This window comes from Lampetra planeri, chromosome 42 (genome assembly GCF_965212315.1).
Source record: "Lampetra planeri chromosome 42, kcLamPlan1.2.h2, whole genome shotgun sequence".
In the NCBI taxonomy this organism is placed as follows: domain Eukaryota; kingdom Metazoa; phylum Chordata; class Hyperoartia; order Petromyzontiformes; family Petromyzontidae; genus Lampetra; species Lampetra planeri.
The window spans coordinates 8,248,316-8,392,494 of NC_136148.1; the positions used below are offsets into that span (position 1 = coordinate 8,248,316).

The following is a 144,179-nucleotide window of genomic DNA, read 5'->3' on the forward strand; positions in this document are numbered from 1 at the left end:
AACGACAACAAAAAATTGAGCCTTTGAAACGGGTATCTGGATCTGTGCATTGTGCGCGTATCCGTCCTCAACCACATCGCAGCAGCGCGCTCGGAGCAGCTGTCAACTCGTGAACGTTGCGAGGTTGCCTTGGGGTGTAGGGGTTGTCGTGGATAGCACTTGGCTCCAACGGTGCGCATAGCTACATGGGGGACCTTTGTCATTGGGAGATTGAACGCAGCTGCAAGCTCGTTCCACCTGAGCTACGGTGCCGAGTGTGGCCGGTGACTCAGTGGGACGTGGTTGCAGATACATTTATTATTTATTATTATGTTATCCCAGCAAGTGTAGTGAGACGACTTCAGACACACGACCTGTAGAGGGGTTTGTTATTTATCTATTAATACTTTAACGACAGGCTCACAGAGCAACACAAGCGCTGACTGACGGACAGCTTCGCCATCCGCACTGCGACATCGCCGACGAACAACTCTGGAGCTGGCTGGCTCTGCAGCGGCGACGATGGAGAGACGGCAGCGATGACAGCCAGAGCCCGGACGCCCTCGACAGCCCCGAACCCCCCGTTTGTCTCTCCCTTTTATTCACCCAGCGTGGCCAAGCCCCGCCCTTGGCCACGTCCCCCTTCTGGAACTCTGCCGCGGGTTCGAGGAGCTTCCAGTTCGATCCCCTTGGCCCAGTTATGCCCCCCTTGTGGTGGCTTGAATGTGTGTCGTCCCATACTGCACCCATACCCGTAGTCAGCCCCCATGGCCACCATATCGCAGACTGTGATGACACAAGTTAGGCGCCACTGAGACAAACAGCTCTTTTTCAGAAGTGACATGGCGAGCAGAAACGATATCATGTTTAGAAATATGGAGGGAAAAACATGAGGACCCGGAGAAAACTCCACACGACCACGGTGAGAGAGAGACACGCAACTCCAAATAAACAGCAGGCGTCAGGGTCGGGATCACACATGCAACCTCCTGTATACCAGGCGAGGTAGTCAACATCTCGCCACCATTGGTGCGCATCCTGCAGACTTACATCAATAATAATAGACAGTTTTATTTAGAGCAATTCGCACAATACCTCAAAGCGCTTAACAAGAAGCTTAAGTTACGGAGAAAGCCTGGTGTGAAAAATAGAAAGGGTGGGTTTTAAGCGACGATATTTTAAAAGTGTCTCTAATTCCCGAATGGACCGAGGAAGGGAATTCCGCAATCGCGCAAACAGCTCCGTCTCCCAGAGAACCTCCAAGGGGGTGACCCTGGACGGGGCGAGGCGAATCACTTCGCTTCGCCAGCGCCCCGGGACGCGGCCGGACGCGGCCACCGCGCGGTGTTGAAGTGCCCCGACAATTGCCCACGAGACAACACAAACAATAACAATAATAACATCAACATAAACAACAACTATAACAACAACAACAACAACAGTAACACCAACAATAACATAACAAGTAACGCCAAAAATAACAACAATAACACGAACAATAACATCAACAATAACACCAACAATAACATCAACAATAACAACAATAACATCAACAATAACAACAATAACAACAATAACATCAACAATAACAACAATAACATCAACAATAACACCAACAATAACATCAACAATAACAACAATAACATCAACAATAACAACAATAACAACAATAACAACAATAACAACAATAACAACAATAACAACAACAACACTCGGAACGAGGAACTCCTACCCCCATCACCTGCTCCATCGCGGCCCGTGCGATGCCCGCCACACAACCCCCAAGGAGACATCACAGCGACAGGTTCACTCCTGGCGCGGTTATCTGCTGGCTTGACCACCTGAATGTCAAATTGTCCTCTGTTGCTCTGCATCTACATCAGCAGCCGTACGCAAGTAAAAGAAGGTGACGACGACGACCACGTGCCATGCGCCGCGTGGTCTGTCATTGCCTGTCACCACCACCCAGGATACAGACTCCACCATCCTCATGGGATGATCCAGCGCCGGTGTTTTGTCTTCTTCCACTACACAATGCCAAGGCTATAGACTCCACGCTCCACGTGGGTTGATCCATCTCCGGGTTTCCCCCCCCAGACGTAATGTCAATGCCACGCACTCGAGGCTCTTCACGGGATGATCCAGCAAAGGGTTTTTCCGCACAGCATGGACAGTCCAGGTAAAGGCGCGTGCCTGCAATTTCAGGCTCACGCCGCTGCTGGCAGAAGCGCCGCCAATCGAGGGAGCCCTGGGGAGTACACGTTGGCCTACTATTACACGCTGGCCAAACGTCTTGGAAGATGATTACGCACCCACAACGTTACCCCGCCACACGCGATATGCAGATCCGCTCACAGTAGTTTGCCTATTCATCGCCCACCGCTGGTTGGCCAGAGGAGAGGGGGAGGGGCATTTAACAAACGTGGCCATTGATTGACCTGATGCGCCGGGAGGTTGAACGGACGGTGACCTCTGGATTGCGAGGTCAGTGTGATGACCACTCCACCACGGAAGCATCCCTCGTGTGGGGGAGGCGCGGGTGAAGGGCCTGGTCCAGCCTGAATCCCACTCGCAGCTCACGCGTGCAGGACCAGGATCTAGGCCGGGTGTCACCGGAAATAACTGTTCACATTACTCACGTATGTTACGCATGTTATGTATGTGACGCATGTTATGTATGTTACGTATGTTATGTATGCTGAACTTATTTCGCATCGTGCGTTGTCAACCGTGCTAATCGGAGGTGCAGGAGGACAGGACAACAAACTAAACACAACAAAACTTCTCTAACAAAATGAGTTTTCAATCTAGATGGTTTAAAAGTGCATAGCTCCAGTGGCTTCCTAATATCGGTAGGAAGAGCGTTCCAGACGGCCCTGGGAAGCGCATCGAACTAACTAGCATCGCATCCACAGAGGCGGCCCAGTTGCAGCGGAGAACGAGCCCATGTTGGGGCTTGAGGGCCGCATTGGACACGAGCAGCGTGCACTGGGAAGACGAATTGCCATTGGCAGTGATCGTTGCGTGGTTAGTCACGGGTAATTTTAACACAATGTCACCAGAATTGATTCTTTATTAAAACAACAACCATTATTGAGATCCTGACGTCGTTGTTGTTGTTGTCGTCGTTTGACGAAGAAGTTGTGACTCGTTGCATGAGTCTGCACTGGGCCACTTACAACATCGCACATGAGCGAACTGACGTGACACTATGGCGAGCTCTCACAACTCTTAAACGTCCACATTGCTGTACAGAGCGCGCCTGGTGAACTACCTGAGTAGTTTGCCACGTGGTGGCTTTGGGGGGAGGGGGGGGTGACCACTCCTGTGATCCGGCTACGCGGCGAGCGCGGAGACCCAGGGCCATGCCGACTCCGCCGCCAAAGCCTCGCCCCCCTCTCAAGCTGCTGCCTGGGAGCCCACGATGCCGGTCAATCACCACGGATCACGCGGCCGCCGTCACAGGTAGCTGGAAGTCGAACTATGGACCCGGAGCCAACAGGGAGGCTCCTCGCCTGTAACGTCTGACATTGCACTAACGTTGGTTTTCAAGCCAAGCCTGACCCGGCTGACGAGAAGACGTCCAATAGCGAAAACCGGTCCAGTGATGGCTCGTTGTTAAGCCGATGCCGCTGCAGTGATGCGTTTCCCGGAAGGCCGTGAGGCTGATGAGTTGCGTGGCTACTACCAAATCACTTTGTGTGTGCGCGCAGAGAAGGATAGAGGAAAGAGACATTGCCTGCTTAATGTATTATGTTACTTGTATTCTCCACGACGACTCTAGCGATCGTGTTGTCTGTGTTGCCTGTCTACGCGGCAGCGCTTAAAACCATTGCGTAACCCTTCATCACTCGCCATTGATGTTAGCCGCGACCGGGAATCAATCTCAGACCACCATGTCCACGGTGCCTATGCTCGTGACCACTTGCATTCTGCGCTGCTATTGTACCGTGTCAATGAACGCATTGAACAACGAGTGCATGGAGCGTGTCCATATTAAATGCGCACCGATGTGCAGTCTAGTGACGCTCTATAAAGGGGCTAGAGACATCTAAAAAGCTGGCACAAGTAGAATCCGATCCGCATTGAAAAATACAAAACAATTACCGCAATACCCCGGTTTACATCGGGGATGCGTTCCTGAAATGTGCGACCACGAATATCGAAACGACGTTAAATCGAAGCGATTTGCCGGGTAGGTGGTGGTGGTGAAGGCTGAGGCCGACGGATACGGGGAAGGATGGACGAAGCTGTCAGCGACGTAAGTGTGGGTTGAGGCGACGCAAATCGGGTGGCGGCTTTCATAAAGTGACGACGCATTTGCGAAACGACGTAAAGATGGGAGTCGTAAAACGGGGTATGACTGTATCTGGAAAACAACAGAAAAATTTGTACCCCTCTACCCGATGTCAGGCAGAGGGCAGAAGCCTGTGGGCACGTGATCAGCACATCACGATCACCATCAAAAACAAAGACGCCCCGTGTAGCCTTAACAGACTGTTGGGGCAAGTGCTGTTAGCGAGCACCTCATGAAGGCCTGCACGGCACACGAGGCGATGGGTGGCGAGCATTACGCCCGGCCGCCTTTGCCTCCCTAGTGGCGATGTTCGCACACCGCACCAGGTATTAATTTACGGCTGAGTCGACCTAGGAGAGCCCCCAGTACCGGTTAAAATAATGGTCACCGGTATTGGCCGTGAGCGGGAAAATGGAACTCGGGTCGCCGGGTATCGTAGCGCAGCGTAGCGCTAACCGCTGCACCACCGCTCCCCACGCGATCACCGCCACGATCGGCGACTTGAGCGCACCGCGCGCGAGATGCCGAGTGAGACGATGGAGACCGGAGAAAGCCCCGCGCAGCCACCGCCACCACCGTCACCACCGCTCGCACGGCGAGCCACGGGGGGGGGGTCTCGAGAAGTGGTGCAGGAGAAGACCGAGAGCACGGGGGGTGGGGGGGGGTGGGGCTTTGTCAACGATCTCATTGTTTTACGCTCGTCCCGTTTTAATTTAACTGGAAAAAGCGAAGTCGTGGACAGGTAGCTCATTAAACACGCGCGTGCCACGCGCGCCGTGAATAACGACGCGGGGAGGAGGTTTGGCTGCCGTGGAGCGAGTGCGTCGCACGCGGCAGGACAAACTGCACAGACAGACGGCACAGCCTGCACAGACAGACTGCACAGACTGCACAGACAGACTGCACAGACAGACTGCACAGACTGTGCAGACAGACTGCACAGACTGCACAGACAGACTGCACAGACTGTGCAGACAGACTGCACAGACTGCACAGACAGACTGCACAGACATACTGCACAGACTGCACACTCTGCACAGACAGACTGCACAGACAGACTGTGCAGACAGACTGCACAGACTGCACAGACAGACTGCACAGACAGACTGCACAGACTGTGCAGACAGACTGCACAGACTGCACAGACAGACTGCACAGACTGTGCAGACAGACTGCACAGACTGCACAGACAGACTGCACAGACATACTGCACAGACTGCACACTCTGCACAGACAGACTGCACAGACATACTGTGCAGACAGACTGCACAGACTGCACAGACAGACTGCACAGACAGACTGTGCAGACAGACTGCACAGACTGCACAGACAGACTGCACAGACTGCACAGACAGACTGCACAGACAGACTGCACAGACTGCACAGACAGACTGCACAGACAGACTGCACAGACAGACTGCACATACTGCACAGACAGACTGCACAGACTGCACTACTGCACAGACTGCACAGACTGCACAGACTGCACAGACTGCACAGACAGACTGCACAGACTGCACAGACAGACTGCACAGACTGCACAGACAGACTGCACAGACTGCACAGACAGACTGCACAGACAGACTGCACAGACTGCACAGACAGACTGCACAGACTGCACGGACTGCATGTGGTGGAGCGGTGGCGCAGCGGTTAGCGCGCCGCCGCGACAAACCCGGCAACCCGTGGGCGATTCCGTCTCGCGGCAAACACCGGTGGCCATTATTTGAATCGGTCCTGGGCCTCTCCTAGGTCGACTCAACCTCAAATTAGTACTGTACCCTGGTGCGGTGTGTAGACATTGTCAGTAGGGAGACAAAGTCGGCCGGGCGGGGTCCCGGCCACCGCACCCCCTCTTGTGCCGTGTCGGCCTTCATAGGTGCTGCTCGCTACCAGTACGTGCCCCAATAGTCTGTTAAGGCTATACGGGGAATCTTTGCCTTTGTGTATACAAAACTATATCATGCAATACATTTTCCCGTGGTTAATGTTTATATATGTATAGATTTTATACCACCAAGTAATTGTGGGTTCGCTTGTTTACCCACGAAGAATGTTACTGAATCTGAAGAACATCTTCCGGGAGTGTCCTGCCCAGCGCTCGCAGCAAAGAGACGCGCTGCTCCTGCTACTGCTGCAGCTCCTGCTGCTGCTGCTGTTGCTGCTACTGCTGCTGTTGCTGCTGCTGCTACTGCTGCAGCTCCTGCTGCTGTTGCTGCTGCTACTGCTGCAGCTCCTGCTGCTGCTGCTGCCGTGCGCGCTCCGCATTGAGTGATGTACAGGTGATGATGTGTCTGCCTTGTTGGGGAGTTGGCCAATGACAGTTACACATTGTGTCTTGTGCATTCTCTACGTGTTGTGTATTCTCTACGTGTTGTGTATGTTGGACGCTGTGTGCAGTTAGGAGGATGGAACGGTGGCGCAGTGGTTAGCGCACTCCGTTCCCTGACTTAACATCACGAGCGAGCAATGTAGGAACCGGCCCCTGTGGCCCCTTCTAAAACCCTTCACCGACCAGCGTGGTGAAGAATGGTCAAACAACCCCCAATCACTAACCACGGCGTGGGAAGGCCTTCGTGCAGCAGTGGATTGGCCAAGCGGCTGTGAGCTCTGATGGCTGCTACTGTCTGTGCACGATAGGCCCGCGTTTGCGCTTCCCATTCGATACCTTGCAACTGAGATGGCCATTGTTGCTTGTGTCGTGGGGCTGGGGGTGGCTGCACAGCCGCCGGTTACCCCGTGTCCTGTGGGAGACGCCGCTTGTCCGCCTCCCCCCTCTCTCCCCCCCTGCTCCCCCCGCCCCCCACCCCCGTCCCTGTAGGTCGCCAGCCACGTGCGGCTCCTCCTCACCTCGTACTCGTCGTAACGAGCTCCTCGGATGCGCGTGTCGTTGGGGCGACACGCGCGCTGCGACACAGAGTCTAAGACGCCCCTCCCCCTGATGTAGCACGATCCCGGCAGTCTACACGACACCAGCAGGCACGACAGCGCGCTGGGTCTTAGACACACACACACAGCGTGCACGATGCGTGTGTGTGTGTGTGCCCAGTGGTGGGACATCACCGCGGCTGGGTCTGTTGGTGGCGAGGATCGGCCTGAGCTCCCCCGCGGCGTCAGGGAATTCCGCTCTCAGCCCTGAGAGCGGCCGCCAGTCGCCCGTCTAACATTTGTGTCTTGGTCCGACGTGGAAGAGTAGGCCCAGTACCCCATGTGGAGTTGCGCGCGAGTGGAATAACCTTGTTGGCAGCGAGTGGCGTGAGTGAGCTCTTGCATGGCTGCACCTTTGCCCGCCTGGTTCGGTATTGACTTCGCTCGTTGTGTTGGAGACGCCGATCGAGTGGGAGCCACGTGGTGGGAAAGCCAACAACAGTGGTCGTCAGGGAGAGACTTGGCCTCGACACGGGAATGTGGAGTTTCCAGTATCGCCTTGCGCTCGTGTGTGTGTGTATGTCGAACTTCTTGCGCACCGTACATCGCCATCCGCGCTAATTGGAGGGAAGGACAACAAACTAAACGAAAAAAAGGAGTTCTAAAGAAATTAGTTTTCAATCTAGAGGATTTAAAAGTGCAGTTCTAGTGGCATTCTAATATCGGAAGCAAGAGCGTTCCAGACGGCCGCAGAGGCGCATCTTAAAGCGCTTCATTCCGTCGCTGTGTACACTTACTCACTCTCGCTACCACTCAACCACTCACTCTCTCATTCACCATCTCACTCATTCACTCTCTCATTCACCATCTCACTCAAGCGGTCACTTTCTCATTCACTATCTCACTCAATCACTCTCTCATTCACTATCTCACTCATTCACTCACTCATTCACTATCTCACTCATTCACACTCTCATTCATCATCTCACTCATTCACTCTCTCATTCACGATCTCACTCAAGTGCTCACTCTCTCATTCACTATCTCACTCAATCACTCTCTCATTCACTATCTCACTCAGTCACTCTCTCATTCACTATCTCACTCATTCACACTCTCATTCATCATCTCACTCAACCACTCACTCTCTCATTCACTATCTCACTCATTCACTCTCTCATTCACTATCTCACTCATTCACCCTCTCATTCATCATCTCACTCATTCACTCTCTCATTCACCATCTCACTCAAGCGCTCACTCTCTCATTCACTATCTCACTCAATCACTCTCTCACTCAACCACTCACTCTCTCATTCACCATCTCACTCATTCACTCTCTCATTCACCACCTCACTCAACCACTCACTCTCTCATTCACTATCTCACTCATTCACTCTTTCATTCACTATCTCGCTTATTCACTCTATCATTCACTATCTCACTCATTCACTATCTCACTCATTCACTCTCTCATTCACCATCTCACTCAACCACTCACTCTCTCATTCACTATCTCACTCATTTACCATCTCACTCAACCGCTCACTCTCTCATTCACTATCTCACTCATTCACTCTCTCATTCACCATCTCACTCAACAGCTCACTCTCTCATTCACTCTGCCATTCACTCGCTTTCTCGCTCATTCACTTACTATTTTACTCACTCTCATCCATTCACTCTTTAACCCTCTCTCATTCACCCTCTCATTAATGAGGTATCCACTTGATTTGAAGCTTTCGTGACTGCAGGAATCCATACTCTGTCTTTGTTTCGGTAAAGTCACGTGGGTAGAAAAAATAACAGCTCACTATTATTACATTTATTTATTCTACCTACGTTACTTTACCGAAAGAACAAAAGAATATGAGTAAGTATTCACTCACTCATTCACTCACCCACCACCCACTGAGGCTCACACTTGCCCAGTGATGTCTGCGTCTCTGCTGCTGTCAACCCATCACCGTGACGCGACACCACTCTGCCCCGTGATTCTACTTCGCTGTTTTAACTCCACGGTAATCGCTCGCTCATTGTCCCCCCCCCCCGCACCGATTTCCCAGGCGAGTGAGGCCCTCATCGCGTCACGGACGTGCGGTCCAGGTGATCACGTGATAAGTAGCGCATGTATACTTTATCATCACAAACGCAGCTTCTTTATCATTATAAAATAATAAATATAAACCTTACACGTGCCGCACAATCCCCGTCTCTCGCGCGCGAACGCGACACCGCGGCCAAAGACGCAGCCGCCACGGGGCCCGAATCCCGTGGCCCCACGTGGGCCGCGTGTCTCGGGCAGCGGAGGCAGGCGACGGGGGGGGGGTGGGGGGGAGAGAAGCCGGCGGCGTCTCTCGGCGATGAACCGCGCGGAGCTCGAGTCGAGGGGGCCCCTGTTGGCGAACGCATCTGGCCGGGAAGACTCCGGAGAAGGTGCGAGGGGGGACAGCCGATTTCGCGCCACCTGAAGACAGTGGCTTGTGTTGCCTCCGAAACGTCGTGATTTTTATTTTATTTTTTATTTTACTTTTATTAATTTAAATTTTTTACCTACGTGACTTTACCTAAAAAACCCAAGAATATGTCCACTCGTGTGGGCGCGAGATCCACTCGTGTGGGCGCGATCGTTCATGGCCAGGACTTGCCAGGTGTTGTAGGCCAGCGGCTGCGAGGTGCGGCCAGGAGATGGCAGCTGCTGCTGCTGGACGCGCCACCGCCTCCTCTCCAGCGTCCTCCGCTCTGCTCCCCCCAACACGAACGTCGCTCGGCTCATGGGACTTGTGAGACGTCCCCAACGTGGCCAAGACGCTCCTGACACGAGACGCGCAGCTCGAGTGAGGGTCTCGCGTTTTCCACTCGAAATGCGGGACAGGCTTCTTGAGACGCGGCACCGTACGGGCTCCATGGCTGGCGGGGGGGGGGCCGTGACGTTCCCGTGACCTCCCGGGGGGTCACGAGATCCTCAACTCGCTGCCAGCCGCGTGCACCGCAGCCTCGTCACAGTCGACTCTTCTCTTTGGTGCGACGGGAGAGCCCCCTGGGCCATTGTGAGGGTCTAGGGGCGGGGGGGATAAAACAACGTTTCGGTCAACTGCCCTTTCACCACCCGCGATTGATTGACATGGCGTGGCTTCATGCGCCGTCACTCGCTTCGTCTCAGCGATACTCACAAACACGCGTGGGCCACGTACCTGGCCGTCGGATGTGCCCGCGTGTGTGACGAGGTGTGTGTGTGTGTGTGTGACGAGGTGAGTGTGTGTGTGTGACGAGGTGAGTGTGTGTGTGTGATGAGGTGTGTGTGTGTGACGAGGTGTGTGTGTGTGTGTGACGAGGTGAGTGTGTGTGTGTGACGAGGTGAGTGTGTGTGTGTGATGAGGTGTGTGTGTGTGTGTGTGTGACGAGGTGTGTGTGTGTGACGAGGTGTGTGTGTGTGTGTGTGTGACGAGGTGAGTGTGTGTGTGTGACGAGGTGTGTGTGTGTGTGTGACGAGGTGTGTGTGTGTGACGAGGTGAGTGTGTGTGTGTGACGAGGTGTGTGTGTGTGATGAGGTGAGTGTGTGTGTGTGACGAGGTGAGTGTGTGTGTGTGATGAGGTGTGTGTGTGTGTGTGACGAGGTGAGTGTGTGTGTGTGATGAGGTGTGTGTGTGTGTGTGTGTGACGAGGTGAGTGTGTGTGTGTGATGAGGTGAGTGTGTGTGTGTGACGAGGTGTGTGTGTGTGACGAGGTGAGTGTGTGTGTGTGATGAGGTGTGTGTGTGACGAGGTGAGTGTGTGTGTGTGACGAGGTGAGTGTGTGTGTGTGACGAGGTGAGTGTGTGTGTGACGAGGTGAGTGTGTGTGTGTGACGAGGTGAGTGTGTGTGTGTGCAACGCTACAAACCCGGCGTTCCAAGTTCGATTCGCGCTCACGAGGGATCTGTGTGTTCGCCCGCGTGACATTTTGCCCAGCGCATAACACACAGCGCATCACACCCAGCGCATCACCCAGCGCATCACACAGCGCATCACACCCAGCGCATCACACACAGCGCATCACACACAGCGCATTACACACAGCGCATCACACACAGCGCATCACACCCAGCGCATTACACACAGCGCATCACACACAGCGCATCACACACAGCGCATCACACACAGCGCATCACACACAGCGCATCACACCCAGCGCATCACACACAGCGCATCACCCAGCGCATCACACACAGCGCATCACACACAGCGCATTACACACAGCGCATCACACACAGCGCATCACACAGCGCATCACACACAGCGCATCACACACAGCGCATCACACCCAGCGCATCACACAGCGCATCACACAGCGCATTACACCCAGCGCATCACACCCAGCGCATCACACCCAGCGCATCACACAGCGCATCACACACAACGCGTTACACACAGTGCATCACACCCAGCGCATCACACACAGCGCATCACACACAGCGCATCACACACAGCGCATCACACCCAGCGCATCACACCCAGCGCATCACACACAACGCGTTACACACAGTGCATCACACCCAGCGCATCACACCCAGCGCATTACACACAGTGCATCACACACAGCGCTCCACACACAGCGCATTACACACAGTGCATCACACACAGCGCATCACACACAGCACATCACACACAGCGCATCACACACAGCGCATCACACACAGCGCATTACACACAGCGCATCACACACAGCGCATCACACACAGCGCATCACACACAGCGCATCACACACAGCACATCACACACAGCGCATCACACACAGCGCATCACACCCAGCGCATTACACCCAGCGCATTACACCCAGCGCATCACACACAGCGCATCACACAGCGCATCACACAGCGCATTACACCCAGCGCATCACACCCAGCGCATCACACCCAGCGCATCACACAGCGCATCACACACAGCGCATTACACCCAGCGCATCACACCCAGCGCATCACACACAACGCGTTACACACAGTGCATCACACCCAGCGCATCACACACAGCGCATCACACACAGCGCATCACACACAGCGCATCACACCCAGCGCATCACACACAGCGCATTACACACAGTGCATCACACCCAGCGCATCACACACAGCGCATCACACACAGCGCATCACACACAGCGCATCACACCCAGCGCATCACACACAACGCGTTACACACAGTGCATCACACCCAGCGCATCACACACAGCGCATCACACCCAGCGCATTACACCCAGCGCATCACACCCAGCGCATCACACACAGCGCATCACACCCAGCGCATTACACCCAGCGCATCACACCCAGCGCATCACACACAACGCGTTACACACAGTGCATCACACCCAGCGCATCACACACAGCGCATCACACACAGCGCATCACACACAGCGCATCACACCCAGCGCATCACACACAACGCGTTACACACAGTGCATCACACCCAGCGCATCACACACAGCGCATCACACACAGCGCATCACACACAGCGCATCACACCCAGCGCATCACACACAACGCGTTACACACAGTGCATCACACCCAGCGCATCACACCCAGCGCATTACACACAGTGCATCACACACAGCGCTCCACACACAGCGCATTACACACAGTGCATCACACACAGCGCATCACACACAGCACATCACACACAGCGCATCACACACAGCGCATCACACACAGCGCATTACACACAGCGCATCACACACAGCGCATCACACACAGCGCATCACACACAGCGCATCACACACAGCACATCACACACAGCGCATCACACACAGCGCATCACACCCAGCGCATTACACACAGCGCATCACACCCAGCGCATCACACCCAGCACATCACACACAGCGCATCACACCCAGCGCATCACACAGCGCGTTACACACAGCGCATCACACCCAGCGCATCACACCCAGCGCATCACACCCAGCGCATTACACACAGCGCATCACACCCAGTGCATCACACACAGTGCATCACACACAGCGCATCACACACAGCGCATCACACACAGCGCATTACACACAGCGCATCACACACAGCGCATCACACACAGCGCATTACACACAGCGCATTACACACAACGCATTACACACAGCGCATCACACACAGTGCATCACACACAGTGCATCACACACAGCGCATCACACACAGCGCATCACACACAGCGCATTACACACAGTGCATCACACCCAGCGCATCACACACAGCGCATTACACACAGCGCATCACACACAGCGCATCACACACAGTGCATCACACACAGCGCATCACACCCAGCGCATCACACCCAGCGCATCACACACAGCGCATTACACACAACGCGTTACACACAGTGCATCACACCCAGCGCATCACACACAGCGCATTACACACAGCGCATCACACCCAGCGCATCACACCCAGCGCATCACACCCAGCGCATCACACCCAGCGCATCACACCCAGCGCATCACACACAGTGCATCACACACAGCGCATCACACACAGCGCATCACACACAGCGCATCACACACAGCGCATCACACACAGTGCATCACACACAGCGCATCACACACAGCGCATCACACACAGCGCATCACACACAGCGCATCACACACAGTGCATCACACACAGCGCATCACACACAGCGCATCACACACAGCGCATCACACACAGCGCATCACACACAGTGCATCACACACAGCGCATCACACACAGCGCATTACACACAGCGCATCACACACAGCGCATCACACACAGTGCATCACACACAGCGCATCACACCCAGCGCATCACACCCAGCGCATCACACACAGCGCATTACACACAACGCGTTACACACAGTGCATCACACCCAGCGCATCACACACAGCGCATCACACACAGCGCATCACACCCAGCGCATCACACCCAGCGCATCACACCCAGCGCATCACACCCAGCGCATCACACCCAGCGCATCACACACAGTGCATCACACACAGCGCATCACACACAGCGCATCACACACAGCGCATCACACACAGCGCATCACACACAGTGCATCACACACAGCGCATCACACACAGCGCATCACACACAGCGCATCACACACAGCGTGTCACACACAGTGCATCACACACAGCGCATCACACACAGCGCATTACACACAGCGCATCACACACAACGCGTTACACACAGTGCATCACACCCAGCGCATCACACACAGCGCATTACACACAGTGCATCACACCCAGCGCATCACACACAGCGCATTACACACAGCGCATTACACACAGCGCATCACACACAGCGCATCACACACAGCGCATCACACACAGCGCATTACACACAGCGCATCACACACAGTGCATCACACCCAGCGCATCACACACAGCGCATTACACACAGCGCATCACACACAGCGCATCACACACAGCGCATCACACACAGCGCATCACACCCAGCGCATCACACACAGCGCATCACACACAGCGCATCACACACAGCGCATCACACCCAGCGCATCACACACAGTGCATCACACCCAGCGCATCACACACAGCGCATTACACACAGCGCATCACACACAGCGCATCACACACAGCGCATCACACACAGCGCATTACACACAGCGCATTACACACAGCGCATCACACACAGCGCATCACACACAGCGCATTACACACAGCGCATCACACACAGCGCATCACACACAGCGCATCACACACAGCGCATCACACACAGCGCATTACACACAGCGCATCACACACAGTGCATCACACACAGCGCATCACACACAGCGCATTACACACAGCGCATCACACACAGTGCATCACACACAGCGCATCACACACAGCGCATCACACACAGCGCATCACACACAGCGCATTACACACAGCGCATCACACACAGTGCATCACACCCAGCGCATCACACACAGCGCATCACACACAGCGCATCACACACAGCGCATCACACACAGCGCATCACACACAGCGCATCACACACAGCGCATCACACACAGCGCATCACACACAGCGCATCACACACAGCGCATCACACACAGCGCATCACACACAGCGCATCACACACAACGCATCACACACAGCGCATCACACACAGCGCATCACACACAGCGCATCACACACAGCGCATTACACACAGCGCATTACACACAGCGCATCACACACAGCGCATCACACACAGTGCATCACACACAGCGCATCACACACAGCGCATTACACACAGCGCATCACACACAGTGCATCACACACAGCGCATCACACACAGCGCATCACACACAGCGCATTACACACAGCGCATCACACACAGCGCATTACACACAGCGCATCACACACAGCGCATCACACACAGCGCATCACACACAGCGCATTACACACAGCGCATCACACACAGCGCATCACACACAGCGCATCACACACAGCGCATTACACACAGCGCATCACACACAGCGCATCACACACAGCGCATCACACACAGCGCATCACACACAGCGCATCACACACAGCGCATTACACACAGCGCATCACACACAGCGCATCACACACAGCGCATCACACCCAGCGCATTACACACAGCGCATCACACACAGCGCATCACACACAGCGCATTACACACAGCGCATCACACACAGCGCATCACACACAGCGCATCACACACAGCGCATTACACACAGCGCATCACACACAGCGCATCACACACAGCGCATCACACCCAGCGCATTACACACAGCGCATTACACACAGCGCATTACACACAGCGCATCACACACAGCGCATCACACCCAGCGCATTACACACAGCGCATCACACACAGCGCATTACACACAGCGCATCACACACAGCGCATCACACACAGCGCATCACACCCAGCGCATCACACACAGCGCATTACACACAGCGCATCACACACAGCGCATCACACACAGCGCATCACACACAGCGCATCACACACAGCGCATCACACACAGCGCATCACACACAGCGCATCACACACAGCGCATCACACACAGCGCACCACACACAGAGCGTTACACACAGCGCATCACACACAGCGCATCACACACAGCGCATCACACCCAGTGCATCACACACAGCGCATTACACACAGCGCATCACACCCAGTGCATCACACACAGCGCATTACACACAGCGCATCACACACAGAGCGTTACACACAGCGCATTACACACAGCGCATCACACACAGCGCATCACACACAGCGCATCACACACAGCGCATCACACACAGCGCATCACACACAGAGCGTTACACACAGCGCATCACACACAGCGCATCACACACAGCGCATTACACACAGCGCATCACACACAGCGCATCACACACAGAGCGTTACACACAGCGCATCACACACAGCGCATCACACACAGCGCATCACACACAGCGCATCACACCCAGCGCATCACACACAGCGCATTACACACAGAGCGTTACACACAGCGCATCACACACAGCGCATCACACACAGCGCATCACACACAGCGCATCACACACAGCGCATCACACACAGCGCATCACACACAGCGCATTACACACAGAGCGTTACACACAGCGCATTACACACAGTGCATCACACACAGCGCATTACACACAGCGCATCACACACAGCGCATCACACACAGCGCATCACACACAGCGCATCACACACAGCGCATTACACACAGAGCGTTACACACAGCGCATCACACACAGCGCATCACACCCAGCGCATCACACACAGCGCATCACACCCAGCGCATCACACACAGCGCATCACACCCAGCGCATCACACAGCGCATCACACCCAGCGCATCACACACAGAGCGTTACACACAGCGCATTACACACAGCGCATCACACCCAGCGCATTACACACAGCGCATTACACACAGAGCGTTACACACAGCGCATCACACCCAGCGCATCACACACAGAGCGTTACACACAGCGCATCACACACAGCGCATCACACCCAGCGCATCACACACAGAGCATTACACCCAGCGCATCACACACAGCGCATCACACCCAGCGCATCACACAGCGCATCACACCCAGCGCATCACACACAGAGCGTTACACACAGCGCATCACACACAGCGCATCACACACAGCGCATCACACACAGCGCATTACACACAGAGCGTTACACACAGCGCATCACACACAGCGCATCACAGACAGCGCATCACACACAGCGCATCACACCCAGCGCATCACACCCAGCGCATCACACACAGTGCATCACACACAGCGCATCACACACAGCGCATTACACACAGCGCATCACACCCAGCGCATCACACACAGCGCATCACACACAGCGCATCACACACAGTGCATCACACACAGCGCATCACACACAGCGCATTACACACAGCGCATCACACCCAGCGCATCACACACAGCGCATCACACACAGCGCATCACACCCAGCGCATCACACACAGCGCATCACACACAGCGCATCACACCCAGCGCATCACACACAGCGCATCACACACAGCGCATCACACACAGCGCATTACACACAGCGCATCACACCCAGCGCATCACACCCAGCGCATCACACACTGCGCATCACACACAGCGCATCACACACAGCGCATCACACCCAGCGCATCACACCCAGCGCATCACACACAGCGCATCACACACAGCGCATCACACACAGCGCATCACACCCAGCGCATCACACACAGCGCATCACACCCAGCGCATCACACACAGCGCATCACACACAGCGCATCACACACAGCGCATCACACCCAGCGCATCACACCCAGCGCATCACACACAGCGCATCACACACAGCGCATCACACACAGCGCATCACACCCAGCGCATTACACACAGCGCATCACACACAGCGCATTACACACAGCGCATCACACACAGCGCATCACACACAGCGCATCACACACAGCGCATCACACACAGCGCATCACACACAGCGCATCACACACAGCGCATCACACACAGTGCATTACACACAGCGCATCACACACAGCGCATGCGATCCACAGCGATACACGCGGAATGTCCACGCGCTCTTCTCTCAATCCCATTGACACTACCCATTAAGGAAGCTCCCATCACATGCATCGAAACGTCGGACATCATGCTGAGCAACACGCGGTACAACCATACAACGCAGCATGAAAGCTCCGCACAGCAGCAGCAGCCCCGCCGTGAACCCCCACGCAGAGGAATGTGTCGGTAAACTTGGGTGTGACTGCAAGACATTTTACTCTCGTTCGCTGTGGAACAGAACAGCTGATTCTACCCCCCCCCCCCCTGCTGCTGCTGTCACCATCCTAGAGTCTCACCACCCAGATCGAGAAGAACGCTGCTGCTGTCACCATCCTAGAATCTCATCACTCAGATCGAGAAGGACGCTGCTGCTGTTGCTGCTGCTGTGCCAACAAAGTGGAACAACACGGACGTTCAGAATCGACGCCTCTCATTCGAGACCCAAACACCATCACGGCACACATGGCAAACACCACCACGTCACACCGCCTCCTGCCTTTGACATTCCACCTCCTCGTAGACGCAGCTGGGGGAGCCACCAACAGCATCAACATGTCATCACCAGGCCGATGTGCGCACATCCCCTTCATGAATGTGAATTTAAGACACAAGCCACCGTAGGGCAATTGCGGTCAAGCAACCAAAAACCATGGCGACACATGGAGAGACAGAGAGGTAAATGGAGACACATCGAGACACACAGACGAAGTACGCAGAAATACGCACACGGGACGTAGAGACCCACGGGGATACGTAGAGACTCATCGACATGCCAGAAGTAGCGGTATTTCTCTCCTCTCTCTCTCGCACGACGCCTGTGGACCGCGCGGAACCGCGGCACGGGAGACGCGAGTCGTACCGCGTCGCGACATCAATGGACAAACACATCAATCGCAGAATCGCCAAACTGCGACCGTGGTGAAAGCCCGAAATCACCAAACTCATCACCGACTCGTGCCGCCATCCACGGCACACACCCTGGCGGCATCGCCGCGGTCCCTACGGCGTCTACCGCCGCCTCGGTTGGAGGACCTTGACATTCAACGATGACATCTACACAATGCGTTGCTGCGACCCCCCACCCCTCCATGCCATACGGTAGAAGAATAGAAATGCAGAGAGACCAACAGAGAGACCCATGACATTAAAGACACGCGCACAAGTAGTGCGCCTGTGGCCATGCCACCCACACTATGGACCACACAGTAAACTAATAGATACTCATAGAGACCCATAGAGACCCATAGAGATGCATTAAAGACACGCGCACAAACAGTGCGTCTGTGGCCATGCCACCCACTGTGGGCCACGCGGTAAATAAACGACTTTAGTCTCCGCTGCTTCATCGGAGGAAGAAGAGCAAAAGGACACGGACTCTCTCTCTCTCTGCAAGCCCTCGCGTCGTGACCAGCAGATTTAAAAATGATCACTAATAAAGCCCGACGCGTTGAACAGATCTCGACATTATCCATAATAAAGCCCAACGTGTTCGACCGATCTCACACATTGACATATCGATCTCATGGCCAACTGTCGGGCGGCGTGGCCAGCGGGTGGGGAACTCTTTAACGTTCCTCTTGCAGCAGGAGGCGCGCTTCGGTAGTGACGGCGGGGTTCGTGGTGGCGGGTTCGTGGTGGCGGGGTTCGTGGTGGGGGGTTCGTGGTGGCGGGGTTCGTGGTGGCGGCGAGCGCGGCGCGTGGACAGTGAACGTCGCGCCGGGCGCGGAGCGAGAGTCGCCCACGAGAGAGAGAGGGGCCAGGCGCTCAGCTCTCTCTCGCTCGCGCGCTCTCTTAATTAAAAATGTGAAATTACAACACGCGGAGCCCACTCCCATTACTACAACAACAACAGCGACAGTGGCAGCGGCGGCAGCCCCACGCGACACGCGGAGGCGCCTTGTTGACTTTACCTGGGGGCACCGAGAAGTCGCGAGAGCCGGAGCTGCTGCTGCTGCTACTACTTCTGCTGCTCCTGCTGCTGCTGCTCCTGCTGCTCCTGCTGCTACTGCTGCTGCTGCTACTTCTGCTGCTGTTGCTGCTGCTCCTGCTGCTGCTACTTCTGCTGCGGCTCAGCCAGGGGAAGCGCGGGATGGCCACATCACGTAGCGTGTGTGATGGGAGTGTGTGTGCGTGTGTGTGTGTGATGGGAGTGTGTGTGCGTGCATGTGTGTGATGGGAGGGTGTGTGTGATGGGAGTGTGTGTGCGTGTGTGTGTGTGATTGGAGACAAAGGCGGTCGGGCGTGGTGCTGGCCACCCACCCCCTCGTGTACCGTTCCGGCCTTCATAGGTGCTCGCTAACAGCACTTGCTCCTACAGTCTGTTAAGGCTATACGGGGGATCTTTGTCTTTGTGATGGGAGTGTGTGTGTGATGGGAGTGTGTGTGCGTGTGTGTGTGTGATGGGAGGGTGTGTGCGTGTGTGTGTGTGTGATGGGAGTGTGCGTGTATGTGTGTGATGGGAGTGTGTGTGATAGGAAAGTGTATATAATGATGGGAGTGTGTTGGTGTGTGATGGGTGTGAGTCTGTGCGTTGTGATAGTGGGACCATGGCCCAGTGGTTAACACACCGCGCTACGAACTCGGCGACCCGAGTTCGATTCCCGCTCACGACAGACATTCGTGAGCGAGCGATATCTGAACCGGTCCTGAGCCTCCTTTAGGTCGACTGAGCCTTAAACGATGTAAACACCGGCACTGAGACCAGGGCGGCCACGTGGTTCGCCTCGACAGCTCGGAGGAAACCGACGATGAGCTACGAATCTCGTGTTTCCACAGCAGGCGTCCAGTGTGGACGGGTGAGCGAGTTACAACAACGGGCGATGCAAAAAGGCGACAGAGCAACGGGCAGCAGCTCTGCCTTTGTGCGCGATGGGAGTGTCTGCGTGATGGGAATTCCTGGAAAGATCTGGACAGTCCCATCGGTGAGCTCCTGCGGTAGACTGCGCTGGCTGGGTCATGTAGCCCGCATGACAGGCGGGCTGGGGTGGTACAGAAGGATGTGGAGCTGAGTGAGCGGTTCCAGCGGTGTCAAGATCGGCCTCTGTGGGAGCAAAGCTTGTCGAAGACGCTACTGGGCAGCTGATTGCATCCGCCCTTCCAGCAACATCGGAGGGCGGCCGAGTGACGCTCACAACAACGAGCGCTCAGAGCGCCGGGCAGATAAAACGCAGAATGTTGTTGGCACAGTCAGTCAGTCAGTCAGCCCATGGCACCAGCAGGGTCTGACCTCCTACGAACAAGCATTCGATGTGATATCAAAGTGCACCTAGCTTGGCACTACTAAGCGCTGTGGTGATGTCACCGCCACTTAGTGACGAATGGCGGATGTCATTGTTGAATGGCGGATGTTTTACAGGAGGGGGTGGGGAGCGGCAGTGTAGTGGTTAGCGTTGCGCTGCGCTACGATCCCGAGTTCGATTCCTGGGGGGCTATGGCCAACACCGGTGACGATTATCTGAAACGATCTTGGGCCTCCGCTAGGTCGACTCAGCCTCAAACGAGTACCTGGTGCGGTGTGTAAACATCGCCACTGGGGAGACAAAGGCGGCCGGGCGTGGTGCTGGCCACCCACCCCCTCGTGTGCCACAGTGCCGGTAGCCTTCACAGGTGCTGCGACTCGCTACTAACAGCACTTGCCCCACAGCCTGTTCGAGGCGGCGAGGGACGATGCTGAGTTGGTGGTGGGTGGTGGGTCTAGGCTTGTTTGCCCCACGACTCGCTGACGGGGTGAGGCAGCGGGAGAGAGGGGGGGGGCAGAGGGGGGGGGGGCAGGGGGGGGGGCTGCGTCTCTGAGAAGTGTGTGATGTGTGATGTATGATAGGTGATGGGATTGTGTGATGGGAGTTTGTGATGGGAGTGTGTGATGGGTGATGTATGATAGGTGGTGGGTGATGGGAGTTTGTGATGGGTGATGGGAGTTTGTGATGTGTGATGGGAGTTTGTGATGGGTGATGGGAGTTTGTGATGTGTGATGGGAGTTTGAGATGCGTGTGTGTGTTTTGGGGGTGGGGTGTTGATGGAGGTGGGGGTTGGTGCCACGGGATGGACATCAACGGAGTCGCGTGGGGGAGGGGGGAGGGAGGGAGGGGAGGAGGGGGGGAGGAGGGAGGGGTGGGGGTCAACTCCCCGCCCGCACCCCCATCCCGCTCACCTCCCTGCCCCCGCCCTGTGCTCACCCATTGGTCAGCTCATTTGCATAATCTACCCCCCCCCCTCACCCCTGTGTCGCTCTCTGGCCACTGGCCAATCACGCAGCATGTGCTGGGGGGGGTGAGGGGTGGGGGGTGGGGGGGGAGTTACGGAGCATTTGGGGTGGGGGAGGGGGCCTTTGGCCATATCACTGAGACCCCCCCCCCACCACCACCACCGAGTTCACCCGCTCGCTAGTCACCCGGCAGCAGCAGCGTCACAAGGCAACTCCACACCCGCCTTTGTCTTCTCCCCTTCCCCCCCTCCCCTCCTCCTCCTCTCCCGCCCTCACCGCCCGCACCCACCCACCGCCCGGGCCCCGCCCTGCTGCGCGGCCCGCTATGATTAATCACCGAGCGCGTTATTGATCTTCATAATCAGCCTGACATGCAAGCGGCGGCGGCGGTGGTGGTGGAGGTGGTGGCAGCAGCGGCAGCGGCCGCGCCGCGCGTCTCGACGTGACATTGTTTTCATTTTGGGCGAAAGTCGGAGACGGAGCGGCGCTCTTCCTCATGCTCGCCGACGCACGGCGCCCAACAGCAGCTACAGCTACAGCAGCAACTACAGCTACAGCAGCAACTGCAGCAGTTACAGCAGATACAGCAGCAGCTACAGCAGCAACTACAGCAGCAACTACAGCAGAAGCTACAGCTACAGCAGCAACTGCAGCAGCTACAGCAGATACAGCAGCAGCTACAGCAGCAACTACAGCAGCAGCTACAGCAGCAACTGCAGCAGCTACAGCAGCAGAAGCTACAGCAGAAGCTACAACAGCAGAAGCTGCAGCAGCTACAGCAGCTACAGCTACATCAACTACAGAAGCAGCTACATCAGCTACAGCAACTACAGCAGCTACAGCAGCTAATACAGCTGCAGCTACAGCTACATCAACTACAGAAGCAGCTACAGCTAAAACAGCAGCAGCTACAGCAGCTACAGCTAGAACAGCAGCAGCTACAACAGCAGCTACAACAGCAGCTACAGCAGAAGCTACAGCTAATACAGCAGCTACAGCTACAGCAGCAGCTAGAACAGCAGCAGCTCCAGCAGCAGCATGTCCCGGCGCAAGCAGCACAAGCCGCTGCAGCTGGTGCCGCACGTGGCGAGGCAGCGGGGCGGACGCGCCGCGCGTGGTAGGGCAACACCAGCAGCACCCACCACTCACTCACCACTCACTCACTCACCACTCACTCACCACTCTACACTCACCACTCACCCACCACTCACTCACCACTCACTCACTCACTCACCACTCACTCACCACTCTACACTCACCACTCACTCACCACTCACCCACCACTCACTCACTCACTCAACACTCACTCACCACTCACCCACCACTCACTCACTCACCACTCACTCACCACTCACTCACCACTCACTCACCACTCTACACTCACCACTCACTCACCACTCACCCACCACTCACCCACCACTCACTCACTCACCACTCACTCACCACTCTACACTCACCACTCACCCACCACTCACTCACCACTCACTCACCACTCACTCACTCACCACTCACTCACCACTCACCCACCACTCACTCACTCACTCACCACTCACTCACCACTCACTCACTCACCCACCACTCACTCACCACTCACCCACCACTCACTCACTCACCCACCACTCACTCACCACTCACTCACCACTCACTCACCACTCACCCACCACTCACTCACCACTCACCCACCACTCACTCACCACTCACTCACCACTCACTCACTCACCACTCACTCACCACTCACCCACCACTCACTCACTCACTCACCACTCACTCACCACTCACTCACTCACCCACCACTCACTCACCACTCACCCACCACTCACTCACTCACCCACCACTCACTCACCACTCACTCACCACTCACCCACCACTCACTCACCACTCACCCACCACTCACTCACCACTCACTCACCACTCACTCACTCACCACTCACTCACCACTCACCCACCACTCACTCACCACTCACCCACCACTCACTCACTCACCCACCACTCACTCACTCACCACTCACTCACCACTCACTCACCACTCACCCACCACTCACCCACCACTCACTCACCACTCACCCACCACTCACTCACCACTCACTCACCACTCACTCACTCACCACTCACTCACCACTCACTCACCACTCACCCACCACTCACTCACTCACCCACCACTCACTCACTCACTCACCACTCACTCACCACTCACCCACCACTCACCCACCACTCACTCACCACTCACCCACCACTCACTCACCACTCACTCACTCACCACTCACTCACCACTCACTCACCACTCTACACTCACCACTCACTCACCACTCACTCACCACTCACTCACCACTCTACACTCACCACTCTACACTCACCACTCTACACTCACCACTCACTCACCACTCACTCACCACTCTACACTCACCACTCACTCACCAACTCACCACTCACTCACCACTCACTCACCACTCACCACTCACTCACCACTCACCAACTCACCACTCACCAACTCACTCACCACTCACTCACTCACTCACCACTCACCAACTCACCAACTCACTCACCACTCACCAACTCACCACTCACCAACTCACCAACTCACTCACCACTCACCAACTCACCACTCACTCACCAACTCACCACTCACTCACCACTCACTCACCACTCACCAACTCACCACTCACTCACCAATCACTCACTCACCACTCACTCACCACTCACTACTCACCCACTCACTCACCACTCACCACTCACTCACCACTCACTCACCACTCACCAACTCACCACTCACTCACCACTCACTCACCAATCACTCACTCACCACTCAATCACCACTCACTCACCACTCACTACTCACTCACCACTCACTCACCACTCACCAACTCACCACTCACTCACCACTCACTCACCAATCACTCACTCACCACTCACTCACCACTCACCACTCTACACTCACCACTCACTCACTCACCAACTCACTCACCACTCACTCACCAACTCACTCACCACTCACCACTCTACATTCACCACTCACTCACTCACCACTCTACACTCACCACTCACCAACTCTACACTCACCACTCTACACTCACCAACTCTACACTCACCACTCTACACTCACCACTCTACACTCACCACTCTACACTCACCACTCACCGCTCTACACCCACCGCTCTACACTCACCACTCTACACTCACCACTCTACACTCACCGCTCTACACCCACCGATCTACACTCACCACTCACCACTCTACACTCACCACTCTACACTCACCAACTCTACACTCACCACTCTACACTCACCACCTCTACACTCACCAATTCTACACTCACCACTCTACACTCACCACTCTACACTCACCACTCTACACTCACCAACTCTACACTCACCACTCACTCACCACTCTACACTCACCACTCTAAACTCGCCAACTCTACACTCACCATTCTACACTCACCACTCTATACACACCACTCTACACTCACCACTCTACACTCACCACTCTACACTCACCACTCACCACTCTACACTCACCACTCTACACTCACCACTCTACACTCACCACTCTACACTCACCAACTCTACACTCACCAACTCTACACTCACCACTCTACACTCACCACTCTACACTCACCACTCTACACTCGCCAACTCTACACTCGCCAACTTTACACTCACCACTCTACACTCACCAACTCTACACTCACCAACTCTACACTCACCACTCTACACTCACCACTCTACACTCACCACTCTACACTCGCCAACTCTACACTCGCCAACTTTACACTCACCACTCTACACTCGCCAACTCTACACTCACCACTCTACACTCACCAACTCTACACTCACCACTCTACACTCACCACTCTACACTCACCACTCTACACTCACCACTCTACACTCACCACTCTACACTCACCACTCTACACTCACCACTCTACACTCGCCAACTCTACACTCACCAACTCTACACTCACCAACTCTACACTCACCACTCTACACTCACCACTCTACACTCACCAACTCTACACTCACCACTCTACACTCACCACTCTACACTCTACACTCACCACTCTACACTCACCACTCTACACTCACCACTCTACACTCACCACTCTACACTCACCACTCTACACTCCACACTCACCACTCTACACTCACCACTCTACACTCACCACTCTACACTCACCACTCACCATTCTACACTCACCACTCTATACACACCACTCTACACTCACCACTCTACACTCACCACTCACCACTCTACACTCACCACTCTACACTCACCACTCTACACTCACCACTCTACACTCACCAACTCTACACTCACCAACTCTACACTCACCACTCTACACTCACCACTCTACACTCACCACTCTACACTCACCACTCTACACTCGCCAACTCTACACTCGCCAACTTTACACTCACCACTCTACACTCACCAACTCTACACTCACCAACTCTACACTCACCACTCTACACTCACCACTCTACACTCACCACTCTACACTCGCCAACTCTACACTCGCCAACTTTACACTCACCACTCTACACTCGCCAACTCTACACTCACCACTCTACACTCACCAACTCTACACTCACCACTCTACACTCACCACTCTACACTCACCACTCTACACTCGCCAACTCTACACTCACCACTCTACACTCACCACTCTACACTCACCACTCTACACTCGCCAACTCTACACTCACCAACTCTACACTCACCAACTCTACACTCACCACTCTACACTCACCACTCTACACTCACCACTCTACACTCACCAACTCTACACTCACCACTCTACACTCACCACTCTACACTCACCACTCTACACTCTACACTCACCACTCTACACTCACCACTCTACACTCACCACTCTACACTCACCACTCTACACTCACCACTCTACACTCCACACTCACCACTCTACACTCACCACTCTACACTCACCACTCACCACTCTACACTCACCACTCTACACTCACCACTCACCACTCTACACTCACCACTCTACACTCACCACTCTACACTCACCAACTCTACACTCACCACTCTACACTCACCACTCACCACTCACCACTCTACACTCACCACTCTACACTCACCACTCTACACTCACCACTCACCACTCTACACTCACCACTCTACACTCACCACTCTACACTCACCAACTCTACACTCACCAACTCTACACTCACCACTCACCACTCACCACTCTACACTCACCACTCTACACTCACCACTCTACACTCTACACTCACCACTCTACACTCACCACTCACCACTCACCACTCTACACTCACCACTCTACACTCACCACTCTACACTCACCACTCACCACTCTACACTCACCACTCTACACTCACCACTCTACACTCACCACTCTACACTCTACACTCACCACTCTACACTCACCACTCTACACTCACCACTCAACACTCACCACTCTACACTCACCACTCACCACTCTACACTCACCAACTCTACACTCACCAACTCAACACTCACCACTCTACACTCACCACTCTACACTCACCACTCACCATTCTACACTCGCCAACTCTACACTCACCACTCACCACTCTACACTCGCCAACTCTACACTCACCACTCACCACTCTACACTCACCAACTCTACAATCACCAACTCAACACTCACCACTCTACACTCACCACTCTACACTCACCACTCACCACTCAACACTCACCACTCTACACTCACCACTCACCATTCTACACTCGCCAACTCAACACTCACCACTCAACACTCACCACTCTACACTCACCACTCACCATTCTACACTCGCCAACTCTACACTCACCAACTCAACACTCACCACTCTACACTCACCACTCACCACTCAACACTCACCACTCTACACTCACCACTCACCATTCTACACTCGCCAACTCAACACTCACCACTCAACACTCACCACTCTACACTCACCACTCACCATTCTACACTCGCCAACTCTACACTCACCACTCAACACTCACCACTCTACACTCACCACTCACCATTCTACACTCGCCAACTCTACACTCGCCAACTCTACACTCACCACTCTACACTCACCACTCTACACTCACCACTCACCATTCTACACTCGCCAACTCTACACTCACCACTCTACACTCACCACTCACCACTCAACACTCACCATTCTACACTCGCCAACTCTACACTCACCACTCACCACTCTACACTCACCACTCTACACTCGCCAACTCTACACTCGCCAACTTTACACTCACCACTCACCACTCTACACTCACCACTCTACACTCACCACTCTACACTCACCACTCTACACTCACCAACTCTACACTCACCAACTCTACACTCACCACTCTACACTCACCACTCTACACTCACCACTCTACACTCACCAGTCGCCACTCTACACTCACCACTCACCACTCTACACTCACCACTCTACACTCACCACTCACCACTCTACACTCACCACTCACCACTCTACACTCACCACTCTACACTCACCACTCTACACTCACCAGTCGCCACTCTACACTCACCACTCACCACTCTACACTCACCACTCTACACTCACCACTCTACACTCACCACTCACCACTCTACACTCACCACTCTACACTCACCACTCTACACTCACCACTCTACACTCACCACTCACCACTCTACACTCACCACTCTACACTCACCACTCTACACTCACCACTCTACACTCACCACTCACCACTCTACACTCACCACTCTACACTCACCACTCTACACTCACCACTCTACACTAACCAACTCTACACTCACCACTCACTCACCACTCTACACTCACCACTCTACACTTACCACTCACCACTCTACACTCACCACTCACTCACCACTCTACACTCACCACTCTACACTCACCACTCACCACTCTACACTCACCACTCAACACTCACCACTCTACACTCACCAACTCTACACTCACCACTCACTCACCACTCTACACTCACCACTCTACACTCACCACTCAACACTCACCACTCTACACTCACCAACTCTACACTCACCACTCACTCACCACTCTACACTCACCACTCTACACTCACCAACTCTACACTCACCACTCTACACTCGCCACTCTACACTCACCACTCACCACTCTACACTCACCACTCTACACTCACCACTCTACACTCACCACTCTACACTCACCACTCAACACTCACCACTCTACACTCACCAACTCTACACTCACCACTCTACACTCACCACTCTACACTCACCACTCAACACTCACCACTCTACACTCACCAACTCTACACTCATCACTCAACACTCACCACTCTACACTCACCAACTCTACACTCACCACTCTACACTCACCACTCTACACTCACTACTCTACACTCACCAACTCTACACTCACCACTCTACACTCACCACTCTACACTCACCACTCAACACTCACCACTCTACACTCACCACTCTACACTCACCAACTCTACACTCACCACTCTACACTCACCACTCTACACTCACCACTCACCACTCTACACTCGCCAACTCTACACTCGCCACTCTACACTCACCACTCACCACTCTACACTCACCACTCTACACTCACCACTCTACACTCTACACTCACCAACTCTACACTCACCAACTCTACACTCACCACTCTACACTCTACACTCACCAACTCTACACTCACCAACTCTACACTCACCAGTCGCCACTCTACACTCACCACTCACCACTCTACACTCACCACTCTACACTCACCACTCTACACTCACCACTCTACACTCACCACTCACCAACTCTACACTCGCCACTCTACACTTACCATACCACAAACTCACCTGCAGACTCACACCCTACTACAAACACACCACAAACTCAGCTTTACGAACTCACAAGCAACAGATATGCTCACTTTACAGACGCGCAAATGATACTGTCGTGAAAACACACGCACAGACGTGTTAGGCACCACGCTCACCTACCAACTCACCTCAGTACACCACCAACTATACTCCCCGACAGACACGTACCCCACGCTCACGTACACTCACACCACGCTCACCAACTGGGTACGACACCTATACTCACCTACAAACTCTAACTACTCACCACCGACGTATGCAACACTCGCGAAGCTCACCTCCAGACTCGCAGCACACTCGTACACACGCACAACTCACCCACAGACTCACACACTCACACACTCACCAAGAGACTCACACACTCACCAAGAGACTCACACACTCACCCACAGACTCACACACTCACCCACAGACTCACACACTCACCCACAGACTCACACACTCACCCAGAGACTCACACACTCACCCACAGACTCACACACTCACCCAGAGACTCGCACACTCACCCAGAGACTCACACACTCACCCAGAGACTCACACACTCACCCACAGACTCACACACTCACCCACAGACTCACACACTCACCCACAGACTCACACACTCACCCAGAGACTCACACACTCATCCACAGACTCACACACTCACCCACAGACTCACACACTCACCCACAGACTCACACACTCACCCACAGACTCACACACTCACCTAGAGACTCACACACTCACCCACAGACTCACACACTCACCCAGAGACTCGCACACTCACCTAGAGTCTCACACACTCACCCACAGACTGACACACTCACCCAGAGACTCACACACTCACCAAGAGACTCACACACTCACCCACAGACTGACACACTCACCCAGAGACTCACACACTCACCCACAGACTCACACACTCACCCAGAGACTCACACACTCACCCACAGACTCACACACTCACCCACAGACTCACACACTCACCCAGAGACTCACACACTCACCCACAGACTCACACACTCACCCAGAGACTCACACACTCACCCAGAGACTCACACACTCACCCACAGACTCACACACTCACCCACAGACTCACACACTCACCCAGAGACGCACACACTCACCCAGAGACTCACACACTCACCCACAGACTCACACACTCACCCACAGACTCACACACTCACCCAGAGACTCGCACACTCACCCAGAGACTCACACACTCACCCAGAGACTCACACACTCACCCACAGACTCACACACTCACCCACAGACTCACACACTCACCCACAGACTCACACACTCACCCAGAGACTCACACACTCACCCACAGACTCACACACTCACCCACAGACTCACACACTCACCCACAGACTCACACACTCACCCACAGACTCACACACTCACCCACAGACTCACACACTCACCCACAGACTCACACACTCACCTAGAGTCTCACACACTCACCCACAGACTCACACACTCACCCAGAGACTCGCACACTCACCCACAGACTCACACACTCACCCACAGACTCACACACTCACCCAGAGACGCACACACTCACCCAGAGACTCACACACTCACCCACAGACTGACACACTCACCCACAGACTCACACACTCACCCAGAGACTCGCACACTCACCCAGAGACTCACACACTCACCCAGAGACTCACACACTCACCCACAGACTCACACACTCACCCACAGACTCACACACTCACCCACAGACTCACACACTCACCCAGAGACTCACACACTCACCCACAGACTCACACACTCACCCACAGACTCACACACTCACCCACAGACTCACACACTCACCCACAGACTCACACACTCACCCACAGACTCACACACTCACCCACAGACTCACACACTCACCTAGAGACTCACACACTCACCCACAGACTCACACACTCACCCAGAGACTCGCACACTCACCTAGAGTCTCACACACTCACCCACAGACTGACACACTCACCCAGAGACTCACACACTCACCAAGAGACTCACACACTCACCCACAGACTGACACACTCACCCAGAGACTCACACACTCACCCACAGACTCACACACTCACCCAGAGACTCACACACTCACCCACAGACTCACACACTCACCCACAGACTCGCACACTCACCCAGAGACTCACACACTCACCCACAGACTCACACACTCACCCACAGACTCACACACTCACCCACAGACTCACACACTCACCCACAGACTCACACACTCACCCACAGACTCACACACTCACCCACAGACTCACACACTCACCCACAGACTCACACACTCACCCAGAGACTCACACACTCACCCAGAGACTCACACACTCACCCACAGACTCACACACTCACCCACAGACTCACACACTCACCCACAGACTCACACACTCACCCACAGACTCACACACTCACCCACAGACTCACACACTCACCCACAGACTCACACACTCACCCACAGACTCACACACTCACCCACAGACTCACACACTCACCCACAGACTCACACACTCACCCAGAGACTCACACACTCACCCAGAGACTCACACACTCACCCAGAGACTCACACACTCACCCACAGACTCACACACTCACCCACAGACTCACACACTCACCCACAGACTCACACACTCACCCACAGACTCACACACTCACCCACAGACTCACACACTCACCCACAGACTCACACACTCACCCACAGACTCACACACTCACCCACAGACTCACACACTCACCCACAGACTCACACACTCACCCAGAGACTCACACACTCACCCAGAGACTCACACACTCACCCAGAGACTCACACACTCACCCACAGACTCACACACTCACCTAGAGACTCACACACTCACCCAGAGACTCACACACTCACCCACAGACTCACACACTCACCCACAGACTCACACACTCACCCAGAGACTCACACACTCACCCACAGACTCACACACTCACCCAGAGACTCACACACTCACCCACAGACTCACACACTCACCCAGAGACTCGCACACTCACCCACAGACTCACACACTCACCTACAGACTCACACACTCACCCAGAGACTCACACACTCACCCAGAGACTCACACACTCACCCACAGACTCACACACTCACCCACAGACTCGCACACTCACCCACAGACTCACACACTCACCCCGAGACTCACACACTCACCCAGAGACTCACACACTCACCCACAGACTCACACACTCACCCAGAGACTCACACACTCACCCAGAGACTCACACACTCACCCACAGACTCACACACTCACCCACAGACTCACACACTCACCCACAGACTCACACACTCACCCACAGACTCACACACTCACCCACAGACTCACACACTCACCCACAGACTCACACACTCACCCACAGACTCACACACTCACCCACAGACTCACACACTCACCCACAGACTCACACACTCACCCACAGACTCACACACTCACCCACAGACTCACACACTCACCCACAGACTCACACACTCACCCACAGACTCACACACTCACCCAGAGACTCACACACTCACCCAGAGACTCACACACTCACCCAGAGACTCACACACTCACCCACAGACTCACACACTCATCCAGAGACTCACACACTCACCCACAGACTCACACACTCACCTAGAGACTCACACACTCACCCAGAGACTCACACACTCACCCACAGACTCACACACTCACCCACAGACTCACACACTCACCCAGAGACTCACACACTCACCCACAGACTCACACACTCACCCAGAGACTCACACACTCACCCACAGACTCACACACTCACCCAGAGACTCGCACACTCACCCACAGACTCACACACTCACCTACAGACTCACACACTCACCCAGAGACTCACACACTCACCCAGAGACTCACACACTCACCCACAGACTCACACAATCACCCACAGACTCACACACTCACCAAGAGACTCACACACTCACCCACAGACTCACACACTCACCCAGAGACTCACACACTCACCCACAGACTCACACACTCACCCACAGACTCACACACTCACCCAGAGACTCACACACTCACCCACAGACTCACACACTCACCTAGAGACTCGCACACTCACCTACAGACTCACACACTCAGCTAGAGACTCACACACTCACCCAGAGACTCACACACTCACCCAGAGACTCACACACTCACCTAGAGACTCACACACTCAGCTAGAGACTCACACACTCACCCACAGACTCACACACTCACCTACAGACTCACACACTCACCCAGAGACTCACACACTCACCCACAGACTCACACACTCACCCACAGACTCACACACTCACCCAGAGACTCACACACTCACCCAGAGACTGACACACTCACCCACAGACTCACACACTCACCCAGAGACTCACACACTCACCCAGAGACTCACACACTCACCCACAGACTCACACACTCACCTAGAGACTGACACACTCACCCAGCGACTCACACACTCACCCAGAGACTCACACACTCACCCAGAGACTGACACACTCACCCACAGACTCACACACTCACCCACAGACTCACACACTCACCCAGAGACTCACACACTCACCCAGAGACTCACACACTCACCCACAGACTCACACACTCACCCAGAGACTCGCACACTCACCCAGAGACTCACACACTCACCAAGAGACTCACACACTCACCCACAGACTCACACACTCACCCAGAGACTCACACACTCACCAAGAGACTCACACACTCACCCACAGACTCACACACTCACCCAGAGACTCACACACTCACCCAGAGACTCACACACTCACCCAGAGACTCACACACTCACCCAGAGACTCACACACTCACCTAGAGACTCACACACTCACCTAGAGACTCACACACTCACCCACAGACTCACACACTCACCCACAGACTCACACACTCACCCACAGACTCACACACTCACCTAGAGTCTCACACACTCACCCAGAGACTCGCACACTCACCCAGAGACTCACACACTCACCCACATACTCACACACTCACCCAGAGACTCACACACTCACCAAGAGACTCACACACTCACCAAGAGACTCACACACTCACCAAGAGACTCACACACTCACCCAGAGACTCACACACTCACCCACAGACTCACACACTCACCCAGAGACTCGCACACTCACCCACAGACTCACACACTCACCCAGAGACTCACACACTCACCAAGAGACTCACACACTCACCCACAGACTCACACACTCACCCAGAGACTCACACACTCACCAAGAGACTCACACACTCACCAAGAGACTCACACACTCACCCACAGACTCACACACTCACCAAGAGACTCACACACTCACCTAGAGTCTCACACACTCACCTAGAGACTGACACACTCACCCACAGACTCACACACTCACCCACAGACTCACACACTCACCCACAGACTCACACACTCACCCACAGACTCACACACTCACCCACAGACTCACACACTCACCGACAGACTCACACACTCACCCAGAGACTCGCACACTCACCTAGAGACTCACACACTCACCCACAGACTCACACACTCACCCAGAGACTCACACACTCACCCACAGACTCACACACTCACCCACAGACTCACACACTCACCCACAGACTCACACACTCACCCAGAGACTCACACACTCACCCACAGACTCACACACTCACCTACAGACTCACACACTCACCCACAGACTCACACACTCACCTAGAGACTCACACACTCACCTAGAGACTCACACACTCACCCACAGACTCACACACTCACCCACAGACTCACACACTCACCCAGAGACTCACACACTCACCCACAGACTCACACACTCACCCACAGACTCACACACTCACCCAGAGACTCACACACTCACCCACAGACTCACACACTCACCCAGAGACTCACACACTCACCCACAGACTCGCACACTCACCCACAGACTCACACACTCACCCAGAGACTCACACACTCACCCAGAGACTCACACACTCACCCACAGACTCACACACTCACCCACAGACTCACACACTCACCCACAGACTCACACACTCACCCACAGACTCACACACTCACCCACAGACTCACACACTCACCCACAGACTCACACACTCACCCACAGACTCACACACTCACCCACAGACTCACACACTCACCCACAGACTCACACACTCACCCACAGACTCACACACTCACCCACAGACTCACACACTCACCCACAGACTCACACACTCACCCACAGACTCACACACTCACCCAGAGACTCACACACTCACCCAGAGACTCACACACTCACCCAGAGACTCACACACTCACCCACAGACTCACACACTCACCCAGAGACTCACACACTCACCCACAGACTCACACACTCACCTAGAGACTCACACACTCACCCAGAGACTCACACACTCACCCACAGACTCACACACTCACCCACAGACTCACACACTCACCCAGAGACTCACACACTCACCCACAGACTCACACACTCACCCAGAGACTCACACACTCACCCACAGACTCACACACTCACCCAGAGACTCGCACACTCACCCACAGACTCACACACTCACCTACAGACTCACACACTCACCCAGAGACTCACACACTCACCCAGAGACTCACACACTCACCCACAGACTCACACAATCACCCACAGACTCACACACTCACCAAGAGACTCACACACTCACCCACAGACTCACACACTCACCCAGAGACTCACACACTCACCCACAGACTCACACACTCACCCACAGACTCACACACTCACCCAGAGACTCACACACTCACCCACAGACTCACACACTCACCTAGAGACTCACACACTCACCCAGAGACTCACACACTCACCCAGAGACTCACACACTCACCTAGAGACTCACACACTCACCTAGAGACTCACACACTCACCCACAGACTCACACACTCACCCACAGACTCACACACTCACCCACAGACTCACACACTCACCTAGAGTCTCACACACTCACCCAGAGACTCGCACACTCACCCAGAGACTCACACACTCACCCACATACTCACACACTCACCCAGAGACTCACACACTCACCAAGAGACTCACACACTCACCAAGAGACTCACACACTCACCAAGAGACTCACACACTCACCCAGAGACTCACACACTCACCCACAGACTCACACACTCACCCAGAGACTCGCACACTCACCCACAGACTCACACACTCACCCAGAGACTCACACACTCACCAAGAGACTCACACACTCACCCACAGACTCACACACTCACCCAGAGACTCACACACTCACCAAGAGACTCACACACTCACCAAGAGACTCACACACTCACCCACAGACTCACACACTCACCAAGAGACTCACACACTCACCTAGAGTCTCACACACTCACCTAGAGACTGACACACTCACCCACAGACTCACACACTCACCCACAGACTCACACACTCACCCACAGACTCACACACTCACCCACAGACTCACACACTCACCCACAGACTCACACACTCACCGACAGACTCACACACTCACCCAGAGACTCGCACACTCACCTAGAGACTCACACACTCACCCACAGACTCACACACTCACCCAGAGACTCACACACTCACCCACAGACTCACACACTCACCCACAGACTCACACACTCACCCACAGACTCACACACTCACCCAGAGACTCACACACTCACCCACAGACTCACACACTCACCTACAGACTCACACACTCACCCACAGACTCACACACTCACCTAGAGACTCACACACTCACCTAGAGACTCACACACTCACCCACAGACTCACACACTCACCCACAGACTCACACACTCACCCAGAGACTCACACACTCACCCACAGACTCACACACTCACCCACAGACTCACACACTCACCCAGAGACTCACACACTCACCCACAGACTCACACACTCACCCAGAGACTCACACACTCACCCACAGACTCACACACTCACCCACAGACTCACACACTCACCCACAGACTCACACACTCACCCACAGACTCACACACTCACCCAGAGACTCACACACTCACCCACAGACTCACACACTCACCCAGAGACTCACACACTCACCCACAGACTCACACACTCACCCACAGACTCACACACTCACCCAGAGACTCACACACTCACCAAGAGACTCACACACTCACCAAGAGACTCACACACTCACCAAGAGACTCACACACTCACCCAGAGACTCACACACTCACCCACAGACTCACACACTCACCCAGAGACTCGCACACTCACCCACAGACTCACACACTCACCCAGAGACTCACACACTCACCAAGAGACTCACACACTCACCCACAGACTCACACACTCACCCAGAGACTCACACACTCACCAAGAGACTCACACACTCACCAAGAGACTCACACACTCACCCACAGACTCACACACTCACCAAGAGACTCACACACTCACCTAGAGTCTCACACACTCACCTAGAGACTGACACACTCACCCACAGACTCACACACTCACCCACAGACTCACACACTCACCCACAGACTCACACACTCACCCACAGACTCACACACTCACCTAGAGACTCACACACTCACCCACAGACTCACACACTCACCCACAGACTCACACACTCACCTAGAGACTCACACACTCACCTAGAGACTGACACACTCACCCACAGACTCACACACTCACCCACAGACTCACACACTCACCCACAGACTCACACACTCACCCACAGACTCACACACTCACCGACAGACTCACACACTCACCCAGAGACTCGCACACTCACCTAGAGACTCACACACTCACCCACAGACTCACACACTCACCCAGAGACTCACACACTCACCCACAGACTCACACACTCACCCACAGACTCACACACTCACCCACAGACTCACACACTCACCCAGAGACTCACACACTCACCCACAGACTCACACACTCACCTACAGACTCACACACTCACCCACAGACTCACACACTCACCTAGAGACTCACACACTCACCTAGAGACTCACACACTCACCCACAGACTCACACACTCACCCACAGACTCACACACTCACCCAGAGACTCACACACTCACCCACAGACTCACACACTCACCCACAGACTCACACACTCACCCACAGACTCACACACTCACCCAGAGACTCACACACTCACCCACAGACTCACACACTCACCCACAGACTCACACACTCACCCACAGACTCACACACTCACCCAGAGACTCACACACTCTCCCACAGACTCACACACTCACCCAGAGACTCACACACTCACCCACAGACTCACACACTCACCCACAGACTCACACACTCACCCAGAGACTCACACACTCACCCACAGACTCACACACTCACCCAGAGACTCACACACTCACCTACAGACTCACACACTCAGCTAGAGACTCACACACTCACCCAGAGACTCACACACTCACCCAGAGACTCACACACTCACCCAGAGACTCGCACACTCACCTAGAGACTCACACACTCAGCTAGAGACTCACACACTCACCCACAGACTCACACACTCACCTACAGACTCACACACTCACCCAGAGACTCACACACTCACCCACAGACTCACAAACTCACCCACAGACTCACACACTCACCCAGAGACTCACACACTCACCCAGAGACTGACACACTCACCCACAGACTCACACACTCACCCAGAGACTCACACACTCACCCAGAGACTCACACACTCACCCACAGACTCACACACTCACCTAGAGACTGACACACTCACCCAGAGACTCACACACTCACCCAGAGACTCACACACTCACCCAGAGACTCACACACTCACCCACAGACTCACACACTCACCCAGAGACTCGCACACTCACCCAGAGACTCACACACTCACCCAGAGACTCACACACTCACCCACAGACTCACACACTCACCCATAGACTCACACACTCACCCAGAGACTCACACACTCACCCAGAGACTCACACACTCACCCACAGACTCACACACTCACCCAGAGACTCGCACACTCACCCAGAGACTCACACACTCACCAAGAGACTCACACACTCACCCACAGACTCACACACTCACCCAGAGACTCACACACTCACCAAGAGACTCACACACTCACCCACAGACTCACACACTCACCCAGAGACTCACACACTCACCCAGAGACTCACACACTCACCTACAGACTCACACACTCACCCACAGATTCACACACTCACCTACAGACTCACACACTCACCCACAGATTCACACACTCACCTACAGACTCACACACTCACCCACAGACTCACACACTCACATAGAGACTCACACACTCACCCACAGACTCACACACTCTCATAGAGACTCACACACTCACCCACAGATTCACACATAGCCACTCATACACCCCACAGTCACACGCGTTCAAAGTTCCAACGTCCCCGACTCTCACATAACACACGCGCGAAAACACTCGTACACACTCATACACAGTCATACACACCACACTCTTACATACATACAGATTAATACACACTCACACAGTCATACACACACACCCACGAGCACACACACCCCACACTGCACTCACACATACACATACACACACTCATATTCGCTCATTCACACTCATGCACACTCGTACACACTCATACACCCCGCACTCATACACACTCATGCACGGTCATACACACCGAACTCTTACATACATACAGATTAATACACACTCACACCCACGAGCACACACACACACCACACTGCGCTCATACACACACACACTTATATTCGCTCATACACACTCATACACACTCATACACACTCATACACACTCGTACATTCTCACCTACAGACTCACATACACAATAATGCATACTCATACACAGTTATACACACTCATACACAGTTATACACACTCGTGCATACACCTCCATACACACCGCACGCATACGTACACACTCATTTATGTACACACTTATACACACTCATATGTACACACTTATACACACTCATATGTACACACGAACTTATGCACACTCGTACACGATCGTACACACACACACTAGCTGCCTGTCAAGCACACACTCACCGCACTTACACGCACAGACGAACACTCGTAAATGTACACTCATAGACATACACACAACGCATGGAGTTGTATTTTATACTTACATTCATGTAGAGACACCTATGATTTGCGTGCACTCGCAAACACAAGCGAACTCACGGTGCATGCACACAACCGCCTGTGACGCACACACGCACGTGTACTTGTTAACATACATGTCACAGGGAATACACACACGTACCTGTGCACACATGTGTACACACGTGTGTGTGTGCACACGTGTGTGTGTGTGCACGTGTGTGTGTGTGCACACGTGTGTGTACACGTGTGTGTGTGTGTGTGCACACGTGTGTGTGTGCACACGTGTGTGTACACGTGTGTGTGTGTGCACACGTGTGTGTACACGTGTGTGTGTGCACACGTGTGTGTGTGCACACGTGTGTGGGTGTACACGTGTGTGTACACGTGTGTGTGTGTGCACACGTGTGTGTGTGCACACGTGTGTGTGTGCACACGTGTGTGGGTGCACACGTGTGTGGGTGCACACGTGTGTGTACACGTGTGTGCACACGTGTGTGTGTGTGCACACGTGTGTGTGTGCACACGTGTGTGTACACGTGTGTGTACACGTGTGTGTACACGTGTGTGTACACGTGTGTGTGTGCACACGTGTGTGTGTACACGTCGGAGACACGTGCATGCGGGCCTGCACTGGCACGACATGCACACGTAGACATGTACAGGGCTGCACTCACACGTAGACTTAGCACGTGTAAACACACACGCGTGTCCTCACACTCACTCACACGTAAACTTAGCACGTGTAAACACACACGCGTGTCCTCACACTCACACGTAGACTTAGCACGTGTAAACACACACGCGTGTCCTCACACTCACACGTAGACTTAGCACGCAGAGTTCTGCATCCGGCGCACGACGGCATGGATGGTTGTGTAACCAGCATCACGCCTGGCCGCCTTTGTCTTCCCCAGTACTGATGTTTGATACATCGCACTCGGGCACTCATTTAAGGCGGAGTCGACCTAGGGGGTGAGGGGGGGGTCACTCACAGGACCGGTTGAGATATTCACGAACACACAAAGACACAGACGTGCACACACACACAACACACTTGCCATACACGCTCACACCTTCACACAGACTTAAACATGAACACTTACACTCACATGCACGCGCGCGTACACCTGGACACAAATACGAAGATTCCCCCGTAGAGGCTGAATATAACTTTGAAGCAAGTGCTGTTAGCAATCGGCTATGAAGGGCTGCACGACACACGAGGGGGTGGGTGACCAGCACTGCGCCCGGACACACACACACACATCCACACGGGTGGCGGGTCACGTGGTGGGGCACGTGGTGGACACCGTGAGGTCACGTGGTGGGGAACGTGGTGGACACCGTGAGGTCACGTGGTGGACACCGTGGGGTCACGTGGTGGGGCACGTGGTGGACACCGTGGGGTCACGTGGCGGGGCACGTGGTGGGGCACGTGGTGGACACCGTGGGGTCACGTGGTGGGGCACGTGGTGGACACCTTGGGGTCACGTGGTGGACACCGTGGGGTCACGTGGTGGGGCACGTGGTGGACACCGTGGGGTCACGCGCGCCACATGCCACCGGTGCGCGCCGTGGAGGTTGCCCGAGCGGCGGCGCTCCTCCTCCTCCGACGCCGCGATGCGCGATGCGACCCCAACCGCCTCGTGCCGCGCTCGGCGCAGCGCGCGCCGCGTCCCACGAAGACGCGCGGTGGTGGTTGGTGGTGGTGGTGGGGGGGTTGGTGGTGGTGGTGGGGGGGTTGGTGGTGGTGGTGGGGGGGTTGGTGGTGGTGGTGGGGGGGTTGGTGGTGGTGGTGGGGGGGTTGGTGGTGGTGGTGGGGGGGTTGGTGGTGGTGGTGGGGGGGTTGGTGGTGGTGGGGGGGTTGGTGGTGGTGGGGGGGTTGGTGGTGGTGGTTGTTGGTGGGTGTGAGGTGGTGGGGGGGGGGTTCTCCTTGCAACTCTGCAGCCGTTCTGGAGCTGGGTTCGACCCGTGCCGGTGGTGCGCGTTCGCCCCAGAGTGAGGGAATCGGTCGAGAAGGGAGACAGAGAGAAAGCGAGCGAGTGAGCGAGCGAGTGAATGAGCGAGGGGAGCCTCGCTTCTCCCGAGATGTGCGCGAGGTGACGTAGCGGCCGTCTCCGCCTGTGCGCGCCGCGTGCGAAGCGCGGCTCCGACCGCTCCGGCGGTGCCGCTCGCGACGGCCACCCCCACGGGGCCCCGGCCACCCCCACGGGGCCCCGGCCACCCCCACGGGGCCCCGGCCACCCCCACGGGGTCCGGGCCACCCCCACGGGGTCCGGGCGCGCCAGGGACGCAGCGGCAGCGATGTCCCTGCCAACCCCCCCCCCCCCCGCGAGAAAACGCGAGACGTCGTCGCGGACTTTGATATCCCCGCTCCCCCCCTCTCTCCTCTGTCTCTCTTCGTGAGCCGCGTCCTTTCCCGAGACGTGCGCGAACGTGGCCTTGCCGGCGTTCAGCCTGTGCCCGTCATCTCGAGTCAAGAACGCCGCGTTAGACGCCCGCTGCTCCGCACCTTGCAAGCTGCCCGACAGGGGAAGTTGTCTCGTGGCGGCGCGTGCGAGCGAGTCCCAGGCTGTCGCCCCGTCTCCACCCGTGTGAGCGCGGCGAGTCACGGCTTGTGGGGGGGGGGAGACGTCGCGTGGCGGGCAGCGCACCGCGCTACGAATCAATAACAGTGGCGGATTTGTAAAGCGTCCCTGGGCCCTCCCCTAGGTCGACTCAGACCTAAATGGGTACCCGGTGTGTAAACATCAACATTGGGGGAGACAAAAGCGGCCGGGCGTGGTGCTGCCCACCCACCACCACCTCGTGTGCCGTGCAGCGGTGCCCCAACAGTCTGCCCAGGCGATACGGGGGGGGGGGTGTGGTGGTGGTGGGGTGGGAGAATCTTTGTCTTCGTCGTGATCTCCCTGGCGGTGTCTCGCACAGTCGCAGCGCGGAGCGAGCGGCCGACGCGGGGAGGTCGCGAGCCGCGTAGACGGCGACTCCGCGAGCTGCGTGCGTGGAGACTGGGGACTGGGGAGGGAGCCGCGAGCCGCGTGGGGACTGGGGAGGGAGGGAGCCGCGTGCGAGCTCCGAGGGAGGGAGCCCAGAGGGGACGCCGCCGTGCCAGGTTCGTCTCGGCGACTGCTTCGCACCGGACACGAGGGGGACGGGGAGGAGGCGTCGGGGCGCGCGCGAGTGGTGATGGTGATGATGGTGATGATGATGGTGGTGGTGATGGTGGTGATGGTGGTGATGATGATGGTGGTGGTGGTGCTTATGATGGTGGTGATGGTGATGATGGTGGTGATGGTGGTGGTAGTGATGATGATGGTGGTGATGGTACTGATGGTGGTGGTGATGATGGTGGTAGTGGTGGTGATGGTGATGATGGTGGTGGTAGTGATGATGATGATGATGATGGTGGTAGTGGTGGTGGTAGTGATGATGATGGTGGTGATGGTGGTAGTGGTGGTGATGATGATGGTGGTAGTCGTGGTGATGATGGTGGTGATGGTGGTGATGATGGTAGTGATGGTGGTGATGATGGTGGTGATGGTGGTGATGGTGGTAGTGGTGGTGATGATGGTGGTAGTGGTGGTGATGATGGTGGTAGTGGTGGTGATGATGGTGGTAGTGGTGGTGATGATGGTGGTGATGATGATGATGATGGTGATGATGGTGGTAGTGGTGGTGATGATGGTGGTAGTGGTGGTGATGATGGTGGTGATGATGATGGTGATGATGGTGGTAGTGGTGGTGATGATGGTGATGATGATGGTGGTGGTGGTGATGATGGTGATGATGGTGGTGATGGTGGTAGTGGTGGTGATGGTGATGATGGTGGTAGTGGTGGTGATGATGATGATGGTGATGATGGTGGTAGTGGTGGTGATGATGGTGATGATGATGGTGGTGGTGGTGGTGATGATGATGGTGGTGATGGTGGTAGTGGTGGTGGTGATGATGGTGATGATGGTGATGATGGTGGTAGTGGTGGTGATGATGGTGATGATGGTGATGATGGTGGTAGTGGTGGTGATGATGGTGATGATGGTGGTGGTGGTGATGATGGTGATGATGGTGATGATGGTGGTGATGGTGGTAGTGGTGGTGATGGTGATGATGGTGGTAGTGGTGGTGATGATGGTGATGATGGTGGTAGTGGTGGTGATGATGGTGATGATGATGGTGGTGGTGGTGGTAGTGGTGGTGATGATGGTGATGATGGTGATGATGGTGGTAGTGGTGGTGATGATGGTGATGATGGTGATGATGGTGGTAGTGGTGGTGATGATGGTGATGATGATGGTGGTGGTGATGATGGTGATGATGGTGATGATGGTGGTGATGGTGGTAGTGGTGGTGATGGTGGTAGTGGTGGTGATGATGATGATGGTGATGATGGTGGTAGTGGTGGTGATGATGGTGATGATGATGGTGGTGGTGGTGGTGATGATGATGGTGGTGATGGTGGTAGTGGTGGTGATGATGGTGATGATGGTGATGATGGTGGTAGTGGTGGTGGTGATGATGGTGATGATGGTGATGATGGTGGTAGTGATGGTGGTGATGGTGATGATGGTGGTGGTGGTGATGATGATGGTGGTGATGGTGGTAGTGGTGGTGATGATGGTGATGATGGTGATGATGGTGGTAGTGGTGGTGATGATGGTGATGATGGTGATGCTGCTGGGCAGCTCTCGACGCTACTCGCACCGCGCCGTGAGGACCGCGGCCGCCCTTTCGCCCCCCCCCCACGCCGCTCGCCCTGTAAACTCGCTCCCTGCCTCTCTCCCCGTCTCTCTCTCTCCATGTAAACTCGCTCCCTGCCTCTCTCCCTGCCTCTCTCTCTCCATGTAAACTCGCTCCCTGCCTCTCTCCCCGTCTCTCTCTCTCCCTGTAAACTCGCTCCCTGCCTCTCTCTCTCCCTGTAAACTCGCTCCCTGCCTCTCTCCCTGCCTCTCTCTCTCTCCATGTAAACTCGCTCCCTGCCTCTCTCCCTGCCTCTCTCTCTCTCCATGTAAACTCGCTCCCTGCCTCTCTCCCTGCCTCTCTCTCTCTCCATGTAAACTCGCTCCCTGCCTCTCTCCCTGCCTCTCTCTCTCTCCATGTAAACTCGCTCCCTGCCTCTCTCCCCGTCTCTCTCTCTCTCCCTGTAAACTCGCTCCCTGCCTCTCTCTCTCTCCCTGTAAACTCGCTCCCTGCCTCTCTCTCCCCGTCTCTCTCTCCCCGTCTCTCTCTCTCCCTGTAAACGCGCTCCCTGCCTCTCTCTCTCTCGCTCTCTCCCCGCCGCGCACAGCAGTGCCGCGCGTGCTATGGTGAGACGCGGTGCTGTGAGCTCGCACGCGTGAACTACTGCTGCTGCTGCTGCTGTCGCTGCTGCTGCTGCTGTCTCTGCTGCTCCGCAGCTTCGGCGGTTACCGGCAGCGGCGATGCCGGAGCAAGGTGGGTGACGAGCTGCTCGCGCGAGTGGGTGGGTGGGTGAGCGACTGGGTGGGTGAGCGACTGGGTGAGCCATTGGACGGATGAGTCCGTGGGTGAGCGAGTGAGCGGTGTTTTAAACGAGTGGTCGGTTCGCTTGGGCGAGTTTGTAGTTGGTTAAGCGAGTGGTTTGGTGAGTGAGTGATTGAGTGAGTGAGTGAGTGATTGAGTGAGTGATTGAGTGAGTGAGTGATTGAGTGAGTGATTGAGTGAGTGATTGAGTGAGTTAGTGTCGTGGGTAAATGAGTGGGTGAGCGGTGGTTGAATGCGGTGAGTGGTTGATTGATTGGGCGGGTGTGTGTGTGTGATTGATGCAGCGAGTGGTTTTGGTGAGTGAGTGATTGAGCGAGTGGGGGATTGAGCGAGTAGGTGAGTGAGTGGATGAGTTGTGCGGCGTGTGTGTGGTTGGTCCAATGAGTGGTTTTAGTGAGTGAGTGAGTGGTTAAGTGGGTGGGTGATTGAGTGATAGAGTGAGTGAGTGATTGAGTGAGTGGTTGATTGAGCGAGTAGGTGAGTGAGTGGGCTGCGTTGCATTCCTTGCCAATGTGTGGCACGCGCGTTCCGCAGCGCGTGAGGGCGAGTGATGTCGTGGTGAGCGTCGTGGCGGTGAGCGCTGTGGTGGTGAGTGGTGTAGTGGTGAGTGTTGTGGTGAGTGTTGTGGTGGTGAGCGGTGCTGCGAGGTGGTGAGCGTCGTGGCGGTGAGCGCTGCTCGTTCGCGAGAGAACCGCGCCGCGTCCATCGCTCCTCTGGCGCAGCGCCGTGTCTGCGGAGCGCAGCGCCGTGTCTGCGGAGCGCAGCGCCGTGTCTGCGGTGGGCAGCGCCGTGTCTGCGTAGTGCAGTGCGGTGTCTGCATTTTGTTTGCCGGTCGCTCCGCCAATTCGCGCAGCACGTGAGCGCGCATCGCGACGCTGATGATCGTGGTGACGACGACGATGATGACGACGACGATGATGTTGATGGCGGTGACGATGGCATTGTAGCGCCTTGGGTGTTGCTCCCCCGATTCGCGAGCGAGGCGGCTAACAGGGGGCACGAACGACAGTACAAAGTGTGTCGCGTGAACACAGACCACGTGTTCACTCACAGTACACAGACCACGTGTTCACTCACAGTACACAGACCACGTGTTCACTCACAGTACACGACCTGTCACGTGAACACAGACCACGTGTTCACTCACAGTACACAGACCACGTGTTCACTCACAGTACACAGATCACGTGTCCACTCACAGTACACAGACCACGTGTTCACTCACAGTACACATCGTGTCACGTGAACACAGATCACGTGCTCACTCGCAGTACACATCGTGTCACGTGAACACAGACCACGTGTTCACTCACAGTACACAGACTCACGTGAACACAGATCACGTGTTCACTCACAGTACACAGACTGTCACGTGAACACAGACCACGTGTTCACTCACAGTACACAGACTCACGTGAACACAGACCACGTGTTCACTCGCAGTACACAGACTCAGTACACAGCGTGAACACAGATCACGTGATGACACACACACTCAGTACACAGGCTGTCGTGTGAACACACACCAGTTGTGTTGACACACACACTCAGTACACAGGCTGTCGTGTTAACACACACACTCAGTACACAGACTGTACGGTTAACACACCACGTGTTAACACACACACACAGTGTTAACACACACACACTCAGTACACAGACTGTACGGTTAACACACCACGTGTTAACACACACACACTCAGTACACAGGCTGTCGTGTTAACACTCACCACGTGTTAACACACACCAGTTGTGTTGACACACACACTCAGTACTCAGGCTGTCGTGTTAACAATGTGTGCTGAGTGCGTAACTTGTTCACTATGTATGTGCTGCGTGTGGTTCTGCGTGTACTGACTTTGTGAGTGGTTGTCACTGTGTGTGTGTCACTGTGTGTGTGTCACTGTGTGTGTCACTGTGTGTGTGTGTCACTGTGTGTGTGTGTCACTGTGTGTGAGTGTCACTGTGTGTGTGTGTGATTGTCACTGTGTGTGTGTGTGTGATTGTCACTGTGTGTGTGATTGTCACTGTGTGTGTGTGTCACTGTGTGTGAGTGTCACTGTGTGTGTGTGTGATTGTCACTGTGTGTGTGTGTGTGTGATTGTCACTGTGTATGTGATTGTCACTGTGTGTGTGTCTGTGTATGTGTGTGAGATTGTGTCACTGTGTGTGTGTGTGTGATTGTGTCACTGTGTGTGTGTCACTGTGTGTGTGTGATTGTCACTGTGTGTGTGTGTGAGTGTGTCACTGTGTGTGTGTGTGTCACTGTGTGTGTGTGTGTGATTGTCACTGTGTGTGTGTGCACGTGTTTTTGTCTTTAGCGTGATTTGTGTGGAGCAGTAGTTATAGTTCGATTCCCGCTCACGGCCAACACCAGTGACGATTATCTGAACCGGCCCTGGGCCTCCCCTAGGTCGACTCAGCCTCCAATGAGTACCTGGTGCGGTGTGTAAACATCGCCACTGGGGAGACAAACGCGGCCGGAAGTGGTGCCGGCACTCAATACATCTGTGCAAGATAACAGCACTTGCCCCAACAGTCTGTGGAAGCTATGAGTGATATTTGTGTCTTTGTGTGTGTGACTTTCCTTGTGGTTGTGTATACGACTACGTGTGTGGTGTGTGATTGTCCATTATTCGAATAAAAGTTGTTTGGAAAGTCGACAGGACACGTATGGGTGCTTCCAAACACTCAAATTAACTCTATACTTACGAACATGATCACCTCGTATTCTTCATTCATATATGTACATATGCTTAGTGAACGCAGCTGCATGCAACCGTGGCCTCCACTCCAGACACGCGCCGCCTTTCATCTCGATCGTGTGTCCTACTTGCTGTGTCACGTGTCTGTGACGTCACGTGTCTGTGACGTCACGTGTCTGTGACGTCACGTGTCTGTGTCGTCACGTGTCTGTGACGTCACGTGTCTGTGGCGTCACGTGTCTGTGACGTCACGTGTCTGTGGCGTCACGTGTCTGTGGCGTCACGTGTTTGTGGCGTCACCTGTCTGTGTCACGTGTCTGTGTCACGTGTCTGTGCACTCTTCGCTAAGCGTGGCACAGCGTCGATGAGTGCTGTTTGCTGCTGGCCGCTTGACGTCACCCCCCCCCCCCCATCTTTCTGTCACTCGGGAGCGTTTCCAATCGGTGATATCAGCAACAACAACAGCAGCAACAACAACAGCATCAACAACAACAATCTACACACATCGCCCAACTCGTAACGCACGTTCTGTTGACGTGACGAACCTTACTAATTAGATGTGTCGGCTGGTGGCGGGTTTAACTGCACCACATTTATATATTGTCGCGATCTAACCCAACAACAACAGCAGCCCTGCCACCAATCATCGCACGCCTCCCCCTGGCTTTGAGGTTCCTCCTCGGCCGACGCCGGTGTCGCCTGATGAAGCTAGTTGTAATTACTGGCGAAACGTCGTACTCAGTTTATAAATGTTGTGGCTTGGCTCTCCAACACACCGGTGTGCTACACTATACACTACACTATACACTACACTACTATCCACTACTATACACTAAACTAATATACACTACACTACTATACACCACACTATACACTACACTACTATCCACTACTATACACTAAACTAATATACACTACACTACTATACACCACACTATACACTACACTACTGTACACTACTATACACTACACTAATATACACTACACTACTATACACTACACTACTATACACTACTATACACTACACTACTATACACTACACTACTATACACTACACTACTATACACTACACTACTATACACTACACTACTATACACTACACTACTATACACTACACTACTATGCACTACTATACACTACACTACTATACACTACACTACTATACACTACACTACTATACACTACACTATACACTACACTACTATACACTACACTACTATACACTACACTTTACACTACACCAGGGGTCCTCAAACTTTTTAAACAGGGGGCCAGTTCACTGTCCCTCAGACCGTTGGAGGGCCGGACTATAGTTAAAAAAAAACTATGAACAAATTCCTATGCACACTGAAAATATCTTATTTTGAAGTGAAGAAACAAAACGGAAACAAATACAATATTTAAAATGAAGAACAAGTAAAGTTAAATCAACAAACTTGCCAGTATTTCAATGGGAACTATGGGCCTGCTTTTGGCTAATGAGATGGTCAATGTCCGGTTCCATATTTGTCACTGCTAGTCGTAACAAGTGATGCAAGTGTGCATCCGTTAGTCTAGATCTGGTTGGAGATTTCAAATGTTTCATTCTGGAAAAAGTCTGTTCACAGACATAAGTGCTGCCAAAGATGGTTGCCATTTTGAGTGCATGGTTCCTGAGATGAGGATATGTCTCAGAGGGGAGAGATGCATTGAAATTATGAAGGCTGCTTGACTTGAGTGCGTCTTTCAGAGAGTCACAATTCTGCAGTTCAGCCAGTTCCATTTGGTAAATTGTATCCACATTTTCAATGTCAATAGAAAATGGGTTACGGAAAAGCTGTATGTCCTGTTCATGGAGATGAAGCTCTGTAAATCTAAATTGGAACTCCTTTTGCAATTTTTCCAGTGAATCCACACATGTTTTGTTTGGGAATGCAACCAATGGTGTTTCCGCTAACAGATTTTGAGCTGTGGGGAGATGGCAGAAGTTTTTCTCCTTCACTTGTTTGATGAGGAGGCCTAATTTTACTTCAAATGCTTTAACATGTGATTGCATATCACAGATGAGCTTCCCCTTTCCTTGAAGTTGCACATTGAAACTGTTGAGTAGCTCTGTTACATCTGTCAGAAAGGCAAGGTGCCATTTCCATTCTGCATCATTGAGCTCTGGTACTTCTTTGTTTTTTGAAAGCAGAAAAGCTGTAATCTGTGGAAGTAAGTCATAGAAACGTTTCAAAACTCTCCCTCGACTCAGCCAACGGACTTCTGTGTGGTACAGAACATCTTCATAGTCAACATTTAGCTCAGACAGAAATTCCTGAAATTGTCTGTGGTTTAGTGCATGAGCTCTAATGAAGTTCACACAAGATACCACAATTTTCATAACAGAGTCCCACTTCAGTGATGAGGCAGTGTATGGCTATTGGATGAGAATGGTTATGTTTGTCCATCTCTTGGTTAATGCGAGCAATTACTCCTTTCTTAGACCCCACCATGCTAGGAGCACCATCAGTTGTCACACTGGCTAGTTTAGCCCAGTTCAGCTCCAAACCATTCACAGTTTGGCAAACCTTTTCATAGATATCCTCTCCTGTAGTTGTTCCTTTGATGCTTTGCAGTGCAGCAAGCTCTTCTGTGACTTCAAAATAGTCATTCGTCCCACGAATAAAAATTAGAAGTTGTGCAGAATCACGAACGTCATTGCTTTCGTCGAGTGCCAAGGAAAAATAGGAAAGTTTTTTTGTGGAGTTTTGCAAATGCTGATGCAAATTGCCTCCCATTTCTTCAATCCTCCGTGTAATTGTAGGTCCTGAAAGACTCACTGTACTAAATAAATCGGCCTTCTCTGGACACATCTCTTTGGCAACAGAAAGAAGGCATTCTTTAACAAATTCTCCCTCCACGAATGGTCTGCCAGTGCACACTATTAGCTTGGCAACTTGCAAACTTGCTCGCAGTGATGAAATATTTAGCTGTTTCTGCTTCACAAAAGTATTTTGCCGAGTTGTTAATGTATTTTTCAGTTTTAATATTTTATCTTTGCTCACTTCTCCGACCAAACAATCATATTTATCTTTATGTTGAGTTTCATAGTGTCGATGTAAATTGTATTCTTTGAACACAGACACTATATTCTGGCATATCAGACACACAGTTCTTTCCTTGTACTGCATGAAAAAGTAATCATAAGTCCACTGTTCTTTGAATATCCTACACTCCGAGTCAATTTTTCTCTTTCTTGACATCAGTTTCCTCGGGAGTCAAAATTGCTATTAGTAAAATACCAATATATATACAGCGCTACAAAAACAATATACCAGCAATAACTTTGCCCACACAGAGACATACAGACTGCACTGCCCATCAATGCAGTCTGATTGGGGGAACTCCGCTTTTACCCCAGGCTCACACTGGTGCGGGTGCCATTAAAAAGTTAATTACACCTGCAGTTTTGTTCACAGATCGCAGTGCGATCTGCGAACTCGCAATCGGCGGCGGCCGCCCCCTCTCCCTCTTCCACCAATGACCGTCCTTCTCATGAAGAAAAAAAGTAACAGACAGGCAGCGGCGGCAAAAACACCCGGCGGGCCGGATAAATGTCCTCGGCGGGCCGCATGTGCCCCACGGGGCGTAGTTTGAGGACCCCTGCACTACACTATACATTACGCTATACACTCCACTACACTATACACTCCACTACACACTATACTACTATACACTACACTACTATACACTACACTATACACTACACTACTATACTATGCACTACACTATACACTACACTACTATACTATACACTACACTACTATAGACTACACTACTATACACTACACTACTATACACTACACTACTATACACTACACTACTATACACTACACTACACACTATACACTACACTATACACTACACTATACACTACACTATACACTACACTACTATACACTACACTACTATAGACTACACTACTATACACTACACTACTATACACTACACTACTATACACTACACTACACACTATACACTACACTATACACTACACTATACACTACACTATACACTACACTACTATACACTACACTATACACTACTAAACACTACACTATACACTACACTATATACTACACTATACACTACACTACTATACACTATACACTACACTACTATACACTATACACTACACTACGATACACTGCACACTAGTGCTGTACTAGTGACGACTTGGCCACGTTCTCTTGACGTGACAACCCTTACTAGTTGGCTGTGTCGGGTGGTGGCGGGTTTTAACAACACATTTATTTTTTACGCTTCGTTGAGCTATCAACTAATCATTCAGTGTCGAGCGAGTGTCCCGTAACCTCAGTGCCGCCGTCGTCAGCGGCTCGCGGCGTCCCCGACGGAGAGGTCACCCCGCGCCCAGGGCGCGCGGCAGAGGTCAGGAGTCAGGGGTCAACTGCGGGGCAGAAACATTGGCGACATCATTTGTAACGCAGTGCTCAGAATAACAATAACGACGACGGTGATGATAACAATACGCACCCCTTGGTCTGCCCACTGCTGGCTGAAGTTTGTGTTTTAGTTGATTTGTGTTTGAACCGCTGAGTGCTCGGGGGTAGAGCGGGAGAAGTCTCGCTCGCGAGAGTGACCCCATGAGCACGGCTGGCTACATACGGTGCGACAGAAGCTCAAGGTGCGCGCGGGGAGTGGAGCGGTGAGGGGCCACCACGTGGCGAGTCGGCGGTCATGGGGGGTTGCTTGGGCCCTGCGTCCTTCCACCGCCCCCCACGGAGTTTAGCACGGGGCGGTGTGAAGGAGACTCGGGACCGGTTCGGATGGCGTCACTCGCCACTGGAGTTGCGGTGGCTGCAGCGGACCGTGAAGTGTTCTCCTCGCTCTTGGCGTTTGAAAGAAAGAAACCGCCGGGGGCTAAGAGTCGTGAGCATTCACTGTCGCGAGAAACTCCGCGGCGGGTGGGGATCGTAGCTGAGGGGATGGAGTTCACTGAGTGATGGAGTTCACTGAGTGATGGAGTTCACTGAGGGGATGGAGTTCACTGAGTGGATGGAGTTCACTGAGTGATGGAGTTCACTGAGGGGATGGAGTTCACTGAGTGGATGGAGTTCACTGAGTGATGGAGTTCACTGAGTGATGGAGTTCACTGAGGGGATGGAGTTCACTGAGTGGATGGAGTTCACTGAGTGATGGAGTTCACTGAGTGATGGAGTTCACTGAGTGGATGGAGTTCACTGAGTGATGGAGTTCACTGAGTGGATGGAGTTCACTGAGTGGATGGAGTTCACTGAGTGGATGGAGTTCACTGAGGGGATGGAGTTCACTGAGTGGATGGAGTTCACTGAGTGATGGAGTTCACTGAGTGGATGGAGTTCACTGAGTGGATGGAGTTCACTGAGGGGATGGAGTTCACTGAGTGATGGAGTTCACTGAGTGGATGGAGTTCACTGAGTGGATGGAGTTCACTGAGTGATGGAGTTCACTGAGTGGATGGAGTTCACTGAGGGGATGGAGTTCACTGAGTGATGGAGTTCACTGAGGGGATGGAGTTCACTGAGTGGATGGAGTTGACTGAGGGGATGGAGTTGGCTGAGTGGATGGAGTTCACTGAGTGATGGAGTTCACTGAGTGATGGAGTTCACTGAGTGGATGGAGTTGGCTGAGTGGATGGAGTTCACTGAGTGGATGGAGTTGGCTGAGTGGATGGAGTTCACTGAGTGGATGGAGTTCACTGAGTGGATGGAGTTCACTGAGTGGATGGAGTTGGCTGAGTGATGGAGTTCCACTGGAACAAGGGGGACTCGGTTAGTTCCTCGTCTGCTCAGGGTTTCGTTTCCAGACGAGGATCACAGCCGGGTGATGTCGGCGAACCGTCGGACGCCACGGCACCAGCACCGGTGGCGATTATCCCGACCGGTCCTGGACCTCCCCTAGGTCGACTCAGCCTCAAAATGAGTGCCTAGCGTGGCGTGTAAATATCGCCACGAGAGAGACAAAGGCGGCCCGGGCGTGGTGCTGCCCACCCACTCGTCGTGTGCCGTGCCGGCCTTCATAGGTGCTCGCTAGCAGCACTTGCCCCTACAGTCTGTTAAGGCTATACGGGGTATCTTTGTCTTTGGGTGCATCTGCCAGCCATCTCGGTCAGTGAATCCATGGCACCGAGGTCTGTCCCGTGATCTCCTGCCAGCGAGCCTTCGACACGTCACCTGGCCTCGAAGTGCACCTAGCCTGGCACGAGCGGCATGTTGACGTCACCGCCACTTAGTGTGCGTGTTAAAATCAATCTGTCTCAGGCTGATTATAAATCCTTAGGAGTGGAAGATCCCTCGCTGGTAGACAGCGTGTATCGCTGTACTGCGATCCACGTCGTCTTCAGGCTCACGGTCGCCTTCGAAGCCCGCAGAAGTCACGACGCGCACACACAAAGACAAAGATCCCCCGTATAGCCTTAACAGGGCCAAGTGCTGTTAGCGAGCACCTATGAAGGCCGGCACGGCACACGAGGGAGTGTGTGGCCAACGTCACGCCCGGCCGCCTTTGTCTCCCCAGTGGCTATGTTCAACACACCGCACCGGGTACTTATTCGAGGCTGAGTCGACCTAGGGGAGGAGGCGAGCGGGAATCGAACTCGGGCCGCAGGGTTCGTAACGCAGTGAGCGGACCGCCTCGCGACCGCGTGCAGCACATTGGGCGAACGCGTCCTGAGTGGCGGTGCGAGAGCGCGGTTGGCTACGTACGGCGCGAAAGAAGTTCAGCAGACACGCGTGCTGGACACGCCCCCTTGTCGAGCCGATGGAAAGCCGCTCGTTTGTACCGTTTCGTTTTATTGTTTCACGACCATCGCTCGTCAACTTTCCCAAGGCGTTCGAGCGTGCTCGTGACCACCGCAGCGTAAACTTAGAAACTCAGAGCAGGAGCGTGCACTGCAGTACGGCCACTGGGTAGCCGATCCACACACACACTGATGGAGGAGGAGGTGGAGGAGGCATCGTGGCCACAGCGGCGATGATGAATCGCCACTCCGCTCCTCGCCACGCGATCATCTGCCTCGTCAGATCGCCCCGCGGTGACAATCCACCCACTTGAGCCACGCGCACGAGACGAGCGCTCGCTCGGTTCGATGTGGGGCAAGTGCTGCTGGGGGGGGGAGGTGGCCAGCACCATCCGCGGCCGCCTTTGTCTCCCCCCAGGGCTGACGTTCACACACGGCAACGGGTTCTTATCGCCTCGGGGCTGAGTCGTCTCGGGTGAAAGGGGGGGGGGGGTGGGGGATTGGGGGGGGATCACGCACGGACCTCGATCTGGCAAAGCCGCACCGGGACGCGGCTGTAAGCTGCTGGACGGCGCCTCGCTCCGCGCGGGGGAGGTTGGGGGGGGGGTCGATGCGTCCAGTTTGGGGTGGCGCTGACAGCCACAAGGACAAAGCCCCCCCCCCCCCCCCCCCGTGTAGCCGTGCAGAATGGAGGTGCAAGAGCAATGAGCGGGGGTTTGCCCCACAGAGTGAGTGAGGCTCGCTCGGCACTTGACGCGGGGAAGTGGCCAGAACCACGCGCTGACGCTGCACGTTGCGCAACTCGGGTGGACTGATTCGGGAGGCGCCATTGATGGTCACGGAACTCGCTTCCCCGCTCCGCTCTCGCACTGTCGCGCCGACAAAGACAAAGATCCCCCGTGCAGCCTCAACAGACTTTTGGGGGCAAGTGCTGTTAGCGAGCACCTCGATGTATGAAGGCCCGGCACGGCACACGACGTGGTGGGGAGCCAGCAACACGCCGGGCGGCCTTTGTCTCCCGCGTGATGAAGTTTACGCATCGCACCAGGTACCCATTTGAGGCTGAGTCTACCTAGGGAGGCGCAGAACCAGTTCAGAGAATCGTCAGTGGTATTGGCCGGGAATCGAACTGGCGCGGCGGTGGCGAGATGTTGACTCCCTCGCCTGGTGTACAGGAGGTCGTGGGTGCGATCCAGACCCTGACGCCTGCTGCTATATATGTGGAGTTTTCGTGTCTCTCTCATCATCATCACTGTGACTAGGAGATGTTAACTCCCTCGCCTGTTGTGCAGGAGGTCGTGGGTGCGATCCAGACCCTGACGCCTGCTGCTATATATGTGGAGTTTGCGTGTCTCTCTCATCATCATCATCACTGTGACTAGGAGATGTTAACTCCCTCGCCTGTTGTGCAGGAGGTCGTGGGTGCGATCCCGACCCTGACGCCTGCTGCTGTATATGTGGAGTTTGCGTGTCTCTCTCCCCTTGGTCGCGTGGATTTTTCTCTGGGTCCTCCGTTTTTTTTTCTCTCCACGTTTATAAACGCGCATTTGGAGTATTTGGCTGCGAAACATTTCCACGCGATAAGCCACTTACTTATCTTGGGCCATCGTTTTTTAGTTTAACTCGGGGACGCCCGGTTCGTACCGCAGCGCGAACAGCTACCACGACCGATGCCTCACCCAGTCACCACGTGTCTCGAGACGTGAGCGGTGCACGTGGCGAGGCAGGCGGCCCTGAGAGAGAGGCCTGGGTGAGAGATTCTAGCCAACTCCGAGTGGGGCTGTGTGGGAGTTAGTCGAGCGCTGTTGTTGGTTTACGCCGAGATCACGGGTCCCGGGAGCTCCTCTCTCTCTGTCTGTCTTGCTACGCGCACATTCACTCGGAGAGCACACGCCCAGCACTCAAGACACACACACAGTCAAAACAAAGAGCCCCCCCCCCCCATATAGTACTCTACAGAATGTTGGCGCAAGTATGGGGGGGCTAACGGCTGGGGTGGGTGGGCAATACCACGCGCAGTGGCCTATGTATACCCCGCTGCTGATGTTGACACACCGCGAGAGATTCACGTTTGAGGCTAAATCGACCAGGGGGAGGCCCAGACCCGGTTCAGATGGTCGCGTCTCTGATATCAGCCGTGTGCGGGAATCGAACTCGGCCGGACGGGTTCGCGGCGCAGTGCGCTAGACGCTGCGTAGGCGCTCCCCACGCTGACACTCGCACAGACATCGACTACGAACAAGTATCTGTACGCAATGAGTCGCGTACGTAAATAAAGACCCCCCCCCGTATAGCCCTTTGCAGACTTGCGATAAGTGTTGTTAGCGAGCACCTGTATATATAGAGTACATGCACACGTACGCTTAGGTTTTTCGGTGAAGTCACGTAGGTAAAAAAAAATAATAATAAAAATTTTATATTTATAAATAATAGAAATAAAATAATAAATCACATGATTTTACTTTTTACTTATTATTTTACCCACGTGACTTTACCGAAAAACCTAAGAGTATTAATCCTTTTCTAGATGTGAAGCTTTCGTGACTGCAAGGATTCGTATTCTTAGGTTTTTTCGGTAAAGTCACCATGTAGGTAAAACATTTAAATTAATAAAAGTAAAAGAAAATTAAGAATCACGACGTTTCGGAGGCAACACAAGCTTCCGTCTTCAGGTGGAACCGTCACAGCCACGACAGCTGTATCAAGTAAATGAGAGATTGCAAGAGCTACCACTCCGTTTATATAATGGTTGGAGAGGGGGGAAGGGCCAAGTACGGCACACTTTTTATTCATATGGTGAGGTGAGGCTTAAGAGGGTGCGCCTTTGTTATGGAGAGGTACGGTTTGTGACTAAACCTGGCCTACATAACAATAGTGTGAAAAGGAGAAAACAACTAAACATGGTAAAACAAGCCTGGCTGTCTATCAATAACCTGTAATAGTTGTCTGTCAAATAAGATTGGCCAAATAAGTGTAGTTAAATCTTTTTTGCATGGTTAATCACATCTTTCCAATGATTACTCAGTTTGTAACCATCATCACGTTTGAAATTATGTCTGTGTTTGTATATTTGTATGGCTTCGTGTACAAACCTTGCAGTCACGAAAGCTTCAAATCTAGAGTACACACACACACGCACAGCAGCAGCAGACACACGACTCGTCAAGTCTGCCGTGTGGCGGTGATAATAGGTGCTCGCTAACAGCAGGTCTCGCTCCGACCTCTCAATCGCTCTCATTTGCTCAGCGCTGTGTTGGCGGTGACCTCAGTACGTCGTGGGGACCAAAACGCAGGTGGCTCTTTAGGATCTCAAGGCGGGGTTTGTTGTTGTTGTTGTTGACGTGTTTGCTGTACGCGCTTGTGTCATTCTCGTTGTGCGGGACACGGACACGCCGTGGCTGACGCGTAGCACGCGTTACACTTTACACGTGTCGCGTATCGCGTGTGTAGCGCGTTACACTTTGTGTGTAACGCGTTACACTGTGTGTGTGTGTAACGCGTTACACTTTGTGTGTGTCGCGTGTGTAGCGCGTTACACTTTGTGTGTGTAACGCGTTACATTTTGTGTGTGTAACGCGTTACATTTTGTGTGTGTAGCGCGTTACATTTTGTGTGTAACGCGCTACACGTGGCGCGAGTCGTCTCGCAGTGAGGAGTGGCTTAGCCCCGCGTCTGGTTCTGGCGACTCCGCGGCTGCGAGGCGAGTCGCGGGGTGCGGCTGAATCACCACTGCGCCCCCCCCCCCCCCCGTTGGTCGTGTGCTCGATGTCTGCGTGAATATCGCGTCTCTGGCCACGCGCCACAACTCGGATGTTGTTGTTGTTGTTGTCCTCTCGCGAGAGCCGCGCCGAGTCGCGGGACTCTTTGGCGGAAGGATCCTGCCGCTACATTGGGGGTTTGTTCATTTATTGTGTGTAGCTGTAAGACGTTGCCCGGACAATTAACGACGACGAGTCGTGTCGATTAGAACTCACGCGGGGAGGAGGAGGAGGAGGAAACCCCACGCCTCGCGCCAGGAAAGTGGGAAACATCGCGACTCCACCCCCCTACAGAGTGGCGCTGCTGCCTTTCCCTGGCGAGCCGGGCTCTGCCACCTCCTCGACGGCCACGGCTAGAAGGGAGTTTCAACAACGCCGTCTGTGCGGTGACCCACCAACCCTCGCTGCTGTCTCCACAGCGCTGGGTCGCGGGCAGCAGACGCGCGCATAGCCACCGCCACCGCTCGACAGCGATGGTTCTCAGCAGACGTGCGTGTGTGTTGTGTGCGTGTGTGTTGTGTGTTGTGTGCGTGTGTGTTGTGTGCGTGTGTGTTGTGTGCGTGTGTGTTGTGTGTTGTGTGCGTGTGTGTTGTGTGCGTGTGTGTTGTGTGCGTGTGTACGCGTGTGTGTTGTGTGCGTGTGTTGTATGTACGTGTGTGTGTACGTGTGCGTGTGTGTTGTGTGCGTGTGTGTTGTGTGCGTGTGTACGCGTGTGTGTTGTGTGCGTGTGTACGCGTGTATGTACGCGTGTGTGTGTACTCGCTAACAGCACTTGCCCCTACAGTCTGTTAAGGCTATACGGAGGATCTTTGTCTCTGTGTGTGTACGCGTGTACGTGTGCGTGTACGCGTGTGTGTACGTGTGGGGAGCGGTGGCGCAGTGGTTAGCACGCTGCGCTACGAACCTGGCGGCCCGCACCAGGAACTCAAACGAGTACCTGGTGCGGTGTGTAAATATCGCCAGTGGGGAGACAAAGGCGGCCGGGCGTGGTTGCTGGCCACCCACCCCCTCGTGTGCCGTTCCCACCTTCACAGGTGCTGCTCGCGAGTGTGCCACTCTGCGTCTGCTGCTGCTGCTGCCGCGATATCCGCGCGCGCGCGTCTTAGCGTGGCGGGGCCACCACGAGACGGCTCCCGGCACCCTGACGCGCGCGCGCGGACCACGTGGCACGCAGTGGCGGTGTTGGGGCCACGTGGCACGCGGTGGCGGTGTTGGGGCCACGTGGCACGCGGTGGCGGTGTTGGGGCCACGTGGCACGCGGTGGCGGTGTTGGGGCCACGTGGCACGTGGTGGCGGCCCGGTGATTGGGGTCGTCGTGGTGCCGTGATAAACTCGAGAGGTCTCCCGAGCACTCTCGGGTCCTGCCGAGCGTTTGTTCGGCGCGGACGTTCGACGTTTCGCTCCGCGTACCGGGAGGACATTTCATGAGCTGCTTCCAGCAGCGGCACGCGGTGGGAGACGTTCGGGAGACGTCGCGGCGAGCGCACGGCGCTGATGACGATGATGACGACCATGACGATGACGACCATGACGATGATGACGACTATGACGATGATGACTATGATGACGATGATGACTATGATGACGATGATGACGACCATGACGACGATGACGATGATGACGATGATGACGACCATGACGACGATGACGACGATGATGACTATGACGACTATGACGACGATGATGACGACCATGACGACGATGACGACGATGACGATGATTAACACGATGGTGATGATGACGACGATGACGACGATGATGACGACCATGACGACCATGACGATGATGACGATGATGACGACGATTAACACGATGGTGATGATGCAATGAGCGCTGGTGCAGGCCATTGACGTCTCTGCGTGCATTGCGACCGTCGCCGTGAAGTGCGCGGCCCGCTATGTCTCCCCCCTCGCTCACGGCGCACTCCACAAACACCACAGCGCTCCCCCACACAGCGCTCCCCCACACAACGCTCCCCCACACAGCGCTCCCCCACACAGCGCTCCCCCACACAGCCATGGGCAGACTGTCGGGGCAAGTGCCGTTGTCAGCTGACGTTTTCACACCGCGTCAGCGACTCGACCTGGGAGGGGGGGGAGGGGGGGGTTGAACTTGTGTGACCGGGGTCGTAGCGCAGTGCGCTAACCGCTGCGCCACCGCTCCCCCACGGGCCGCGGCTGAGACGCGTCTCCTCCCTGCCTCTGCGCGCCTCGTGCAGCGAGCGAGTGAGTGAGGCTGCTGCCCACATCCTCCAGCGAGCGCTGTGACTGACAGCAAGTGCCGTGTGTGTGTGTCTGTGTGTGTGTGTCTGTGTGTGTCTGTGTGTGTGTGTGTCTGTGTGTGTGTCTCTGTGTGTGTGAGAGTCTCTGTGTGTGTGTCTCTGTGTGTGTGTCTGTGTGTGTCTCTGTGTGTGTGAGTGTCTCTCTGTGTGTGTCTCTCTGTGTGTCTCTGTGTGTGTGTCTCTGTGTGTGTCTCGGTGTGTGTGTGTGAGTGTCTCTGTGTGTGTGTCTCTGTGTGTGTGTGTGTCTCTCTGTGTGTGTGTCTCTGTGTGTGTGTGAGTGTCTCTCTGTGTGTGTGTCTCTGTGTCTGTGTGTGTGTGTCTCTCTGTGTGTGTGAGTGTCTCTCTGTGTGTGTGAGTGTCTCTCTGTGTGCACGATGTTCAACTTGCGGCCGGAAAACCGCACTGCCAGCCCAGGCCGGGGTGGGCGCGTTAACTCGCATCGTGTCACGTGTTTGCCTCTTGGTCGTGTACGCATGGAGACACGGCGCGCGTGCACGTGGGGCACGGCGCGCGTGCACGTGGGGCACGGCGCGCGTGCACGTGGGGCACGGCGCGCGTGCACGTGGGGCACGGTGCGCGTGCACGTGGGGCACGGCGCGCGTGCACGTGGGGCACGTGGGGCACGGCGCGTGTAGGGGAATCGCTCCGACCTCGGCCCCGGCCGCGACCACAAAACGATCGCTTAACCCCCCAGAGCGAGACCCCTCGGGGACCCGCACTCACACCCCCCCCCCTCCACACATCCCCTTCACACTCCTACACACCCCATCCACACTCTCACATCTCACACCCTCACACCAACACAGGCTCAACCCCCCCCCCCCCCTAGACGAAGACCCCCACCCACCAGCAACACAAACCTCCCTCCCTCACACGCCCAAGACCTCCCTCCCTCCACCCCCTCTGCTGCCCCCAATGGCCGAAATTCCCTCCCCCCCACCACCAACCCCCCCACCCTTCCTTTGTGGCCGTGCGATGAGCGCGGACTCCCCCCCCCCCCCCCAGAGACCCCCACCCCCCCGCCTCTCCCCCACCCCTCGAGGGGTTAAACAATGAGGGGGTGGGGGCACGGTAGGGGAGGGGTCCGCGCCACAGAAATCCGCGGAAGCTCCCCCCGCCCCTCCCCCCCCCGTCTCACACAAGTCGACACCGCGCGCCACGGGATAAATGTACCCCCCCGCCCCCCCGTGCGAGCCATCGCCTCTGCCCCCATCGTCGTTCCGAGCCGCGTGTTGTCACGGCGCTGCGCGTGCGTGATGACAGCGGGGCTCTCGGGCCAGCCCAGGGAGGCCTCTCGTGGTGCGCTGTGTGGCACGCGCTGAGATCTCTCGCCACCGAGAGGCTGAGCTCGTTTCGTGGTGGGGAAGACGTAGTCTCAGTGGCGGCGCGGATGACGTAACCTGTACCGTCACATCACGGGGGGAGACGCAGTTGAGGGTGGAGGCTCGGAGGTTCCGAACTCCGGTTCGCCCCCCGTCCGAGGAACGGCGATGTGTGTCGATCCACTGCTGGGCGAAGGCCTCCCACGTGCCCCATTGGGTGCTCGCGTGGCCATACTTCACCACGTTGGTCAGCGCTGGTTGAGTGAAGGCCGAGGGGGGGGGGGGTCGCAAAAGCCCAAACAGTTATCACTCGTCACTGATGTGAGTCGTGGGCGGGAGTTCAGCGTCGCTGTGCGCCCACCACTCGCGACCATCCACGGGCTCCTTGCAGGAGCGCCACCGTTTCTGTTGCCATCTACTTGGTGGTAGTTCGCAAACGTGAGGCTATGGATGTGACGTGTATGACTATGGCTATGACACGTGATGATATGGCCGTGACGTGCATGGCTATGACACGTGAGGCTATGGCTGTGACACGTGCTCACAATGGGGAGCTTGTGTGAGTGATGACATCACCTGCCCATGATCCCCTGGGGAGCCCTCTGGCTCTTGGCCTTCGCGGAAGAGAGATAGCCCGCCTCCTACCCACACTCATCCCTCCACGTAGAAGTCGTTTTTGCTTTACACATCCCATCAGTCACACGGCATAATGGGAGTGAATCATTTCGCGGCATTTTGTTCAACACGGGCAAACCAGTGGGCCGGTTTCGACTTTCGGTGTCTCGTCAGCAGAGTCAGCCGCAGTGAAAGCGATGCTGGTGAACTGCCAGATGTGAATAGCCAAAGCAATAATCGATGTCCACTGTAATTTGTATGAATACATTACCCCCCCCCCACTCCTCCGCTTCCCAACCATGGCACCGCGGTGGCTAGGAGATGTTAGCTACCTCGCTTGGTACACAGGAGGTCGTGGGTTTGTTCCCGACCCTGACGCCTGCTGCTGTATATTCGAGGTTTGTTTGTCTCTCTCATCATCATCACGGTGGCTAGGAGATGTTAGCTACCTCGCCTGGTCTACAGGAGGTCGTGGGTTTGTTCCCAACCCTGACGCCTGCTGCTGTATTTTTGGAGTTTGCATGTTCTCCCCGTGGTCGCGTGGAATTTTCTCCGGGTCCTCCAGTTGTTTTCTTCGCATTTAGACTCAACATCACGCGTCTAGAATGTTTGGCTGCGATACATTTCCACTTGAAAAGCCACTTCGTTGAGCTATCATTTGTGGGCAGGTCGCTTCTGGTAAAGTAAAAATATCTAGTTTCATTGAAAAGTTGCAAGTCGCCCCGCCGTCCCTGCAGGGGATATGCCGAAGGCAACCTTCCCCTGTGCGGAGTGCGCTCTGCGCCACCTGCAGCGTCGTTGTCAGGAAGAGTCGACGTTAGGTGCCAGCGTTGTCGCGGCATGCACCTCCCCATGTCGAACAATCGAACCGCCCTGCTGCGTCCCCTGCGGGCTAGGCGGCTCGCTCCGCCTCCCGTGAGCGAGCCCTCCCTGACCGCCGAGTCACGCGGCCACCGCAGATACCGCTCGTCCCCGCAGATACCGCTGGTCCCATTCCCGTCACTGGAATGTGGAATTTTCCACCGCTGGATCTGCACCTCTCCCCAGTCAGAATCGGCCAACATCCAGCCAGCGCCGGCGTGCGGTCGGGGACCCCTTTGGCGCGCGCGTTGAATCGCGGCGTCGCCGAAGACGGCGAGCGAAACGTGGCGAGGCTCCGGTGCAGCGTCGCGTCGATTAATCGGCGACGGACCGACCACCCCGTGGGATCCGGAGTGGTTCGGTGCCCGCGAGAGGCAGAGAAGGTTCGTGGTGAGGATTGGGGCCGCGGGGGCAGCGGTGGCGGTTGGGGGGCTCGCACCCTCCCGGTTGTTGCCGTTCGGCTGGAGCCACGATCCGATTCACGCCTCATTGTCCCACCACTCCAGACAAACTATCGGCGGCTCTTGATCCGCTGAGTGATGCGTGGTCGTGAGCCGCCGATGGTGTCAGCTGCCCTCGTTCTCAAAAGTGGTCGTAACCGTCTTCCATCAGACGCCCGCAATCAGCGGTGGACATTCCACGTTCCTATGGCGGGGAGCAGTCCGCCCAGCGGGGTATGATTGTTACCTCCCCAGATGGAGCTCACGCGACCGATCGGACGGCCGATTGATGGGTCGCGTCTCGCGGTCAGGAGTCACGCGCCGCCAGCCACCGGGGGATTGTGAGTGTAGATGGGTGGCAGGGATGTGACTGTGTGCGTTACGCACACCATGACACCCCTTGCATCTTACGTGTAATCGCACACTCGCACACGTTCACACGCACACACGTGTGTCAACGTGTGAACGTGTGATGTGTGCAGTTGAGATCTGAGGAATCGCGTTCGAGTTGGGATGAAGTCGAGGTCACCCAACCGGTCAATCCCAGCTCGGGTCAAACGCAATTTGGTGGACGGCGAGCGGACGCCACCCTCTCCCATTGGCTACTGGTGCCGTCGGCCCGGTGGGAAAGATCCACCCACATTGCGACCTCCTAAATTCTCACACGAACTCTCTCTCTCGCTCGCTCTGTCTCTCGGGCACCGAACCGCTCCGGATCCCACGGAGTGGTCGGTCGATCGCCGATTCATTGACGTGCGTCCGTTATGTACGAGCTCCGTAGTGATAGAGGAGAGGCCCGGTCGACGGTCGTTACGTGAAATCAAATCGGGGTCGAGAGGTCACCCCTCAACCACCGCCGCGTGAACTCGCACGGGGCGATGCCGCTGATGCGGGCGCCCAGCGGAGGTGGTGTCGCGGTGGGGGAGGGGGGGTATGGGAGAGGGGGGGCATGGGGGGAGGGGGGGCATGGGGAGAGGGGGGCAGCGTTATGCGACAAGGGGGGGTACCTAATCAACAGATTCAAAAGTACAAAAATGGAAAGTTTTTTTATTCATAAAAATTTTACCTTCGGTCTACCATGGCCCAATCCCGATTATTAACGCATCTGGCTGTCGTATCAATCGAGCAGCAGAAAGCTGCGTGATCCACACCCCCTTTGAGGAAATCCGAGCGATAGGACCGGCATGAAAGCAAGATGCATAACTTCATTGCGAGTATTGCACCTTTACATACTTTCATTAACACTGTCACCCTGAGACTGTCTTGCTCTCAACCCAATACACGGTGCAGCAACTTGAACATAGATAAAGTTGTATCCTACATATTATTGCTATGTGGGGTTAAAAACAATCCGTGGCTATTTCAGTAACAGTGAGTCAAGAGAAAGGAGTTGGGGGGGGGCACAGTCGTGGGTCTTGCATAGCCCCCCCCCCCTCCGTTCATCTTGCTTGTCGCTGCGCACCTGGGCCGTGCGGATGCGACCAGGAGGCTACCGAGAAAAAACTCCTCCACCACCAAACACCTCCACCACCAGCACCTCCACCACCAAACACCTCCACCACCAGCACCTCCACCACCAAACACCTCCACCACCAAATACCTCCACCACCAAACACCTCCACCACCAGCACCTCCACCACCAAACACCTCCACCACAAACACCTCCACCACAAACACCTCCACCTCCAAACACCTCCACCACCAAACACCTCCACCACCAAACACCTCCACCACAAACACCTCCACCACAAACACCTACACCACCAAACTCCTCCACCCCCAAACACCTCCACCACCAAACTCCTCCACCACCAACACCTCCACCACCAAACACCTCCACCACCAAACACCTCCACCACCAAACACCTCCACCACCAAACACCTCAAGCACCTCCACCACCAGCACCTCCACCACCAGCACCTCCACCACAAACACCTCCACCACAAACTCCTCCATCACCAAACACCTCCACCACAAACACTTCCACCACCAAACTCCTCCACCCCCAAACACCTCCACCACCAAACTCCTCCACCACCAGCACCTCCACCACCAAACACCTCCACCACCAAACACCTCCACCACAAACACCTCCACCACCAAACACCTCCAGCACCTCCACCACAGCACCTCCACCACCAGCGCCTCCACCACCAGCACCTCCACCACCAAACACCTCCACCACCAAACTCCTCCACCACCAAATACCTCCACCACCAAACACCTCCACCACCAAACTCCTCCACCACCAAACACCTCCACCACCAGCACCTCCACCAACAGCACCTCCACCACCAGCACCTCCACCACGAAACACCTCCACCACCAAACACCTCTACCACCAAACACCTCCACCACCAAACACCTCCACCACCAAACACCTCCACCACGAAACACCTCCACCACCAAACTCCTCCACCACCAAACACCTCCACCACCAAACACCTCCACCACCAGCACCTCCACCAACAGCACCTCCACCACCAGCACCTCCACCACGAAACACCTCCACCACCAAACACCTCCACCACCAAACACCTCCACCACCAAATACATCCACCACCAAACACCTCCACCACCAGCACCTCCACCACCAAACACCTCCACCACAAACACCTCCACCACCAAACACCTCCACCACCAAACACCTCCACCACCAAACATCTCCACCACCAAACTCCTCCATCACCAACACCTCCACCACCAAACTCCTCCACCACCAAACACCTCCACCACCAAACACCTCCACCACCAAACTCCTCCACCACCAAACTCCTCCACCACCAACACCTCCACCACCAAACTCCTCCACCACCAAACACCTCCACCACCAAACTCCTCCACCACCAACACCTCCACCACCAAACACCTTCACCACCAAACACCTCCACCACCAAACACCTCCACCACCAAAACACCTCCACCACCAAACTCCTTCACCACCAAACTCCTCCACCACAAACACCTCCACCACCAAACTCCTACCTTCACCAAATACCTCCACCACCAGACACCTCCACCACCAAACACCTCCACCACAAACACCTCCACCACCAAACACCTCCACCACCAAACACCTCCACCACCAAACTCCACCACCAAACTCCTCCACCACAAACACCTCCACCACCAAACTCCTTCACCACCAAATACCTCCACCACCAGACACCTCCACCACCAAACACCTCCACCACAAACACCTCCACCACCAAACACCTCCACCACCAGACACCTCCACCACCAAATACCTCCACTACCAAACACCTCCACCACAAACACCTCCACCACCAGACACCTCCACCACCAAATACCTCCACCACCAAACTCCTCCACCACCAAACACCTCCACCACCACTACGTGCATTTATGTATTTCTCGTTCCGCTTTTATCATCGTGACGCTCGTTTACCCAGCAGAGCATCACTGAGTCTCGTGACTCTGGTTCCTGCTACCATTGTGTGAGCGCACCACGTGACTGAGTGCGCTCTGCACGTCACACCACGTGACTGAGTGGACGTCACACCACGTGACTGAGTGGACGTCACACCACGTGACTGAGTGTACTCTGCACGTCACACCACGTGACTGAGTGGACGTCACACCACGTGACTGAGTGGACGTCACACCACGTGACTGAGTGGACGTCACACCACGTGACTGAGTGTACTCTGCACGTCACACCACGTGACTGAGTGGACGTCACACCACGTGACTGAGTGGACTCAGCGGACGAAGGAAGCCCCCCCGCCCTCTCTCCCTCCGACTCTGGAGTCTCGCTCACGTGGCCCTCCCTCTCTGTCCACAGACGCTCGACTCACGAGTGCCGCTGGCCACATCACACTCGTGCGATCCTTGTCTTCTCAGGGAAGCCACGCCGGGTCCGGAGACTCTTGTTTCAGGAGGGTCCTGCACTGGGGATGTTTGTCCGACATCAATTAGAGGGATTTCTTTTTAGCTCTGGGAGGAAGCCAGAGAGCGGGGAGGAAGCCCCACGCGTGTAAACGGCACGCAAACGGTGCTCTAGTCGGGAATCGAACCCAGGTGCTTCGTGCTGTGAGAGTTACCGCTCCGCTGCCCCACCTCCCTAAGCCCCCTCCCTTCCTCTCTCACAGCTCACCTCGTTTCTCTATCGCCCAATCTCCTCCTCTTCTCTCCCCTCGCCCCTCCACGCATTCCCCGTCCCTCCCCTACCCTCTCGTGATCCCCTCGAAGCACCCCTCTCTGTCGCCGCCACACATTCCTCTAAGCCCGCAGCACGCTGGCCCGTGCCACCGCGTTGCAAGCCGCGTTCGAGCGCCTTGCGTCGAAGGCGCTCGCTCCCTCTCCCTAAACATCAATTCGACTCGATTGTCCCTCTCCCTCGTGAACTATCGCCCGGCCCTCGCAGCTGAACTCGTGCGAGCTCAACTCGGGTCGCCGCAACGTCGCGAATCGCCCGAGCGCTCGCTCCACGTGCCCCAAGTCTCCGCTCGGCTCGACATCGTGGCCCGCACGGGGCCACGGGCACTCGCGGCCGCGGGCGCGTGGGGCCGCGGGCGCGAGTCTTGGACGGCGGTCGCGTTGCAGGCTGTGGCCGTGAAGCCGGCGGATGGGACTCGTCCCTCGCGAAGTGCCCCCAGCTGCCAAGAGAAACAGACGAAACACAACAACACAGCAGTTTCTAGAGAATTGAGTTTTCAATCGAGATTTAAAAGTGCACAGCTCAACGTGGCTTGCTAATTACAATTGTATCGGATGCTCAGCGGTGGTGGGTGGGGTGGGTGGAGATGTGGGGGGGGGTGTCAGCGATGGTGGGTGGAGTGGGTGGAGATGTGGGGGGGGGGTGTCAGCGGTGGTGGGTGGGGTGGGTGGAGATGTGGGGGGGGGGGTGTCAGAGATGGTGGGTGGAGATGTGGGGGCGGGGGGGGTGTCAGGATCGCTCTCCGTGGAGGAGGCTCGTGAAGGACGCCCCCGAGTCTGTATAGATACTGCGGGAGGAATCCGATGAGCTATGAAGCTCTTTTTCAGAGATGTGTCCAGTCAAGATGATGCCGATCGCCTCCCAGTCGCGGTGGGCAGAGGAGCGACGCTCACAGTGGGCAGCGTAGCTGCTGCCCTTCGCCCGCATGCTCGGTCTGTCGAACGCGGTGGTGTTCAGCCGTGGGCAGGCGAGCCTCTGGGGGGGCCGCGTGCCAATATCCCAGGGGGGGGGGGCACGTGGGGTGATTTATGAACGTGTGAAATTCTGTCGAGCGTGAGAGTCACCGGTGAAGAATCATGTTGTACCAGTCTGCCGATATAAAACAACTACGATAGAATTTAAATCCTCATGTTAACCTACAACTATATATAGGAGACCTTTGTAATCTCCTTGTTGGTATAACCAACGTGGTGACTCCAAGAGTAACCAGCGAGCTTGACCGCATCACGTCACGCGTGCAGAGCGTCCCGGGATTTTACTTCTTCGCGTTCGCTTGCGGGTCACTCAGCTCGTCAGGGATACCTCACAAAACGGACAATTGGTTACAACATCGATGGTCATCGATTCATACATCGATTTCTCAGAATCCGTGTTGGGTCAGGCAAGGGCATGGGGCTACACTCGGCTGTAACAACATTCAACAAGGCGGCGGGGGGGGGTGGAACACAGTCGCCAAACAGAGGTCGAGCAGCACCGCGTTGAGCCGTGGCACCCAGGCCGCTCCCCCGTGAGCCTTCGCCAACTCGTTTGGCCTCGAGGGGCACCTCCCGTGGGGCGCGCGCCCTGCGAGGGGGCCCCCGTCGGGGCTCGCTGGAGAGCGGCGGCGACTCCCCGAAGCGACGTGAGTTTGTGCGCACGAGGTCCGCGCGCGTGTCCCTCGTGTGCGGTGCTCATGTTGGCTACTGCCTCATCAGGTCCCGCGGGTGGACGGTGCTTTGTGTGGGTTGTTGTGTGTCGGCGTATACGCAAGGTTGTGTGTGAGAGGGTGTGTAGGGAGGGTGTGTGGTGTGTGGGTGGTGTGTGTGTGTGGTGTGTGTGTGGTGTGTGTGTGGTGTGTGTGTGGTGTATGGTGTGTCTGTGTGTGGTGTGTGTGGTGTGTGTGGTGTGTGTGGTGTGTGTGTGGTGTGTGTGTGGTGTAAGGTGTGTGTGCGGTGTGTGTGGTGTGTGTGTGGTGTGGGGTGTGTGGTGTGTGTGGTGTGTGTGGTGTGTGTGGTGTGTGTTTGTGGTGTGTGGGTGGTGTATGGGTGTGGAGTGTGTGTGTGGTGTGTGTGGTGTGTGTGGTGTGTGTGGTGTGTGTGGAGTGTGTGGGTGGTGTGGTGTGTGGGTGGTGTGGGTGTGTGGTGTGTGGGTGGTGTGGGTGTATGGTGTGTGTGAGAGGGTTTGCGGTTGTGTGTGGGGAGCGGTGGGTGTAGTGGTTAGCGCTGCGCTGCGTATCCGGCGACACGAGCTGGAATCCCACTCACGGCGAACACCGGTGACGATTATCTGAACCGGTCCTGGGCCTCCCCTAGGTCGACTCAGCCTCAAATTAGTACCTAGTGCGGTGTGTAAACATCGCCACTGGGGAGACAAAGGCGGTCGGGCGTGGAGCTGGCGAACGACTCCCTCGTGTGCCATAATAGGTGCTAGCCAACAGCGCTTAACCACTGCAATCTATTCAAGGAATATATTGGGGGGGGGGGTCTGTGTCTTTGTCTTGTTGGCGTGTAGTTTGTGGGCAGTGTGCATAAAGAGGGTTTGTGTAGCGTGTGTGTCGTGTGTGTGTGTATGTAGAGTGTGTGTGTAGTGTGTGTGTCGTGTATGTAGTGTGTGTGTGTGTCGTGTGTGTATGTAGTGTGTGTGTGTGTACTATGTGTGTGTACTGTGTGTGTGGTGTGTGTGTGTAGTGTGTGTGTGATGTGTGTGTAGTGTGTGTGTGTGTACTGTGTGTGTGTACTGTGTGTGTAGTGTGTGTGTGTAGAGAGAGAGTATGTGGTGTGTGTGTGCGGTGTGTGTACTGTGTGTGTGTAGTGTGTGTGTGTAGTGTGTGTAGTGTGTGTGGTGTGTGTGACGAGTTCAGTGAGTGAGTGTGTGTGGTGTGTGTGTGTGTGTGGTGTGTGTAACGAGTGCAGTGAGTGAGTCTGAGTATGGAGTGTGAGTGAAGTGTGTGTGTGGTGTGTGTAACCAGTGCAGTGAGTGAGTGTGTGTGGTGTGTGTGTGTAGTGTGTGTGTGTAGGGTGTAGTGTGTATAGTGTGTAGTGTGTGTGGTGTGTGTAACCAGTGCAGTGAGTGAGTGTGTGTGGTGTGTGTGTGTAGTGTGTGTGTGTAGGGTGTAGTGTGTATAGTGTGTAGTGTGTGTGGTGTGTGTAACGAGTGCAGTGAGTGAGTGTGTGTGAGTGTGAGTATGGAGTGTGAGTGGAGTGTGAGTGGAGCGTGTGTGTGGTGTGTGTAAAGAGTGAGTGTGAGTTGAGATTGTGAGTGGAGTGTGTGGTGTGTGTAACAAGTGCAGTGAGTGAGTGTAAGTGTGTGTGGTGTGTGTGTGGTGTGTGTAACGAGTGCAGTGAGTGAGTGTAAGTGTGTGTGGTGTGTGTGTGGTGTGTGTAACGAGTGCAGTGAGTGAGTGAGTGGTGTGTGAGTGTGTGTGAGTGTGTGTGTGGTGTGTGTAACGATTGCAGTGAGTGAGTGTGTGTGAGTGTGGAGTGTGAGTGGAGTGTGTGTGTGGTGTGTGGTGTGTGTAACGAGTGCAGTGTGTGAGTGTGAGAGTGGTGTGTGGTGTGTGTAACGAGTGCAGTGTGTGAGTGTGAGAGTGGTGTGTGGTGTGTGTAACGAGTGCAGTGTGTGAGTGTGAGAGTGGTGTGTGGTGTGTGTAACGAGTGCAGTGAGTGGAGTGTGTGTGTGGTGTGTGTAAAGAGTGAGTGTGAGTACGGAGTGTGAGTGGAGTGTGTGGTGTGTGTGACGAGTGTGTGGTGTGTGTAAAGAGTGAGTGTGAGTACGGAGTGTGAGTGGAGTGTGTGGTGTGTGTGACGAGTGTGTGGTGTGTGGTCCCACGCGGCGCTGGGGGCTGCCACCCCCACGGAGCGCTTAGCAGCGGGGTCATCCGGTGGGGGAATCACAAAAACAGCGGGGGGCGGGGGAGGGGGGCGGGGGGAGATCACACGGCCAGCTGTGTCCACGCAGCGCGCGGAGTGACAGCACAGAGCCGCAGTACAGACACAGCACAGATGCAGCAGGCGCAGCACAGACACATTAGACACAGCACAGACACATTAGACACAGCACAGATGCAGACACAAGTCGACTGTTTCACCGAGTCAAGAGACCTGTCTGAGTGATTTGTGCGAGCGGCCTGGAGAATGTTTGCTGCCCGCAGGCGGCAACAACAATAATTATTGCCGCTGTGCGGAATCCCCCGTTGAGTCATTTGCGTCGTTTATTTTTCGAATTTGTCAAATTTGAAGCTTGAAGACGGCACGCAACCACCGCCTCTGCTCTTGCAAGTGACGTCAGGGACGCGTGGTTAAGCATTACCTGGTGCGGTCATTGCACCCTCCGTATTAACCGGGGCGGCCGCTAGGATCGAACCGCGTAAACCTATTTGCAACGAGCGGCGACCGCGCTGCCACTGGGCCGCTTCACCGCCCGCGAGCGCCGCCGCCGCGTCACCGATATTTCCCGTCAAATGCTACGGCAGTTGTGCCCGCGTTTGTATGTGACCCCTACGATGTTGAACGTCTTTGGCCACCGCAAGTAGCCCACCCGTGCCAACCGGAGGTGCAGTGGCGCTGCTGCAGGAGTCCCAGCCCTGCCCCCCCCTCCCCCCCCCCGCTTGCAGCTCACGAAGCCCCATCGCCTCTCGCTTTAGCGAATTGGCTGAGGCTTGACGCGACGGAACGATCGACGCTAGCTCGTTCGGAGGCAATCGCTGAATCGCGTCGAGTCGTTGGATCATTCGCCCTCTTGCTTCGGGGTGGAAACTCGCCGGTAGTTTGCAGAGTGGGGGGGGCGAGGCGACGAGCGGGATTCAAGCGAGCCCGCTGACCCTGCTGATGAGAGCGCTGCGTGTGGAAACCGGTCCACAGATTTGCTTGCAATTGAAGCGACGCGGCTGAACTGATGAGCTCACGGAAGGGGGCCGTGCGGCCGATGAGCTGCAGGAAGGAGCAGCGTCATCGGCCGCACAGCTATCAGGAGTCATGCTCTCATGATGAATAACAACACAACGTGTGGCTCGCGCCGAGTTGTTACAACTCGTGTGCAGCAGCAGCAGTAGGGCTGAGATCCCGTGCGCTGTCCAAGCAGCTGCTGGTACTGAGACCAGTAGAACTCACGTTGAGAGCCCTCCGATGCACCATTTGGTGAGCGCTTGGCCAGAGAGCTAAAACGTCGAGCGGCCAGCAGTAAACAGCACTACTGCGTCTTGACTGGGAGCGAGGTTCTTGTCGTGAGAGCTTGGGGAAAAGACGGTGGGAGGAGGGGATTCCGAAATGGAGCAGTGCTCGGGAAGAGGCAGCAAGAGAAGCGAGGTGACCCACAGCGTGGTGAGTGAGTGTGGTGAGTGAGTGGGGTGAGTGAGTGAGCTGTTGTGACCTGCAGTGTGGTGAGTGAGTGGGGTGAGTGGGTGAGTTGTTGTGACCTGCAGTGTGGTGAGTGAGTGGGTGAGTGAGTGGGGTGAGTGAGTGAGTGGGGTGAGTGAGTGGGGTGAGTGGGTGAGTTGTTGTGACCTGCAGTGTGGTGAGTGAGTGGGGTGAGTGGGTGAGTTGTTGTGACCTGCAGTGTGGTGAGTGAGTGTGGTGAGTGGATGAGTTGTTGTGACCTGCAGTGTGGTGAGTGAGTGGGGTGAGTGAGTGAGTTGTTGTGACCTGCAGTGTGGTGAGTGAGTGGGTGAGTGAGTGAGTTGTTGTGACCTGCAGTGTGGTGAGTGAGTGGGGTGAGTGAGTGGGGTGAGTGGGTGAGTTGTTGTGACCTGCAGTGTGGTGAGTGAGTGGGGTGAGTGAGTGAGTTGTTGTGACCTGCAGTGTGGTGAGTGAGTGGGGTGAGTGAGTGAGTTGTTGTGACCTGCAGTGTGGTGAGTGAGTGGGGTGAGTGAGTGGGGTGAGTGAGTGAGTTGTTGTGACCTGCAGTGTGGTGAGTGAGTGGGTGAGTGAGTGAGTTGTTGTGACCTGCAGTGTGGTGAGTGAGTGGGGTGAGTGGGTGAGTTGTTGTGACCTGCAGTGTGGTGAGTGAGTGGGGTGAGTGGATGAGTTGTTGTGACCTGCAGTGTGGTGAGTGAGTGGGGTGAGTGAGTGAGTTGTTGTGACATGTTGAGTGAGTGGGGTGAGTGCGAGTGTGTTCTTATGACCCACAGTGTGATGACTGAGTGAGTGGGTAGGTGAGTGGGTAGGTGTGGTGGCTAGGTGAGTGGGTAGGTGAGTGGCTAGGTGAGTGGGTAGGTGAGTGGCTAGGTGAGTGGCTAGGTGAGTGCGTTGTTGTGACCTATAGTGTGGTGTTTGAACGTGGTGTAGATGAGACCCCCCCGCATGGTGTGTACGTGTTGTGCGTGTTAGTGACGTTTCATGTTTAACGTTTAAAATTTTGAGATGTCAGAGCCCAATTTTGTATCTTTTTTTCTCACTTTAAACGAATTACATTTCTATAGATTCAACAACCAATGAACCATTTTCACTTTCATCGCTCTCATCGAGTGGCATTTGTTTCATTGTTTAAGAGTTTGTTCTGTAAAAACAATCATTTTCATTTGAGTTTTCAATATTTGTATATCTTTAAAATTAAAAAAATTTCATTATTAAAATGTAATCATTAAAGGCGATTTTTTTTTATTAAATAAATATTGTTATAACAATTGTAAAATACTGTATACTAATTATATTATTAACAATGCCCTTTATTTAGCCACGAGCACCTCACTGATGTGTACGGAGTAAACTCACTCACGAGGGATGAAGTCTCAAGACCCTCATCCCTGTCGAGTCCTCTTAGTGGGGGCGATGCTGCTGCTTTGCGTGATCCCAATTCAGTCATTTGCAGGCACTTCCGTCGTTGCGCTGGGCTGTTGTGGACAACGCCGCCAGCCACACGGCGTGTTGTTATTTAGCGATGGGAGGAAACCGGAGAACCCGGAGGGAACCCATGCAGAACAGGGGGGGGGGTGTGGAGAACATACACACCGCACACGGACAGACGCCCCAATTGGGAATCAACCCCAGGCACGTCTTGCTGCGAGGCACGATCGTTAACTACCAAAGAGGTGCGGCAAGTCGGCAAGTGGTTCGCTCCGTCGGTCTCCTTCCCGTTCTGTTCCCCGGACCGAGGACGTGCGGGAGAGAGCGAGATTCTCCGCGGGCTGCCGTGAGCGCAGCTGCCGCGTGACTGACGGTGGAGTCGCTCTCCGATCTGACCGGGGCCAAAAAAGAGGTTTGCGCTGCGTGGGGAGGAGGGCCGATGGGAGACGGGCAAATGGAGTGGCCATCCCTCCACGGTTCAAGCGACCAGGGGGGGGGGGGGGGCGAAGGCTTAGCAGCGGGTGGTGGGGGTCTGTGAGCCCAGATCTCGGTGGTTCGCGCCCAGCAGCTGGAGGAGCTGGCGGAGGGCCGAGCGCGTTGCTCGCGAGGGGAGGAGCTGCGGTGGCGGTGGTGGCGTCAATGGCTCTGACCACCACGACCGCGACGCCGCCGTGATCTTGCGTTTGGTTTTATTCCCGATTTGCGATGATCGTCTTTTGGCGTTCGGTGGCGCTTGCGGCACCAAGCGCGTCGACGGCGCGCGGGCCGCCGCCGCCTCCTCCTCCTCCTCGTGGCGCGCGTGGCCCTGCCGCGTGCGGCGCGCTGAGCGCGGCACGGGGGCCGGGGGTCGCCTCCCTGGAGCCGCGGCTAATTTGCTCCTCTGGCACGGAACACAATGGCACCCTGCCGCGGGGCGAGCAGATGGCGCGGTGTTCTGATTGCGTTAAACTATTAAACTTACTATTCTTGGGTCTATCGGTAAAGTCACGTAGATAGGTTCAAAGAAAATAACAAACAAATTGTTGTTGCTTTCTCCTGATGAGGACTCTTTGCGTTGCGATCGAAATGTCGTAACTTCATGACGCCGTCCCCGCACCGCCGATGAGAATGCCACGCGATCAGCTCTGACGCAGCCGTCGCGTCTAAACGCCGAGGCATCGTGCCCTCTTCTACGGTCAGGATTCCTGCATCCTCTGCGTAGACTGGGAATGTGGACATTCCAAGTTCCCATGACGGGGTTATCCCGAGGATGTGGGAATCCTACTCCATCGGTATGTGTAAGGATTTCACGAGCAATATTATGATTCATAAACTAGACTGGGAATGTGGACATTCCAAGTTCCCATGACGAGACTATCCAGAGGATGTATGAATTTTACTGTACGTATAAGGATTTCACGACCAATATTATGATTTACAAATTAGAGTTAGATTGTGTGGGTGTAATGTCAGTCTTTAACTATAAACTTTCACCATCCGACAATGGGCCTTAGCCGGTAAGATACAAACAATAGTTTAGATGAATTTGTATTTATATTTAAGTGATTTGTTTACCTTTCCTATACTGTGGACTCCGATCGTTCTGACCCCGTACCCGACTGGACATCTGTGAAAAAGAGCTTTATAGCTCATCGGATTCCTCCAGTATCAATAATCATTCTGATTCTGAAGTTGTCACGTCGTGGGCAAATATAATAATAATTTACTTTTGTAAGGCGCATTTCATCTGAGGATCTCAATGCACCGTGCATAGAAAGCAGGAAACAAGACAGAGCCAGTGGTAAACGACCACAACTATGGGGAAGAGGCCATTTTATAGAGGGGAGTTTTCAGGGCAAGATTTAAATAGCTCTAAAGATTCTCATCATCTTATTGTCAGAGGCCAACTCGTTCCACAAGTCTTGGAGCTGCACTGGCAAAAAGCCCCGATCACCGCCAGGAACGGAGGCCTTGACCTTGGAACAAACACTCAGGAGAAGAAGATCTGAGTTTATTGGGGTTATCAGCAAAAAGTAGAAGGATCAATGTTCAAAATCAAGTTTAGAAAAAAAGTGACAACGTTTCGTGTCGTTATGAACGACGTTTCGCTGGCGATTACAGCCAGCACCATCATCTCTTCTCGCACGAAGGCGCTTTCTTGATCCGGGTCCTTGAGAGGTGCCCGTGACGTCACCAGGGCAGCCGTGTCCAGGTGACACTTTAACAATCCGTGTCCAGGTGACACTTTAACAATCCGTGACCAGGTGACACTTTAACAATCCGTGACCAGGTGACACTTTAACAATCCGTGTCCAGGTGACACTTTAACAATCCGTGACCAGGTGACACTTTAACAATCCGTGACCAGGTGACACTTTAACAATCCGTGTGCAGGTGACACTTTAACAATCCGTGACCAGGTGACACTTTAACAATCCGTGTCCAGGTGACACTTTAACAATCCGTGTCCAGGTGACACTTTAACAATCCGTGACCAGGTGACACTTTAACAATCCGTGACCAGGTGACACTTTAACAATCCGTGTCCAGGTGACACTTTAACAATCCGTGACCAGGTGACACTTTAACAATCCGTGACCAGGTGACACTTTAACAATCCGTGTGCAGGTGACACTTTAACAATCCGTGACCAGGTGACACTTTAACAATCCGTGACCAGGTGACACTTTAACAATCCGTGACCAGGTGACACTTTAACAATCCGTGTGCAGGTGACACTTTAACAATCCGTGTTCAGGTGACACTTTAACAATCCGTGTGCAGGTGACACTTTAACAATCCGTGTGCAGGTGACACTTTAACAATCCGTGTGCAGGTGACACTTTAACAATCCGTGTCCAGGTGACACTTTAACAATCCGTGTCCAGGTGACACTTTAACAATCCGTGTGCAGGTGACACTTTAACAATCCGTGTTCAGGTGACACTTTAACAATCCGTGTCCAGGTGACACTTTAACAATCCGTGTCCAGGTGACACTTTAACAATCCGTGTCCATGTGACACTTTAACAATCCGTGTTCAGGTGACACTTTAACAATCCGTGTGCAGGTGACACTTTAACAATCCGTGTCCAGGTGACACTTTAACAATCCGTGTTCAGGTGACACTTTAACAATCCGTGACCAGGTGACACTTTAACAATCCGTGACCAGGTGACACTTTAACAATCCGTGTCCAGGTGACACTTTAACAATCCGTGTTCAGGTGACACTTTAACAATCCGTGTTCAGGTGACACTTTAACAATCCGTGACCAGGTGACACTTTAACAATCCGTGTCCAGGTGACACTTTAACAATCCGTGTCCAGGTGACACTTTAACAATCCGTGTCCATGTGACACTTTAACAATCCGTGACCAGGTGACACTTTAACAATCCGTGTCCAGGTGACACTTTAACAATCCGTGACCAGGTGACACTTTAACAATCCGTGACCAGGTGACACTTTAACAATCCGTGTGCAGGTGACACTTTAACAATCCGTGACCAGGTGACACTTTAACAATCCGTGTCCAGGTGACACTTTAACAATCCGTGTGCAGGTGACACTTTAACAATCCGTGTGCAGGTGACACTTTAACAATCCGTGTCCAGGTGACACTTTAACAATCCGTGTGCAGGTGACACTTTAACAATCCGTGTCCAGGTGACCGCTTTAATAATCCGAGTGCATTGCTCGCTGACGATTGCTTGTGATTTGGCAGGGGGTACGTTCGCGTAATAAACGTGAATCTATTTCGCGGTTAGTGACAATCGGCTTTTCTTTTTAATATATTAAGGTGCGTTATCGTGTTGGTAATGAAGCTGGGGTTTCAATGATATTGTGATTCTAGTTAAGCGTTGATTGATTAATGGGGCTCGTTGATATCATGCGGATTAGCACTTTGAGGAATTGGGCGATACGGGTTGATTGGAGAGATCGTTGGCGTTGCATTGTTCTTCGTCTCGCGTTTGTTATTAGAGGTCGATATCCCAGTCGCTCATCCACTTGATGGCCACTCCGTCCCAATCAATCGTCCTTGAATCCCATTTGTGCGCCATGGTGCCGAGATGTTAGCTACTTCGCCAGGTCTACAGGAGGTCGTGGTATATTTGGAGTGCGCATGTCTCTCTATCCCTCCCTGTGGTCGTGTTGATTTTGGCTGCTATACATTTCCACGTGATGAGCCACTTCGTTGATTTATCATTTGTGGCCAGGTCGCTTCTGAAAAAAGAGCTATATAGCTCAGTGGGCTGTACCTGGTAATTTTAGTTTTTATGGTTTAGTTTATCCATCGCAAGGCACAGCCCTCACTCAACTCTATGGCACGGCCGTCATGCAGGGCAACTCTGCACTCCGAAGTCGTCGGAGTAGCTGTGCACGCGATGAGCCAATTAAAACTATTAAAGCAATTTTTTTTTATTTTACCAATTATGGTGACCTGGCTACGAATGATAGCTCAACGAAGTGGCGTATCAACATGTGGAAATGTAGAGCAGACAAATACTTTAAACGCGTGGATGTTGATGCAAAATGTGGAGGGAAACCCCGGAGGACCCGGAGAAAAATCCACACGACCACGGGGAGAACATGCAAACTCCACATCATGGAACCTCCCGTGCCAGTATCATGCATGTTCACCACAAGTATGTGTGGTTAATGCAGACATGATGCCTTGTAAAAGGTTTCAATTTGGTGTTTTAACATCTGAACACAACTTTTTTATTTTCAGAAAGGGTAAAACCAATTCTCATACAAACTCCAAATATATAGCAGGCATCAGGGTCGGGATAGAACCCACGACCACCTTGCATACCAGGCGAGGTAGTTATCTCGCAACCGCTCATCTCGTTGCATTTGAGAGGGCACCCCCAGTGATATCCGTGCCTGTACGGCACAAGTAGGCTCGGCACCGGCCTGCAACTGGGCGTTTGTTTGCCGGCACGGGGCGACGATGACTGTGACCTGTAACCCCGATTGAGTCGTTTTTTGGGGTCTTTTTTCGAATTTGCCAAGTGTGGACCGTGACGCCGGCACACAATGGCCTCCTCCTGGGAGTTACATCAGGGAGAGGGGGTGGTCTGTATTATTATTATAATAACCAGGTCGTCTGCTGGGATTGGAACCGTGACAAGCGGCGAACGCGCTACCCGCTGGGCCCCGTCGCCGCGTTCGAGCGTGGCACGCTGCCCCACGTGGGGGTCCCCGACATTCCCGCGGCCACACGCCCCGCCCGTCGAGTCCCGGTCCCCACCACGAAGTGGACATCGCCGGTGTGCCGATAGCCGGTTGTCCGCGTTAATATTCCGTTTGCGGATCTGCAGTCCTCTTGATCGACGGGGGCCGAGGGCTCTGGACGGAGCCCGGCATCGCTGCGTTTCTGGCTCAAATCCCCGGTCCCCTCCCGAGATTAACATCGCCGCGGTCTCGAGGTTAACGGACGAAAAAAATGCACTCGCGGTGCAGTGATTGGTTTTCCACTTACAGTGTTTCGAGTGAAGCCCAACTCTTATCGGATTATTTAGCCGACACGTGGGGGACCTCTCATCTCGACAGCTGTAGACAGCGCGAGCCCGTGGGAGTGTCCGATAGGCCAGCAAAGGATCACCAGGACCGCGTGTCCGATGTCACTTGCTACGTGTTGTATGTTTGTATGTAGAACGTCTTTCGCAACGTAACTAACCGTGCGGGTTTGTACACACACTGCATCTGGATGCGAGGAGCCCCGGATTGTGTGCCGTGCCGGCCTTCATAGGCCCTCGCTAACAGCACTTGCCCCACCAGTCTGTTAAGACTATACGGGGGTCTTTGCCCTTATTGTCTTTGTGTATATGTTCTTGTGTATATGTGTTTGTGTTGAAGTTAGCACACTGCGCTACGAACCAGTCCACCGGATGCAATTCCCGCTCACGACCAATATCAGTGGCGAATATCTGAGCCGGTCCTAAGCCTCTCCTAGGTCGACTCAACCTCAGATGTCTAAACATCGCCTCTCGGGAGACAAAGGCGGCCGGGCGTGGTGCTGGCCATCCACCGACTCACGTGGCGTTACCGCCTTTATCGGTGCTACTCGCTAAAAGCACTTGCCCCGGCAGTGTGTTCAGCCTATACGGGGCATCTTTGCCGCGTGTGCGTTGCCTCGATGCGCCGTGCCGCGTTGCCGTCTTGATGCCACTCTGCTGCTGCTGCCGCCGCTGGCCACGCTCGCGTGACGCAGGCAGCAGCGGTGGAGGACACACGAACACAACGGGCCCCCCCCCCCCCCCGTGTACGCGACCTTTGTGATCAGGGGGCCGTGCCTGGCCGGCCTGGCCGGCCCACCCGGGCCAGAGGCGGCGGGGCACGGGGGCCACGTCGTTCGGTGACAGACGCCGTCGGGTTACGCGCCACAGGGCGGGGAAGGGGACTTGCTCGCCGCGGATAAAATCGTTCGCACCCACAAACAAACAACAACAAAGCCAACAACAACAACAACAACGACGCACTCGAGCCCCAATTCAAACGCACAAAGGCCGCGAGCGGCACCGCGCTCCGCGGAGTCGCCTCCGCCTCGTCCCCCTCCCACGAGCTGCTCGGGTGGCGTCATCGAAGTTGGAATTCCGTGCCCGGGAGCTGCGATCTTCTTTGTCGCTGGCTGGGGGGTGATGGCCGCGCATCGCTCGGCCCTGACCCGTGGGTGGTTCCAGTCGGCAAAGAAGCTCTCGGGGGTTGTTGACTCCATTCTCTTCTGCGGCTTCTTGTCGTGCGGGTGGAGGAGGAGGAGGTGCGGCGTGGGTATTGGGGGTGATGAGATTGGGTGGGGGGCACGGGGTGTGTGTGTGTGGGGGGGGGGGTGTCAGCAGGCGGGCCAGCGCTTGCCCACCCACGGGGCGCGCAGTCTAATCCCAGAGACAATGCCCCTCCTAATTACGGACGGACGGGGTCTTTTTTTTTAGGGAATTTTTGTTTTTTGTGAGACAGATTTCACGGGAAGCGAAAAAAAAGAAAAAAGGAATCCCGTTAAACACGACCTGGCGGCCTGCTGCTGCTGCTGCGCGCCTGGAATGTTACAGCGGAGCTTTATTGGCCCTGCCCGCGGTGCTGTGACTTATTTAAATATTAATTTATTGCCCCCTTAAAGAGAAGAATGAAAATGAGTGCAGAAAAGATGTTGCTTTTGAACAGAGGGGGGGGGGGAGAAAGACCGAGATCTCCTCGACTTATGCCTTTAATTTAAACTTTGTCACTTAACTGCCAAGCGAGTTGGAGGTCAAACTCCGAGGCAGACTTGGAGCACGCGACGATGTTGGATGATGGAGCAGCAGCGGCGCTGCGGCATTGTGGGTCGCAGGGATGAGGGGCAGCAGTGATGGGAGAGCGATGGGCCACGAGAGGGTGGCATGAGGGTCGGCCGATCCGAACTCGGACCCCTCTGTGGATATCGCGGCAATTACAGCGAGGGGCCTGGCACACGCTGGAGTTTTCCGATCTCGTTTTTAACGAAACCCCAAAAACAAGTTAACGACTGTGGAGAGGAGGGAGGCGACCCGGGGGTTGTTGTTGGGCTTTGGTGCTGGGGGCTGCGCTCAGAAGCCCCCAGGAAGTGGCTTCAGGAATGGCCTTTGTTGCTTCTCCATTCCCCAACAGTTTGTCACTAAACTCGTAAAATAAAAAAGATCCGAGGGGAAGAAGCGGTGGGGTGAGTGGGGGTGGGGTTGAAACGCCGTGATTGAAGATGCGAGACTCATTTGGTTCGCATGACAGCCCATACACGCGGGGGGAGGTATCTATGTGCGCGTTCAGTGTGTGCCCATTCATACGACACGCGGGGGGAGGTATCTATGTGCGCGTTCAGTGTGTGCCCATTCATACGACACGCGGGGGGAGGTATCTATGTGCGCGTTCAGTGTGTGCCCATTCACACGACACGCGGGGGGAGGTATCTATGTGCGCGTTCAGTGTGTGCCCATTCACACGACACGCGGGGGGAGGTTGCGGGAGGAGGCGCAGTGGCTCTCTGCTGCTGCTGCTGTGGCGGCGGGCGCTGCTCTGGGAGCGGTGTCCGTGGGGTGGTTTTGTTGCTGCTGCTGCCGGCAGAGCTCCGACGCATTAGAGGCAGGGGAAGTGGCCACCACCACCGGCGGCGGTTATCTCGGCAAACAAACAGAGAGACCGAGAGGTGGAGCGCCACGACTCTCATCCGCGCTCACACCACTCGCATCCGGCCCAGCGAGAGATGGGGGGGGGAGATGGGTGGGTGGAGATGGGGGGGAGATGGGGGGTGGAGATGGGGGGGGAATGGGGGTGGAGATGGGGGGGAAGATGGGGGGGGGGAGATGGGGGGGGAGATGGGGGGTGGAGATGGGGGGGGTGGAGATGGGGGGGGAGATGGGGGGGCGACAGTCGCCATCTCTCGGCCTGAAATAGGAGGCGGTGTTTGTTTGTTTTGTGCGCGAGTGCCTACTGAGTGTGGGGGCGCCGGAGGATGTGCACGTGTGTGTGTGCGTGTTTGTGTGTGTGTGCGTGTTAAGTGCGTGTTCAGTGCATGTGTGTGTTAAGTGTGTGTGTGTTCGCGTGTGAAGTTAGGAGCGGTGGTGTAGCGGTTAGCGCGCTGCGCTATGAACCCGCCGACCCGGGCTCGATTCCTGCTCACGACCAATTCCGCGGTGACGATTATCTGAACCGGTACTGGGTCTCCCCTAGGTCGGCTCAGCCTCAAATGAGTACCGAGTGTGATGTGTAAACATCGCCACTTGGGAGACAAAGGCGATTGGGCGTGGTGCTGGCCACCCACCCCTCGTGTGCCGTTGTGGCCTTCATAGGTGCTCGCTAACAGCACTTGCTCCAACAGTCTGTCACAGGCTACACGGGGGATAGCTGCCTGTGTGTGTGACCCAGGTTCAATTCCTGCTCCTGATTACATCCCCGTAGCGTGTGATATCAAGTCTCTCGGCCTTTAATGATGACCCGGTGCAGTTCAGAAGAAGGGCTGAGTGGAGCCTGTATGATCTCCCCCTTTCCTGCAGAGTGAGTGGAGTTTGTATGATCTCCCCCTGTCCTGCAGAGTGAGTGGAGTTTGTATGATCTCCCCCTTTCCTGCAGAGTGAGTGGAGTTTGTATGATCTCCCCCTTTCCTGCAGAGTGAGTGGAGTTTGTATGATCTCCCCCTTTCCTGCAGAGTGAGTGGAGTTTGTATGATCTCCCCCTTTCCTGCAGAGTGAGTGGAGTTTGTATGATCTCCCCCTTTCCTGCAGAGTGAGTGGGGTTTGTATGATCTCCCCCTGTCCTGCAGAGTGAGTGGAGTTTGTGTGATCTCCCCCTGTCCTGCAGAGTGAGTGGAGTTTGTATGATCTCCCCCTGTCCTGCAGAGTGAGTGGAGTTTGTGTGATCTCCCCCTGTCCTGCAGAGTGAGTGGAGTTTGTGTGATCTCCTATCTTACAGAGTCACTGGAGTTTGTCTGATCTCCCCGTGTCCTGCAGTGATAGTGAGTGGAGTTTGTATGATCTTCCCCTATCCTACAGAGTGAGTGAGTGGAGTTTGTGTGATCTCCCCCTGTCCTACAGAGTGAGTGGAGTTTGTATGATCTCCCCCTGTCCTGCAGAGTGAGAAGAGTGGAGTTTGTATGATCTCCCCCTGTCCTACAGTGATAGTGAGTGGAGTTTGTATGATCTCCGCTGTCCTACAGAGTGAGTGAGTAGAGTTTGTGTGATCTCCCCCTGTCCTACAGAGTGAGTGGAGTTTGTGTGATCTCCCCCTGTCCTGCAGTGATAGTGAGTGGAGTTTGTATGATCTCCGCTGTCCTACAGAGTGAGTGGAGTCTGTATGATCTCCCCCTGTCCTCCAGAGTGAGTGGAGTTTGTGTGATCTCCCCCTGTCCTGCAGAGTGAGTGGCGTTTGTATGATCTCTCCCTGTCCTGCAGAATGAGAGTGAGTGGAGTTTGTATGATCTCCCCTGTCCTACAGACTGAGTGGAGTTTGTATGATCTCCCACCGTCCTACAGAGTGAGTGGAGTCTGTATGATCTCCCCCTGTCCTACAGAGTGAGTGGAGTCTGTATGATCTCCCCCTGTCCTCCAGAGTGAGTGGAGTTTGTGTGATCTCCCCCTGTCCTGCAGAGTGAGTGGAGTTTGTATGATCTCCCCTGTCCTACAGAGTGAGTGGAGTTTGTATGATCTCCCCCTGTCCTACAGAGTGAGTGGAGTTTTTATGATCTCCCCCTGTCCTACAGACTGAGTGGAGTTTGTATGATCTCCCCCTGTCCTACAGAGTGAGTGGAGTTTGTATGATCTCCCCCTGTCCTACAGAGTGAGTGGAGTTTGTATGATCTCCCCCTGTCCTACAGACTGAGTGGAGTTTGTATGATCTCCACCTGTCCTACAGAGTGAGTGGAGTTTGTATGATCTCCCCCTGTCCTACAGAGTGAGTGGAGTTTGTATGATCTCCCCCTGTCCTACAGACTGAGTGGAGTTTGTATGATATCCCCCTGTCCTACAGAGTGAGTGGAGTTTGTATGATCTCCCCCTGTCCTACAGACTGAGTGGAGTTTGTATGATCTCCCCCTGTCCTACAGAGTGAGTGGAGTTTGTATGATCTCCCCCTGTCCTACAGAGTGAGTGGAGTTTGTATGATCTCCCCCTGTCCTACAGAGTGAGTGGAGTTTGTATGATCTCCTCCTGTCCTACAGACTGAGTGGAGTTTGTATGATCTCCCCCTGTCCTACAGAGTGAGTGGAGTTTGTATGATCTCCACCTGTCCTACAGAGTGAGTGGAGTTTGTATGATCTCCACCTGTCCTACAGAGTGAGTGGAGTTTGTATGATCTCCCCCTGTCCTACAGAGTGAGTGGAGTTTGTATGATCTCCCCCTGTCCTACAGAGTGAGTGGAGTTTGTATGATCTCCCCCTGTCCTACAGAGTGAGTGGAGTTTGTATGATCTCCACCTGTCCTACAGAGTGAGTGGAGTTTGTATGATCTCCCCCTGTCCTACAGAGTGAGTGGAGTTTGTATGATCTCCCCCTGTCCTACAGAGTGAGTGGAGTTTGTATGATCTCCCCCTGTCCTACAGAGTGAGTGGAGTTTGTATGATCTCCCCCTGTCCTACAGACTGAGTGGAGTTTGTATGATCTCCCCCTGTCCTACAGAGTGAGTGGAGTTTGTATGATCTCCCCCTGTCCTACAGAGTGAGTGGAGTTTGTATGATCTCCCCCTGTCCTACAGAGTGAGTGGAGTTTGTATGATCTCCCCCTGTCCTACAGACTGAGTGGAGTTTGTATGATCTCCCCCTGTCCTACAGACTGAGTGGAGTTTGTATGATCTCCCCCTGTCCTACAGAGTGAGTGGAGTTTGTATGATCTCCACCTGTCCTACAGAGTGAGTGGAGTTTGTATGATCTCCCCCTGTCCTACAGAGTGAGTGGAGTTTGTATGATCTCCCCCTGTCCTACAGAGTGAGTGGAGTTTGTATGATCTCCCCCTGTCCTACAGAGTGAGTGGAGTTTGTATGATCTCCCCCTGTCCTACAGACTGAGTGGAGTTTGTATGATCTCCCCCTGTCCTACAGAGTGAGTGGAGTTTGTATGATCTCCCCCTGTCCTACAGAGTGAGTGGAGTTTGTATGATCTCCCCCTGTCCTACAGAGTGAGTGGAGTTTGTATGATCTCCCCCTGTCCTACAGACTGAGTGGAGTTTGTATGATCTCCCCCTGTCCTACAGACTGAGTGGAGTTTGTATGATCTCCCCCCTCGCTCAGTGATCGGCAACCTGCGGCTCCGTAAGCCGCGTGCGGCTCTTGAACGACTTCTTTGTGACTTTTTTCAACAAAGGAACTCACCGCAGTGCATTGTAGCTCTTGAAATATTGAGGGTTTTTTTTACCGAATTCGAAAATAAATATCTTCTTGTTATTTTGGTTGCAGACCCCCCCCAGCTCTATAGCTAAACAAAACGCTCAATGCAACGGGAATGGGCAAACATCGAGACGCTTAAACATTGAAGCGCCAGTGACTTCCCTGTGATCACCACGCAGCAGCAGCAGCATCGCCCCGACGGTCACGAGCTGGCAACCCCCTCCCGCGAAGTCACGTGTCGACATAGGGGGAGACAAAGGCGGCCGAGTAAGCTCACTCACAGCCATTCTCCAAACATAGCCCGTGCTCTAGGGGAGGGGGGACGGGAGCAAGGTGATTATGGGATTGCGTGGTTGGCTACCCTGTGTGTGTGTACCGATGGCGTGTGCGTGGTGTGTGTGGTGTGTGTACCGATGGCGTGTGCGTGGTGTGTGCGTGGTGTGCGTGGTGTGTGTACCGATGGCGTGTGTGTGGTGTGCGTGGTGAGTGTGGGGTGTGTACCGATGGCGTGTGCGTGGTGTGTGTACCGATGGCGTGTGCGTGGTGTGTGGATGCCGTTGTGCGTGTGCGTGGTGTGCGTGGTGTGCGTGGTGAGTGTACCGATGTGGTGTGCGTGGTGAGTGTACCGATGGCGTGCACACACACTCACGTGCACACACACATTCACGTGCACACACGTACACACGCACACACACGTGCACACACACGTGCACACACACGTGCACACACACGTGCACACACACGTGCACACACACGTGCACACACACGTGCACACACACGTGCACACACACGTGCACACACACGTGCACACACACGTGCACACACACGTGCACACGTGTTTACGGACGCACGCGGCAGAGTGTTCACCCACCAGTCCATTGTCTCTGTAGATTGCGGCCACATTCCTGCCTCGTTTACCGGAGCGAACCGGAGCCCGCGACTCACATTTATCTCCTTTGTCGTTCCTTCGTTTGCCATTCGCGGCTTTTGGTAGCTTCGCGGCTTGTAAATGCCCGCTTCGCGTGGCATTGTTTTCTGTCGGGCGGTGATGACGATGCGGTCTGGTCTCGACGCCGGTGTCGAGAGAGTCGAGTTTTCATCATCTACAGGGTGAAGGCGATGACCAAGTGACCGCAGGTGATGCGCCGATCGATCGGGTTACTCCACCAAACGAAGCCGCAGCGATCCTGGGGCTACGAATCCAGGCGGCCACATCAGACTGTGTGTATGTTGTTATATATTTATACTGGAGGAATCCGATGAACTCCAAAGCTCTTCGTGATGGGTCCGTCATTGGACTGTGCTGCTTACGTCTCGGGTACAAATGGCACAAGTGGAAACTGGGGCAAAACGGCGCAATGACTTTTAACAGTTCTAAGTTCTGTGCTATCAATTATAGAAACTGTACTAAAAGTTAGAAGTACTGTACTAACAGTTAAATAGAGATCCGAATGAAAGGGGCTATTAACCTTCACCATCGGTCATCATTTGCCGTGCCATTTCTCCCGAGTGTCGTGCCGGATTCACCGGCAAACGCGCCAGCTCCGTGCGCCCAGCAATATCAGCGGCAGCGGAGCAGCAGATGATCACACAAAGCGATGATTCATTTAGCTAGAGCGGTGGAGGGGGGGCAGCAGCAGGCATAAAGAACACGCTCTAAAAATGTCATTTATGGCCGTCGTTAGCAGATGCAACTGCCTTGCGCTCTAATTGTTTAACGGATCGGCTGGATAATAACGAGACCCATTCGGCGGTCACATGCCGGGCAGAGATAAGACGTGTCGGGTGTTGTGTTTTCACGCGCGGCCTATCTTGTGTGTACAGTGGCCACTACGCAACACGCGGGGCCACCGCGGGAGTGGCGAGCGGAGGCCGCGCATCCATCCATCCCACCCATCCCACCCATCCCATCCATCCCACCCATCCATCTCGTCTGGGCCGCACCGTCCGTCACGGGCAGGGCGTTCTCATGTCGCGCGCGCGCCGTGCCCGAGTTAAACGGGAAGGGCAAATACGCGGTGTGGGGTTCTATGGTGGAAGTGGCCGTTGATTATTATAAAAAAACAAAATTCTAAACTGCAGTGTCATTTAGCCCCGGGGTTTAACTGGAACTGTCCCCGTGGGGCACTTGCGGGAGCGCCGGTGGTGGATGAGAGCGATCGGGCTGGTGGGGGGGATGCGGACCGCGTGGGGGTCCAGGGAGGCGAGCGAGGCGCCCACTTCGGGGTGCCCCCCCCCCCCCCCCACGGTGCTCACCGCCGCGGCGAACCAGCGGCCAGTTGCGAGATGGCCGAGGGTTGTTTTTTAATTGCCGAGGGGCGAACTTGTTCTTGCCGCTCAAGCAGCTCGCTTAGAAGGCGAACGGGGCATCGCCGGGGTAGAGGTCAATCTGCGCGGCCGCACAAAACAACGGCGGAGATCCCCCGTGGAGCCTCTTTAACAGCCCGTTGGGGGCAAGCGCTGTTAGCGAGGAGCGCCTGTGAAGTCCGGCACTGTGGCCCACGAGGGGGTGGGTGGCCAGCACCACGTCCGGCCGCCTTTGTCTCCTGAGTAGCAACGTTTATACACCGAATCAGGAATTTATTTGAGGCTGAGTCGACCTAGGGGAGGCCCAAGACCGGTTCAGATAATTGTTACTGGTGTTGGCCGTGAGCGGGAATCGAACACGGGTCCCGCATCGCACCCTACAACCTCCCGCTCATACATCACGCACACAAAGACAAACATCCCGCGCGTCGTCTTAGTACTTGGGGCAAGTGCAGTAAGGGCATGTGCGCGCACACGCACAAACATATACTCGTGCAAAGCCACGTTCGCGCAACTCGTAGCGCGGCTCGCTAACCACTGCGCCACTGTTCCCCACACAAAAAAGACAAAGATCCCCCGCGTAGCCTTAACAGACTGTTGGGGCAAGTGCTGTTAGCGAGCACCTATGAAGGACGGCACGGCACACGAGGGGGTGGGTGGCCAGCACCACGCCCGACCGCCTTTGTCTCCCTAGTGGCGATGTTAACACACTGCACCGGGTACTCATTTGAGGCTGAGTCGACCTGGGGGAGGCCCAGAACCGGTTGAAATAATCGTGAACTGGTGTCTGCCGTGAGCGGGAATCGAACTCGGGTCTCTTGGTTCGTAGCGCAGCGTAGCGCTAACCGCTACACCACCGCTCCCCAAACTCACACGCTCACATCCACACTCACACACACACTCAAACACACACACTCACACACGTTCACACACACACTCACACACACTCACACACTCACATATGCTCACACACACACACTCTCACACACGCTCACACACTCTCACACACTCACACAACCACACTCACTCATGCAAAGCCACGGACGCACAGATCACTCCTCTAATGGCCCGCGCGCTCTCTCTCTCTCTTCGATTCCGAGTCATTAATAGGCGAGCGGAGATGCGGGCCAGGGGTGGAGGAGGAGGTGGAGGAGGAGGAGGTGGAATCCGTAACAAACCGAGGAGGGCCGAGTCGCGCTTCCAGAAATGACTCCTAATTGAGCCACCGCCACCACCGCCGCCGCCGCTCCGCGTGAACCCGCGCGCGCCACTTGGGCCGCGCGAATCGAAGGCAGCGCGATCGGCCGCTTTGCCGGGCCGCTTAATGAGCCGATCGAAGGCGCTGATTGTCGCGGGCGCACGCCCCGAAAACTCGCAATCGATGCGGTGACCAGGGGGGGGGGGAGGGGGGTTGAAGGGGGGGGGGGGCACAAACGCATGGGGAGCTGCTGGGAGCGGCTCACTGCCGCTGCGAGAGATGAAGCAGCACGGGGAGTAGCGAGTGGGGAGGTGGTGCTGGTGGTGGTGCTGGTGGTGGTGCTGGTGGTGCTGGTGGTGTTGGTGGTGGTGCTGGTGGTGGTGCTAGTGGTGCTGGTGGTGTTGGTGGTGGTGCTGGTGGTGGTGCTAGTGGTGGTGGTGGTGCTGGTGGTGGTGCTGGTGGTGGTGCTGGTGGTGTTGGTGGTGGTGCTGGTGGTGTTGGTGGTGGTGCTGGTGGTGGTGCTGGTGGTGCTGGTGGTGTTGGTGGTGGTGCTGGTGGTGCTGGTGGTGCTGGTGGTGGTGCTGGTGGTGGTGCTGGTGGTGGTGCTAGTGGTGCTGGTGGTGTTGGTGGTGGTGCTGGTGGTGGTGCTGGTGGTGGAGGTCGTGCTGGTGGTGGTGCTGGTGGTGGTGCTAGTGGTGATGGTGATGGTGGTGCTGGTGATAGTGATGGTGCTGGTGGTGGTGCTAGTGGTGCTGGTGGTGGTGGTGCTGGTGGTGGTGCTGGTGGTGGTGGTGCTGGTGGTGGTGCTGGTGGTGGTGCTGGTGGTGGTGCTGTTGGTGCTGGTGGTGGTGGTGGTGCTGGTGAGAAGGGAGAGCGGCAGCTGCAGGCTATGACGGAGCGGACCGCGCGTCTTCACGGCGCGCGTCTTCACGGCGCGCGTCTTGCCGGGCGTCGCTCTGCTGAGCTCGACTCTGCGGTCGTGCTGCTGCTGCGCTCCGATCGGGGTGGCCGCTCATCTTGCCCGAGCCGACTTGCGCTGCGGGAGAGTTGCATTGTCGAGCCTTGGTTCACGTCCGTGGAATATTTTCCGCTTTTTTCACGCGCCGACGCCGACGTTGTTTTTGCACTGATTTCCATTTCGCTCCGTCGCCGCGCCGAGCCACGCCGCTCGTACGTGTTGAACTTCTTTCGCACCGTACGAAGCGAGACTCGGCCCTCCTCGCTTCGTTGCAGATTCCTCCTCCACCTCTGCCCACACCCCCCGCCGCCCCATTGATGCCTCTCACTCGTTGCGAACGGGACTCCGTTCTGCCCCCCCCCCCGAGTCCCCCGCTAACGCAGAAGCCTCCGTCAAAACGCAGCGGCCACAACATTGACTCCTCCACGTGCACCACCGCGTGTGACTACCACACACCTCGTAGCGGAACGAGCGTGGGGGTAGGGGGGGTAGGGGGGTAGGGGGGGGTAGGGAGGTAGGGGGGGTAGGGGGGGCCTTATCCCCCACCTCCCCCCCCCTGCTGGCCAAAGCTTTGAGTCGAAGGCCGCCTTGACAACCACCACGCGATATGTTTTCAGCAGCAGCAGCAGCAGCAGTGTCAAAGAACAACAACTTGTTTTGCGAAGACGGAGTGCCCCGACAGCAGTAAATGCTCGAGACCGTGAGCGTAATGGGGACGCGATTAGGCAAGAGCAGCCGCGATCTATAACAGCCTCCAGGTGCGGCCGTGCGAGACATCAAATATTGAGACCCCCCCACCTGACCAATGATACCGCACCAACCTGAGCTTATAATGTCGTTACTACACCACTGATAATGTAGTCACTACACCACTGATAATGTAGTTACTACACCACTGATAATGTAGTTACTACACCACTGATAATGTAGTTACTACACCAGTGATAATGTAGTTACTACACCACTGATAATGTAGTTACTACGCCACTGATAATGTAGTTACTACACCACTGAGAATGTAGTTACTACACCACTGATAATGTAGTCACTACACCACTGATAATGTAGTTACTACACCACTGAAAATGTAGTTACTACGCCACTGATAATGTAGTTACTACACCACTGATAATGTAGTTACTAAACCACTGATAATGTAGTCACTACACCACTGATAATGTAGTTACTACACCACTGATAATGTAGTTACTACACCACTGATAATGTAGTTACTACGCCACTGATAATGTAGTTACTACGCCACTGAGAATGTAGTTACTACACCACTGATAATGTAGTTTCTACTTACTGATAATGTAGTTACTACACCACTGATAATGTCGTTACTACACCACTGATAATGTAGTTACTACGCCACTGATAATGTAGTTACTACACCACTGAGAATGTAGTTACTACACCACTGATAATGTAGTTTACTACACCACTGATAATGTAGTTACTACACCACTGATAATGTAGTTACTACACCACTGATAATGTAGTTACTACACCACTGATAATGTAGTTACTACGCCACTGATAATGTAGTTACTACACCACTGAGAATGTAGTTACTACACCACTGATAATGTAGTTACTACGCCACTGATAATGTAGTTACTACGCCACTGAGAATGTAGTTACTACACCACTGATAATGTAGTTTCTACTTACTGATAATGTAGTTACTACACCACTGATAATGTCGTTACTACACCACTGATAATGTAGTTACTACGCCACTGATAATGTAGTTACTACACCACTGAGAATGTAGTTACTACACCACTGATAATGTAGTTTACTACACCACTGATAATGTAGTTACTACACCACTGATAATGTATATTACTACACCACTGATAATGTAGTTACTACACCACTGAGAATGTAGTTACTACACCACTGATAATGTAGTTTACTACACCACTGATAATGTAGTTACTACACCACTGATAATGTAGTTACTACACCACTGATAATGTAGTTACTACGCCACTGATAATGTAGTTACTACACCACTGAGAATGTAGTTACTACACCACTGATAATGTAGTTACTACGCCACTGATAATGTAGTTACTACGCCACTGAGAATGTAGTTACTACACCACTGATAATGTAGTTTCTACTTACTGATAATGTAGTTACTACACCACTGATAATGTCGTTACTACACCACTGATAATGTAGTTACTACGCCACTGATAATGTAGTTACTACACCACTGAGAATGTAGTTACTACACCACTGATAATGTAGTTTACTACACCACTGATAATGTAGTTACTACACCACTGATAATGTAGTTACTACACCACTGATAATGTAGTTACTACACCACTGATAATGTAGTTTACTACACCACTGATAATGTAGTTACTACACCACTGATAATGTAGTTACTACACCACTAATAATGTAGTTACTACACCACTGATAATGTAGATTACTACACCACTGATAATGTAGTTACTACACCACTGATAATGTAGTTTACTACGCCACTGATAATGTAGTTACTACGCCACTGATAATGTAGTTACTACACCACTGATAATGTAGTTACTACACCACTGATAATGTAGTTACTGCACCACTGATAATGTAGTTACTACGCCACTGATAATGTAGTTACTACACCACTGATAATGTAGTCACTACACCACTGATAATGTAGTTACTACACCACTGATAATGTAGTTACTACACCACTGATAATGTAGTTACTACGCCACTGATAATGTAGTTACTACACCACTGATAATGTAGTTACTACACCACTGATAATGTAGTTACTACACCACTGATAATGTAGTTACTACACCACTGATAATGTAGTTACTAAACCACTGATAATGTAGTCACTACACCACTGATAATGTAGTTACTACACCACTGATAATGTAGTTACTACGCCACTGATAATGTAGTTACTACGCCACTGAGAATGTAGTTACTACACCACTGATAATGTAGTTTCTACTCACTGATAATGTAGTTACTACACCACTGATAATGTCGTTACTACACCACTGATAATGTAGTTACTACGCCACTGATAATGTAGTTTACTACACCACTGATAATGTAGTTACTACACCACTGATAATGTAGTTACTACGCCACTGATAATGTAGATTACTACACCACTGATAATGTAGTTACTACACCACTGATAATGTAGTTTACTACACCACTGATAATGTAGTTACTACACCACTGATAATGTAGTTACTACGCCACTGATAATGTAGTTACTACACCACTGGTAATGTAGTTACTACACCACTGATAATGTAGATTACTACACCACTGATAATGTAGTTACTACACCACTGATAATGTAGTTTACTACACCACTGATAATGTAGTTTACTACACCACTGATAATGTAGTCACTACACCACTGATAATGTAGTTACTACACCACTGATAATGTAGTTACTACACCGCTGATAATGTAGTTTACTACACCACTGATAATGTAGTTACTACACCACTGATAGTGTAGTTACTACACCACTGATAATGTAGTTTACTACACCACTGATAATGTAGTTACTACACCACTGATAATGTAGTTACTACACCACTGATAATGTAGTTTACTATACCACTGGTAATGTAGTTTACTACGCCGCTGCTGCTCCTACGGTGGGGTGACTGTCAGCACCCTGGACTTCCGATGCACAACTCGCCAGGTCGATTCCATCTGAAATCGATGGAGGGATGTTTTTTTCATGTTTCACTGTCCTCACCTCTGTCCATTTAGTTAGTAAAACTTGGGTCGGTCCCGTGTGGTGGGGTAAAGTGCGGGTACACCCACCTTTCCTTCCAGGACACCTGGCCACCGTGGAAGCAAGAAGGCCCAATAGCTGCTATCGCTCCTCCCTCGCAGAAGGCTAGAGGGGCTCTCTCTGGGGCTTCCTCTCGTTGGAGGTCATTCCGACGAGGACGGCCTGAGCGATACATTGATGTACATGGCCGCACCTTTGACATTTTATCGCAGAAGTGAAGGGCCACACAGGGGAGTGGCGTTTAACCGCGATGGAGAGAGCGTCGCGCAGAGAACGTCGCTGCGGCGCGCGGCACGGAGCGGCTGCTCCTTGTCGACGTTTGCCCAAAGTGCACGGAGATCCGGAGATGTGGGGGGCATTCGCAGCTCTCCGTGATTGCGTGGAATTCAGGTCGCGTGGGGTTTCATGGTGACGATGCCAAGGGGGGAAGCTCCGTTGGAGTAATAATTGACAGCCGAATTTTGCACGGTGGCCCGGTGCACAGAGAGTTAGGAAACAAGCCCCACGTGGCAATTGCACCATCTCAACTAAACATTTTTTTTTTATTTTACAGCTCTTTCTGGGAAGGGACCTGGCCACAATTGATATTTCAACGAAGTGGCTTATCACGTGGACATTTCTAAACTCTAAACGCACGTCGATTCTTAATGTGGAAGGACAAACCGGAGGACCTGGAGAAAAATCCACGCGGCCACGGGGAGGGAGAGAGAAACATACAAACTCCAAATATACCACGGGCGTCAGGGCTGTAATCGAACCCACGACCTCCTGTACCCGAGCGAGATAGCTAACATCTCGCCAATGCGGCTCAAACCCTACAACGTGAACCTGGCTCGGTCCGCCCTTCGGTCGACTCGGCCGAGAGCGTGGAACCACCCCGCGGCCGTCGTCGTGAGCAGGCCACCGCGTGCCGCCGCGTCCTTGGCTGGGCTCGCGAACAGCGCTGGGGTGCAACGCGCGCCGCCCTGAGGATGCACTTTATCGAAGATCGTTCGTCGTGCGCACTTTCATTTGTTTATTGCGCCATTTATTTTTTTGGATTGCCCAATAATTGACCTGGGATGATGGGGCAAGTGTGTCTGAGTGTAGGGTAATGAGAAAAAAATATATGGATCAATTGCCCTTTATTTATCAAATTTGAAACCATCGATCCGTTGGCGCATGTTTAAGCAATTAGGAAAAGATATTAACAGGCGATGTTAGTAAAATATATTGACAGATGTGTCACTAACCTTCATCTGGGCCGTAATGGTAAGCCTGATTAGATTATTTTCATTATTAAAGGTTAATACATTTCTTAAAACGTTAACAGCTGGTGCGACATCACGGATGATGACCTGGGACAGAGTAATGGGGATGGAATGAGCCGCGTGCCGACGGCCACTGGCACCTGTACGACGCGCTCCACACCAGCGCAGCGCGGTGATGGAGCCAGATGGCTGCCTGGCTCCCCGGTGGCTCCCCTGTGGCTCCCCGGTGGCTCCCCTGTGGCTCCCAAGTGGTTCTGCTATTTCCCCATGAACTGCAATCCACTATTCCCTACAACAGGACATTGACTCTTGTCCAAATCTCCTCTAAGCTTGCTAAATCCAAGCAATACGTTAACAGTGCTGCCTGTTGCTGGTCGCTCGACGTTCAGTGCTGTGCACGTGAACGAGTGGCTGATCGTGAGCCCTGTGCATCAGTGAGTGTTGCGTTGGTGAGCACTGCATCAGTGAGTGTTGCGTCGGTGAGCGGTGCGACGGTGAGCGGTGAGTCGGTGAGCGTTGCGTTGGATGAAAGCCTCCCAAAGCAGCAATGGTGACAGAGTGAGAGTTATGACGACAGCATTGATCATCGCCATCATCCACCACCGCGCTCACGCTCCCCGTGCCGTCGCTGTGCCGCAGATGTGGTGATGGAGGACGACCCTCCGTCGTCGTCGTCGCCGCTCCCGCCGCCGCCGCCGCCATCGCTGTGCGGCGCCGCTTCGGAACCGGCGGCGGCGGCAGCGCCGGCGGTGGCGGCGCCGGTGCTGGGGGGCGGCGGCGGCGGTGCCCATGCGTGCGGGGCGTGCGGCACGGAGATCGCCGACCTCTCCGACTTCCTGCGCCACCGCCTGGCCTGCTCGGCCTCGCGCCGCCCGCCCCCCGCGGAGGCTCCGCCCGGCCCTGACGCCGCCCTCGCTGAGGCCCTCGGCGGCCAGGCCACGGCGGCAGGGGCGGCACCCGGCCGCGGTGAAACAGGCGGTCCAGACGATGAGGAGGAGGAGGAGGAGCGGAAGGGCGGCGGCGACGAGGACAACGGGTGCGGGGAGGAGGAGGAGGAGGAAGAGGAGGGGGAGGAGGGGGAGGGGCGCGACGACGAGCTGGAGGAGACTGACGACGGCGAGGGGCGGGGGGGCGACGCGGAGGAGAAGATGGAGGTGGACGGAGGAGCGGAGGTGACGGCGCCGCCGGCGGCGCCGGCGTCGGCGTCCAGACGTGGGGCCGGCGGCGGCGGCGGCGTCACCCTGGAGGCACTGCTGGGCACGAGGGTGGCGGTGGCGCAGATCTCGGAGCCGTGCGCCGGCGAGACGGACTCCGCCGACGAGGACGCGGACCGCGGCGTCGCATCGGCCGCGGCCGCCGGCCCCGGCGCCACCATGACGTTCCCACTCATCCTGGAGCAGCTGACCGCCCTGCAGCAGCAGCAGATGCACCAGCTGCACCTGCTGGAGCAGCTGAGAGGCCAGCTGGCGCTGCTGGCGCCGCACAGCGTGTTCGGGTCGCTGCACGTGGGTCCCGTCATGGCGCTGTCGTCGCAGATCAGCCGGCGGCTCTCGGACTCGCAGGCGCTGGCCGGCCACGTGGCCCTGGCCTCCGAGCTGCTGGGCCGGCGGCCCTCCGAGTCGCTCGGCCTCGCGGCCCACGCGTCCCCGGCGTCGCACCCGGGCCGGCGCGTGTCGGAGGCGCACGCCGTGGCGAGCCAGCACGCCAGCTTCCCCAGCTCCCGGCAGCCGGCGCCTCGGAGCGTCGGCGCCGCCGACGGCGCGGGCCCCGGGGCGGCGACACCGCAGAGCGCCCGGTCGCGCCGCGCCGGCTCGCCGGTCGGCACGAGCAGCAGCGCCGGCGGCGGCGGCGGCGCGGCCTCCTCGCGGCCCCTGAGCCCCCGCGCGGGCCTCGCCTCCGCGGCCTCCCTCGGCCACGGACTCGGCCTGTTCGGCGCCTCCTCCGGCCTGGGCCTGTTCGGCCCCCAGCTGACGCGGTCCTTCGCGAACTCGGGCGCGATCTTCCCCAGCCCGCTCAGCGGCATGGCGGCGGTGGCGATGGTCACCGACAACTCGCTGTCAAAGCTCGTTGGCAACGCCAAGGCCCCCGCGGTGGCCGTCAAGGGCTCGGCGGAGGCGAAGGCTGCGGCGGAGGAGAGCTTCTTCCGCCACAAGTGCAAGTTCTGCTCGAAGGTGTTCGGCAGCGAGAGCGCACTGCAGATCCACCTGCGCTCGCACACGGGCGAGCGCCCCTTCAAGTGCAACATCTGCGGCAACCGCTTCTCCACCAAGGGCAACCTCAAGGTCCACTTCCAGCGGCACAAGGATCGCTACCCGCACATCCAGATGAACCCCTTCCCCGTGCCCGAGCACCTGGATGGCGTGCAGACGAGCACGGGCATCCCCTACGGGATGTCCGTGCCGCCCGAGCCGCCCTCTGGCAGCTCCTCCTCGTCCTCCCCGTCGCTCTGGCTGGCGGAGACCAAGCTGGGCCCGCCGCCGCTGCAGCAGCAGCAGCAGCAGGACCGGCCCGGCTCCCCTGGCACCCGCGGCGGCTGCCCCCGCACGCTCTCCCCTCCCGTGAGCGACGCGGCCACGGGCCTCGATTCGCCACCGCGGGGCGGCGACCGGGCTTCGGGGTCGCCGGGCCGCCGCGGTCAGGAATCAGACGCGGCGCGGCACGACGACGAGGAGGAGGACGACCCGCCGGGCATGCCGCCGGGAGGCCCCGCGGCCGCCAGGCCGGCCCGCGACGAGCCGTCGGCCGCCGCCCGCTTCCTGTCCGTCTCGTCAGAGGCGTTCGAATGCAAGTTTCCGTTCGTGAGCGAGAGCTACCTGGACGCGGCGCACGCCTCGGAGACGTCCAAGCTGCAGAGGCTCGTGGAGACCATCGACCGCGAGGCGACGGGCGACCCCAACCGGTGCGGCGTGTGCCACCGCGTGCTCAGCTGCCCAAGCGCGCTCAAAATGCACCACCGCACGCACACGGGCGAGCGGCCGCACAAGTGCAAGGTGTGCGGCCGCGCCTTCACCACCAAGGGAAACCTCAAGACGCACCACGACGTCCACCGCGCCAAGCCGTCGCCGCTGCACGCCCTGCACTCGTGCCCCATCTGCCAGAAGGGCTTCTCCGACGCCGTGGTGCTGCAGCAGCACGTGCGCATGCACGTGGGCGGCCAGATCCCGCTCAACCCACTGCCCGAGCCCGGCGACGCCCGCTCGCCCTTCGAGGACCGCGACGACGCGGAGAGCCTCGGCGGAGACGCGGACGACATGGAGGCGGAGGAGTGCGGCGAGGACGCGGGCCAGGGCCCCGCATCCTCGCCGGCCGAGAGGACGCCGCCGCCGCGGCCAGCGTCGTCCGCCGCCGCCCCGGGCCTGGCGACGCTCGAGAACCAGATGAGGCTGGTGGAGTCGGCGCTGAACCGGCAGTCCCGGGACAACGACGACAACGACGGCGCCGACGACAACGACGATGGTGGCGGAGAAGTGGGGGCGGAAGATCACCGGGGCGGCGGGAGTCCGGCGACGCCCGAGTCGGCGTCTTCCTTCCACGTGCTGTCGCCCCCGAGCCTGCACTGGGCGACGGCCGACATCGGGAAGGCGGCGCCGTTCGCTCCGCACGCGGCCGACGAGAAGCCGGCGCCGGCGCCGGTGGTGAGAGTGAAGCCCGAGCCGGAGGAGAAGCGCTCGCCGCCCTTCTTGAGCGATGCCTCGTTCGGCTTCCTCCCCGCTGGCTTCGGCAAGATGATGTTCCGTGACGACGCGCTCAGCATGCTGCTGCCCTTCAAGGAGCAAGGTGGGTCGGGGCGACGCGCCGACGCCACTGTCACCTGTGCTCCCATCTGGCGAGGCTTTTGGGCAGCGCACGTCGACTTAATGCTTTGTGGTTCTCACAGCCAATGATTAACAACTAGAATTTTGGGCAAGGCCACTTTTTTATCCGACCAGATTTGTGTCATAAAGAACCCTCCAACAAATAAATTGTCACGCGGCGTACATCTCCGATTAGCACGGTTGGCTACGCATGGTGGAAAAGTTCAATATACATACATACGTAACGTGGCAATTGTTGTCGTGTGTGTTTGTGTTCAGTGCATGCGTTGTGTGTGTGTGTGTAGTGGATAGCGCGCTGCGTTACTAACCAGGCGGCCCGGGTTCCCGGGTTCCCGCTCACGGCCAACATCAGTGACGATTATCTGAACCGGTCCTGAGCCTCCCCTAGGTCGATTCAGCCTCAAATGAGTACCTGGTGTGGTACAAAAAACATCGCCACTAGGGAAACAAAGGCGGCCGGGCATGCTGCTGACCACCCACCCCCTCGGGTGCCGTTCTGGCCTTTTAGATGGTCGCTAATGGCACTTGCCCCAACAGTCTCTTAAGGTTATACAGGGGATCTCTTTGTTATTTTAAAGGCACGTATCCCGAGTTACACAAATGTGGGTGTGATTGCACGCGTGTAGGTGCGTGTGTGCGTGCACGTTTCATTACCCAAGCTCAATCCCTGAGTGAGGTCGCTGTCTTTCCCCGCATCCGTGCTTTCACCAGGCCTCAAGTTCATGCCTTCGCCCGCCTTCTTCAAGATGGAGGAGTCCTTCCTGAGGCTGAGCGGTCGAGATGGGGGCCCAGGCTCCGCTCACAGCCTGCCCCCGCTAGGAGGCCTGCACCCCTCTCACTCCCACCCGCACCCCCACCCGCACCACCAGCAGCACCACCACCACCAGCACCACCACCACCCGCACCACTCGCACCACCAGCACCACCACCAGCCGCCGCCGCAGGGCCCCCCTCCGCCGACCGCGCCGCGCCGCTCCAGCAAGCAGCACACGTGCCTGACGTGCGGCAAGCCGTTCTCGTCGTCGAGCGCCCTGCAGATCCACGAGCGCACGCACACCGGGGAGAAGCCCTTCGCCTGCAACGTGTGCGGACGAGCCTTCACCACCAAGGGCAACCTCAAGGTGCGTGCGGGCCAGGGCAGGGGGCGCGGGCGGGCGGGCGGGCCCGTGTCGCGCTCGCGGGGGATGGGGAGCGGGGATGGGCAGGGACGGGGGAGGAGGGACGCGTCGGGTGGCGGGCCGGCGAGGGTCGGCTTGCGTTTGCGTGCGGCCGAGCGGTCCCGCCCGTGCATGCGTGCCTAACGCGCGTGCCGCCGCCCCGCAGGTGCACATGGGGACGCACATGTGGAACAGCGCCCCGCAGAGGCGAGGCCGCCGCCTCTCCCTCGACTCCCCCGCCGCCGCCCTCCTCGGCGGTGCCGCCGACGCCTCCAAGTTCCCGGACGTCTTCCAGCTGAAGGAGTTCCACGCGGCGCGCCAGGCCGCCACGGATGCCGCCTTCTGGAACCAGTACGCGGCCGCGGCCGCCATGGCCAACGGCGCGATGGCCGCCCAGCACCATGGCCCCGCGCCACCGGGGGGGGCGGCGGCGTCGGCCCTCAAGCCGAACGAGATCTCCGTCATCCAGAACGGAGGCCCGGCGCCGCCCGGCGCGTTCTTGTCGTTGGGCGGCGTCGGAGGAGGAGGAGCTCCCCCGGCGTTCCTGCGCCTCGCCGGCGGGCCGAGCGCCGCGGAGCGCGTCGGGGTCGTGGCCGGGTCGGCGGTGCCGCCCACGTCAATGCCTCCGCCTCGGCTGGCCTTGTCACTGGCCGGCACCGGCTTGGACGATCTCGCCGCCGCCCCGGACGCTCGCGAGGACGCGGGGAGCGGCGACGACGACCGCGGCGACGACCGCGGCGACGACGGCGGAGGTGGCGACAGCGGCAGCAGCGGCACCGGGAGCCCGCCGTGCCTCCAGGAGGAGCCGCGCGGGCCCAGCCCCGGGCGCGAGCGCAGGGAGGAGGAGGAGGACGACGCGGACGAGGAGGAGATGCCGGCCATGACGGCGTACGGCGTGGGCACGGAGCCGTCGCGGACGCTGGAGGCCACGCTGAGCCACCGCTTCGCTCGCTTCATGGAGGACGGACACGAGCTCGGCGTCAACTGAGTCCGCCCCCCCCCACCTCGCTACCCCCCACCCGCTTTCAACGCAATGCCGCCGAGACGCGCAACGGGTGGCTCGGGGCACGCAAGCGCTGTCCCCGCCGCGGTCGACGGAGGGCAGCTTCCTCGCCGCACGGCGGGGCGAGGGGCATGCCCGGGGCAGCGGCCCCTTCAGAGCGGAGAGAGAGAGAGACAGAGAGGTGGGCACTGGCCGACCACGACGCGGTCGTCGCGGTCTCCCGCGTGGCTTTGCAGGACGCCGGAGCCTCGCGACTGTGAATCGCAACTCGCATTCGCTCTCTACTCTGAAGAAATGCCTTATCCTGAAGTGTTATTATCATCATCGTCACCACCATTTGTTCATCCGTTTTAAGGAGAGCTGCCAGAGTTGCACCGACTCTCTCTCTCTCGGCTCGTCGCGAGCGAACGATTGTGTCATCTGCTCCGCGGGCACCTGGCGTGGGTGCGGTGAGGCCTGCGTGACGGCGATGCCAACGCGCGGTACGGCAGCGCGCCGAGGGTGGGGGGGAGGGGTGGGGAACGTGGGGGTCGTTCGGGTCGACGGGGTAAACGTGGGAACATGGGGTGAGCCGCTAGTGGGGCCGCAGCTTCGCCATCGCTTCCTTCCTTCTGCCAGACCCCACGGTCGACCGTGATCGACCCTTCCGAGCGCCACGACTTGCGACGTGACGCCATGTGTCCGTTACTACCCACCGCAACGCCTCTCTCATTATTCGCAACCGAGACGTCGATGAATCCGGCGTAGTTAACGGTCCCCGGTGGAGCGGCGGGACAAGCGGTTGGCGCGCTGAGCTGCGAACCTCGTTCGATTCCCCCTCCTCCCTTCAACCCGCGCTGACCGGCGTGGTGAAGTACGGTCGAAAGCCCCCCCCCCCCCTTCCCGTGAACCATATGGCGTGGGAGAGACCTCCGTCGGTCGGCGGGATGCAAAGTGGCTGTCATGAACTACAATGCAAGGGTGTGGGGCGATGCTGCGGGGGGGTGGGTGCTGTAATTTTGCACACTTCGTCTGCATAACAAATGTACAGCAACTGTCAAAGAAACATCAACAAACGCTTACGTTCGTTTCACCGAGCTCAAGTGTTTTTTGTCGCCGCAGCTCACGGCGGCGAAAATGTTTCCACGCGTGACCCCCCCCCCCCCCTGCTCCCCGTGCAGTCTCCCCCCCGCCCCCCAACCCGAAGTTCACCTCTGCCGCGAGCTCACGCCGGGGGTGGTGGTGCGGGGGGGTCAGCGGGAACGGCTCGCCGGTTCTATTCTTCAGTCGGCCCGGTTGCGTCACCAAAGAGCGCGTGGCCCGCATGCGAGGCGGACGCTTGCAGACCCGACAGGCCCCAGCGGGGTTGTTCACGCCGCCGTTGCGGGGAATTGAGAGACGGGGGGATGGGTGGGATGGGGGTTCCTCTGCATCCCCCGGCCTTTGCTCGAGGAGTCTCTGGCGGCTTTGCGTTCTTTTTACGGGAGCCACCGCAGCCGCTCTGGCTCCAATGCGACGTGGATACATTCCAGCAGCTCGGAGGATCGGGGAACGTCGGCTTCACCATCCCCTTTATTGCGTGGGACCGGGAGTCGCTTGAGAAGGGGACCTCAGAAGTAGCTCCTTGATACCCGTTTCACCGCCGTTCACTGACACGAAGGGTTCGCGCCGTGGTGTGAGCGTGAACCCGAAGCCAGCGGAGAAAACGAGATCTCAGAGTGATGACGACGTCGATCTAGAGTTCCAGCGATCCTCGTTGCCCTGCCACAGACAAGTCCGCAGGCTCGCGCCCTCCCGCTGTGCCGGGCAGCAGCGACGATGCAGACCGGCTCTGGGGGCCCGCCTCTGTGCCGTCACTGCCCGCGGCCCTTGCTCGGCGGCTCGGCCTTTGCTGCCCAAGAGGAGGCCGCTCGATACGTCTCCATACCCAGCCCTCAACGCCTCGCGCACAGAAACAGCAACAACAACAGCAACGCTCATAATCGTCGAGCACATTTGGAAATCGCGCCGTTCTTACAGAGCAAAAGGCTCACACCGGCAAGTGCCGCTGTGTGTCGTAGATGCAGGCTGTGGTAGTTTCACAGTCGTGGGGGGGGGGGGGGGGGTGGGCGATGTTGTTGCTGCTGCTGTTGTTGTGTGTGATCTCAGTTGGATAGTTTGCAGGAGACATTTTTCATATCTGGCAAATTTGGACCGTGACCCCGGTGCGCCACGGCCTGCGCTGTTCCAAATACGTCGCTAGATCTTTAACGCCCGCCGTTAAGCGGATCGCGCGGACTATTTTACTCCAGTTCACACTGCTCACGCCCGCAGCAGCGTCAACCGGTGCCGCCTTGCGGGATCAAACCCTGAACCTCCGCGACAAGTGGCAAAGCGCGCCGCCACCCGCCGGACAATGTCACGGCGGCCGCGGCACTGCCGGAGCGGATACCGAGCCCAGTCACAAAGCCACCGGCCCCAACCCCTCCGAGTGGTGCCTCCAGCAACGGCGAGTGGCGAGAGGCCAAGCGCAGAGCCGCGGTCCTGCGCGACGCCTCTCCGTGCCGCAGAGGTCCTCACCAAGTCATTCTCGTCGCAAGCGCGGCGATTCTCACCTTCACGGCGAGCTTTTTACAGCGTTCTATTCGGTACGACGGTTCGTTTAGTCGCCTAGCTAGGTAGGTAGGTGTGCTGGCAATTCGCGGTGTCCTGTGGTAGGTGTTAATAACGCGGGAGAGTGGCCGTGAAGGCTGACTTTGTAATTTATCTCCGTCGTGTTGAACCCGTGCCGTGCCCGGCACTGCATGGATTCAATGATAATGATTCGTGACTGTGCTGAGCCCACACTCCATGGGTGTGGTAGCTTCTGCCGAGCGTGGCGCCACTCGTGCCCCGCGGCAAGAACACCCTGGGTTCGATTCCCAACTCGGGACGCCTTTCTGCGTGGAGTTTGTAAGCACCCACCTTGTTCTGCACGGGTTTCCTCCGGGTTCTCTGCTTTCCTCGAACAACTAAACGCAATCGATGTCATCGGTGCTGGCCAAACATCGCAATGGAGCAGGACCCTCTTGAGAAAAAAAAAACAGAGCGTGCAGACTCAGGGGTGGCTTTCCCGGGTCAATGTGTAGCAAGCAGTATTGTCATTCCGCAAGTTCGAACTGAGATTGGCGGAACTTGATGCAGCAATTTGCGATGGCTGGGTCCGCTCAGCACGAGCCTCAGACTCGCCGCTACATCGCCGCTGCCGCCGCCGCTGCTACTACTGCGATTGGAGGCTTGCAACGACAGCTACACTCTGTCCAAATTCCCGAGAACAGAGTCTCTGGTAGCAGAACCGCCGTTCTGCTTGTGTGGGATTACTTCACCGGGGTCGCGGCGGCCACCTTGGTTAGTTCTGCCGCTGCCCCCGTGCGCTGCTCCTGTGGGTGTTGTTCCCGTGGATGCCGACACAAGTCGGGGAGTCGGGGGGCTCTCGGCCGCCGCCCCCGTGTAAAGTAGCGAAACACTCGGCGACGTCGGCGGTCGGGACGATGTGCGGCGGAGCGATAGGGTGGCAGTGGACAGTCCCTGACCAAAGTTGTACGCGACGTGGATTTTCGTGGGGTGGGCGCGGAGGGAACGGCGTCACGTCGCGTCTCGCGCGCGTTGCGAGCAGTGTTATTTTATTGTGAAAGAGGCGACGGTTTGCACGCACGCGCACACACACGGACACGTGCGCACTCACGGACACGCACAGGGCAGCGCGTCGTCCTCCGGGTTGGCCGACAGCGTTCGGGCTGCGACCCGCACGCGCCGTGCCTCCGCCGTGCCTCCGCGCGCTGGAGGCACGCACAGCGTGGCCTCCATGCCAAGGAGCCCCAGGGTCCGGCCGAGGGGGGTCGAGTGCCTGCTTGCACCTCGTTCTACGGCAGTTGTCACCCGCACGACGCTTTTGACCCCGGATGTAAACCATTTCTATACACACACACACATATATAGATAGATATAAACAACAAACCCCGATAACGTCGTCGAGTGGTGGGAACCCCCCGCCGCAGCTGAACCCCCCGGCAGGCAATGGGATCCCCCCCCCCGCGTCCGGGTCACTCTCCCTGCCACGGGGAACGGCTGCGCCCTGCGTTGCGTTACATTCACGAAGCACATTCACAACCGATCACGCTGGAGGAGTCCAGAAGATGCGTAGCGGACTTTATGGATCGCCTACCCCCCCCCCCCCCCACCACTTCCATGTCCGCTAGCTCGGGTGAACGCACGCGGTGCAACCGGTGAATTGAAGTAACAAACGGCTGAAGTATTTTGTTTTATTGCAGTTGGACGAACGCACTTTAGAATGTCTGTGAAGCGCGAGTCGAGGTATTAGTGTGGGCTCCGTTGGCCTTGAGCGTGACTCTCGGCGCGGCGCTGAGGGCCCCCCCCCCCCTCGCTCCTCGCGGACGGGAGAGGGCGGCGCGTGTCACGGGGTCCCGGGAGCCCGGAGGTCCGGGAGTCGTCCCCACGGCAGCCAGCCCTGGCGTGTTTCTACTCCGTTTTTGTTGCTTTCAAGAGTCCCGCGACGCTCGGTGTGGCCACGGCCGAGGCAGGGACGGCGGTGGTTCCACCAAGTCGTCGATTGTCAGCTGCCCGAGTCGGCCTCTGGAAAACTTCCACGTCGATGCCTCCCGGTGACGCTCATTTCAATGAGACGATTGCGAAATCACCTGGGCTGGGATCGCACAGTCGCTTCCACAGCTCCCTGTGGGGCTGGCGTCTGAACTAAAAAAAACGGAACAATGTTTATTTTTATTTATTTCACAAGGCCCACTGAGCTATACAGCTCTTTTTCAGAAGCGACCTGGCCACAATTGACAGCCCAACCAAGTGGCTTCCCATGTGGAAATTTATGACAGCCAAATACTCTAAATGTGGGACGTTGATTCTAAACGCGTGGGGGAAAATCGGAGGACCCAGAGAAAAATCCACGCGACCATGGGGAGAGACACGCAAACTCCAAATATACAGCAGGCATCAGGGTCGGGATCGAACCCACGACCTCCTCCATGCCAGGCGAGGTAGTTAACATCTCGCCACTGTGTCCGCCGACCTGGTGATCGTAACTCCACGGCGTCGTCTTCCCCGCGTGCGCGCAGTGATTCCTTCGGAAGCTGACGGTGGCGTCTGTCAGAAGACGTCCACTGTCCCTCCGCGTGCTCCGGTTTTCTCCCACGTGACTGTACACACTCACCGCTTGGCTGAAAACACCTTGATATGTAGAGGATTGTCGGCGCCGCCTCGCCGCCTGGCGACCTGCCAGCTTTTGCTCGCGGTCCCTCGGGGGTTGTGAGAACGGCGCGAGATAAAATCATGAGGGTTGTTTTTTTTCTTAATTCCGAACAAGTTCTGAGTAAAATCCGTGTTTCGAGACTACGCAAAAGCTGCAGCCAATTGTACAGAGCCCTTGCCTCGTTGGGATCCTGAACCCAGCCCACGGATTTGTTTGTGTGCAAGCCTCTACTTGCCGAGGTATTCACAAAGGTAGAGATAACGGCAGTTTCATGGGAAGTTAACAGGATGATTGGTTCATCGCCCTTAGACATTTAAGACATTTGAAAGGAACCAACTTCAAAGATTACAACGAAGCCTTGTTTGCACTCCGAGCACTGCAAAGTTCAGGTGAATACAATGGGATTAACGTCCCCTCGATATGAGTCGCTCACTTCACTGTTCACGCGACGTTCCCATCCTGGGACGAGCTGTGGCAGTGAAATGAATCAAAGATGAAGGTTGTTACAGGAACAGCCTCGATTGGGCATCGCATCCGCAGTGCCGTGACAACGCGAGGTGTAACACTGGGCTACCAACGCCTTTTGTGGCCACAACCTGCTGATGAGCACACCACTCTATGAGATGAAATCCGCATTTACCCACACAGCAAGTGAACAAGCGAACACCCGTCTTATTTATTGCGTTGTTGGTGTCTCCGTGTTGTTCCGCAGCGACAGTGCGCGGCAGAGTTTGAATGTGAAGCAGATCAGTATTACTCCTATTGTTACGATTGTACTATTCCTACACCACCAGGGCGGCAGCCAGGCCTGGGCACACCCACATGATCGCGGGGCAGTTCCCAGTCCTCGAGTCCTGGCTGAGTGTCCACCAGCGGTGCCGCGAGTGTTCACCCACGCTGAGTGTTCACCCGCGCTGAGTGTCCACCCACGGTGCCACGAGTGTGCAGCCCGAGTGTCAGGTGTCGGTGCACTATCGCCCCGGCGCACGCTGCATTGCTGCTTGTCCTCCTTGCGTCGTTGCCAGATTGGAGCTGTTAAGAGTTTTATTTTTGGAACTATTGAGCGTTGATGTCACACTACTGTTTCGTTAGAGCGTGCGTGAGCCGCAGAGCTCTGAGACCCACCTCTACTTCGCGAACGCGCGTGAGATTTCTCGTGGATGTTTAGGCCAGAATTTGGCCTTTGGTGGTGTCGGGCATTTTTGCATTGGAATCCCGACTGCCGAATGTCCCAGTGGTGGCATCAGCGACGAGACACAGAGCACATCCATGCCCATTGGTAGCACTCCCCCAACAGCAGCAGAGCAGCCCTCTGCCACTTTGGAATATCTGGACATTTTGCAGCGATTCTTCATCTGACATCCTTGAAAGGGCCTATCTTTCCACAGCCCGTAGACTCTTCAGCCATGCAGAGATTCAAAACGCGAAACTGAATTCCATGCGATGGCTCGAAGTGCATTCCATGGCTGAGGGCCTCAAACTCGCGCGATGACCCCGGGGCCCGCGTTCATCTCGGGGCCCGCGGCCACCGTGCGCCGCCGTAGGAAAGACAAACTTCTCACTCCCGACATTTGGCAACCGCGGGTTGGCTGCGTGATTTCCGAGCTTTCGGAGAACGCAATACCGTCGGTCCAAGTGTGCCCGAGTGACTCCCAGCAGAGTCACCGATGTTGACGATCACACTGAGCGACCAATGGCATCGTGGGCGAGGTTTCTAAACAAGAGCTGCTTCTCACGCGCGAGTGTCGTTCTGCTACCGACGGAGTCGTTGTGAATGCCGCTTGCAGCTCCCCCCCCTCCCCCACCGCGTTGTGGCTGCGTCGTGGGTGGAGGACCGCCGGCCACCGCGAGACGCGCCGCGTGCTCGCTCGTCACGTGCTCACTCACGTGACCCCTGACCTACCTCAGTTACACAGCAAACGTGGCTTGTGAATTTGTGCGTTACCGCTCGCTGTATATATTTACGCGCACGCGCGTGTACCCGTCGTGTGTGAACACGCGTGGAAAGCGGCTGATGGACGGAGCGTCTTCTTGTCAATGTGACGTGGGGGCGGTGATTATTCGTTTGTGAACAGAACCGGTGCTTGGTGGGGGTTTTTTTTTTGTTTGTTGTTGCAGTGGTCGCGGCCGAAGTGCCACCCTTTTAACGGCAGAGTCCGAATGTGATTCATCACCCTGGAGGTGCAGATCATTTGGATGCCTTTGCAGCACGAAGCACGTCCGCTGAGCGTGATCGGCCACCGCTATCGAGGTGGTCCGAGCGAGGGGGGCGCCGTCTCCAAGCTGCACGTGACGAGGGAAACGCAACGCAGTTGACACACGTCATCCGTTGAACAGCTATCGCATTGCAGCAGTGGTTATTGATTGTATATGCATTTGAATCTTGGTACATCAATGGCGCATAATTTCAAAACGATCACATGACGTTTAGATTTGAGGTCTCCGCAGCCTTGATTATAAATCATTTTTAGACTTTATTCGGTTATAACGTTTAACAATGAATACATTAAATTTGTCACACATCCCAATATTGACTCCTGGAGGAAAAAAAAACCAACCCGAGTCACATGAAGCTGGGGGAGCCATTCATTGGGAATAAACCGCGGTCGATGATAACCGCATTTTTGTTCACCTCGAAGCGCAACTTTTCCCGATCACCATAACACGATGATGATGATGATCAGCCAACCGATGCGCGTGCGTAACCCTCCAGAACCTGCGTAATTCGGAGAACGCGTCCGCGATTGGAGTGAAGCGGCAGCTGAAAGAACGGAGCCACGATAGCGAGCAGCAGCAGTAGCAGCAGCAGCAGTCGACGGCGGACATGCTTGGTGCCGTCACAATGCATCCACGTGCTCTGGAGCTGCACGCGACGAGAGGGGCTTGAGCGCTCACACTCTGGGTGGCGTGGCATACATCTGCCGGGAGGTTGCTATATCCGCCTCCTTACAGAATGTTCAGTTCCCACGTGCGTATCGTGGGTAGGTGACGAGAGTGAGTGTGTGTGTGTGTGATTGAGGGATCGTTTTTGTTCGCCGCTACGGTCATCGATCAAAGCTTCAGACACCACCGACACAATCTACAATGTAGTGTGTTCACCGAACGCAGCAGGCGGGCGGATCGCCCTGTGTGTGTGTGTCCGTGTGATGGTGACGCGTGTAGCTAGCTAGAGTTGTACGTCCTGACCCCTCCAGGGAATCGAGCTGCAGTCCACGAGTCGCAGTTGTCGGTGACGCACGTGCGTTTCAGTGTCCCTCACGTGGGCTCTGGTCTCGCACCCTCCCCACTCGTCTGCCGCTATCTGCTCGTTCCATGTCGTCTGTGAAGGCAGCGGTGTTGTTGTTGTTGTTTCATTTGTAGAGTTATGAGTTCTTTGGTTTTTATAAATAATAATAAAAACAAAAAAAACAAAGCCTAAACAGACGTTCCTGTGCTTCTTCTCGTTGCGATTGTTGTCGAGTCGAGTCAAACGGCCGCGATGCAACTACCGAGGTTGCTTTTAATTTGATTACGCTCGTTCATACCCCCCCCCCCCCCACCCACCCGCAGGAAAGATTTCCCTGAGCCTCGTGGCTCAATTTCAGGAGAGTCCTGCCACGATTTCACAGCAGGGAATGAGGGGGCGCGATGATCGCCTTTCATAATCTCAATCATGGGGGGGCAATGCCCAGCCAAAACCGGATACCTTTATTTACTTATTTTCAGTTTTCAATAAAGATTCATAATTAATTAGACGCACTGGCGATTCCTAATGTGAGGGACAAAGCGAATCCCTCACCACCCCAAATATAGAAGTCAAACTCTACCTATGATATGAAAAATAAGAAGAAGTTTTATCCTTTCTGGCAATACATCAGGAGGTGTTAAGATGTTCAAACACCAAACAGAAACCTTTTGCAAGGGATCAAGTCACCATGATACCCGCCTATGATCTCAGTTGGGTCATTGTGGTTCGTTTCCATCTTGCGCGGCAGTTGTAAACAGCGATGGCCCTCCCTTCAGCCACCACCCACCTCCCCATCGCGTCTGCCCATGCTGGTCGTGCGACACCAGCACTTCGTCGATCGTGGCGGGGTCGAGTGTGGGTCACCGCAACCGTAGTCTCTCGAGCCACCGCTCGTCGAGGCCCTTCCTCCGACGGTGGTGTGATCGAGAAATTGCAGCGCTGCGCTTTCACCTTTCGACTGAGAAAAAAAGGGCAAATGTCCCCGCGGTGATTTATGCCACCGTGCGGTTTGTACTTTCCTGCATTCCAATCAGCGAAATTCATTGCTAAAAGCACACTGGAATCTGTTACGGTTTCCTGGATTTCGTAACTGCTTTCCGCCTCGCTGGTTTGTCGTGGCGACAACCCAGAACATCGCATACACGCACAGTCCGTCGCTGATCCGCTGCTGGATGACGGACTCCCATGCCGAGCGGGTCGTCCTGGGGGTTTCATGGCCATACTTCACCACGCCCGTCAGTGCGGGGTTGGTGAAGGCGGGCAGCACAGAAAGTGCAGTACAACAATGATTTTGTTGGACTGGCCTTCTGAGAAGACGTTGCACTAACGGTGCGTACAATGCGAATTGAACTGTGGAGACTCGCTCGCGTCCCTTTATCAGAATCAGAATATTGATTTATCCTGGAGAAATCCGATGAGCTATGAAGCTTTTTTTCACAGATGTCCAGTTGGGGCGGGTCACAAAGCTACAACAAGACCAAAAAACGATAGGAGTGCAAAGTACAGGAAAGGTAAGCACATCACAAAATAAATAGTAAAATAGATCAAGTATTTCAGTTAAAATTGCAAAAGTACACAAATTCCCAAGCCTGGCCAAGGCAGAAAAACAACAGCAAGATCAGTGCCAGACCACACCAAGACAACACCACACAGCCACCAATAAAATTACACATTTAAAGTTAACTGTCGATACATGGGTAAGGATAAAAGTTACAAATCATATTGCCAAATGTGGTTGTATCCAGCACAAATCTTCTGCTTCAGAATATTTTGAAAGGAAGATGTACACAGCACGATGTAAAGCAGGGGTGAGGAACGTCCGGCGCGCGGGCCGTATGAGGCCCGCGAAGTCATTTGGTGTGGGCCTGCCAAGGCAACCGCAGGCGGGACTCGAAATTCAATAAATCTCGGAGCAAACCTGGAAAAGCAGTTGCGAGTAGCAGCAACATCATCAATACCAGCTAACATCACACGCCTCACCAAAGAGAAGCAGTTCCAGCCATCAAATTAGGGGTGAGTTAATTAAATGTTTGACCAAATGTAACGGGCTAATTTTTAAGTTGATAATTTAGTATGGCCCGCGAATGATGCTATAAATATCCAAATGGCCCTTGGCAGAAAAAAAGGTTCCCCGCCTCTGATGTAAAGGGCAGAAACGAGGTTGTTCCAAACCATTGGTATTGCAACGCCAAAGGCATCGTCACCTATTCCAATGATTGTTCTTGGAATATTTGAAAGGCAAGTGGATGGGCGTCTTAGGGCCCTCGGGTTTGACTAACGGGGTTCATGTATGAGCGAGGTCGAGCGCAGGTTTGCCAACAATACGGAGTTAAGCCGAACACCTCACTCAACAGCCAAACACAATCATTCACACACACACACACTGCAATGCTTTAGCAGATTGAGTTTAGATCTGGAGGTAAGGGGCCGTCCATAAATGACGGCACGCACCTAGGGGGGGGGGGGGTGGTCAGACATTTGTGACGATGTGTGACGAGGGGGGGGGGGGTGAGAAATGTGACGTCACATCAAAATGCGCAACTTTAAATAAATATAGACAACACGTTCTACTTAATTAAATAGACTTTTTAATAAAATGTTTTCTCCTACAACATCAGAGTGCAGCGGCACATTAAATACGCACTACAATGACAATAGTTTAAAGCGATTTGAAGCATGTTTTATTTGGGGGGGGGCAGAGCTTTGTGACGTCATATTTAAGGGGGAGGGGGTCTGACTTTTTGTGACGCCGTGTGACGAAGGGGGGGGGGGGTCAAAAATCGTCCCAAATCGCGTGACGTCATTTATGGACGGCCCCTAAGACCGCGTGACTTGGCAACAGCTAGAACACTGGAGGCAAACAACCCCTTCCATCACTGCGTTGTGAATGATCCAACGCAGAAGATCCCCTGGGGTTTGATCTTCCATTAGGCTGGCTCGTGGTCCACCCTAAACCAGATCCACTCCACGAAGCGTGGCAGTCGATGTGGATGATAACTGATGATGCACAAATGGAAATTGTTAAACTTCCCAATAGTGGTGTGTGACTGCATACCTCTCAGACCCTGATCAGTGCCCTACCTTATTTCAGACCAATTCAGACCCTATTGGTCACCCCGTGCCCTTATAAATCTCAACGTTCATCAAACAAAGTCCCATCACAAGGGAGAAACACAAATATATATTTTGCCCGTATTACAACGGCTGTACGCCGTCTGGACCTGAAAATTGCTCAATTACCCTGTACAAGAATAATAGGGGTTTCCCCTTTTTTCTGGCAACAAAACTGAAACCTTTTTTTTACAAGGAATCATGTCTGCATTAACCACAACACTTGTGCTCAAAATGCAAACAAAAAACACACTCCGATAATATATGCATTATCCTTGAAATAGATATTGCATATATTATCAGTGGTTTTTTTTGGCATTTTGACCACAAGTATTGTGGTTAATGCGCACATGATTCCTTGTAAAAAGGTTTCAGTTTTGTTACCAGAAAAAAGGGGGAAAACCCCTATTATTATACTTTGGTACTGGCAAATGAGGTCTAATGTTACCCTGTACAAGAATACGGAGTGAACCCTATGGGTTGACAGCTATATGCGACTGTGATCGTACAGGACAGACCCGTACAACACGTCACGACGCAATTCCCCGATCCACAATAACACGAAGGAGACACCACGGCGACACACAACTCCACTACTGCTCCTGAGAGGCGTCTGTCTGGGCTCTACCACCTGAATGTGAAAGCCGCCGGACGAAAGAAATTGGATGGATCTGGAGGTAAAACCTCTGATTTGGCGGTCGCCCATCAGGGCACGGGCGGTAAGGCTCGAGGCAATGGGGGAAAAACCTCTGATCTGGTCGCCGTGCCGCATCTGGAGATAAAAAAAAACAGATTCCTGCGGAGGGAGCTGGTAGGAACGTTGGGTTGCTCGGTCAATGGCCAGGGTCAACGACGGCGTGGTGTATTCCGCAAATATGGCCGACTGTGAGGGTGGGCACAAGCCGGCGTGAGTAGGTTAAACGTTGAGCTTTATAAGGGCACCACGGGGTGACCAGCCCCTCCCCACCCAGCCCCACCCCTCCCACCCCCCACCCAGCCCCTCATGACCCTCCACACCCAGCCCCTCCCCACCCAGCCCCTCCCCACCCTCCACACCCAGCCCCTCCCCACCCAGCCCCACCCTCCCCACTCAGCCCCTCCCCACCCTCCCCTCTCCACCCAGCCCGACCCTTCCATTTTTGGATGCACGACGGACGGACGGACACAATAATCCCCTGTGGGCTGGTGGAACCAGGTGGTTCCTACCAGTAAAACCTCTGATCTGGTTGCCGTGCCGCATCTGGAGGTTAAAAAAACCTCTGATCTGGCGACCTTGTGCTCGTCTCGCGTGCCCCCCCCCTCCCCCAACCCCGCGAGCTGGAGGTAAAACCTCTCTGCTGGCACCGGCGGCGAGCACGCGCAGTCGGCGCCGCAGCAGCGGGAGGAGGAGTAGCGGCGCGGCAGTCGTCAGCGCCATGGGGGACAGCATCCCGCTGTACCCGGTGCGCGCCCACGGGCGCCAGGGCCGCGGCCTGCGCAGCGCGCACGACTCCAGGTGACCGGGACCGGCGCGGCCGCTAGGACGAGACTCGGGGAGGCCGCGGGGCTCCGGGCGCCGTTCGACTCCGGCCGCCTGCCCGGGCGCCGCGCCGCGTGTGTTTGTTTCGTGTCAGCGCTCGTGCGTGAGAGGCAGAGGAGGTGGAGGAGGAGGTGGAGGGGGAGGGCTGGGCTCGTGAATTGGCACCAGCAAGGCGCGGTGGCCGAGTCAGGCCCAGGGAAGAGGAGCCCCGTGGTGTTGTTGTTTTAGGGCGTTGCGATTTGGTAGTCCGTATAGTCCGAGCGCGGCGTCCGATTGGGTGCGGTGGTGTCACGTGAGCGCGCTGCGGCGAATCGCGCGCTGCGAAATTGCGTGGCTGCGCCTATGCAGTGTGGGTATTGTAATTAGAGGCTTTGTGTTTGACAGTCGTGTCATTCAGAGGCTCCGGCTCACTCAGTCATTCACCATGTAGTCATTCACTGAGTCATTCACCGCTTACTCATTCACTCAGTCATTCACCATTTAGTCCTTCACTCAGTCATTCACCATTTAGTCATTCACCATTTAGTCATTCACTTAGTCATTCACTCAGTCACTCACCGTTTAGTCATTCACTCAGTCATTCACCATGTAGTCATTCACTCAGTCATTCAGTCAGTCATTCACCATTTAGTCATTCACTCAGTTATTCACCATTTAGTCATTCACTCAGTCATTCACCGTTGAGTCTTTCACTCAGTCATTCATCATTGAGTCCTTCAGTAATTTAGTTCATGTAGACGTACAGCCCTTGTGTCAATCCACGCCATGTGGGGTTATGGTTTCTTATCCGTCGACGCGTGGTAGTGAAAGCGGAGAGCATAGTGTTGGAACATAGTGCAGTACAACAATGGATGACGATGCACTTCCCTCTGCTGCCCACCACGTATCTCCCTCGAAGCCTATAACACCTGCTATGCATGATTGTCACCCATCCAAGCTCTATCCGGTAGCGTTAGTGGGGCTACCCGATTGTGTAGGGAATTCATCGATTACTCTGCCGATTATCTGTTCAGTTGATCGACTCTTCATATAACAGGAAAAAAAGTTGGGAAAATATTTCCTCTGATTCCAAATGTGCTGCTGGACGGGAGGTGTTGGGTGAGGCTTGGTGAAGTCATTGGTATCATCAGCTGCGTCACACTGACTCAGAATCAGAATCTTTATTTATCCTGGAGGAATCCGATGAGCTATAAAGTTATTTTTCCAGTAGGGGCGGGTCAGCAAGTTGCAACAGTAAACACTGGGCGAGGCTTGGAGGGGGGTTCCAGCCTTCGAAAGGCTGGATTTCAGAGGAGATGCAATTTTTAAAGGTGGTCGAGTAATGGAACCCCAAAAGTAGTCAATTATAAGATGTTGATTAGTCTGCCGAGTTGACTAATTTGGCCACAGCTACTCCATTCGATTCATTATTCCATTAACCATGAAGGCATCGATTCAACCAACACTCGGGCGGGGTCCTTTGCTTACATCAGGGGTGGGGAACCTTTTATAACATCATTCGCGGGCCATACAAAATTAGCAACTTAAAAATTTGCCTGTTATATTTGGTCAAACATTTAATTAACTCACCCCTAATGCGATGGCTGGAACTGCTTCTCTTTGGCGAGGCTTGTGATGTTAGCTGCTATTGATGATGTTGCTACTCGCAACTGCTTTTCCAGGTTTGCTCCTAGATTTATTGAATTTCGAGTCCCGCCTGCGGTTGCCTTGGCAGGGCCACACCAAATGATTTTGTGGGCCTTACACGGCCCGCGGGCCGGACGTTCTCCACCCCTGGCTTATAGCCTAGTAACAGTGCTGCCCGTGCCATGGTGAGACCAGGGTGGTCGTAGCTCTGATTCACACCATTCTGTGTCACAGAGAGCCTCACTGCTGAGCTCCTTCAGAAAGGGGCCGGCATGGGCCAGGTTCTGAAGGCAGTTTGCTTTGCCTTTGGGAGCCTGACACAGTGTGGGGTAACCACGTGTAGCGGAGAACACCCAATTCCCAGAGAAAACCCACATGTGGTAGGGGGAGCTGGCCAATATCCTAAAATAGGAGCACAGAGCTTGGGCGAATGTCGGCTTCCTTCCTGCTTGTCTGTGATTTCCCCCACCTCTGAATCATCCTCCACTCAGAGGGTAAATGAAAACGGTGTGCGCTATAGATTCTATATGATTATAACACTCAAATTCCACACCACACTTGGAAGCATGTTCCGTGCTACCTGCAGAAGCCGCCATGTCATTGCTTAGCAAATGAGCAGCTAGCACACATCACGACTTATCCCTGAATGATCCGCCAACCCCCACAGGCTGCATCACCTCACCCGCACCCATCGATCACTACACCCAGCGGTGAACGTTTTGTGTTGAATTTAATGGCATGAATTGCAGTATTTGAGGTGCTGGCGGCCCCATGCCACTGTGGACAGAAATCACCGCTCACAATCAGGAAGGCTGTGAATTCATGTCCCAATCGGAGGTCAACTTCGGACATCATTTTTCGAGGGTCAACAAAATTAGTAGTGCTAATTTGTGGTTGTTCTAATGAGACACTGGCCGTCGTCACAGTAATGTGGAATTTCCACCACTGGTTCAGCGCCGCCAACTTGGATTCGAGCCACGCCACGCTCTTGCTCAAATTGAGCTGTGGCATAAGTGACACACGGTGGCATGCTGCTACGCGCGATTATATCTGGGTGTGTTTTCTCCAGTATTAGGCAGCTGGCTGTGTGAAGCACAGACTGGCTCGGCGATGAGCGTGCACACCTCTGGGCTGATCATCTGCACTCTCAGCCGTCGGCCAGTAACACGTTGCTGTGCTCTGCTGCCTCAGGTTGACCAGGTTTTGCTAATGTGGTTTCACATGATTAATCTGAGCTTCCGTCTCGATCGATGCTTGCTCAGTTTTGTCGTATGTGACCATTATATAAAGTCAGCAAATTCCACTTGTAGTAATATTACTGCCGTCATAAATAATCATTACAGCTTTGTGTACACAGTTATTCATCTGTGTTTTGGGGTCTTGAATGCAATACATCTGTTCAGAAGCGTTGAGTGTGGTTGATACACTCTGTGAACAACTGAATCGAAAAAAACACCTAAATGTTTTCACAAAGAGGAATTTCTTGCTGACTTGTGCATACTGGACATGTGTGAAATAGACCATCGGATTCCTCCAGTCTAAATAAGGATTCGGATTCAGATTTCTAATGCAATTATAACGCTCAATAATTCCCACAGTGCGCCGTTCTAATTCTCTTGGCAATTGTTTGTAAAATTACTTAACTTGCGCCCGGTCAGCTCAGTAGCCAGATGTGATGTGTCCAGGAGGGGGATTTTCAGATGTACCTTGTTTAGATTCATCGTCAAGACACAGCATTATTGTTATCATTATTTTAGAAGTGCTCCGTGCAGCATTATGGAAAGCATCTGTGGGCATCAAACATTTGGCTCGGTGAGTCTCATGCCTGGTGAACTGTCCTGCTCGAGGGATCCATATCCTCAAGGCATCTGGCTCCTATAGGCCCTGGTGGAAAACCCCAAGCCTCCGGTTGCTGTGCAACTCACCACTGCACCAGTCGGCATGGAGTTGGCTATTTCTGTATTTTCACCAGCTTCTGTTTGGTGTAGATGTGAAATACACTGTCAGATTAATATACAATAGGATAGTGTGTGGTGTATATATATACACATATATATACACACACACACCAACCACTCACGAACGCAATTGGACAAACTTTTAAAAGGACCCACCTAAAAATGTTTTGGGACTTGGGCCATGATAAGTAAATGTTCTTCCATACGGCAGTGTGGCTTGCAACGGTATATATACTCTGTCGGCGAAGTTGCTGAGCCAGTTAGGGGCTCTGGGTAAATAATGGGCGTTATTAGTATTACTACCAATTCTTGTCATGTCCACAATTACTCGTAAATCCAGTTCTCGGTTGCAAGAGAATTTTAAAAATGATCTTTGTGGATTCTTACCGTGGGTTAAACAATAGTATATTCACCCAACCCGATCGAACCACTTCACCTTATCGTCAGTGCTGTCATCATCACCATCACGATCGTTTCTACTAGCGCCCTTCACATCCTGGGTTCTGTCTGGCGGTCGTGTCAACAAATGGGAGAGAGCGAGGAAATGAACGTCGGGCATGACAGTGTGCAGTGCTTGCACGTGCTCCCCACCACAGCCGGTAATTCGGCTGTGGGTCATTTGAACTTTACTCCCTTAACACCCCAACATGAACGCACATGGGGCCCTCCCCGCTATCGCGACTGACGTCAGCCGGGCTGTAATGTTATTTTCCTAAGAGGGGCCACACGTTGGGAATTCACTGAAAAAAACAATTGGATCAGTGGTCTTGTGATATAAATATGCACATAACCACTGTACGTAGCGCTTGCGTATAAAATACATGTAAATACATTGCGTGCATGTTAAGTTTGTATTTATCCACAGTACATGTGTGTAAAGTGGTATTACAATACGTATGTCAATTGTGCACGTATGTATCTGTTCAGTCACAGCATCGCGCTGTGAGAGTCAACACATGCTCTCATGTGAAGTCACTTCGCACCCATTCATTTCCTCTGTCTCGTCTTCGTAACTCCTATACAAAATATGACATTTGTCAGTTTCACTCGTGCCTCTGGGTATTATTAATGTGTGTATATTCACGAGCGCTGGGTGCGAGGTTCCGCTGCAGGGCAATGAAGAACACGTGTTCAAAACAACAGCATGATTGCAGAGAGCATGTTTTAGTCATGTGACGCCTTATCCTATTAGCTTGGGTAGTGCGGTGTAGATGTTTACACTTCACGGCTCTGAAACATCGCAGGGTCCTGCCAGGCATCGATCGAAATTAATCTTTCTCTGCAGAGATAATGTCGCGTTTGTAAAGACGATTGTTTCCTACCTTTCGCGATCATCAGAGGTGAGCGCTTGTCAAGTTACCGCCAGTTTGATGTAGCATCCGTGTACAGTTCCAGACAAGTGACGTGTATTGTTTGTTGTTTTGGGTAAGTATCAGTGGTAGGAATGGAAGCGTGCAGTTATGAAGTGCCTTTATTGTGAATCGCATCAAAGCGTTTCTTGGAACGAGCACGTGTGCGCCAGCCAGATGATCAAGCCGTGGCTTCTCCGGCTCGTGAGCCAGTCTTCCCCGGCTGGACTCGGCAATTCCCCAGCCGTCCGATGATCGTTTCTGCCGGCGATTACTGAGCGGTGCGTATTTGGCCACGAAGTGGACTGTATAAGGCCATGACCAATTGCTGGCTGGTTTTCTCCCTCGCCTGTTATGCAGGAGGTCGTGGGTTCGATCCCGATATTTGGAGTTTGCATGTTCTCCCCGTGGTCGCGTGGATTTTTCTCCAGGCCCTCCAGTTTTTCCCTCCACGTTTGGAATCAACATGCGCTTTGAGTATTTGACTGACATACATTTCCACGTGATAAGCCACTGTGTTGAGATGTCATTTGTGGCCAGGTCGCTTCTGAAAAAGAGCTATATAGATCAGGTGGGCCTTACCTGGTAAAATGAAAATAGTAAAATATGATATGACAAAGAATTATGACCAATGTATAGCTTTAGGATGTTTATTTATTTGGCATACGGCCAAGTGGCTTGGCGGTAGAACGAGGGGGTCTCGGTCGGAATGTTGCGAGTTCAAATCCTGGTTGGGGTGTTGACTCAGCCCACCATTCCTCTGGGGTCGATAAAACTGGAACTACTTTGTGGGGAAGTCAACAGAGGTTGTCCTATGAATAGATTCACTCCTGCTATAGGAATGTGGAATTTCCACCACTTTCTCAATGCTGTAGACAGGAGTTGGGCTCGAATGCCTCTGTGCCCAATAGAGCAGGAAATCAAGTGCTTGACAATTGTCTCGTGGTGCACAGCAGAGTTGCTGCCTGACATGCCGGCTCTGTTCATCACTGCTGGCGCCCACTGTTAGCAGGGCTGGGAGAAGGTGCAACGTGTGTGTGCGACGATAGAGATGCTGATGGGGATGACCGGGAGACACACACACTGTACACATGCACAGCAGGTCGGTGAGCATCATCTCTCTATCGTACGGCTGCTGATGTAGATGCAGAGCAACAACCGCAATGTCACATTCAGGTGGTCAAGCCAGACAACCGCGTCCGGAGCAGTGGCGTGTTAGTCGCCGTGATGTCTCCTTCGTAACTGTGGATTGGGCATTGCGTCATTAGACGTTGTGTGGTCTGTTTTGGATGGCCACAGTCGCACCCTGGAGAGTATTATTTTCTATTTGTGCATCAGGCATCCGCACCGCCTGCCATGGTTTGTGCAGTGGATGCGGTTTAGGGTGAACCATGAGCTTCGTGGAAGATCAAACCCACGGATTTTCTGCGTTGGGTCTTTCGCAAGGTGGTGTTTGGTCGAGAGTTCTTTTGAACTCCATTCAACTTTCCAAGCTTCATTAGGGTTGAATTCGCATGGTTTAAAGTGAAATGCATGGGTTAAAAAAGGCTTCGGTGACTTCATGAGCTGACACAACACATTTGCGTAGCTCATCACAGCATTTTGGCTTATTAAAGTAGTGTCGAGTATTAATAGAGTTGGTCAGCTGAGCCAATTTCTCGCCGTGCCGTTAGAGTGCGGATGGACACCCTCCCCCTCGTCGTCTGCGTGTCGGGCGCGCTGCCTCTGCGCGCCACTGCGGTTGTGTCCGCGGTGACTCTTCAACACCACCACTCTCACCACTCTCACCACCACTCTCACCACCACTCTCACCACTCTCACCCCACAGTGGACTTCATGCACTGGGCAACGTTGTTTGCAACAGCAGGCTACTGTGCTCTGCTGTCACGGCGGTTACAACAAACGTGAACGAATACCTACAGCTAAGCTGCACAACACTAGTCGTCATTTGGGGATACTAGCCCTGCCATAGTAGTGTGGAATTTTTAATACTGGCGAAGAACGTCGACTCATTTGGGAAGGGGTGTTTATTAAACGTGGCGGTCACAGTGTCGCTGCATTTTCCTTGTGTGGCAAGTAACCTCGCCCTCATTGTGCTCCCACGTGGTGGAGTCAACGACATTGCATCGAAGAAATGGATTGGTCCTGTAATAATTCATTCTCCCGAGTAGTATCTGCTGTTGAGGGCAGAGTGTACAGGCCACGGTGACCTGCATGGCTCCTTTTAAAACAACCACCCTTAATTAACATGTAATAACAATGTAGCATGCGGCGTTAAATAGATAGCCGGACAGTGTGTAGCAGTGCTGGTCGCTGAGCCAGCTTGCTCGGAGGTGGCGGTTCAACTCCCTTCGTCCCCACCCCAATTCATCACTGAGAGGCGTTGTCAGCCACATGCCATATCGGTGATGGTCAACTGCCCGGTAACGTCACTTAAAGTCGTTGGCCGTTGTGAGTCCGTGTCGGAAATCTCTCGTTTTCAAATATAGCACGAGAACACCAATGACACGGAGTCGTGTCCAGAGTTACTTAGAGGAGATGCAATGAATCATGTTAATCCTGTAAAAGGATCATGTGTGTTTAACTCGAGACTGAATGACAGGGCCATAGTGGTGTAATCACAGAATTAAGGTCAGAGGTGAAGTAAAACAGTGGGGCAGGACAGGCTGTGGTTTTTGTCTGTGTTTAGTTAGTGCGCGTTGCAGTGATACAGAGCTCAGCACGTGGAAGTGACTCCTTTCTCCAGGCGGATGACGTCCATCTCTGTTATTTACATGATGAGCTTCAGGAATCCACTCTGGAAGAAAACAGCATTTTGGGTCAAATCTGGAAAGGAAGGTCCATCGTTGGTCGAATTCAGCAGAGATGTTATTATTTAACCATCCTAATTGTGATGCTTGTCAATAAAACAACCTGTTAATGCATCTTGCCAGATCTTGGAAGCTGAGCAACGTTGAGCCTGGGTAGTGCTTGGATGGACGAGCGCCACGCGTTACCGGCTGCTTTAAGCTATGAAGCTGTGGAGCTGCATAGTGGGAAGCAGATGCCAATGCAGCAAAACACATTATTGTACTCTACTCATGTGCTGCCAGTTCCGTGCTCCAATACCGTCACCCATCCACACTCACCAGCGTGGTAAAGAATGGTCAGAAAACCCCCATGACCTGCATAGTCTGGGGGAGGCCTTCACCCACCAGAGGATTAACAAAAGTTGCTGACCATGAATTCTTTGGTCTATGACAGCAGATCTGGGACGATTGCCCGCCGATCAGCCGTTGCTTTGAGACTGGACGGCGTGGTGCGAGCTAGACGGACGTTGCCTCGGATGTTTGGGGGACCGGGCTTGGGTGGATGCAACACCGGTGCTCCGTAAACATTTTGTCCCAGCCAGCGTTCATCGGGAGGAGGAACCGTGCTCCAGCGGATGAGCGGTTGCTACCTCTGGGAGCTCTAACGGGCCCTGCTCGGGAGTGGGGGGGGGGGGTAGGCGGGTTTGGCCGGGGGGCACTGTTGGCAGAACACTTTGCATGGACAAAAATTAGCACAGTTGGCTACGTACGGTGTGATAGAAGTTCAACATGGATACATACGCACCGGAACACCACAACTTGGAGGGCCGCTCAGCTATTTACACAACCCATCAGCATGCGGGGAGTCAATGACACGAGGACTACTTTGTGGGAAACCAGCAGTAGTTGCCCTGTGGAGAAGATCTCCGCCCCCTCGCCATGACAATGAGGAATTGACAACATGTGCATGCACGCGCTAATGGAGTCGAGCGCCAACGCCAGTTCACGTTTTGCTTATCTTGATTTAAAAACAGATTTTTTTTATTTAGGAGAGAACACTCAAAACGTGAGCAGCCAGGCCCAAGGCAGACCATCGATCGAGCGTGATGAGACGTGTCACAAGCCGGCTTTGTGTGGTGGCCACCTTGCTACCACAGGCCTGCGTGCGCATGTTACAATGCGGCCAGTTAAAAATCTCGATCCGCACGCTTCCCACGTGGGCAGCGTCTACCCCACGAGCCCGGCGCCGCGGCACGATCGTCGTCGGTTCGCCGGCACGCAACGCTCGTTAACGCAGACTCCCCGGCATCGGCCAGGGTGGCGGGCGGGCCTGGCACCACAGGTGGGCCTGGGCGTCACGGGGATCGATACGGAATCGTCCCCCGCGGAAAACGCAGAGCGCCGCCGTTGCCGGCGCTCACCCCCGGCGCGCCGCACACGGCCCCGCCTGCGTGAGGTCGCGCGCTGCCGGGGAATTAGGGGCAGAGCGCGGCCACTGTCTGGAGCAATCCCCTCTACAGCCGCCCTGCCGGGTCTCCCACCGGGCAAGCGCTCGCTCCGAGAGCTGCTTTTTTGACGGCGCTGTCGTCGGTTTCCCGGAAACGCGGCGGCCTCGAGTCTCCCTGCTGCGTTTGTCAAACCGATAAGTGAAGCGGGCTGCTGGCGTGCCGTGTCGCTCGGGCGACGTGCAAGTGAAGAAAGCCCTCGGGGGGGAGAGGACGATCCGCGATCCGTCTCCGGGAGCCGGCCAGGCCTTTTGCGCGCCGATTCGCGGAACGCTCGCACCGGGCGACGATCTGCGCACTCAACTCGACACCGGCGGTAGCGACGGTGTCAACGCTGACGCGGCGCTTCACGTCAACTCAACACTTCTGGTGTCCGTGCTGGAACATCTTCTCAGTGGGTGGAGGATAGCCGTGGGCGCAGTTTCACATCCCACAGCGATTAGTCACGCGAGTGGGAATCGCCAGTGCCTTTTATTGTTGCCCCTGGACAAATGACCCGAATCGCCCCCGAATGGGTGTGACCTCATCGAATATTGCAAGCTAAGCAGGGTGCCGCCCGATTACTCCTCGACTGGGTGGCTGTCGGGGCTTGCCAGGTGTTGTAGGCGCAGGGGCTGCGGAGTGGATGGAATATGGAAGTGTTGAGTGTCACCACCGCCCGGCTAATGCGTGGTGGGTTCTCTCTCGAAGGTTCTCCGGTTTCCTTCCCGCAGTATGGGAAGGTATATCGCTGCTGTGTCAGTGAGCCTAAGTAACAAATAACAGCTTAATTACAACGCAGGGTTGTACATGAAGGCGTGATCTATTATCAACGAATTTACTGTACAATTAGACAGCGGTTTGGGACGGGTAATAAAACCACGCACCGTAGGGTAGCGGTTAGCGCTACGCTGCGCTACGAACCCGGCGACCCGAGTTCGATTCCCGCTCACGGCCAACACCACAGTGACGATTATCAGAACCGGTCCTGGGCCTCCCCTAGGTGGACTCAACCTCAAATGAGTCCCTGGTGCGGTGCGTAAACGTCACCACTAGCGAGACAAAGGCGGCCCAGGTGTGCCCCCGCCACTCGGCTGCGATCGTTCTAGAAGCTCCCTGCCGTGGTCCTTAGTCCACTTCTGGAGGTCCCTGTACTCGGTGTATGCGAGAAGGGGCACGCAGGTGCCCCCTGCGCACCATCGCTGAGCTTTAGCAACTGACTCGTGTGGGCCGTGCCTCACGTGAGGGCCGCAACGGATAATATCTCTACGACACCGTTATGGACACCCTCTTAAGAACAGGGTTTTTTTTTTTACCGAGTTCCACAAGAAGCTCATTTAGTTGAAACATTCGGAAGTTCATTGCTCATCAGCGACAGTCGAATACCCGTTATTTGAAATTGATATTCTGATGGCTTATTTAGCTGCTGCTCGTCATGTGGCTTCTAAGTGATTAGCCAAGTAGTAATCGGGCGTGACCTTGCCGAGCTTCCGATATTTGAAGAGATCACGCCCATTAGGGGGCTTTTAGAAAAAAAGAATCGCCGAGGTTTTGTAGAAACTGCTCAGAGGGGCACTGCGTGTTCCAGTGGTAGTGATAATAATACTATAAATAACACTCGAAGTGTTATTGTACAGCAGAGCCATTCACACAAACTGCATCTCACAGCGCCTTGCACGAGCCGCAACTCGCCGAGGCGTGTAAATTTGGATGTGTTTTCAGACAATTAATGATGAGTGTTTATACACGTGGGAGGAACCGGAGCACCTGGAGAAAACCCACGCGTTCTAGGGGCAACAGAGTATCACATACAGATGGAACAGATGGAGATTAGTTCACACTTGATGGTCCGCTTTCTCCTGGCTAGCCAGGGTATGGTGCCACCTCGACAGCCACGGTAAGGTAATTTTGGAACATTTGTGCGATCCACCTTCTTTCGTATGGCATATGGGTGGGGGGAAGCAACACTTTGTGTAAGATGTCATAATCCAATATTAAGGTCTTTCAACCAATCCAACGCGGCGTTAGACTCTCTACGGATTGCGGCGATGCCGCCAGGGTGCGCGGCGTGGACGGCGGCACTCGTCGTTGATGCGTTTGGTGGTTTTGGGCTTTTACCACGGTCGCAGTTTGGCGATTCTTTGACTTTCCATTAATGTGACGACGTGGTACGACGCGCATCTCCCGTGCCGCGTCCGAGCGCGGTTCGGTGCGGTCCACAGCCATCGTGAGAGGGATCCAGCAAAACTCTCGCTGTCTAGGGGGTTGCGTGCAGCAGCGCCGCCAGCGCTACCTGGCTACGCGCGATGGCAACGGAGCCGGTTTACAGCCCCTCGTGGTTCACTGTGGCCACCTGGCAAGTTTGGCAGGGAATTGCCCAGCACGCTGTGTCGTGGAAGGAGCGTGTTTAAGAACGGACATTGACCGATAAAATGGAGAGGATAAACAACACCCTGGGGCATCGCTCACCAGCACGTGCCGTTCAGTGGCAGTCACGGCTCGGTGTTCAAGTTGGCATCGCACGAAACACGATGCTGAACGTACAAATACTGCCTCTGAAACTAAGCGTTTAGTTTGTGTTCAGTTTGTTGTCGTTCCCCCCTCACCTCCGATTAGCACGGTTGGCTAAGTACGGTGCAAAAGACGTCCAACATACATACACACTCTCACCCGTGGGATCTCGCCTGGTGAAATATCGCAATTAGTTACCCAAACCATTTCATCTGCAGTGGCATGCGCTGAAGGTTGAAGATGCTGTTTTGTATGAATAGCCATTTGTTTAAAAAAAACATTTTCCCATTGGCACACAAACGATACTGCTCTACTCGACACTGTGTTACATGGTACAGATATCTCTAAACAAGCCCAGGCAAGTGTTCATGTGTAGTTCACTTCGCTATCTGTGGCTGAAAGCGTGTTGTTTTAAGACGGATAGACGGGAAGGTTTCTGTGCATCCCAAAAGCCTCAGCGCTCTGCTTGTGGAGGACGATTTGAGTCAGCGCCATGCAGGTTCTGCCTTTTCATTCCGTGCTCCCGCCCTGAATTTAACCAGGTTCCCCAGTGCGAGAGCGTTTGATGCTTTCAGCATGGGTCACCAGCCACCGCGCAGAAAGGCTTTTGTGGAAATCTTGTTTCATGCTAAATTTGGCCTGCCTCAGTGCCGAGCGTTACGCAGCACGAAGGCTCACAGCAAACCACTCGCCCCCCGCTTGCCCGGTTAAAGACCAGCTGGTACGATGCTGTGAGAGCCGTCCTGGGAGGCAAGATGTCAGATTTTTCAATGGGAGCTGACGGAAGGAGGGGCCCAGAGGCGAGGTGTAGAGGCGTCTCCAGCATCGTCTCTGTCGACCTCTTGACCCTGACGCGGCACCGCGACAAGACGGCTTCAGTTTGCTCTGCTGCAATTTGCAGCTCGCGCACTCCTCTGCGTGAATGTCGTGGAAACCTCTGAGCGATCGATAGTGTTATGAACGTCGTTAAGTTACTAATAACGCTACTACCTGTGTGTTTACTCGTGAGGGAAATGCTAATCGATCGCACGTGCAGAGTAAAACGGTTTTCAGCAAATGTTCGATCAATTCTCACAATGCGACTGCTTTAATGAATGTAAATCTTTTTTCTTTCTTCTGTTCGTTTAAAAGTAAACCCAGAGCGGGCTGTGACGCGGCCCGGCGGCAGCGCCTTCACCGCCCCTTGCAGACGTTTGTGGTTTTAACCTGGCAGGCCACCCCGGTTATTACTTCGGGCGTATTAATCAAAAAGTTCGTCACGCCGTCTGCTTCCTAGTGGACGTTGAGGTTCCCACGGCGTGATTCGAAATGAGGAGGCCGTTTTGTGCCGGCATGATGTTCCGAATTTGCTAATATTTGAGAATTCACCCTGAAAATTACTGAGTTGGGATTACGCAGAGCAGCAGTCGTCACCCCCTACCTGCGGACGGATGCCCACTTGCAGGCAAGATGCCGGAGTCGCCTTGTGGCAACGCGGAGACCAACTGCCGATGCGGGCGCTCCGTGCACATTTGAGATAAGATGCCGATGACGCAAGGCAGGCGCTGCAGAGTTTGCCGCGGCATTTAAGGAACGCCAAAGTGAATGAATGCCACCGAGCAGCGGTCGTCTCCGGTGGCGGTGCCGAGGCCCCGTGGTTTATATTTCACACCGGAGCCGGCCTCCATGCCACAGCTGCCTCCGCAGTCTCCCCCATTGGGAGCAGCCTCACCAGGTGGTGGCTCAGCCCCACGACCTCATCCCATGGAAGATAATGGGCAAAATCGACCCTGCCAGGGAACCGAACTCATGGTCTCATGAATGAATGAGCTCCACGCGCTGTTAATACGTTACACGCAGCCGTACATAATTTACGCGTTACTTATAGGCATACATAATTAATTGCGGAATTAAATTCGGCGAGATAGCCATGAACTCGTGGTCCGCTAGCTGTGGGTTATTTTAATGTTTGGAACGTGGCGAGCAGTTTGCCATTGTGGCGTCCACTTCACGGGGAAGTGTTGCACTCTGTGAATTCTCCCGCGGGAGTCACGGCTGGGAGGATGACAGCAGGCAGAGGCCCAGCGGCGTATTAACTGACGGGTGAGATGCTGCAGCTGCAGCCAGGTGATCGTAGCCATCGTTATTCCGCTTGTTCACCCAGGAAAGGCCTTGCTGAGTCTCAAGACTTTTTCAGGAGGGTCCTGCCAAGTTTTCGCACTGGTGGGGGTGGGGGGGTTGCGATGTTGCTATGCGTAATCTCAGTTTAATAATTTGTAGGTAATTTTTTCTGCATTGGGATATTTGGCCAAGACCGGTTGCATTGTGTTTTTTTTTTATTCTTGGGTCTTTCGGTAAAGTCACGTAGATAGGTTCAAAGAAAATAACAAAAAATAACAAAAAACTACGACGTTTCGATCGCAACACAAGCGGTCGCGATCGAAACATCGTGTTTTTTTTTAACCTATCTACGTGACTTTACCGAAACACCCAAAAATAGGAATTCCTGCGGTCACGAAAGCTTTAAGGTCAAGATTGTGTGTTTTGTTCAGCTATGGGAGGAAACCAGAGAACACAGAGAAATCCCTTTCAGAACAGGAGGACATACAAATGCCACGCAGAAAGGCGCCCGAGTCAGGAAACTAACCCAAGCCCTTCTTGTTGTGAGGCACGGGTGTCACCAATGCGTAGCCCTGCTGGCTTGTCAGAAACCGTAAACTGGGTGAGCTTGGGGAACTCGTGATCGAGGTGACTGGACGAGTATTTTGAAATGTCGTGCGCGCATTTGTGCAACCGTCTGCTGCTGAAGCAGCCTCTTGATTGATTTCCACACGCGCTGCTACGCACCAACAGATTTGCTGCCCACAGCCCAGAGCACATTTGTACGAGTGGTCACATTCGTGTGCGGCGTTCCTTTCGAAAGCGTGTGTCAAAGTCTAAACGTCCAAAACAACCTCTGCGGTGAAATATATTTTGGGCTGGTTTTACTTGTTCTTACATGTCGGCGTAATGCGTCACCGTGGTCATGTGGTGGGTGGCGGTGATGACACGTCAGTTAATTTCGTCCAGGTCACTCACGGGGTCCCTCGATGCTCCCGTCAGATGCACTCAGAACCTGGGTTCGAGCCCGGGGTTCACTGCGTTGAGATGATCCGATATCCACACAACTTGTTAGCGTTCTTGACTTTTGATCAAAGGGTTTCTCAACTGCTGGAGACAAATAACCAGTGCTAAAAGGATGGATAGAACCAGCCATAAAGGGTAGCATGCGTGTCCCTTGCCCTCCCCTGCCGATGATATCACAGTGTATGATGTATTGCTAATGCAATACATCCGATGTTGGAAAGTATTGCATAATGACATGAATATTCATGTTTTGTGTTCCTTGTTTAGATTATATATGGTCGTTCATGAATTTAAAGCAAACAATACATGCATTTATAATTAAAAAAAGGATACTATTGACGTTCGTTGACAATTTACCTTGATTTAATAATACAGAAAACCCTTCCCTCTCACGAGTGGTAGCAATTGCGGTTTTGCGCCAAATTTATTGAGGTACACTTCACCGATCGCACCTCTCTGGCTCCACCATTCGCGGGTGACCGCGAGATTCCTGTATGCACTGTATCTGTACTGCTCGCGATGATGCTGCTGCTGCCGCGGAAGGACACACACGCCGCTGTACGCGGATACTGTACAGTATTGTTCACGACTTGAAAAGGAAAATCGTTGTATACATTTACCATACAAATTATATTTAACAATAGAAAATACGAATCATATTTTTCATTCAAAATACTTCCTGTTTAATGTTTGAGTTGATGTAGAGTGACGTAAGGCAACAGGAGGGGTGAGTATTGTATTACGAACCATGAGCCAAACTCTGGTTTTCCCATTGATGCCTTTGAGTTTACGGATCGCGGATTTGCCGATTGCGGCTAATTTCAAGAACGTAACCCCCGCGATGGGCAAGGGTTTGCTTTATATCATTCTACACTCTATTACATGGTTTATCTGTTGTAAGGGTTGACTCAGCCGATCGCCTTTCCTGGGTTGACAAAGCGAGACCACTTTGTGGAAGCCAACACTGGTTGTCGAATGGAGATACTGGCCCCAGAATGTGGAATGTCCAGCAAGTGGCTCAGGACCACCACAAGAGATGCGTACCACCCAATGCTCTCTAGGGCAATACCCCACCGTCTGTCTGTATCTTGGTACTTTGTGTTTAAGAAACAGAAATTATGCTGTTGTAAAAGGACACGAGGGCAGCTCGGACACGCAGTATTATGCGTCAGCTTTCCGTTGAGCAGTCGATGATATTAGTCATCAACATGGTTGGTCATCGCTGCAGGCAAATGTAATCACTATTGCCGTATAGGCATTGTAGATATTCGGAGGTTTTATACAATGCTCTGTTGTACTCTGCAAATAGGTAGGTGGGCAAAGTGTTTTTTTTTATGTCGATGTGCAGTATCGTCATGAGCACACACACGTTAAAATGGGCACTGCCACTGAATTTACGTGCATCACAAGCCGCGCGGAGAGCAGAGCATCGTACGCTTGAGCCGTGGCCGGAGGATGGCTCAGCGGCCTGACTCCTGCGTCGGTGCCAAAGGCCCTCGGGTTTTTCAGAACGGTGCACACGGCCCGGTGGAAGCGCGTTGACCGCCCGTTGCGGAGGTTTGAATCCGGCAGGCTGCCCTGGTTATTGCCGCGGGCGTGTTAACCGTGCAAAGTACCGCCCGCTTCACTGTGGATTTTGAAGGTCCACTGAAGGTCGTTTGAAAAGAGGAGGCCCTTTTGTGCTGGCGTCACGCTCCAAATTTTTCAAAATTCTAAAAAAGGCCCGTAAATTGCTCATTTGGGATTGCATAACCAGCAACATCACCCTCCAATGTGAAACGACTGCAGACTGTATGTGCGTGTCGCGATGGCCTTACGCTGTAAGAATCCACGGTCTCCAGTGTAAGGCGTTGAGCATCTTAATTCAGTTACCAGCGACCTCGCCTAAAAGCCACTGTGTAAAATGTGATCTCACGCTTAATGTTACATTTCATTACTCGGGAGGCTTATTCAGCTTTAACGGCACAAGCCACTCATTTTCACGGTGCAGAATGCATTTTAACGACTTTGTACGAGAAATGTCTTGAAGGATGTCAGGAGCAGCCCTGTGATGTCACTTACGGATCATTCGTGACCCTTGTGGATGGAGACTTTGCTAATTGAGTGCTCTGCTGTGGTTGGACGATGCTGGTGACGGAAAAATGCCCTACTGTGCCCTGCAGTGCCGGTGGCACGAATGGGACATTGCTGATGACGCTGGCACGTGGACACGAAATCCAGTATACGCTTTTGATTGGCAAGAATGAAGGCATGATCCTGGCCAGCGCTCCGCCTGTGACCTGGTCTGCTGGCGCTGTGTCTCGGGCCGCTGAGCGGCTGCGAGTTCCCCGGGCCTAAGGAAGTGCGTGGTGTTTGTGACAACAGATATCCGTCGGATGCGGACGATGAGGCCGTATTGGATCAGATGCCTCTGATGATGTCGGAGGAGGGCTTTGAGGCTGAGGATTGTGACTATCACAGCCTGCCCAAGGCTAGAGTTATCAAGCAGAGGCGGGGACTAGCATGGTTTTTAACAGGCGGCTGCAACAGTCTGTGCACAAGGTAACGGATGACACATTAATGACACGATACCTTGGCACTGGCAAGCACATTCTGCTGGGGGCTACTTCAATGTTCTCTGGACATTAGGACGCGTCATCTGCTTTTGTGGCTGGAGCTGTGCGTCCCGTGCTGCACGGCGCGGAGAGAATGAGCAGCAGTGCGATTGACGCAACTGCAACGGAAGTGCATTGGGCTGCAAATACAGCTGATTTAGGGCAGGGGTTCCTCCTGTTATTCTGGCTAACCAACAGGCGTTCACCACTATTATGCACAATGAAGGGTAATCTGATTACTTAACTGCAGGCAGTCGGGATACCAAACAAGACGTGGGTCGTATTGATGCAAAACGCGTCTCTGAAAGCCGCGGCAGTGAAAGCAGCCCGTCGGAGCAGAGAAAACACCTCCCGGCCGCAAATGCAGGTGGCGTGCAGTCTAATGTGCTTGATCCTAAATGTAACTGCCACACCGCGCACACATATATACGCAGTTAACAGTGTATTTGCACATGTGCTTTGAAGGTGTGTGCGTAAGCAAATGTCAGTAAACGAGGCTCACGCCGTCCCCTTCTCGCCTGTCTGGACGGCAAGAGCCCGCATCACCTTCGCTTTGCGGCGTGCGCGCCCGCACCTCTTCCCTGTCGCCTTCGCGCATTCCCCCACAGCCTACGCTTCGCTTTGCACTTCCTCGAGTGAATCGCTTCTTACGCTAAACGCCCCCGGGCGCTCTCGTCGTAGAAATAAAGTCAAGCGCTTGCTTGGGAAGTGTTTTGGGCTGCGCTGCTGTCACGCCGGTGTGTTGGCAGGCAGCTCGCTCGACGAGCACCTCGCCGCCGGATTAGCGTCACGGGGGTTCGGCCCTGTGCGTTAGAGAGTGGTCCCTTCTGAGACCGGCCGCTGCGTTGCTGATGCGTTACGTGTGTGCGTGTGTGTGTCTGTGTGTGCGTGTGTGTGTCTGTGTGTGTGTTTTGTGTCGTTGTCATGTGTGCCTTCGATTGCTTACACGTACACTATCTGTCATTCGCTCACCAAGTGTTACAACAACAACAGCGGCAGCGAGGGATAGAGGCGCCGGCACGTCATCAATTCCGTATCACGGTTATTTATTTGACTTGGTCAGATCCCACCAAGGTTAATCCTCCTTTTGGGAAAAACGAAACTAAGTTACGTGCAGAGCACGCGTTTATTTTTGTTACAACTTATTTGCAGGTCTTTTCCAAATCAATATGTTTGGCCCTTGCAAAGTCACACAAGTCCCTATTGTAGCATGCTAAAATAGAAAAGTACTTTTGTTCTTTATTTAAGCATTTCGGAGCCCGTTGGAAATGTGTTGTCATTTCTCAATGAGAAACGTGTAAGGGGGTCGGTCCTCGGTGTCCACTTTGGCGTTGGCAGCGCTCGCGTGGCTCCCTGCTGCCGTCGCGGCCCACGCGATGCAGGAGTGCGACCGTCGAGAGCGTGGGGTGACACCTGGACCCCTGTCACCACATTTACATCAATCCCAAGTTCGATTTTCGCTTGACTCGCAGTCTGAATATCAGCCGCCCAGATTTTAAAACGAACTGAAGTGTTCAGAGGGATTGCACGTTTGGCCGCTTTCTCGTGTCACATGCCAGATTCAAGTCGCTTTTCTTCTGCCCCCAGCGATGGCTGAATGAAGCTGATGTATGCGAGTGCAAACACTTGTGCCATGCAAATACACACGATTTCTCTCCTCAGCTTGCAAAAGTCTAGAATGTTTCCCAAGTGTTATTTCAGCTGAAGTGTCCATTCGGACACCATGGTAGAGAACGGCCCACAGTCATATTTATCACAGAGCTACTTCTGAAAATCAATTGGCATCCGTGCCCATGTGACAACTTGATTTGATTGGCTCTTGTCAGGTGATGGAGGGTTGTTGTAGTTTTAACATTGACATGATAGCTACATACCACAGAGGGACCATGTCGTGAGTTGGTGGGAGTGCATTCTGAGCGGTGGAAAGGGGCCTTGTTTACACACGGGCGGCCGGATCCCGGATTCGTACCCAGGATATCGGCATTGCCGGCTCAGTTTGACCGCACTGGTTTCACCGTGGGCCCTGTCTCCTTTGTGTGCAGCGCGTGGGCACGGGCAGACGGTAAAACACCGGTGGTGAGTGGTTAGTTTGAGTTCTGGTAGCCTGGGTTTAATTGCAGCTGCCCATTGTTTCCTCTAGGTTGACTTAGCCTGGAATTAATAAGTTGTGTCACAGGAGGTCATATGCAGCGCCGGAGAGATACGGGTGGCTGGGTGTGTGTGTTGTGGTTGTTGGCTGCACGACCACCCCCTTGCATGCAGCTGCTGGCGTTCATAGGAGCTGTACTCGCTCACAGCTCTCCCCCGCAGTCTGTTGTTTGTACAAAAATAGGAATCTCAGTTTCGGTGTTGTGGCACCAATGTACGTTTGTCACGTAACGAATGTTGCATGTGTATTCTTTCTCATCCCATTTGCATGACGGACTTCATACGTCTCTCCGCGCCACGCGTGCATAGGTTCATCCTTGTGCCTAATTCTGTTCGTCTCTTCATGCCTCTCGCTTTCGCTGCTTGTCGTCGTCGTGATCTGTGATTACCTGTGCCCCTTTGTCAGCCGGTAAACCGACACCTGTCGTGTTTCGTCAACGCACGTCCGTCTCCCCGTGCGGCTCGTCCAGCTTGGTGTCGAGGAGGCAGATTGGTAGAGTCGAGTTGACAACGTTGTGCGTTAGTTCGCATGAGGACAGACGTTTCGACTTCCCACCTGTCGGGCCATTTCTTAAAGGGCGCCATTACCAGAACCGCCACTCCGTTGAAAGTGGACGTTAAAGACCCCGTGGCATTTCCCTCAAGAGCAGCGCGCCGAGTGTGCCGCCGTCACGGCCAAGTTTGAGAATCCCTCCGAGGCAGCCGTCAGGTTTCATCGCAGCGCTCCTCCCCTCGCGCCGGCACCACTCCCTCCCCCAGCTCTCCCTCGGCACGCAGGCGAGGCACCTGTGTGGCGACTCACCTGTGTGACGACTCACCTGTGTGACAAGTCACCTGTCTAATGAGTTGGGCGCGGGGGAGGCACTGTAGGGCGCAGCACGGCCTCGTTGCGTCACGGCTGTTTGCTCGGAGAGCCCCGTGTCAGCCCCCCCTGCGCGTACAGTGAAGAGGGCAGGGCGCCGCGCTATCGACTCACGCCACCCCCCCCCCTCTCTCCGTGCGCACGCGACGGCGACTCCTCCACTGCCGCGCTCGCCATTCGCGGCCGCCCTCTCCCGCTCGCACTGTCCGGCCATGGGCAAGTAAGTAACGAGGCGCTGGCACGCGCCACGTTTCGGCACCGGCGTCCGCGCCGGCGCGGGGGGGTAGGAGGAGTGGGGTGGGGGGGGGGGCCAGGCGGTGCCTCCGGTGGCCGCGCTTGGGCTCCCAATGACGCGCACGACACAAACGCAGCCTCCGCCGCGGCACCCGAGAGGGCCCGCGCCGCCGAGCCGACCCAAAATCTGGACTGGCGCGCTTTGGGCCGCAGGGTCCGGTGATTTTCTTTCTTCTTTTGTGGGAGCGTGGCCGGGAGTTGTGCTTCCGCGTAGGCTGAGAGCGTGCAGTGCAGGCGGGGGTGGCGGCTGCTGCTGCACGGCTACGCCGAGGCCGTGGGGGGCCCCCCGCGAGTGCGTTGGGCATCTTCGCTCGGTGCGAAGGAATGACTGCAATGCGGTTCTGCCGCTCTCAGACACTAAACGTGGCAGGTCGGCCCAACAATTGGGTTATCGCCGAGATTGAGAAAACCAGTGTGCGGTAATAAAGGCGTAAAATGAGTCGCGCTCGAAAGATGTATTTCCCACGTTAAAATCAGAAAGGGTACTCGTGCAGTTAATCAATGTAGGGCTGTCCATCGCGGGTCGTCCAGGCGGCTGGAGCAGTACTCCTCGGCGTTTCCTGCGAACTCACCTGTCGCCCAGCAGCGCCCAGCGTCTCTGCTCGCTGCTGAGTTGGAGGAGCTTTTTCCCTCTGTCGCTTTCCGTTTTTGTCTTCCCTCTCCGCCATCACCGCTCCCACGCCGCCTGCGACACGGCCGTGTTGACGAGGCTGTGTTCCACCAGCGCGTCTGCTCTGCAGTTTTCTCCCCCCCCCCCCCCCCCCCCCCCGTGCACGCGTTGAAGCCGATGCGGAGCTCCGCGTTGGCCCTGAGCTGTGATCGTCGAGCAAAGAGGCTGACGCTCGCGCGCAAAATGCTTTCACAGCGAATGCCGCTGCAATAATGCGCAGACTCTGGTGTTCGTTCAGCGCAACAGTCATGATGGCCGTGTCCCATGTAATAATAATGCGTAGCGCTGGCACAAACCCTGGCCATCCGCGATACAGCACTTGGCACTTACCCATTTTCAGTGCAAATCGTGTTCGTATTCATAACAGCACGAAAACGAACATCACTAACAACAGTGCCGATATTGACACGAGCAGTAATACGAACTCTCACCTTAATCCCTTGCCAAGCGCTCATGATCAAGCAACCGTAACACTTGGCAACTCTCCACGTGCGACTGGTTCGAGTACAGTAGCTGACACCTGAGTCTCGGCGGCTCTTAACATTCGCCAAACGCTCATCTCGGCACAGACACGAGCCCTAATGGTCGAACATGCAGTAATCTACGCGCTACCAGAAGCCCCGATCTCAGTAAGGAACATGAACACCCTGACCCTACACATGAACACATACGTGTTTATACTGGAGGAATCCGATGAGCTATAAAGCGCTTTTTCACAGATGACCCTGAAATCCAGCAGTTAACGTGAATCCAAATGCGCACACTCGGTATGAACTCACACCTGTATTCTAATCATCATGCCCCGTCCAAACAGTTGCCAGTCATCTCTTCCCTTGAGGCTAACCCCAAACCCAATGAAATTTCACTCGCTCACTCAACAACATTCACTTTATTCACCTGAAACATTCAGCAGCTCACCGACTCACACAAACACTCATTCACCCAAACACTTGCCCGTTCACCCGTACACTCTCACCCACGTACCCAAGCACTCGCCCAAACTTGAATTGCTAACCCAACAAAAACCAACCCAATCTGTAACCTTTAATCATCAGACCCTTTGTCAACAGGCAGGCAAGGGTGAATCGAGACGGCCCGTTCCAGTAGACAACCAGGGCTACAGTTACGGGCAGTTAAAGTCTCTCCCTTTTAAAATGAGCGTGAGATTGTGTCGAAATCCATATTCCTTTTGCTATTGTACATAATTGGTAATGTACATACACAATGTGCATACATTAGGTATGTTGATTAACTGTGAATAACCCAACTAATAAATAGAGAACCATTGTAATTTATATTTCAGTTTCAGTTTAATTTATTTGGTTTTACCCTGGGAGCCATTCATTCGGCTCTTGATTCGGGTGCAACCGCAACAAACAATAAAATTACAAGATACATTTAAAATTTACTGCACACAAATTTAAACATCCCCTATAAAAACAATTCAATCTTCCAGAAAAAGCACCATATGTTTATGCTGCGTATAAAAAATGTGCAAAAATCCCAGTTTGATGTTTTATCACAATAACAATCACAATACAATTTAGATTAAAATTGTAAGTATAACTCTAAACTGCAACATACAAATATGGCTAAACTAAACCTTTTTAGAAATCACTAAAATAATGCTATAAAAACAATGTAACGGTGATCATTAGAAATGACCATGGCTACATTAAGCCCCTCCCCCCCTCTGGTCGTCGCACCTGATTGGCTCACAGTGACGACACCGCAACTGCCCCCTCTGCTTAAGACCGAAACAGCAGCAGGATTTCTCTACAACTCTGCCTGTCCGCCTGAGCGGCCGGTTGTAATTACTGGCGAAAACATCACGGCACCCGAATTGTTAAATGCTGCGGTGGGTTTACACTCCGACGCGCCGGTGTGCTGAACTAGTAACTAATTACTCTTTGGTTTTTTCGGTAAAGTCACGTAGGTAAAAAATAAAATGAATGAAAACAACTAAATTAAATCACGACGTTTCGGGCGCAACACAAGCGTCCGTCTTCAGGTGGGCGACAACAACGTAGCGAAAGCACCGCAACCACTTAAGTGTGTCTAAGAGATGGCGACTGTATCATTCCTCGTCACAGCCATCTCTTGGACACACTTAAGCGGTTGTGGTGCTTTCGCTACGTTGTCCCCACCTGAAGAAGGATGCTTGTGTTGCGCCCGAAACGTCGTGATTTAATTTAGTTGTTTTCATTTATTTTATTTTTTACCTACGTGACTTTACCGAAAAAAACAAAGAGTATGAATCCTTGCAGTCACAAAAGTTTCAAATCTAGAATTAGTAACTAATTGGCATATTTTGTTCGGTGAAAAACCTGACTGCTGACGGGTTTAACGACACATTAAATATTTACGTGATCTAGCCCCAAAACAAAACCTCTTATGGATTACATTGGTAGCGAAAGCCTACGCGTGAAATTCCACGTTCCTGTGGCAGTGGCCAGTCTACACGTGAGATTACAGCGGTGAACCTCCCACGAATTGATACTCATTTATTCATTCCCGGAAGTATGATGAGCTGAGTTAGTCACCTGTGTGGATGTGAACTCAACGCAACCCTCCGCTTGTTTATCGCGCGCACTGTGCGCAATCGGGCGTTACCTGGCCGGGTAATGGCATCGCGGTGGTAACTGCAGTCTAACCTTCGCCAAACAGCGTTACTCATGCAAACAGGAGATCAAACACAGCCATCATAGCAGCCAGCATTGCAGTGATGCCTCCATAATAGAGCCTTTTTGGGTTAGATTGCGTAAATATAAAAGTGTCGTGAAACCCGCCACCATCCAACAAAGCCAATTCGTAAGGTTTGTCACGTCGACAAAACGTGTCAATTCGTTACTAGTCCAGCACACCGGTGCGCTGGAGAGTAAACGCACCACATGTACAGATCGAGTTCGACGTTTCGCCAGTAATTACAGCTAGCATCATCCTGCCAGCAACCCTCGTTGTTGTACCCATACAGAAGACCAACGCTAACGGAGACATCGCAGCGATACACTCCGCTGCTCCTGACGACGTTGTCTGACTTGACCCCCGGAATGTGAAATTGTAGTTGTTTCTCTGCATCTGTATCAGCCGTATGAAAGAGGAAGACCAACACTAACCATTAACAGCACCATCCTCTACCTCTTATCATAACAACACACAGACCACACCGACATTATTATTTGTTATCATCATCATCATAACAGCACCAACACGAACCATAAACAGCAAAAAAACAAACGGCACTAATTCGACTGTTCCCTAAACGACCCCAACCAGCAGTTCCTCCTAACAGCTTTGACCCCTGACCCTTTTGCCCTCCCACCTCCCCTCTGGGCAGGCCTGCCCTCCCGCCCCACCTCCTCTGGGCATGCCTGCCCTCCACCCCTCTCTCTGAGCAGCCCTTGCGCCCCTCACACAGCGCGACACTGAGATGCGTCTCCCGGTCTCCCACAGAGCTCTGTGCCACCTGCTGCGGCGCTACCCGGTCCGCTCGCTCATTTTTGCGCAAATGATCCTGCGGAACATTTTATCCGTTCTCTCTCTCTCTCTCTCGCTTTGATCAATTCCTTAAACGGAGGGAACGGTGTAATCAGTGATGATCGCTGACGTTAATTTGGAAGCGCGCGTCGTTAACGCTTCCTTGCAATCGGCTCCGGAATGGATCGGCGTTCGCTTCGCAGGCCATCGATTCCACAACGATCGGCAGAGTTAAACTTCATTGGCATTGATTCCACGACATCGAGAGCAATCGCCTCCCGTTCGTATTTACAGGGTGTCCATAAAGGCGTCGTCCATTCTCGAAGACTTGCACAGAGGCACAAGGCCTAGCCACACCGTTCAAATGTTTGCAACGTGTCCCCTTGCGAGTTTCGCTCGACCTGAAACGGTGAGCGATCTTCACCGGCGCCGTGCCACAAGCGTTCAAAACGAGGATCACAGCCGAGCGATGGCGGTGCCTTAGGAGACAGCGGCCGTCATCCTAGAGGTCCAGACTTGCGGGTTTCCAGTCATTCATAAATGCGGCCTCTTGCGGCAACGGCGACCGCTTGACAGATTTCGCTCCGCACTCAACTCTGCTGATCACCTGGCGATGCCTTTTCGGCCGCGTTGCTCTCTCGCTCTGGCCGGGCTGCGGCCCCTGGTTCATAGCGCCGCAACCGTCTTTCTGGCCTTGCCTCTGCCCACTGCCCTGTAGTTTAGGTCACCTTCTGACCCTTGGCGCCTGTGCGCGTGAGCGTGCCGTGAATATATGTCTCGCAGTGACTGAGGATTTTAAAATGTTTCGCTGCTGAGCGTGAGCGTTTGCTGATGGTGCGTATGCTTCTGGGTTCTCTTTTCTGTGTGCGCGCGCGTGCGTGTTTGTGTGCGGGCGTCTGTTTGTGTGCGTGAACTGCGTGCGGTGGTGATGGATGGTGATGTGTGGCATGGTGTGTGCATTCTTGTCTGCTCGTGTGGTTTCCTGCATGGTATTTCGCCCTGCATGGTGTTGTGTCCTGCATGTTGTGGTGTTCTGTGTGCTGTGATGTCCTGTACTGTGTGCTGCTCTGTATCGTGTGGTGTGTTGTATGGTGTGCTGTCCTCAATGGTGTTCTGCATGGTGTGCTGTCTGGCATGGTGTCCTGTGTGGTGGGGTGTCCTGCATGGTATCCTGCATGGTACCCGATATGGTGTGGTGTCCTGTACTGTGTCCTGTACTGTGTGGTGTCCTGCATGGGGTGTTGTTCTGTGCGGTGTCCTGTATGGTGTGCTGCTCTCCGTGCTTGTTGTTCTTGGTGTGTCTTGCCGCCTGCTACCCGGCGTGGTGCGCTGCATGGCATGGCGTACCTGTTGCCGCCGTATCCCACGACGCGGCACCCCTCCTGCCACGTCGTGCCGCGCGGTGCTGTGCGCGTGCCGGGTGCGGTGTGTGCGGTGTGCGGTGTGTGCTGTGTGTGCCAAACGATTGCGCGGTGTGGCCGGGGACGCGCAGCTGCTGCGACAACCTGTGCTGCCTGTGCCGGCGGCACAAGGAGCTCAAGCCGCGCACCGTGTGGCTGGGCCACCCCGAGAAGAGCGAGGAGAAGTACCCGCGCAACGCCATCAAGAACCAGAAGTACAACGTGTTCACCTTCGTGCCGGGGGTACGTGCCGCACGCACGCACGCACGCACATACTCGGTGGTGCCACTAACAACGCTACCCTTGGTTTTTCACTGCTATTGGCCCAGTATTGAACTTGCCCTGGGGCTGCCCTCATGATTGTGGTATAAATTGACAAAAATAAATAATCCGCCCCCTATCGATTCACGTACATCATTGAAAAATGCACCGTGCTTGTACAATTTTAGATTGTTCCATCGAATACAACTTTGCGGAGTGCGTTATCAGCGGTGTGCAATGGCCGAATGAGAATGCTTTACCACCGCTGGCTGTACAAACGCAGCCGCACAACTGAATCCACGCAATGAGTGAGCACTTTACGTGCGGACTTTGACGTCAGAGGTACCGCTCGGCTTTTGCAGTGGAAACCAACGCCGGTGCCTCCCGGGACCCACAAGCGCTTGTGCTGCAATCGAAACGTCGTGGGTTTTTTTTGCTCTTATTTTTATTTTATTTGTACTTAAAATTGCATTTTATTTTTATTTTATTTTCTATGTACGTGACTTCACCGAAAGAACCAAGAATATAGTCGTGTATAGTGTAGTGTATAGTGTAGTGTATAGTGGTGTAAAGAAGAACCCCTCTTAACGAGGGGCCTCCATAGAGCCCAATGTTGTTCGCTTACCGACCATTCCCATTTTAACGATGGGCTGTTGTAGGTACAGTAAATATTAATTAATGCATTGATTAACCATGTTTCTGTGAATATTATGTGTTTATCATGTCATTCATATATTTATGTATTAATATCCGA

General features: G+C 54.4%; 2 protein-coding genes across 5 annotated transcripts in view; both read left to right on the top strand.

The window, feature by feature from the left end:
- Positions 1-23,365: 23,365 nt before the first annotated feature.
- LOC144732369 (sal-like protein 3) lies at positions 23,366-103,808 on the top strand. Its single transcript, XM_078613857.1, has 4 exons — positions 23,366-23,481; positions 98,488-101,625; positions 102,375-102,784; positions 102,987-103,808. Exons 1-4 carry the CDS (start codon positions 23,403-23,405, stop codon positions 103,806-103,808), a joined length of 4,449 nt encoding a protein of 1,482 aa, XP_078469983.1. The 5' UTR covers positions 23,366-23,402.
- A 12,925-nt stretch (positions 103,809-116,733) lies between these two features.
- ATP9B (ATPase phospholipid transporting 9B) overlaps positions 116,734-144,179 on the top strand; it is a 102,076-nt gene continuing 74,630 nt past the window's right edge. The window contains exons 1-3 of one of the 4 annotated variants that reach the window (XM_078613858.1): positions 116,734-116,873; positions 134,084-134,260; positions 143,257-143,407. In XM_078613858.1, the coding sequence (XP_078469984.1) occupies positions 116,794-116,873; positions 134,084-134,260; positions 143,257-143,407 (408 nt within the window). In that variant the 5' untranslated portion in view covers positions 116,734-116,793. Of the gene's footprint in view, positions 116,874-134,083; positions 134,261-137,460; positions 137,544-143,256; positions 143,408-144,179 lie in introns of those variants that run through there. The other 3 variants (XM_078613860.1, XM_078613861.1, XM_078613862.1) reach the window with 3 other exon arrangements.

What these genes read in the sequence shown, in the direction of transcription:
- LOC144732369 (XM_078613857.1), top strand. Translation starts at nt 23,403, where the DNA reads ATGTCCCGGCGCAAGCAGCACAAGCCGCTGCAGCTGGTGCCGCACGTG. An exon ending in GGGCGGACGCGCCGCGCGTG is followed by an intron (nt 23,482 to 98,487) that starts GTAGGGCAACAC and finishes GCTGTGCCGCAG; the next exon opens with ATGTGGTGATGGAGGACGAC. An exon ending in CCACCAAGGGCAACCTCAAG is followed by an intron (nt 102,785 to 102,986) that starts GTGCGTGCGGGC and finishes GCCGCCCCGCAG; the next exon opens with GTGCACATGGGGACGCACAT.